Raw genomic sequence first — 144179 nt, 5'->3', positions numbered from 1 at the left:
CAAGAAGAACCAAGAGAGCAAGTTTCTTTGTTCAGGGAATTACTAGGCATTTGTCTATCTTCCCTTTGCCCAGTCCCCAATGTTTTACAGGGAACATGCCTGTAATTTCTGGCCTTCCCTGTGCTCCTTTCCTATTATTAGTAACTAGAGGCCCAATGCATGAAATTCATGCAAGAGTAGGCCTTCCTTCCCCCAGCTGCCAGCACCAGCTTCCCTCTGGCACCCAGGCTTCCCTCACAGCCCCAGCTTCATCCAGAAGGTCGTCCAGAAGGACGTCCAGAAGGACATCTGATCTAATTAGCATATTATGCTTTTATTATTACAGATTAGTTAATTACAATGGTATCACCTTCGTGAACCTTTCCTCACTCTCAGATTCCACGAAGGGTCAGTCTTTCCTTGGCCACACACCACTGGGAGACCTGGGCTTTGCAGACTTATCCTTCTTGCTTGCCCCACAGTGTCTTGTATAGAAATGGTAATAGATAAATATGTGCTGGTTAATTGCTGGCACCTTCTTCCACCCTCCTCTTCCTGTTTGTACCCTCTTGCAGTATATACTGAGGCTTCATAAGTTAAATAGGAATTTTTATTTTTCCTTTCTCTACATCTATGCACGAGGCATCCATGTTACCTTGACACTTAGAATTTTAATGTACAGGGAATGAATATGTATATATTTTACCACTAAAACAAGAGAACACTTGAGGTAAGCAGGGGATATATGTGTCCACAACAATAGAATTGGACAGGAAACTAGAGAAAGGAGACTACCTTATCCCCACCCCACTCTGCCTCAGGGAAAGTGGGAAGGAATGCAAGGAGGCATGACCTTGGAAGAGATCATGGAGGAGAGACAAGACCTTCTGAGCTGGGGGCCAGGCTGAGAGCAGGGGCATCTCAGGAGTCAGGTCCTGTGTGACCGGCTCCAGGGAGCGGCAGCAGGAGCCTAACCAGAGGGTGGAAGCCAAGCCACCACTGGAGTCACTCACTGCCACTCAAGGCGCCACGCTATCCAAGCAGGATGCCCATCAGCTGTTTTTCCCGTGGCGCTGGGGCCGGACCTTCCTTCCACCTCAGCGGCCTGCCCTCTGCCTGTGGGTTCTCCACCAAAAGGGAGAGGAGCACCCCCTTTGGGCCCAGCACTGGCTGGGCTCCATCCTCACTGTTTTCTGTGGCCTCATCAGTCACTCAACACTAAGACAATAGATGAGCCACAGAGCTCACTACGTAAGTGTATGTGCACCTAGATAGTAGCATGTATAATGCATACTTATTTAATCCTCACAACAACTGTCCACAGCAGACACAGTCAGATTATCTCCAATGTACAGCTAAGCCAGTCTGTAGCACAGAGAGGTTAAATAAACTGCCCGAAGTCACACAGTCGGGCCCCAGATCACTGGTTTTAACCACCATTTAACACTTCCTCTCATTGTGCAGGACAGCAGAGGCTGTGGGACCACAGAGACAGTGGGGAGGGAAGAGGGGGGGGCAGGCCTGCGGAGCTTCAGGGCACTGGCAGGGAAGGCCCCACCCCATGACACCTGACTCGCCCGCTGCTTTGTACTGAACTCTCTAAGTCCAAGGCCATCTTTCACTGTGGACTTGAACTCCTCCAGGTCCAGAGCCCTGTTTTCTTGCTCTTGATACATCCACAGCCCGAGGACGACGCCTTGCATGTGCAGAGATCTCTGCCAATGCTAAGTATGTTACATTTCTAGACGTTGTTAATAAAAGCTTTATGTTTGAGCATGTTTTTCCCTAGAGCGCCCTGAAGGATACACTTCGCGGAGGCACCTGCAGACACCACGAATAGAGAGCTCTGCGTGTCAGAGCTCTCCTGTGCCGGTTTTTCATTCTCCTGACAGTGTGAAGAGAAGAACTTACCTTTAATGGTGCTTTGCTCTTTTCATAGAGCTTTTAAAAATACATCACCTCAGTTAATTCTCGCCATCTCTGAGCCATAGGTACTTAAAAGCAGCGTTAGCACTGCTGCAATACAGGTTAAGAAACTGCGTTAAACAGGTTAAATAATGTGTCGGAAATCATATACCTACTCGGTAGCAAAGCCAGGACTTAAATGCCAATACCTGTTTCCCATTTCTGGTCTCTCCTCTGTACCTGGCTGCATCTCTTGAACATAAGCTTTATTCCTCAGTACCTTTTCTCAGGCTGCACACCTGTTGGGAAGGACCTGGGAAAGGCGGTTTGCACAGGCTCGCTGGTTGAGCTAGCCATGGCCCTTGCCAGGCACCAGCAGCCACAACATCACCTGGGAGCTAGTTAGAGACTGGGTCCGTTGAATCAGGACACATTGAATCTGGACCTGCATTTTAACAAGTTCCCTGATTTGTATGCACACAAAGGTTTGAGAGCCACTGCTAGGACAAGGGCAGTCATCAGCAAATATAAAGAAGCTGAATGTCCCCAGTGGTTCTGTGAGAGTTAACGGGTATCCTACGCATCTGGCTCCATTCAGGTATTGACCAGCTGGGACTCCTGCACGACAAGAATGTGAAGGATATTGGCACGTGCCTTGGACTCGGACCTGCTGCAAACTTCCAGCAGCACGCTCTGGCGAACACGTGGATAAACCCCGTGTACCTGGTCATCTCTCCCACACCAGAAACCTAGGGGGGGCGACACCCTCCTAAAAAGGTGTGCACATGGATTTTCTGCCAGAAATAGGGTGCTGACCACACCATTGCCTACTCCGTGGTTTCTGATGCTGCTCTAGGGCTCTGTGGGCCCCAATGTTCTGCACACGGAGATCCCGTTCTGTTTGGCATAGACCAGAAGCATGACTCTGCATTATACACTAATGCTGCTGGAGTTGATTTTATGGAGGTCTGTCACCTTGGCCGTAGACAGGTGGCAGGCAGAATTGAAATCAGCCCCCTCTTCCCACCCTGCGTCTTCTTGCCAGCTTTCATGCCGGAGGAAGTCTGAGTCAAACACCATTTTTTATTTTTTATAAATTGTCTCTATGGGTTGGGGCTCTGGCTATAACATGTGCAGTGTTTTACAGAATCAGCTTTTAAAATTTGCCGGAAATAGATAAACATATTGCTAGGTTTTCTGCACTGAGAGAAGCACCCACTAAACCAATTCCTTAATGGTACTGTAGTGGGTTGAATACTGTCCCTCCAAAATACATGTCCATTTGGAACCTTGGAATATGGCCTTAATTGGAAATAGGGATTTTGCAGATGTAAATAGTTAAGATAAGGTTATGCTGGATTAAGGATGACTGGTATCCTTTTAAGGAGAGGAATATTTGGAGATACACAGACACGCACAGAGGGAAGGTGGTCATGTGATGATGGAGGCAGAGGTTGGAGGGATGCAGCTACAAGCCAAGGACTCCAAAGATTGCTGGCAACCAGCAGAAGCTGGGAACAGGCAAGGAAGGATCCTCCCCTGGAGGTTCATGGGGAGTGGGCCCTGCAGACACCTATGTCATACTTCCGGCTTTCAGAACAGGAGGGAATAACTCTCTGTGGTTGAAGCTGTCCAGTTTGTGGCACTCTGTCACAGAGCCCTAGGAAACTAATGCAGAATCTAGTAACTAACTCCACTGACATTATTTTGAGAGCCTGACATTTTCCAGGCACTGCTCTGAGCATTCACAGGTATCTACCCATTTAATCCTCAAAGCAGCCTTCTGATTTTACATAAGGGATATTAAGTCACTCACCCACACTGGTAATCCAGCTGGCCGTGGTCAAGCAGGTGGTAACCCAGGCAGTCCCAATCCAGAGCCTCTACCGGATTTTCTCTTTTTCTTCTTTAGCTTTTCCAACACTACTCTCCTTAGTTCCATTCCCAATCCTTCCCATTCTCTTTTTCTGAATCTTTTTCCTTCACTTGTCCCTAAAATGTTAATGTTCCACCAGTTTTCCCCTTGGTCTTCTATTCTGCTTTCCTTGCTTAAATTTCACTTATCCCATAACTTTGTTTCCCACCTACATGTTGACAACTGACTTCTAAATCCTTATCTTTAGCCTGATCCTTTTCCTAAGCTTTCGTTAAAAAGTACTGAACTGGAATTCCAGCATTCCCAACTCGATACCTCTACAAGTTCTACAGATACTTCAAAATCAATTTATCTAAAACTATGCAAAATATTTATTAAAATTCCAGTCAGCTTTGTCTCACACTGCCATCCATTGGATCAAAATTTCATCAAAATTCTGAGAGGCATCTCTTCTGTAAGTCAGTTCACCACAGTCAACTAGTCACCTGGCACTATTACAGATTCTACTTTCTCTGTCTGAACTTGACTCTCTGCTTCCCTGGTCCAAGCTCTTTTTTAGGACTATAAACCTGGACCTCTTCATCTCTATCTGTCCCCTCTGTGGCTAAGGCACCATTCCAGTCCCCCTCTCCCTCCTGTGCTTCTACTGCAATGAGAGACTGCATGATCCACCAAGGTCCCCAAACCAGAAACCTGAGCCTCCCCATTGACACCTCCCTCAGACTGCTCATTCAGCCAGTCAACAGTCATTATCATTCTACCTAGAACCCTTCCACTGCTCTGATTCTACTTCTGCCACCTTAGTTTTAGCAACTATTCTATCTTGCCTAGATGAGTGAACAGGTCTCCCTGCCTCCAATAGTTGTCCCATCCAATTAATTTTATACACAGTCACTAGAATAATCTTTAAAAAAGAAAATCAGCCATGTAATTCAATAATCCCACTTCTGGGTGTTTATCCAAAAGAACTGAAAGCGAGGTCTCAAAGAGATATTTGCACACTTACATTCATTGCGGCAATAACCACATTAGCCTAGAGGTGGAAGTAACCTGAATATCCACTGACAGATGAGTAGATAAAGAAAATTTGATGTATACATTCAATGGAATATTATTCCACCTTTTTAAAAAAAAAAGGAAATTCTGTCACGTGCAACAATATGGATAACACTGGAGAACATTATGCTAAGTGAAACAAGCCAGTCACAAAACGACAAATGCATGATTCCACTTGTATGAGGTATCTAAAGTAGTCAAACTATGAAGACAGAAAGTAGAATGGCGGTTGTCAGGGGTTGGGGAGAGGGGAGGATGAGTTGTTGAATGGGTACAGAGTTTGTTTTGCAAGATGTAAAAGTTCTAGAAATGTGTTGCACAATATGCTATATACCTAAATGTTAACAATAAGTATATATTTGATACTACCAAACTGTACATTTAAGGTGGTAATGATGGTAAATTTTGTTAAATGGTTTTTACCACAGTTTCAAAAAATTTAATAAAAATCTGTTCACAGAACTGCCCTGGGTAAACAGTTTTCTGGCTCACTTTCTCCTCTGGCCTTTGCACAATTTGTCTGCTCGACTTAGAACCTTCTTCATAATACCGCCCCTCCCCCACTCACTCTGCTCCAGGCAAATGCCTCCTGATCCTGTTTATTAGATGACTTCTTTGACCTGCCTCCTTGGTGCTCATGTAGCCCCTGCACTTGCCCCACCAGGGCACTCACATCCCGCAGTCACTGCCCATGTGTCTGCTCACCCTACGAAACCACAAAGTCCTCACACTCGGTACTTCTCAGCGTTCATCTCTGTGTCTCTGGGGGCGAACGTGCTGCCCAGCTCAATCACCAAGGCATTCATCAGAACCCAGAACTCTAAGAAGAGTTCTATTGCATGAAATTTCCTCCATCTTATCTCACCTGAAATGAATGTTTCTCTTTTTTCTCCAAATGGTTTTTCTGGTTCCCTTTTTATAGTATCTGCTCAATAAACTTCCCACACCAGCCTAGGCCTGCCTTGACCAACCTCAGCTTTCCAATTGCATTTTCTTTATATTTCTCTCCCACAGCTGCTGGGTTTTCATCAGTGTGGCATTTCCCTCAAACAGTATGCAGAACGACCCACTGAACCAAAACAAAATCTCATGTTGACTAAGACAACATAGAATATGATAAAGCAGTGGCTAGTTGGAGTTATTTGCATGCAGTTTTGAGGATAATGTTTAAATTTACCACTCTGAGCCACTAGATAGAAGATTCATGAACATTTCTCCACCCCACCCCCGCCCCTGTTTCAAAATGTAGAATTTATTATCATTCCATTCTGGTGAGGCCAACAGATGAGGAGACAACTGTCATTGAAAAGATAGTTTGTTACTCACAGTTCCCAGAGGAAGGGGCAAGCCACACCACAAAAGGGCCACACAAGGAAGGACCAGGGGGCGGCAGGAGGCAGGGGGAGGAGGGAAGGTAGATGAGAAACTTTCTCATGGTTTTGGTGCAAAAGAATGAGTGAGGCAGGGTCAGCAGGCTTACAACGGGCTAGCTTGAATACTTTCCGTTGGCTCCAGGGCCTGGGAGCTGTCCCTAGTTGCGTGGTACCTGTCCCTGGAATGGTTATGGATGGTGAGGGCCTCATAAAGGAGGTGCCTGAGGATGGGCTTTGGGTTGGTTGGTTGCATGTGGAAGGTGCATAGTTAGGAACGGGCTGACCTGAGAGGGGCAGTCTTTCCCCTCTCAAGCAAGTCCATAAGAGGTCTAAGCATCATAAAATACAGAAATGTAAAAAAAAAAATTGATACACTCCCAACATCACAATGAGAACATGGGGTATGGAGTGTGGCTGCAGGGAGGACAAAGAGGCGGGAAAGTGAGGACAATGCTGCTGCCAGCATCCCAGGTCCCCCGGACGAGAGCATCCCCTGACTTGTACAAAGTTGATAAGAAAAATTCTTCCAGCTAAGGATTGAAAATAACCGCTCCCCTTCTGAGAAGCAAGCTCCTAAAACATTTACTTTAGACTTCTTTTTACGTGAAGTAATAAATACACATATTTTCCCACGGAGAATATTTATGAAAACTTTTCTGGGAAATGTCTTCTCACTAAATATAGGGTCTCTGGAGAGAGCTCAGGAAAGCAGTCCCCAAATGTGCTGTCAGTTGTGGCCTGACAGTCTGAATTACCACATTTTTATATTGTAACTCACTTCCTTTAATGATACATATATTCTCCTAATGGGGCGAGAGAGACGGAGACTGGCAGCTTTAATGGTGTGTGATGTATGTGCGCCCTAACCATTAACTGTGAGGTTTTTGCCAGAGACGAGAGGGCGCTGTGTCCGGCCTTCATCTGGGGCACGGCTTCAGCGTGACACTCAGCGGGGGTGACTTTGGTGATGCCCTGGCCTGGCATGTGAATCCATCGCCTTACTGCACGCTAACAATGACCGCACAGCCAGACTTTGACAGGTGACAACTTCTGAATCTTTTATGCGGCACTTTCTTCAAATAGCCACACACACACACACACACACACACACACACACACGCACACACACACGCACACACACGCGCGCACACACACACGCGCACACACACACACACACGCACACACACGGGTCCCTCCTGCCTTGCTCCTTTTTCTTTGAGGCTCTCCTCCTCAGCGATGACTGGAACTGATGGTCAATGCCAACGATTCTACGGTGGGGTCCTCGTGCCTGTGGAGAGACGTGGCTGCTGCTGTCTGCGTTTTGGAGCCCTGGACGTTTAAAATAACCCAACGCGGGTTTGAACAGTAGGACAGCGGAGTGTGGGAGGTGAAGGGGCCGCCACACGTGCACTGCCGTTGTTCTGTATCCCCTTTTCGGCTCCCAGCCCCACAGAGCCAGCCAATGGGGAAAGGTGACTGGTGGTACGGGCTGCCCCGGGTGGTTCCCCCCGTCCCCTTCCCCCACCCACCATATCCCCTTATTACCCAACTCCTCCTGCAGCTCTGCATGCCCTCCTCCGGGCAGAGGCGAGGGGAATTCAGCCTGACAGTCCTCGCTCCCAGGCAGGAAGCCGCTTTTCTGACTGCGTATAAAATAGCTCCTCTCCAGGAAGCGTCAGAAGAGACCCGCCAGGTAGAGAAAGGGTGGTTTGGCCCGGGGGGGAGGGGGGGGCCCCCTTCCTCCTGTCCCCTGCGGCCCGTCACGCTGGCCGCCTGTGGTCCCGTCTGCCCACGCGGAAGCACCAGTGCCTTCTCCCTGCTTGGAGGAGTCTGAGGAAAGGCCCAGGCGACCAAGCGCCACAGCATCTCCAGATGGGCACATCTGTCAGTGCCACCTCCTGTGTCACGCTTGTTAGCCCTGACAAGTGGCATGGGCTGAGCCGGTGCCTGAGCCCCATGGGGACCATCCTGGGCACTCCTGCTGTTACCTTAGCTTCTACCCGCTCTGCTCCCTCTTCTCTTGCTTGTGACTGAAATCTGCAAGCCTTCCTTGCCCAGTCCCATCAACCCTTGACTACTGTTGGCTTCTAAACACCAGGTCTACAAATTCAAGACAAAAATTATGCAGATACTTATAGAAATTTAATGCAATCTCAACCATATTCTCAAAATAAAGTTTTTCTTCAAATTTAGTACATATTAATTCTAAAGTTCATCTATGAGGGAAAACAGATGGGAATAACAAAGGAGAGCCACAACACAGACCATTTAATTTAAATGGTATAAATGGTCCAGAATTAGACAATATAACAAAATAAAAAGTTTGCCTTGGCTGGGTAGTTCAGTTGGTTAGAGCATTGACCCAATACACCAAGGTTGTGGGTTTGATCCCGGTCAGGGCACATACAAGAAAATAAATGAATGCATAAATAAGTAGAATAAAAAATCTCTCTCTCTCTTTCTCTCTCTCTCTCTTAGCAATAATTTTTAAATAAGAATTTTATATGCAATAAAAAGATATCATAAATCAATGAAGGCAAAGTTAGAACTATTTAATAGTGTTAGTTTTACTGCATAATAGTAGTGGAGGTATGACTTTAGACCCAAGTAATATAATAAATAAAATTAAGATGTTAAATGTAAAACTTCAACCATGAAAATATATAGATATTCGTATAATTGATAATTCAGTACATCTGGGAAGTTTGGAGGGAAAGTATTTCTAAGTATAAATGTGACGGAGCCCTGGCTGGTTTGGCTCAGTGGACAGAGAGTTGGCCTGCGGACTGACGAGTTGCGGGTTCAGTTCCAGTCAAGGGCACATGCCGTCTGCAGGAGGCAGCCAATCAATGATTCCCTCTCATCACTGATGTTTCTCTCTCTCTCTCTCTCCCTTTCTCTCTGAAATCAACGAAAATATATTTTTTTAAATGTGATGGAAGAAATCAGAGAAAACAATTAATAGTTTTGATAGAAAAAAATTAAAAACACCTACACTCCAAGGAAAATGACTAAGCAATAGAAAAGAATAGGCTGGGCAAATATGATTACAGAAGTGATCAATATTTTTAGAACATAAAAGAGCATACAGCTTGCAGCTGAGGTGGCGCTATGTGAAGGTTACAGAACATTGCAGCTTCAGCCTGGCTTGCTAGGATACTCCCATGGGAGCCCTCAGCCACCGCATAAGAAGTTGTAGCCTCCTGAGACCGCCATGTTGTGAGGAAGTCCAAAGTACCCAAGTGGAGAGTGCACATTGAACTACCCTGAGAACACATGAAGAGAAACAGATGCCGCTGGCCCCCGCTGGCCCAGCTCTCTCCGTCCCAGATCCAGCCATCCTATGATGGCAAATGCTTGATACGAAAGCACCCAGACAAGCACTTCCCAAACCCCTGACTCACCAAAACCATGAGAGATAATCCAATGTTTGCGTTGTTTTAGATCACTAAATTCTGAGTGGTTTGTTGCAAAGGATTAGGTGCCTACAACAGGTGTACTATCTAGAACATGAGGCTCTCAGTGAAAAGCTTAATTATAAAGACTATGCAGAAACAGAGGAAGATTCTTTTACATAATATTTAGTTAAAAAAATTTGTTCATTATGAGTATAATCATTAAAAATTCATATTAAAAAAGGACTATAATGAAGTAACCACAATACTAAGAATTTTGTTAGGTTGGGAACATTATTGTGCTAATGTCTAATCTTACTAAAATGCAGTTACAATGATTATGTAATTAATTAATGAGAACTATTTGTTTCTCAAAAGAAAAAACCTCAGTGTTCATTTAAGATACTGGTGTAGCAAAAAAAATAAAAATAAAAAAAAGTAACTAAGACATTAGAAGCACAATAGTACTGTGCCAAAATTCACATATTTCCTAAGAGTGATTATAAATTGGAATGAAACCCATGAAATTTGTAGCTTAAAATGTAAAACTTGTATCTTCTGTGGTTTCCAAAGTTTGAAGAGAGCTCATAAATCCACAGCCAAATATGTACTGCAAAGTTTTTTATTTGATTGTTTTTGATTTTTAAATTTATCTTTATTGTTGTAAGTATTACAGATGTCCCCTTTTCCCCCCACTGACTCCCTCAACCCCACTCCTGTCCCTTACCCAGGCCTTCCCTGCACTATTGTCTGCCCATGGGCTATGTATATATGCATATAAGTTATTTGGTTAATCTCTTCCCGCCACCTCCTCTAAGATAAAAAGTGAACAGGTATCTATAATAATAAACACATAATATGCTAATTAGACTAGACAGCTGAACAACCTTTCAGACATCATTCCGGACGTCCTTCTGGATGAAGCCACGGTGGCGGAGGCATTTAGGGGTGATCAGGCAGGCAGGTGAGTAGTTAGGGGTGATCAAGCAGGCAGGCAAGTGGTTAGAGGCAATGAGGCAGGCAGGCAGAGGCAATTAGGGGTGATGAGGCAGGCATGCAAGCAGTTAGGGGCGATCAGGCAGGCAGGTGAGTGGTTAGGGGCAATCAGGAAGGCAGCCCAGCAGTTAGCAGCCAGCAGTCCTGGACTACAAAAGAGTACAGGATAGGCTGAGGGCCCCCCTCCTCCATGCATGAATTTCATGCACCAGGCCTCTAGTCTATAATAATAAAAGTGCTATATGCTAATTAGACCAGACTTCCTTCTGGACGTCATTCCGGACATCCTTCCCAACAAAGCTGCAGCAGCAGGGGCCAAGGCAGAGGTGGTTAGGAGCGATAAGGCAGGCAGGCGAGCAGTTAGGGGCAATCAGGCAGGCAGGTGAGTGGTTAGGGGCAATCAGGTAGGCAGGCAGAGTGATAAGGGGTGATCACACAGGCAGGTGAGCAGTTAGGTGTGATCAGGCAGGCAGGCACAGTTAGGAGCCAGTGGTCCCGGATTGTGAGAGGGTGCAGGCCGTGGTCAGGGACACCTCCCCCCATGCATGAATTTTGTACCAGGCTTCTAGTATAGTGGCTCTCAACCTTCCTAATGCCACGACCCTTTAATACAGTTCTTCATGTTGTGGTAACCCCCAACCATAAAATTATTTTCATTGCTACTTCTTAACTGTAATTTTGCTACTGTTATGAATCATAATGTAGTGGAAGGAAAATGGCGGCGGTATAAACGGACGTGTCCTGTGCCTTGTCCTGGAGCAGATAAGGGTGAGCAGCTGAAACGGGTAACATGCAGCCCGAATAGGCAGAGGATTTTCAGCTGAGAGACTGTCTGCAGCTAGGAAAGACCGAGAACCCCCAGGAAAAAAAGGACGGTTGGAAACTGCGGCTGAAGCCTCTCCTGGTGCGCCAGCTAAGCAGCGGAGACTGCACCATCTTGGGTGGTTGTTGCCGGCATCCAGAGACCAGCTACTGACCTGGGAGCAAGGGATCGCAGGCAGCGTGACTGCGTGAACTCAGACGAGCACTGCTTCTTCTCACGGAAAGGTTGGACATCCCCTAAAGGTGCGGTTGGCAGTTCGGGTTGGAGGGAGGACCGAGCTCGCACGCGCGGGGCGGAATCTGCGCCCCACAGAGTCTGCAGCCGTTGGGACCAGCGTGACCCGCGAGTGGGGAAGGGGCCCCACAGGGCTGCTGGCAAAAGGGAACGCGAGAGATGAGCCCATAGCTGGACTGGATGTAAAGGAGCAGCCTTGGACTTTGCCAATCTGCTGGCTGCTTGGTGCCAGGGGCGAGTGGGCGCGCGGAGACTGCGCTCGGAGACTGTGCGCAGACCTGGAAGGTGGAGGCTTGAGAATTCGCACAACTATCAGGCTCTTGTTACAGTTCCCCTTAGATCCGTGCATTTGATTATTAAACCCAGTGCATGGGATTCCCCAGTTGGGGTCATTCGCAGAGCCTGTAGGGGAAAGTTCTTTTGGGGGAGCCTGGGAAACAGCAGGCAGTGGCAAGGAACCAGCTCTGGGCAGTGGTCTTTCCCGAATCAGTGCCAAATACCAGAGAGGGAAAAAAAAAAAAAAAAAAAAAAACCCTACTGATAGAGAGGACTTATAGTCTCGGAGGTCAATCCAGACACACTGCCACCCAGAGGCAGAGCCACGAACTGTCTCCTCTGTGATCACAAATAAAGGCAGTCTGGTAAACAAATACAAGCCGCCTTAAAATCAGGTCTGTGGTTTACTGCAGGGAGGGACAGTGTATCTCAGGGAAGTTCAGCACTCCCCTGAATGCCTGGCAGGACTGAGGCGTGCCAAAAAGAAGAGTGGAAGATCTGAAGCACCTTCACTTCCGAATATTTTTATATATATATATTCTTTTAAATCTTTTTTCACCATTTCATTAAGAACCTATTTTATTTTTTTATTTTATTTTTTATTTTTTTCATCACTTGATTTTACATTTTTAATTACTACATTTTTTTAACCAGTATTACTGCTATCCTTTTACTATTTTTTCAAGTGTCATTTTATTTTTTATTATTTTTTTTATTTTTCTTTATTTTATTTTGGGATTAGTGTTATACACACTATTTTCATTGTTCCTTTAGCATCATTTCTCTCTAGCTCACATTTACCCTTAAGCCAAAACTCTCTTCCTCACTTTTCCCCTTTTGTTGTCCTGTTTCTCCTACCCTATTCCTGCTTTGGATTTTACCTATTCCTTCTTTCTACCCACTGTCTAAATTTCACCCTACTTATATATCTAATTTCCAATCCCTCGCTCTCCCCATACAAATAGCCTCTTCCCCACCTCTATTTCATTCTACTTTTTTTTTTTTTGTCTTTTTGATTTTTTCTTCTCTCCCTTTTCCCAATCTCATGAATCATAATGTAAATATATGATATGCAGGATGTATTTTCATTGTTACAAATTGAACATAATTAAAGCATAGTGATTAATCACAAAAACAATATGGAATTATATATGTGTTTTCCTATGGTCTTAGGCAACCCCTGTGAAAGGGTCGTTCAACCCCCAAAGGGGTCGTGACCCACAGGTTGAGAACCGCTGTTCTAGTATATAATAAAAGCGTAATATGCTAATTAGACCAGACATCCTTCCCATGTCCTTCTGGATGAAGCTGGGGCTGGGAGGGCTGAGGCAAAGGTGGTGGGGTCCAAGGCAGCCGCCATGGTGGGGGCTGAGCCCCTTGCATGAATTTCGTGCATCGGGCCTCTAGTTCCATATAAAATGCAAACAAAGAAATATTTGAAATATATAAGTGAAAATGTGGTTTTAAGGTCATGTCTCTTGAAACCAGATTAGAGACTACCTTAAAGTTCTGTCACCTCAAGTTCATCAAGGACATGCATGGCTCCTTGTAGCTCAATAAACTGTCGACTAAAGGACACACACACACACACACACACACACACACACGCTACAGAATGATGGAGTTAGACTCCACATGGCAAATAAAACAGCTGTTAGGGGAATGGGACCAGAGAAACAGTGTTAGTCACGGGCCCACTGCAGTTTCCCAAATCCCACAGGATGAGGATTGGGAAGGCCCCTCTCAGGCTGCAGAGTGAGTTGATTAATGGCCCATCTGGTAGGTTGCGTGCTGTGCTTGGAGAGTGAGGTAGGCTTTTTAAAGTGTGCTCTTCTTGGAGTCGGACAGCCAACTTCCTACTGGGGCAGGTTTGGGACCAGTGGCATTGCTTCAGGGATTGACCGGTTATAGACTTTTGCAGAGGAAGGTTATGGTTACTTACAGCAACAAACTCTCTCCAAATATGCTAAGCTTCTTGTCTATTTATTTCTTTACGGTTACTCTGTGTGCAAGATCTTCTCCTGACCTAATCTTTACACCTAAGACCCAGTATAGCGGTTGGCAGACTTTTCCTAGTAAATATCTTGGGTTTAGTGGGTCAAAAGGCAGAATCAAGGCTGCTATGTACATCCTTATAGAATAAGAGGGAAAATGAAGTCCACATGTTTTTCACCTGTTTAAGGTCAGGGTCATATAAAAGCAAGCAACAGCTCAGGCTTGCCGGGCAAACTGCAGTGTGCCTGCCCTGCTCTAGTCTGTCACTCACTGGCCACTGGGCTCCACGCCCTCTGCTTTCATCTTCATAGTGACCTTGAAGCCATCAGAAACAGTTGGCTTTAGAGGGAAGGCAGCCCCTTATCTGATCTTTGTTGCCATTATTATTTTACTAGGGGCCCGGTGCACGAAATTCGTGCACTGGGTGTGTGTGTGTGTGGGGGGAGTGTCCCTCAGCCCAGCCTGCCCCCTCTCACATACTGGGAGCCCTCAGGCGTTGACCCCCATCACCCTCCAATCGCAGGATCGGCCCCTTGCCCAGGCCTGACGCCTCTGACAGAGGCTTCAGGCCTGGGCAGGGGACCCTCATTTCCCCCCATCACTGGTTCTGCCCCCAGCCCCCTCCGATTGCTGGCTCTTCCCCTTGCCCAGGCCTGATGCCTCGGCCAGAGGCATAGACCCCCATCACCCTCCGATCGCCTGATCGGCCCCTTGCCCAGGCCTGACGCCTCCGCCAGAGGTGTCAGGCTTGGACAGGGGACCCCCATCTCCCCCCGATCACTGGCTCTGGCCCCCGCCCAGGCCTGAGGCCTCTGGCCCAGGAATCATGCCTGGGCAGGGGATCCCCATCTCCCTCTGATCGCTTGCTCCACCCCCTGCCCAAGCCTGATGCCTCTGGCCCAGGCTTCAGGCCTGGGCAAGGGGACCATCATATCCCCCCAATCCCCGTCTCTGCCCCCCACCCAGGCCTGATGCCTCTGGCCCAGGCATCAGGCCTGGGCAGGAGACCCCCAGCTCCCCAGCTCGTGCACTGGGTGTGTGTGTGTGGGGGGAGTGTCCCTCAGCCCAGCCTGCCCCCTCTCACATACTGGGAGCCCTCAGGCGTTGACCCCCATCACCCTCCAATCGCAGGATCGGCCCCTTGCCCAGGCCTGACGCCTCTGACAGAGGCTTCAGGCCTGGGCAGGGGACCCTCATTTCCCCCCATCACTGGTTCTGCCCCCAGCCCCCTCCGATTGCTGGCTCTTCCCCTTGCCCAGGCCCCAGGGCCGCCTTTGCCCTGCCCCCCAGCTCTTAGCTCCCCCCTGGGTTTCTGATCACTATCAGTGGCAGGGGGCTTCTTCCTGCTTTCCCTTTCGCCTCCCTGCATTGTGCCTACATATGCAAATTAACCGCCATCTTGTTGGCAGTTAATTTGCATATAGCCCTGATTAGCCAATGAAAAGGGTAGCGTCGTATGCCAATTACCATTTTTCTCTTTTATTAGTGTAGATTTTATGGTAATGCAGGGAACTCTTAACAGAGGATGCTGGGAAAAGGCCTGCAACCACAAGTTCATGTCCTGGGAAAGCTGCTCCATCAGAGCCCATACCAACCACTTCAGTTTGCAATACAGATGCACTTGGCATTCTCAGCCCTACTAGGTCCCCAGTTACTGAACTTTCAGTCCACTTAGATTGCAGGACAAGGGGAGAGCTCCTGAAAGTTCCATCAATGCCTACTGGCTGCTAACGCTGGCCAGAGCTCCTCTCTCTATGGCAAGAGTGTCACGATGCAGTCAACACATACCACATAGTGCAATTTTCACACCAGCTCCCTAATACTGTGGACTCAGACCGACCCTGCTCCACCTCCCAGTGAACCCAGGAAACAGTTTGTATGACGTTTTGCCACCACAAAGCAAGGTTCACCAGCTTGCTAGCCTGTGATATGCATATATTCCCACTTACTACCTGCCCGCTTCAACTGATCCTGCACCAGCTGCTGAGGTTCTGTCACTGCAGCCACACACTCCAGGAACCAAATTCCATCTTGTAGATATCCTTGGTCTTGGTCTACAGTCCAGGATCTTATGGTCAGCTGCTAGGCAGCAGGGCAGAGGAAGAGACAGAGTTAAAATGGGAAAGGGGCATGCGCCAGATGTCTTTAAAAGAAGACTCTTAGAAGCTGCTAAGTGCATCACTGGCCAGAAGGTCGCGTCACAGCCATACCTAGCTAAGGGAAGAGCTAAGATGCAGCCTCCATGCTGGGCAGCCCTATACCTAGCCAAAAAGTGGGGCTGTAGGCTGACTGGCAGTCTCTGCCATAGGTAGGTACTAATAAAATTCCCATTTTGAAGATGAGACCACTAAGGCTTAAAGAGGCTGAGTGCTGCTTGAGAGGAAATGGTAAACCCCAAATTCCAAACCAGACAGTCTGATCAGAGGCTGATGTTCTAACAGAGCTCAACTGGCTTTTATGCGGCTTTAACACACACAGTTTCAGTGTCCCTCCAACCTGCATTAAGTAGGTCCTAGTGAAGGAAATAGCTGTGGGCTTGCTCTCAGGTGACTTGTGGAATCATAACATTTCTTAGCAAAATTTCAGACTGAGTTTGAGAAAATAGAGGCAGGGAAGGAAGCTGTGGTTCCTGAAAGGACTGATGGATAAACAAAGGGCACTATATCCATAAATGGAATACTATTTGGCCATAAAAAGGAATGAAGTACTGATACATGCTACAGCATGGATGAACCTTGAAAACATGCTAAGTGAAAGAAGCCAGTTACAAGGGACCACGTAGAACCTGATTCCAGTTCTGTGAAATGCCCCAAATAAGCAGATCCTTAAAGACAGAAAGCATCTTAGTCATTGCTGGAGACATAGGGGGTGGGGCGTGGCTGCTAGTGGGGGTAGGGTTTCTTTTAGGGGTGATGAAAATATTCTAAAATTGATTGTGGTCACGGTAACACAACTCTCATCCTTACGTGTTATAAAACATTGATATGCAAACTGTAAGTAGTTGGTTTGTACAGTATGTGACTATATCTCAATACTAGGTCACCAAAATAAAAAGCCCAAGGTGCATTGTAACAGAGAAGTTAATCCAAGTGGTACCTTAACATACACGTGAGTATGTCAGGAGCTTACATAGTGCGTGCTATCTGTCATCGTCCAGTGTGGAAGCGTGCCACAGGGAAGCCACGCCCACTGCAGGAATCACCAGGTTAACAAGGGAAAAGAAAAGAAAGAAGGGAACGGGGAGCTATGACAACCAAGGAGTGCAGGATGAATGGACTTTCTTTTTCAACTGGTGAAATATTTTCATCTGTGTTGTAGGCTGATGAACCGTCCTTGACATGTTTCATGATTCAATATAGGGCTAAACCATACAGGGCTTTTTGTTTTGACCACAAAGTATATCAGGATGTAATTTACACAGCAGGCACCCATAAGGTGTGAAACTCGGTGCTTTCAGCATGTCCTCAGTGCACTGGCTCGGAAAGCCATTGGAGAATAAGAGCTTTCTCTCTGGGGGTGCGGTGTACTGGCAACTCTGAGGGTGCAAGTCCTCTCCCAACTCAGCGTCTGCCCTCCCCTGGGCAAGCATTGACACTCAGGATCTCGGTTCAGAATCAGAGACCTCAAGGGTTCAACTGCTCCATCTGCTCTTATTTTGCAGGTTAATTAACTAACTCATCCTAGTGTTCAGTGACTTTTCCAAAGTGATGAATACAGTGGGGGCAGATCTCCTGACTCCCCAACCCGTTATACTTCATACCAATGCTCAGTCCCAAAATAGCGGGGCGAGACGCTATGGAGATGTTCAAGGCTTAAGAGACTCATGTTCAGTGTAAATCTTCTCAATACTTAACAGAGACAAAAACCATTATTGTGGATCAGGGACAGAAACCTGCGTGTGACGATTCACTCTGGCGTCTATGGAGGAAACATCCTTGCCAGCACATGAGCTCCCAGGCTGCCTGCAGCATGGAGATGGTGGCTAGGGCAAGAGAGAGGATGCAGAGAACAATCATATTTCCTCTGTCGGGAGATGGCTTTCAGGGATGGGGTGAAAGAAGGAGAGAAAGACGCTCAGGGGCAAAGGCTGGTAAAAGAGTAGTGATGGGGGAAAAGTTTTTTTTAAGAGGCTGACTATGTATTAGGAACACACCAGCCTCTTTTCAATAAGGAATTGAGTTTCTGTTTCAATAAGAAATTGAGTCAAGAATTGGAAAAAGAAATTTGTTTTTAATCCTCACCCGGGGATATTTTCCCATTGACCTTTAGAGAGAGTGGAAGAGACAGAGAGAAATATCGATGTGAGAGAAACACATCGATTGGTTGCCTCCTGCATGGGCCCTTACCAAGGTCCCAGGCCGGAGAGGAGCCTGCAAACAAGGTATGTGCCCTTGACCAAAGTCAAACCCGGAACCCTTCGGTCCGCAGGCCAATGCTCTATCCACTGAGCTAAACCAGTTAGGGCTGAAATATTTTTATAACCTTTTGCTCACCCTCTTTCTTCCTTGAACATAGCATCCTATCCAAACTGAATCTTGAGATGTCTCACAATTTATTCAGGTTATAATGATTAATAAAATTAATACATCAAAGCTACCGGCATAGTAATTCAGGAGGAGAGTACTTTCGGAACTTCTTTTAATGTACATATATATTTTTATTCTCAAGTACTGAGTATAGGATTTAACAACTAGGAGTGGATATTTTTTAATGTATTTGTATTGATTTCAGAGAGGAAGGGAGAGAGAGAGGGAGAGAGAGAGAAAGAGAAAGAGAGAGAGAGAGAGAGAGAGAGAGAGAGAGAGAGAGAGAGAGAAACATTAATGATGAAAGAGAATCATCGATTCTCCCACATGCCCCACACTGGGGTTGGAGCCCACAACCTGGGCATATGTGCTGACGGGAATCTAACCATGACCTCCTGGTTCATAGGTCGATGCTCAACCAGTGAGCCACACTGGCTGGGCTAGAAGTGAATATTTTGAGAAGGGAGAGTAGTTCTTACTCATCTTTGTATTTCCAAAGTGCCTAATATTGTTTTTGCACAGGTATGAAAAATGCCATCCCCAGGATCTCTTCTCCCCTTATTGCATAGTAACAGATTTTTAGTTAAGGACCTGGCTCTCTCTCTAAAGATCATATTTCCCAGTCTCCTTTGCAGATAAGCATGGTTACATGGCTAAGTTGGGGCCAATAGGATGTGAACAACAGTGATGTGTGTATATTCAGGATGGTGCCCTTAAAGAGAAAAGCCTGCCTTCCATCCCCCTTTTCCACTCTCCATTGGCTGGAATAAGTGTGTAATGGGAGGAGCTAGAGCAGCCTTCTTGACCATGAGGTAAAGCTGTGCAACAGGAAAGAAGGAACCTGGGTCCTTACTGTGGTAGAGTTGTAACTGCCAAGCTACACATGTAAGTGAGAGAAAAAGAAGCTTCAGTTTTGTTTAAGACGCTGACATCTTTTAGGACCAGAGACACAGAGCATGGAACAGACTGACGAATCTCAGAGGAAGGCGAGGGTAGGGGGTGGGAGGGGGGAAGATTAACCAAAGAACTTACATGCATCTATGCATAACCCATGGACTCAGACAATAGTGTAGTGAAAGCCTGGGGGGTGGGAGGGATGCAGTGGAGGGGTCAATGGGGGAAAAGGAGGGTCATCCATAGTACTTTCCATAAAGATACATTTTTTTAAAAATAAAGAAAAAAAGACACTGACATTTTTATCTTCTCTACTATAAAGATCAAACCAATTATGTTTTCAGAGAACCTGTCCATACTTAGAATATAAAAGCAGCTTACCGAATTCCTTCCCAGTAATGTATTTTCCACACGTACTGAATGACATTTATGGATCCAAGTCACAAAGTTTGGGTGGAACCCCAAAATTAGCCCTTGGATATGTCCGATTCAGTTCTCAGGAATTACTAGGAGTCTTCTCTCTTTATTTTTTTTTAAGAAACCTCTGTATTTTATTATACATCAAGGGGACTGATATTCCGTAGGGGTTGAAATTTTTCTGAGATCCTAAAAGCAGACAATTGCAAACAATTCCAAAACACGAGGGAGACTTAGTTAAGAAAGAGTTTAAAGACCCTGAGTACTCAGGAAGGCAGCCCGCCCGCCTCCTTGGCAAGCGCTGCTGAAGAGCTGGCAGAGGGGAGTGGAAGGACGTCCTGACCTGCAGCTCACCTCCCTGGACCTGGGACAAGCCACTGCTCTTCTCCCACCTCAGCAGCAGGTGTGGCCGGGATGGTCACGGTCACTACTCCCCTCCCGGCTACAAAATGCAATTTAGTCAAATGAGACTGACTTTGTTTCCCAACCTCCAGTTACACCAAACTGAGCTTGTGTGCAGCCTGAGAACTCCAAGTGGCACTGGCCCGGTTCCAGCCGGCCCGCTGAAGATCTGCCCTCGGGGGCCTCCTCCTGCTTCACAGCCGTAAGGCCAGTTGCCACGTGGGCTCGCTCTAAGCGTACTGCGGAACCACACACCACGAGAGGAGAGTCTGAGGCAGCTCGAGACCAGCCAGCGCCCGCTCCCTCCCCGTAGATGGGCTTCTCTCCTCTCCGCTGACCATTCTCCACTCTGCTTCACTGATCTGTCCTCTCACAACTTCAGCGGGCGTCGGTCCTCTCGTGGCCTTCCCTGTGTCTCCTGTATCACAGCCTATCAGCGTCGGCTTCCACTGCTTACTGTCCTGTTTGCTCAGTCTCTACACAGCCTTCATCAGCCCATGTTAGCTTTCTGGGACAGGCCATGTCACCAGCCAGTGAGCACTCTACAGACTGGCTGTACTGTGTCACTCTGCCATCTCCGATCCCATCAGTTGGAGCCGGGGAGATTTCAGACTGCAGCCCATGGGTTCCCTGCACAGGGCCCATAGACAGAGCAAGCACCTTGATGGATGCCCCTAATATTCTATAATGGGGTTGCCACTGCCTACGTCTTATTTTGGGTTTTAATTAGATTGCAGCGCAGTAGAAAGCACTTTGGTTGTAGAGTCTGAACTCTAGGGGGCATGGGCCCTCTCAGGCTCTGCCTCCTCATACGTTTGGTGGAGATCTTCACTCCTGCCTGTATTAGTCAGCAATCTCCAGAGAAACAGAACCAATAGGACATATATAGGAAGAGAGATTTATTTTAAACACTTGGCTCACATGACTGTGGGGGCTCGCAAGCCTAAAATGTGTAGGACAGCCAGCAGGCTTGAAACTGAGGTAAGAACTGCTGTTGCAGTCTCCAGTCTGAATTTTTGCAGGGCAGCAAACTAGAAATTCTGGGAGGGTTTTTCTGTTGCAGTCTTGAAAAGAATTTCTTTTTCTTTGGGAAACTTTATTTGTTCTTAAGACCTTTGGATGATTAGGTGAGACCCGCCAGATCATAGAGGGTAATCTGATTTACTTAAAGTCAAGTGAGGGAAAATGTTAATCATATCTAAAAGAAAAAACTTTACAACAGCATCTAGACTAGTACTACCAAATAACTACTCACCATGGTTCAGCCAAGTTGACACAAAATTAACCACTCACACTGCCCTTCCTGCTTCACAAGTTGTTAGAAAACATCACTTACATATTTATTTACTGCATTTTATTTATTGCTTTATCTCTAGAACCTACATAGTTTAGGGCACACAATTGGCACATAATAAATGCTCAGTGAATTGCAACGTAGTATTACTTTGAAACTATGAACAATTATACATGCTAGACTCTGACCACTCTGGTGTGGGTATATTTTTGAGCCCACTGAGTCTCATTCAGCTACACCTTAAACCAGGGGTGGGCAACCCCTGGCACGCGTACCAAAGATGGCACGCCAGTAACTTTTGCTGGCACGCGAAACCCTCTCTTATAATCTTCCATTTACAATTTTTTTCTTAATATCGACTCTTTTATTTTTCAGATAAATTCAGTGTAGGTGCATCTTAGATAAATAATTTTACATAACATGTATACATTAAAAAATAAATGTATACTGTGTTTTTGTCGCTCGAATGAATTTTATTATTTCTTCAAGGTTCTTCACATACGTACACCTTAAGAGATATCAAGTAAGCGTAACATGTTCTCAAAAAATTAGGGTTAGCATGCAGAAGAATTTTGAGTCAGAGATTTTGCTGGTTTGGGCACGCACTCACAAAAAGGTTGCCCACCCTTGCCTTAAACTCATTATTGAACTAATCACTAGCCCAGCAATTCTGCTTGTAGAAATTATTTCCATAAATATATCCACACAGATGCAAACTGACTTAAGGGCAAAGTTATTCATTGCAGCATGGTTTATAAAAGCAGAAATTGAAAACAAACTCAATGTCCATTGGTACAGAGTTTTGTTAAATGAGCTTTATAGAATTTTTAAAATTAGGAAGCTTTTTATGTGGAATGATCTGTAAGATAGATATACCATTAAGCAAGAAAAGCAAGGAGGGTAACAGGATGGAACATTACCAATTATATAAAAGAGAGAAAAAAGGGATGCGTGAAGTGTCCTTACTTATGCATAAAATATTCCTGTAAAGGGACATAAAAATTAGTCATATCAGAGAGTGGCTAAGAAGCGGAGGAGGGAATGAGACCTTTTACTGCATACCCTCTTACATCTTTGTAGTTTTGAATTACATAAGTATATCACTGATACAGACATTAAGTTTTAAAAGAAAGAAAATAAGTTCACCTAGAACTCGATCTGAAAGTAAACAAGCAAACATTTGGGTTTTCCTTGACTTTTTTCTAAACTCCTACCTGCTCCTGAACTTCACGTCATCTCTTCCGGAGCTTGGGAATGACTATCTCATAGAATGAGAAGTATTGGCAAGCCCCGTGCAGTTCCACTTCCATAGGGAACGTCCTAAATTAGATTTGGGGGTTGATGTTGGGCTTGTAATAGATTCTCCTCTGGAGGAAGGAGAGAAAGACAGAGAGCAAAGGGTGCACCTAAAAGGAATTCCAGGAGACGCATCGGGTCGGAAGCAGCAGGACACTTTTTTGAGAAGAGAACAAAGCACGTCAGCCCAAACGTAACAAGAGTTCAGAAAAGTCCAAGTGATTTCGTTGAAAGACGGGGTGCCAGTGCTTTTCCTATGCAGCCCACCAGAGCTGAGGGGGGTGAGCCAGGACACTGTGGGCGCTCTTGTATGAGGTGCACCCTTGGAAAAGCCAGCCTGCAAGCTCAGCCAACCTGCTTGTCCAGCAGTCGGCCGATCGATCCAGACAAAGTCTTTATCGCTTTCAGATCCCTGCTATCTCCTTTTAACACTTCACCAACTCTCTCAGGCCTGGGAGGAAGCAGAAAAAGAAAAATCAAAATAGTTCATCCCGGACTTTGGATTATCAGGGCTTTTTTTCTTCCTCTGTCAGTAAAGTGATATTGTCTAGATCACAAGCTCTACCGTTTACCGAATTCTGTGGTCGGTTTCTTTATCAGTCAGGCTGTATTAGGTAATTGACAACCCCAAGATCTTAAAAGCTTGAAAAACAAGGGCTATGTCTCCGTCATGCGAGGCATCCTGCACCGGAGGGAGCTGTCTTTGGTGCTGCACCCGCGTCACTGTCTGCTTTCACCAGCACTGCAGGAGGCAGGGAGAGGTTCCTCCGCACCTCCACCCAGAACTGACCTGCGCCTGCGCCGCTTCCACTCACATTTCATGGAAAGAAGGAAGGAAAGAAAGAAGGAAGGGAGAGGGGAGGGAGAGAGAAGGAGGGAGGGAGAGAGAGAGGGAGGGAAGGAGGGAGGGAGGGAGGGAAGGAGGGAGGGAGGGGGAGGAGAAGGAGAGGGGGAGGGAGGAAAGGGAGAGGGGGAGGGAGGGGAGGAGAGGGGGAGGGAGGGGAGGAGAGGGGGAGGGAGGGGAGGAGAGGGGGAGGGAGGGAGAGAGAGAGAAAGAGGGAGGGAGGGAGGGAGGGAGAGAGAGAGAGAGAGGGAGGGAGGAAGGATGGGGAGGAGAAGGAGAGAGGGAGAAAGGGAGAGGGGGAGGGAGGGGAGGAGAGGGGGAGGGAGGGGAGGAGAGGGGGAGGGAGGGGAGGAGAGGGGGAGGGAGGAAAGGGAGAGGGGGAGAGAGGGAGGGAGAGAGAGAGAGAAAGAGGGAGGGAGGGAGGGAGGGAGGGAGGGAGGAAGGGATGGGGAGGAGAAGGAGAGAGGGAGGAAAGGGAGAGGGGGAGGGAGGGAAGGAGAGGGGGGGAGAGGGAAGGAGGGCAGGAGGGAGGGAGGGAGGAGAGGGAGAGGGGGAGGGAGGGAGGGAGAGGGGGAGAAAAGGGGAAAAATTGCATGGAATGTCCACCTTCAGAGGCTGGGGAAGTACACTTTTACTGTTGCCTAAAGGAAGGAACGCAGCAGGTATTGGTGAACAGTCTTCCTCAGCTGCTCTGCTTCTAAAAATAAGAAACCCCGTTACTGTTTGGTTTTTACTTTGATTTCTGAAAGCCCAGTGCGTGGCTCAGGGCTCTGTCCCGATGCTGGAGGTAAGCGTGCTTGAATACATTAACTTCTGAAGCACAGGTCTGGCCGCCCTTGTCCTGCCTCATCCTCGGTCATGAGTTACTTTTGACAGGTGCGCTCCCCACACGGGGGACCTGCGGGCTCTCCAGTGCACATTCCATAGGGTTCCATTTTAATGAGCCATTCTCACTCCTTCTGCGCCTCTTCCTGGTAAATAATGTCGAGCATCTGAAAAATCAGTCTTTTGTGATTTTGTAGCCAAGCTTCAGAATGTCTAAATGATAAAGCCATGAGAAAACACTTCCATGTCAACCCCAGCACATTACAAAGGAGAAATGAGACCCAGAAATTAAGCCCCCCATGCTCAAAATCAGAAACCTAAGACATAGGTGTTGTTTTAAATCACTAAATATGTGTAATTTGTTATATGGTGATAGAAAACTAACACAAACGTGTTATCTCAAGAGTAGTTGTATTTTAATGAGGCCCTAATTAAGACCTAGAGCACTAAGAGCAGTAAGAAGATCTTGACATCCCACATCACTACCATATGTAATTCAAAATAACATGTTAGTTTTTTAAATTACATATAGCTTACATATATGGTATAATTTTTATATGGTATCTATAATAATAAAAGCATAATATGCTAATTAGACCAGACGTCCTTCCAGATGAAGCAGAGGCTGTGGGGGAAGCCCAGGTCCCAGGTGCCAGAGGGAAGCCGGTGCTGGCAGCTGGGGGAAGGAAGGCCTACTCTTGCACGAATTTCATGCATCGGGCCTCTAGTAATTTTATAATTAAGTTTCATAGAGATTTTCTGATTTCAAATTTTGATCTTTCTACCAAAATAATTTATTTTCCTTTCTTTCTTCATACTAGATAATCCACCAATAGTTTTCAAGATGAGAAAACTTAAATGTATAAAGTAAGCATCCAATTGTGGAATTTCAGAAATCAGGGTAGGAATGGGGCACTCAGATGTCATGGAGAGGGACCCTCTCGGGGTGCAGGCACATCTCCATCTCCATTATCCTGCCAGGCAGCAGCCTGACTCCCTGGGAGACCTGGTTCTGTGGCAGGTTAAATGGCCCTAGACACTGTTTACAAAAGGGTGTTTGGGGCCCAAGTCAGGGAGAGAAATAGAAGGAGCAGGTGCTCATACCTGGACTAGAGAGCAAATTTCGGGTCACCACAAGATAGAAATTCAGTTCTACACACCCTGGGCACGGGCAGAGCCAGTAGGCTGCCCACAAAGCAGGTCGGTAGAGGTTAAGAGCGAGGCCTTGGCAGGGTGCACTGCTCTGTGTGCTACCTGTGACCCTGGAGCAAGTTACCTAACTTCTCTAAGCATCTGTTTCCTCATCTGTAAAATGGGGGTAAGAGTAACTCCATCATGTGTGTGTGGTGGTGGTGGGGGGGGGGGGGGGATGGGCTGGCAGATGTTGAGGATTACACAAGTTAAAACATGAAGTGCTTGGTCTAGTGTGTGTCAGACAGAAAGTACTCAAAACTATTATGGAGGGACTCTTTCCAACATTGGGTAAACTTGCTGTCACACAGAGGAAAAGAACAACCATTCCCCACCTTCCTTCTCTCTCCCAGCAAGAGCCTTGGTCTTGGTTAACCATATCCACTTCCCTTGTTTACAGGATGGAGGCAGGCGCTGTAGTTGAAGTTTACTCTGTGTTTGGAAGAAGCAGCCTTTGGCGTTGCACTAGTCCTGTATTTCAACTTCAACACCGGCCATCACCTCAGCCCCAGGAGCTGCCTCCAGGGCAGCAGGAAACCGATGGGGGCAATTGATTTTTTTTCTTAATATGTGTCCACAGGTAATGGCTTCTTCTAAGCAATAGAACCAAAGCTCTGATAGTTCTCAACAGGGAGGAGGTCTGACTCGGTGTGAAAAGAGGGTGTGTCTCTCTCCCCATCCAAGTTTCCGGTGAACGAATCTGCATGGATGTGTACCTGGTTGGCCAGTCCAGTCCAGGTGTGCAACCCAATGCACATCTGAGAGGAAACGACAGATCCCGCCCTGCCCAAGGCAATTAGCAAGACCAGGCCACACCCTGAGCCACAACAAAAAGCAATGACTTGAGAAAGAAGCAACAGGGACAACTGCACTGTGGCTTTAAGTTATGTGGTTTTTATTTGAAGAGGTGGCTAGTAAACTGCTTTGAACCAACATGGAGAGTATAGGAGGGTGGTGGAACCACAGTGCCAACCACCTTCCGAATCCATTTTGCAAACCTGCATCGTACTGGAAAGAATTACTCGGAAGGGCTTTAAATTCATAGTTCAAAAATTACATTCCCCCGGCCAACTCTCTAGCTTGTCCTTTGGAGGAAGTTTCTCTTCTGCTCAGGATAAAATGAAAATAGAAATAAGGATTTCCAGGGAACTATGACCCCCACAGGGCAGGTCCAAATGGCCCTAGCAAACTCCGTAATTTCAGAGTAAATGGTCTGTCACTCAAAGTCGCAGGTGGAAAACTCACACTCCCTGAACGCCATGGATGAGACAAAGCAGTAGATACATTCTCTGAGCAATGTTAAGTGGGGGAATTTTTTCCTGTTTCTTTTTCAATGTAGAATCATCATCTAATATAGTGGTTCTCACCCTTGGCTGCACATTGGAATCACCTGGGAATCTTTTTAAAATCCTGGTTTCTGGGCCTCACCCTCCAGAAATTCTGTTTCTTTGTTACTAATGTTGTGGCCCCACCCCATAACAAAGAGACAGAATTTCCGGAGGGTGAGGCCCAGAAACCAGGATTTTAAAAAGATTCCCAGGTGATTCCAATGTGCAGCCAAGGGTGAGAACCACTGATCTAACGATCTTAGGGCCTGGAGAATCATTTATTCCAAAATATACTGATTCCATTTGTCCACGAAGTGGATAGTAATGTGTTCCTTCCCAAAGGGGCAACAGCAAGAACGGAAATGTAATTTATTTTTATTGCTGAGTTGGGCTTTTTCGAGTGATTTTTGCAGAAGGAACTTTAATAGATTTTCAGACATATTTTATTTGTTGAACAATTTCCATGTTCTTGCATAATTTCAATTATTCAATGGAAACCACAGTTGGGAATTGTTTCTAGCCACTTATCCGGTCCTTTGAAAGAGCCTGATTCACAGCTTGAATTGATTGCGTTGTCCCTTGGAGATTAGCCAGGATGAGCGGGATGTAGAGGGAGCGCAGGGGCCTCTGTTTCTCTGGGGCAGCCTGGGAGCCGCTCAGAGTCGGAGTCCGCCTTTCCGGCTGCTGAGAGCCAGGGAAGAGCGGCAGGCGAGGGAGGGTGTGGCTGAGGATGCCTGCAGCTGCAAGCAGCGGAGCTTTGTTTACTCACCAAACAAGGAACCTAGAGATGGGCAGTCACTGCTCTTGGTTCAGGGCATCAACGAGCCCCTGGCCAACATTCAACATGTTTTTGACCAAATCGAGCCATCGCATCCATGAAGAAGAGTGAAGGGAAGGACCGCCTCGGCATGCTCTGTCTGTTTTTACAGGAAATCAAATCCTTTTCCAGAAGCCTCCAGCTGATGTCCACTTATTTTCACAGCCACCCTTGTCCAAGCATCTTCATGTCACCCCACTGCCTTCTAGTTTGCCCCCCACCTTCTTCCCCTGGCCCACATTCTGTCTTTTCTCAATATAGCGACCACAGTGGGCACAGTAAAGCTGAAATCCGATCCTGCCACTCCCCCACATCGAACTCCAACAGCTTCCCAACACACTCGAGAGAAAAACCCAAACCCCTCAGGGGGCTTAGCGCTGTGTGATCTGGACACCGGTCTGCCCTCACCCGGCTGCACAATCCCTGCCCACTCCACTCCAGCCACCTGCCTCCCGCTATTCTATTAAGGCCCGCTCTCCCCTGCTCAGGGCTTTCGCACTTTCTGTTCCCTCTGCCTCGCATGCTTTTCCCGTCTGTAACTACATGGTTGGCTCCCTCGCCTCCTTCAGCCTTTGCTCACATTTCAGCTTTGCAGTGAGACCTTCCCTGACCACCCTGCTCATAATTCAACTTCCCTTTCCTCATCCCCTTTCATGTTGTATTGGCCGTTTGCACAGCATTATCTAATAGATAGACCTAGTTCTATTCGTAAGCTATCTCCCCCAGTGCCCAGAACAGTGCCTGGCACATATTAGATGGCCACATACTAGCTATTGGATGATGTGTGGGTGCGTGAAAATATGCTGGGACAGACCTGGCCTGCATGGCCTCTCCTAGCAAGTATTTGGTCCTCTGACCTCGAGGGCAAGAGGCTTTGAGGAGAAAGGGGGCTAGAAATGACTGTGTGGTTGGCAAATGGTGAATGATATGGACCTGCCCACCCTTCGCCATTAAGACCAATTCCCAGTCCTCAACTACTTGTGAATGATCATAGCAAAACTGCTCAAATTAATTCTGGGTTTTCTTAAGTGGGGCTCCTGAAGGTTAGAGTAGTAGGTGTAGGGAAAAGAGAGAGAAAATTAAAACAGGTTGTAAGTCTTGATAGACACTTCATGTGTCATTTTATTCTTTAAATCCCCAAGACAGCCCTGGAAGAAAGCAGAGTCCAGGGCGTTGAGTAATGTGTCCACAGACCCTCAGCTGGGATGTAATGCTAAGGGTTGTTGTTTTCCAATCCTCCCCTGAAGATATGTTTTTATGGATTTTAGAGAGAGGAAGGGAGAGGGAGAGAGAGAGAAACATAAATGTAGAGGAGAAACATCAATCTGGTGCGCCTGAACCGGGATGGAACTGAAACCCCCAACCACAACCCTTCGGGGGATGGGAGGAAGCTCCAACCAACCGAGCCACACTGGCCAGGATGGAATGCGAAGGGGTTTACTCCAGTGACATTGTTTGCCGCCCCCCCCCCCCCCCCCCCCCCCCGGTGTAGAGACCTGCACCACCCATGCAGTGGTCATCAGTCACATGTGCACTTGAAGTGTGGCTGGTCTAACTTGAAATGTGCTGAGGACAAAATACACACCTGATTTTTATAACTTAATATCAAATATGTAAAATATCTTTCTAATACTTTTTATCTTGATTACATAATGACATGAGACTCTTTTGGTCACACGAGGTGAAATAACATACACAGTCAAAAGTAATAACACCTGTTAATTTTATGTTTTGAACGTGGCTATCAGAAAACTTTAAATTCCATCTGTGGCTCACAGCATATTTCTGCTGCACAGCACTGACAGGGACAACTCGGCACATCACATTGTCATTGCTTGTTTTCTCTCTACATATCCCACCAGACTGGGAGCTCAGGGCGGACAGGACGAGCATCTCCCAGTCCAGAGGGAGGCTTTATCTGTGGTGAGTGTTCCACAAAATGCTTGTCAAGTGAATGGAGCTATGACCAAAAAAACCCCACAACCATTCAATGATTCTGAAATAACTATTAGATCACTTGGAACTATATGCTATGAATTGCTATTGAATTGTCATTAATCCCTTTGGTGTTGAGACGACTTTCAGTACATATGGTTGGTATGTCCCTGCATTCCCACGGGTGGAAATAAAATGAATATTCCGAAACTGCGCTGAACCTTATGCAACTCAAGCTTGCACACTCATCTGGTGGTGAGTCGGGCAGGCTATTAACTTACAAAATGTAGTGAGTGACTGTGCCCTGCCTCAGTCGGTTGTTCCATGTCTGTCCTTGTTCCCTGTGGCTGACCCAAGGACCAGCCGCATGAGCACCACCTGGGAGCTTGTTAGACGTGCAGCTCGGCCTGTTGCACCTGAAGCTTCCAGAATCGGAACAAGATCTCCAGTTAATTGCAGGCCCTTAAAATTTGAGAAGCCCGAGCTATGAATTTTTGTCTCTCAGCCCCAAGAATGAAGGCCACCTGGAAACTTGGCTATCATTTCTTTGCATTCTCTACAGATTTTTTGCTAAAAATGGTTGAGCATTCAGTTGTGTAAAAAGCTATCCTAGGCCCTGGGATAGGAGGTGGAACCAGACACATGGCTCAGTCACATGACACATGCGTCTCCCGTAGCTGCACCCTCACCCTGTGTGGGGCAGCGGGACACACTGGTTGGTACTGGAGTCGCAGAGAGCTCCTCGGGAGGGGAGGACAGCAGTGAAGGGTCAGAAACTTGCAACTGACCCACGTCTGGAGTGAATCTATGGCAGCTGTTTCATGAATCGTACATTCTGAGGGTGTCCAGCGGAAAGGAAGCAACCAACACTGCCCTTTTCTCCAAGAAGGAAACTTACCCAGAATCTGCCCGTTTCCATGGAGACCCAAGAAGCTGCAAAGCCTCCAACAGCTTTCTTGTCCCCAGGCTCAGGTTCAATCCAGCATAATTCCCTTGAGGTCCCCAGCTCAGATTCAAGACAACTTAATTCCCCTTTGTCTGAGTCTCTGGGGAGGAGTTTTCTTACTCAGGGGGGTGGGGGGGGTTTGCATCGCCTGCATGTTCCTGGAGAGCAAAATCAACTCAAACGCCATCTCTGCAGCAGGCCTCGGTCTGTGGCTGGCGAATTGCAGGGAAAGCTCAATCAACTCTCACCAAAACTATCCAAAAATTCAGCCACCAGCATTCTTTTTCTCAATTCCTACAAATATAATTGTATTAACTTCGTTAGTCAAATATCTTGAGTGTCTATGGTGTTTACTATAAAGTTTACCAAATAGCACATCCTAACAAGAGAAACTGGTGTGTAAACAAGTAAGAGCTTTAAACTCTCCCGCGGCTCTTATGACTTCAGACATGGAAATTATCCCACAAATGCTTGTCCTACCAGGCTCCAGGTTCCGTTCCTGACGGCCCGAGCTCATGCCACCCACCTCCTCCCTGTTCTGTCTCCAGCCGCACCAGCTGCTGCCTCCTCAAGGGCCTTTACCTGATACAGACTTTATTCTACCGGCTCTGGGAATCTGAAGTTTTTTGAGCAGGGAAAGATGAGATTAAAGTTTGGGGAAGATGAATTGGCAGCTGTGAGCAGAGTCTATTAAACAAAGGAAGAGATCGCCGGCACAGAAAAGAGACTAGAATGATTATCTTTTAAATTCCAGGCCTCGGGCAGTTTTTAAAATATTATCTTATTTGTTCTTCATCATACATCCATGGGGAAGGCGTTGGTGTCCCCATTTTTTAGCTGAAGAGACTGAGACGGAGCAGGGTTTAATAACGTGCTCAAGGCCACACAGCTGCTGTGCCCAGGCCTGCCTCTCTTATGTAAGAGGCTGCCTCTCGGGCTTCTAGGAGGAAAGTTCCTTTCAGGGAAGATGATGGAAAGGAAAGACGTGACCTGGCAGTCATTACCCGGGGGAATCAACAGAATGTGCTGGTGACTGTGTGTGGGGACTTCTTACCTGGCCACTTCCTTCTGGAAGCATTCCAGACACCGCTCCCTTGGGTTTCCTCCATCGCCGCACTTTTCAGAGTTGTCCGATCCCTGGCCTATTTGCCTGGCTTCCCCACCGAGGCCATGGCTGTGGGGTTCACTGCTGGCCTCCACAGTGAAGCAGGCAGCCTACAAGTGCCAGTGAGGATTTGCAACATGAACACAAGGCAATGAATGAACAAAGGACTGGGTGACTAGGAGAGTGAGGATGCCAATGACAGACTCACAGAGAGAAGAGCTCAGGGGAAAATGCCAAGAATCGGTCCGCCAGAGCGTGTAGGGCAGCCAGAGCGTGTAGGGCAGCGTGTAGAGAGTGTAAGACTTTCGCCTGGAGTGTTTGCCTGGCTTAATCCCACTAAAGAACAGACTTTCCCGTGCAAGTTAGGTGATTGGACGAGGCGGGCTTCGGCATCCAAGCTTAGAAGAGCCCAGCTTGGTGCACGCGAGGGTAGGTGCAAAGTCAATAGGGCCACAACTGCAAAGCTCAGAGAAGCCCCTTAGCGACTGACTGGATGGTGCTCTCCACTCTTGAACAACACTGGCACTTGAACAACAGCTAAGGCCCAGCTAGACAAACTTGAACAACAGGAGGGGTGGATTTCCCTTGAGGGTTTGCAGTGATGCCTTACGAAGAGAGAAGAGCCATAAGGCGTCATTGTTGGCTCTTAAAATGGAATCTGCCTCAAACTTACCCTGTTTCCCATCCGGGGGAGGGTCAACGAGCCCTGCAAGCCTGTGCTCACCACTCCGTTACCTCTGGAAGTTGCAGAAAGTCCTTCTCTCACTCTCGGGGAGTCTCTACATCTCCTCCGCATCTCTCCGCGCTGGCCCCAGTCCATGTCTCCGTCACCTTCTGCACACACCATGGCAGTTGTCTCCTTCTAGTCTGCTTCCAGTATTTCTTCCCCCCTGGCTGTTAGCAGATAAGATTTTCTACACACAGTCAGACTAAAAGTGGAGAGCACAACTCCTCCCACGGGCATCCATGACCCTCCGTGCTTTGGCTGTCACCTCTCCCTCTGGACCGACCCTACACTGCGGCTCTCATCATGTGCACTGGCCAGTCAAGCAGGTCATTCCTGGCTCTTCCTAAAACCTGTCCTCTGTTTCCAACTACCCTGTTATACGCAGCACATGATGCTTTCTCTCCAAAGGACCTGGTGTACTGGCCTTCCAGAATTTGCTCATGCGCCACTTCCTCTCGGAAATTGACCCAATTATCTCGGTGAGAGCTAACACACACACACCCCCTTTATATATTTACATGGGCCTTCCTTATTCTTTCTCTTAAATTTTTTCAAAAGATTTCAAACGATTTTCAAAAAAATAAGTTTTATAAAAATTTGTGGAAATAACCCCATTGCATGATTGTATGTCAGTTAAGATCCATTTGTAAATAGCAATTCACCCATATTCGGCATATCAGTGGGTTGTTCTGGCCCCAATTAAAATTCTTAGCATATCAAAAAGTTTGTTTAAAAAACAACAATAATTAGCTTTAAAAATATTCACAAGTTGTTAACTTTGTCAAGCTCAATAAACACTGCTTTTTCCTGCTTATGCGTCATTCAGGAAAAACTTTGAAATCCTGAACCTTCCCCTCTAGTGAGTAGAAATAGTATGAGTGGTGATTATCAAACTTTTCTCCCTTTTCTTCCCTCTCCTCAAGTGAGAAAGAGAGCCTATATAGACTTTAAGGGTAGCCAACTCAAGAATTTATTATCAATTATTTCCTCTTTCTTGGATAATCTCTCAGCTTTCAAAAATATACTAGAAACTTCATATTTATTAACCTTCTCTTAACCTAGTTCCCCATCCACAAATGGTACCAGCAAAACTTCTCAGAGTGGAGTGTTTCTATACTCCCTATCTCTACTTCCTCAGTGGCTATTCTCTCTCTCTCTCTCTCTCTCTCTCTCTCTCTCTCTCTCTCTCTCTCTCCATTAAACATAAGAGCCAAAAATAGAAAATTCTTTATATAAAATATGGAGCAAAATTTTTAAGACCTGAGATTTGACAAAAGATTCTTAGGTATGACACCAAAAGCTTAAGCAATAACAACAACAAAAAAGGTAAATTGGACTTGATCAAAACTAAAATTTTTTTTGTGCTTCAAAGGATATCATCAAGAAAGTGAAAAGACAACCCATAGAATGGGATGAAATATTTTCAAATCACATATCTGATAAGGGACTTATGTCTAAGGAACTCTTACAATTCAATACTAAAAAGACAGATATCCTAACTTAAAAATGGGCAAAGGATCTGAATAAGCATTTCCCTAAAGAAGATATACAAGTGGCCAGTAAGAACCTGAAAAGGTGCTCCACATCATTAGTCATCAGAGAAATGCAAATCAAAACCACGGTGCAATATCTCTTCACACTCACCAGTATGGCTACAGTCAAAAGTCATACAACAACAAGGGTTGGTGAGGGGGGGGGAGAAATTAGAACCTTCATACACAGCTGGTTGGGATGTAAAATGGTGCAGTTGAAACTGGAACTGGCGAGGAGGAATTCTTTCGGGGGTCGTGTCTCATGGAATCGAATCCATGGACCAGAGGTGTTCAAACAATGCAGGAGTTTATTGCAAGCAAACACAGACTCCCCGCTCGGGGAGAGGACCCAACTGGGTTGCCAAAGCATTCTGCTCTTCCCCTTGGATCTGCTGAAGGCCCGCTCTTTGTCTATCTGTGCCGCTCTCTGATTGGTTCCTGGTCTTTTGCAACATTTTATTTTGTCCTTGCAAGAAAAACATCCTTGTCTCAAAACACCTTGTTGTTCTGCTCTCCTGTTTTTCTGCACAACATTGTGTGGTCTCAGCTAGCTCCACGATTCCTCCTTCTTCCACCCCTTACCCTGTCTGCCTAATTCTGCTTTAACTCCTTTCACAGTCACTTTGGAAAACAGTTTGATGATCCTCAATCAAATATAGAGCTACAATAGGACTCACTGGTGCCATTCCTAGATATATATCCAAGAGACATTAAAACATACTACCAACACAAAAGCTTGTACATAAATGTTTGTAGCAGCATTGTATGCAAAGGTGGAAACAACCCAGAAGTCCATTAACTGGTGAATGGATCAACAAGTGTGGCACATCCATACTACGGAGTACTATCTAGTCATAAAAAAGAATGAAGTGCTGACACATGCCACATGGACAGACCGTGAAAACATTATGCTCAGTGAAAGGAGACAGCCACAAAAGACCACATATTTTATGATTCCATTCACATGAACTGTCCAGAGTGGGGAAATCTACAAAGACAAGGAGTAAATCTGTGGCTGTTTATGGTCTGTTTTGCTCACAAGTGCCATCAACCTGAAAGTGCCATATATCGTGCACACAGATGATGACATAATGCTTTAAGCCCAGAATAGACTGACAGACTGCAATAGACTCCTCCTGTTGGGATCTTCCTTGACCATGTCTTCTGTCTGATCCTTAACCACCAAGAAGCCCCTATCCCATGCATGTCCCTTTAGCCTTCTTGTCAGTCTTTTCATTCTTTTCCATAGGCTCCTTGCCTTAGCTCCAACTGCCACAACATAAAAACATATACTGGTGGCTCAAACAGCATAAATTTAATTCTCACAGTTCTGGAGGCTAGAATCCAAGATCCAGTTCCTGGTGAGAGCTCTTTCTGGCTTGCAGACAGCACCTCTCTATGGCCTTTCCTTGGTGAATGGGGGGTGGAGGGGCAGAGATTTCTCTCTCTCTTCCTCTTCTTATAATGCCACTAACCCCATCATGAGGGCCCCATCCTCATGACCCACTCCGACACTATCTCCCAAAGGCCCCACCTTCAAATACCATCACGTTGGAGGCTAGGGTTTCAACATATGAATTTGGGGAATACAAACAGTCATTCCACAACATTCTCTTCTTCTGATTAAATGTAAACATTTTCTGAGCTCTGTCCTGATGCCCTAAACACCCTCCAACTTTTACACATCAATGGTTTCTACCCCATCTCTTTTAAGTCTAACATATGTTCCAGAGAGACCCAAACTCCAAATCCAGACCTAAATTTCTCCAAGTCTCACAAACTGCTCAAACGCACATACCCTAAAGCAGTGGTTCTCAACCTCCTAATGCCACAACCCTTTAATACAGTTCCTCATGTTGTGGTGACCCCCAATTTTATTGTTACAAATTGAACATAATTAAAGCATAGTGATTAATCACAAAAACAATATGTAATTATATATGTGTTTTCCGATGGTCTTAGGCGACCCCTGTGAAAGGGTCGTTGGACCCCCAAAGGGGTCGCGACCCACAGGTTGACAACCGCTGCCCTAAAGTGTTTACCCTTTTCCAATGCTGCTCCTTCTATGGTGCTCACCACTGTGGGCGGTAGGGTGCATGGCACAGCCATCACCCAGTCACCTGAGCCGGAAGACTGGGAGGCGGCTCAGGCTCCTCCCTTCATTCCCAGTGGCTTATGAGGATAAGTCAGGGTAATAGAAAGACAAAAAGATGCACCGTAAGATACTGGCCTGCAAAGATTTGAAAGCTCCTGTGATGCTGATGTGGTGATTTTCTAATAGTCGTGAGGAGACGCTGCAGCTCAAACCCATCTTTTCTTAGCAAATAAACTCCAAAATATTGCCTGGGGAAGACAAATCCCGCGGCAACAACAGCTCTTCCACCTGGGCCCTGAGCGGAGGCTCTGACTCGTGACCTGCGCAGGCAGCCATTGGCCTCTCCTGCCATTTTATGTTTCCTCTTCAATCAAGTCCCTGGGTGCTACCGTTCTTCACACTTGCAGAGGTTTAAAAGGCACTTTGATTAATGGACTTGATCAGTGTCTGCTCTTGTTTAACCACGCGTTCTCCTCCACGTTTCACATTTCACACCCACGTAGCACCATTTCCCGTTTATGACAGGAGCCGGAGGATGTGATGGCTTGCCAGACAGCAAAGCAATTTATGAAAAATAAATTTTTTAAAAGAGTATTAAAGCTTGGGAAAAACTCAGAGCCTGTTGCTATTTTAAATTTAAATGGGCTATGCAAATAATTAAATGTCAGGTCATATTGACACTATCAAATTAGGAGAGGATAGCTGCTATCCAGCCCCAGGTTCCTGGGAAATATTAAACCAGATTCAGCCGGGCACTGCATCTTATTATCTTGCTTTTGACAAGAAACAACAGTATCAATTGGGTTAAAAATGACCCAATTTCCAAAAACTCTACCTGCTACAAATATTCCCATATATACCACAATTCTTTAAAAAGAGATAAAAAGAAATATAGATGAATTTGTAAATGCATTCAAGTACTAAATCCCTCTTTGGCCTTTTATTTTTCTCAGGCCTCTGCTGCGTCACACTAGCCTATCTCAAATATTGACTCCCAGGAAAGGAGGGATGAGAAGAGCCAATATTCAGGGCGAGCATAATGGATGCTGCTCGCCCTACTTTAAGGCAGTTTAATTTGGATATTTACCTGAACTTTGCTCATGGCTTTGTACACTTGAGTCTCAATTAGTCACACCAACGTTCACTGTGTACTGTGCACTGAGTGGTGTGCTATGGTTCAGCTATTTCAGGTTAGCAGGAAAGTCAAAAATCCCTTCAAATAGACATTTTTTTAAAAGGTCAGTAAATAAATATTTTTGCGTGAAGAATTTTGTTTTATTGTAGAAGCGCTGCGATCAATAAGGCAGTTATACTGTTGAGGAAAGAAGCGAACAGCAGAAAACTTGCCTTTTTCTGTTTAAATTCTTAATTGGTGATTAAGGGGAATTCCTATTTCCAGGGTACCAAATACTGGCCATCAGGAAATGCACCAGAATCAAGCTGAATGTCTAAAGTAAACCAGTTTTGCATCCAGAATTGATCGGGCAATAGCAACCAATCCTGTGATGAGAAAAGCGTGGCACTGACATCAGGACCTGTCCCTCATTGCCCATGGCAGACATCGCAAACCAAGCACAGCATCCGGCTGTCAATTCCACAAATAGTTCTGAGTGTTTCCTACATAGCAGCACTCCAGTAACACAGCGGACACTGCACTAGACGAGGGAACACAGTCCCTGACCTCATGGAGTTTACATTCTAGTGGAAGAAGGCGATACACAAGATAGGTCGTTTCGGATAATGTGAGGGCCTGGGAAAAGAGAGAGAGTGGGCTCAGAGGCAGGAGGAGGGAAGGCTAGGGTGGTCAACTCTCCTAAATTTGGTAGATGTCACATTTGGGAAGAAACTGGACCGAGGCCAGCCAGAGAAGACCCATGAGACTGACTCCTCCTCGACACAGCACTCCAGACAGCCACTAGCAGTTACTGCCGACGGCGGTGCTATAGAGGAGCCCTGTGCAAAGCATTCCGTGTAGCTGTGGGAACACATTTAATAACATCAAACAGCACAAGATTCTTAGGGAGAGAGTAGAAGTAAGACTTGAAACACTGGGATTCGAGTCTTTCTTTTGCCCTTTTAGAATCTTGATTTCCTCATCCGTAAAACGAGACGGCTGGACCAAATGATCTATAAAATTTCTTTTGGAGCCTCTGGTCAACAATTCTAACTAAAAAGAGAAGTAGGGTTTTAGACAATTGGAGAGATTGTGTAGATGGCGTAGAGAAGTCTTTTTGTAAGTGGGATCATTTGGATGGTTGGGAAAGAGATAAGATGCAGCGAGGGCCTCTCAGAAGCTTCTTGGTGGTTTCAGAAAGAGCCACCGTCGGCCCCAGGTTTCGCAAGCAGCTTCAACCGCCGAAATCCAAAACACTTCCCACCTTGAATTCTGAATGAACACGAATTGGCATCATCTTCTCAACCATACACATGTTCAACATCACCAGCATCTGTATGTCACTGGGTCATCTTGGAACACGAAGGGCTACCCAAGACAAATCATTATGTTGTAGATTAAAGAGCAAAGAGTAATTAGAGATTCACCAAGAAGGGTCCACCTTTCACTGTTGCCTGGCCAGCAGGAGTGACGGGCCTCGCAAAGTGCCATAGGAGAGACTTACGGGCTTGCATGATAACGATGTGTCTGGATCAAGACTCGGGCATTTACTTCAAAAATTCCTAATATTGCTTCGCAATAGCATGAAAAACAGTTCCCAGGTGCATGAAAAGGCCTCCCTTTTCACAGGCAGCACTTCGTTCGGTTCTTCAGCCATAACACAAATACTTACTAGTTCATGTTACTGTGATAGTGTGAATTCAGATGATAAATGATTGAAATTCACTTTGTAAGTACAAAGTGCTTCATAAATACTTCAGATCCAGAGAGACTTCAACTTAGAGCTTCTGCCTCCATTTGGATTTCTGTTTATCCAGGTCACACAGGTCCCTGTTCCATTTGTAAATATTTCATGTTCCGCACCATCCACTTTACAGCTTCCCCTGCTCTCAAGGATGCTGACTGGGACCTTGACATTGGGGGAGACTGAGAAACCAGGACAAGCCAGGAATGGTTTGGGGTAATTTATGATTTGCAAACAGCCCCACCAATTTATCGTTTCTCTGTTTTTCCATGCTCTGAAGCAAATATGAAACTACCTCTGTGACTTAGCACAGACCACAGGGATGGAAGTTTCATGGGAGGATGCTCTCCCCAGAGAAAAACTCATGCTCCCCACCTCGCACTTTGGGCCCACCAACCATTCATCAGCCAAGATGCAGCCTCTCCTCTCAGCCCCACCCCCAAGACAGGAGCTAAACAGGAAGACAGCCAAAGGCTGGAATTCCCTGGGAACACACAGGCGGGGCGGGGCAGATGCTGCCCCCTCTATCTCCTCCCCTAAAGCAACAACCTGAAGACACTTGCTCAACACAGCTTGGTCTGCACTATAGAGCCTGTAGGGCCGGGCCGGCATCTTACTGGCCCGAGAATTAGTGTTTAGTAATGCAGCTCAGCAGCGATACTACTTCCTCCCCCTGGTCCTCACTCTTCTTTGTCTGTCTTCTCAGGGTTTTATAAATCATGGTAGCCTGTTTGGTGGGTAGGCCTGAGTTCAAATCCCATCTCTGGCACTTACTGCTTGTGCTGCCTGGCCTCACTCGACCTGTCTGTGTAATAAAAGAAAAACCTGTCTCACAAGGTAACTCTAAGAAACAGGGTAATTAAGCATGCGAGGGCAATTGTTAAACCGCAGTGAGCTGTTTTGCCCAAACTCCCCTCCAGGTGCTGCTCTGAGCTCAAAGTCCAGCATCTGTGGACAGGGCGGGAGCACCGCTGTGGCCGGGTTGGATGTGCTTCCCTTGGGTGGGGACACCTAAGAAGTAAGAAAACAAGCCACCCGCTCCCACAAGCAAACCCGATGGGATTAGGGACAAGGACACAATAAACACTTGCGTTTGGAAATGGAAGCGCAGGAGCACACAGCAGGCCTGACCCACAGTAATTCTAACGTCCCCCCAGGCGGATGTGAGCAGCAACTTCCCGAGGGTGAGGCACACCCTGTGGTCAGCCCCCACTGACTCAACCCCAGAGGAAACTCCCACCCACTGTGCTCCCTGGTCCTTGGCTCTGTGCACGGGGAGTTCCTTCTCTCATCACCTTCCTTAGCTACATCTCAAATGGAATCCGCTCTCCTTTGGGGGCTGAGCAGGGCCCTCAGCCTCCCTCCCACCTATGAAAGGTTGGGGGTGGGTGCAAAGGTCACTTTAAGTACCAAGTGGGCAGTCTTTTTTACTCCAGTCTGGCAGCTTCTTTGCCCATACGACTCTCTTAAAATGTTGGTTGGTTTCTTATATGTTTGATTCTACTCAGCTTCCTGAACCAACTAGGAAAGATAACAATAAAATGATTACTTTTGCTGTAAGCCCCTTAGTTTGGGGTTGGTTTGTTATGTGGCCATAAATTAGCAGAACAAGGCATAGTAAAATCATTGTAATTTTCTGAAATTTAAATTCAACTGGACAAGCTGTATTTTATTTGGTCACCCCCCAGGGGGCTCTGCTCCACGTCCTCACTCTGGACTCAGCTAATGGTGCATTCGCTGTCAGAATATTTTAGAAAGAAAGGGGATGTGGCCATTTGCACATACGTATATGAAACAAACCACTGATAATTTGTAATTCAAATTCCACTGGGGGTCCTGTATTTTTCTTTGTTATTCCTGGTACCCCTACCCTCAAGTGACCCATATGAAGCAGGGAGCATTAGGAAGAAATAAAGCTTGGTTATTTTAAGCCCTAGGCAGTGGTTCTCAACCTTCTGGCCCTTTAAATACAGTTCCTCATGTTGTGACCCAACCATAAAATTATTTTCACTGCTACTTCATAACTGTAATGTTGCTACTGTTGTGAATCGTAATGTAAATATCTGATATGCAGGATGGTCTTAGGCGACCCCTGTGAAAGGGTCGTTCGACTGCCAAAAGGGTCGCGACCCACAGGTTGAGAATTGCTGCCCTAGAGAATCAAGACTGTTACAGACAAATAACTTAGCCTGTACTGACTTAACTATTTCCCATCTTTCATGAGAAATCATTTTTTTAAATATATTTTATTGATTTTTCACAGAGAGGAAGGGAGAGAGATAGAGAGTTAGAAACATCAATGAGAGAGAAACATCGATCAGCTGCCTCCTGAACATCTCCCACTGGGAATGTGCCCGCAACCCAGGTACATGCCCTTGACCGGAATCGAACTGGGACCTTTCAGTCCACAGGCCAACACTCTATCCACTGAGCCAAACCGGTTTCGGCAAGAGAAATCATTTTGATGAGGCATAGGATAGCACTAATATTTGAAATGAAGTAGAACGCTTCTCTGCATGGTAAAAGAGATAACTGAGAACTCTGGGACGTAATTTGAGAAAGAGAAAAGGACTTGATGGGAAAGTAGGCTTGCCTGACGGAGGCATGGCCAAGTCAGTAGGATTTCGACTACTGAAGAGCTGGGTGCAAGAATGCCCTGAGGGGAGTGGGCACGGCTCTGCACTGTGTCCAGCTCTGTTAGCACGCGTGGGCTCAGGCTTCTGGGCAGGGCTGGAGATGGAGCTGTGGTGGCCAGCTGGGCTCAAGTTCACAGGACGGCTCTGACGCTGAGAGGGCGATTGCATTCCACAGCACAGATGGCTGTGACTGTTCTGGGCCTCTGGACCCAGAGGTGCAGTTCAGTCACTTTGGTGGAGAGTTGACATTTCAACACACAAATCCAAACATTTTTGCTAATTTTTGATGGAAACATCTGTGTTATAGGAAAGCTCCTTGATAGCAAGGGCCTGCCTGTCTCTATCTTCATGGACTCCAAGCTTAGTGCAAGGTGGGTGAAATGTTTAGAGAATGTAATTCATGAGACAAGGCCGAAGTATACACATTATGAGACCTCCATTAGCCGCTACAGCTACTGCTTTTGACCACCAGGGGGCAGCATGGCATCTTGAACTAAACTGAGTTCAGAATCAGGGTGGAGTCAGTGATTCTCAAAACCAGGATGCCAGTCTCAGCCTGACATTTTTCTAGGCCCTCAGCAAAGGGGCAAAGTAGTCATTTTCCCCCACAAACCTCTATTTATCCGATTTTAAGGAATATCCTTTATTCTGATTGTCTTTCCCTATGACGTTTTGTCGCTAAAACATCCTTTCTTTTGTGAAATGGCGGTGACTATATGTGGCTAGGGGTTTTGGTTGGTTTGTTTATTGTTAATGCTCTTTTTTAATCAAATAAATCATGGCCACCTTCTGGTGCTGCAGAATGTTTTTAGAAAATTACTTTTTAGGTTTGTGAAACCACACGTCAGATATCCATTAGTGGAGAATGTCAGAATCAGACAGGGCTCACGACAAAATAAAAAAGACGGGGGAGTACATGAACCTTTGAGGCCCTGGGTCTTCTTTCTGCCACCCACTGCTCCTTCCTTCCCGCTCCCCACGCCCGCCCCTGCCCAGCTCCTCCCCTGGCTGAAACCTGCTCTCAGGAACGCATCTGCTATCAGCAGCTCAGACCAAGGTGAACATTTAAATGACTGCTTTCCCTCCTGGGAAAGCCTGCCTTCCACAGCTTATCTCTGATTCCAGAACCCAGGCATGTGTGGCCAGTTCAAAGGATTTCAGACCTGAGCAGACAGAGGAAGATACGAGAGCGCAAAGCAGCCCCCAGTGGGGGCCCTGGGCGAGCCTCCCCGGTGCAGGCACCGGGTCCTGGGGCAGGGGGCCCAGCTGCCTCCCCTCCTTCACTCTCTGGAAGGTCACCGGTCACCCCATAAATGCTGAGGGTATTCTGGCCCTGACCACAGAGAGCCTTCTGTCCCCCTGGAAAACTCCGAAGGCATCAGGAGCTGGGCCTGGATCAGCAGCTGGGATTTTGACAGGAAACAGGAAAGGCAGGACCTGCAGGCAAGATGCAGCCTGATCTAGGGCCCAGGAGAAAGCTCGGGGCTGTGTTTAGGGTTCAGGGTTCGGGGCCCAGTTCAGTTTGTGGCTGCCTCAGGAATGTCATAGGGAAAAGGCAATGATAGTACAGGCAGGAGGGCTAGGCCAGCGGGCAAGGGGGCTGGTCCCTGCCACACAGACCTCCCGCTGGCCTGACTCACTCCCTGGCCTGGCTCCCTGACCATCAACTGTGGACAATGGTCCTTAGTGTTCAGAGAATCAAAGAAGAGAATGGGTTTGTAATTGGTATTAAATTTCAACCAACAAACACAAACAGTAAAGAAGAAGAAGAAAAAAAGAACACTTAAAGTGAATGTTTACTTTTTTCTTACTCAGTGTCTGAGTTCGCCCCATTCTCCCTGACGTGGGAAGCACCCTCGCCTGTGTTCAGGACTCCACTCGGCTGCAGAAGCCCAGGCTGAGGGCACCCAGCACAGCGTCCTCTCTCCCCGCCTGCTCCCCGGGCGGCCCCCACTGGCTGCTTCTGCATCACCCCTACTCCTGTCTGGGTTAGTTTGCTAGGGCTGCCGAGACAAAGCACCACAAACTGGGAGCCTTAAAGTTATAGAAACACAACCTCTGGCAGAAACCAAGGTGTCAGCAGGACCAGGCTCCCTCTGAAGGCTCTAGGGGAGACATCCTTGCCTCTTCCTGGCTCTGGGGGCTGCTGGCAATCCTTGGTGGCCTCGGTTTGTGGCTGCATCACTCCAGTCTCGCCTCCCTCTTCACATGGCTGTCTTCGCTCTGTGCGGGCAGCTCTGTGTCGGAACTGCCTCTGCTTATGAGGACGCTAACCCATTGGCTCACGCCCCCTCATCCAGTGTGACCTCATCTTAACCTGGTTGTGCAAAGACCCTATTTCCATATCGGGCCACACTCTGAGGTCCCAGGTGGACGTGAACTTGGAAGGGACACTGTCACTGGTCCACTTTCAGAAGCTCCTTCCAGCCCCCACTTCCCCACTCGTTCTGTGCTCCTGAAGCACCTCTCTCCCTCTGCTCTGGGGCGAGGGAACAGCCCTCTCCTCTCCGAGATCTTCACACCCTGCCCAGGCTCTCCCAGCTAAGAGGGCCCAGGCCCCTCACCCGAGGTCCCACAGCCCACCCCTCCCCAGGGAGCTGGGCCAGGGGGGGTACGAGGGCAGTGGCCTCCTGTGCACAGCCCACCAGCGTCCCGTCTCTCACTCCCACCACTCCTCTCTCTCCCCAACCTGGGGAGGATGTACCGATCCACCACAGCTCCTGACTTCCCCGAGTCCACTGAGGAGGGCCTAAATTCTGAAACGCAAACGCCCAAAAGACCCCCTTTTCTCCAGAGCTTTGCCTTTCCTGGCATGTGTCTCACTGGCTAAACGGGACAAGGGCATCTGGTAAGAAAACACCAGCAATAAAGTGATTCATGATTGGAGAGTATCATCCCCCTGCCCCAGCCCCAGGTCACTGGATGCGTGTGAGGGTCTAGCAAAGGCCCAGCGGGTACCTTCCAGGCAGCCAGGGACCAACCATGGAGGTTTGCTTTACTTTCAGTGTTAAAAGTAGCAAAGTCCCAGGCAAAACAGGACCCGATGGTCACCCAGTAAAGGTTAGACCCCTTCCCCAAGGATCTGCACAACCTGGGGAGACTATGTCTTGGGCCTCAGAACCCAAATGCTAAACAAATGAGGAGGTCTCTCCACAGAGGCCTTCTTTTATTTATATATATATATTTTATTGATTTTTTACAGAGAGGAAGGGAGAGGGATAGAGAGCTAGAAACATCGATGAGAGAGAAACATCGATCAGCTGCCTCCTGCACACTCCCCACCGGGGATGTGCCCGCAACCAAGGCACATGACCATGACCGGAATCAAACCCGGTACCCTTCAGTCCGCAGGCTGACGCTCTATCCACAGAGCCAAACCGGTTAGGGCCACAAAGGCCTTCTTTACAGAGCAGCCTGCACTCATGTACGAGCTCCCAGCAGCCCTGTGCAGACTCAGAGGCACCTGGCACAGGTAACACAAAGGCACCCTGAGGACTGTCAGCCAGGCCCCGGGGCTCACCTCACAGCCCTTCCCTTGCACAGCCTCCTCTGCGACTGTTCCTCACATCTGCCAGCGGCTCCCCCACCACAGAAAGGACACTGCGAGTTCTGTTCCATATTCTTGAAAATAAAAACACTGTAGCCCCCCCTGCCCCAATACTGTCCCCACCCCAAGATCCGTTCTTATGGTCTTTCTTTTCCTTTCTCCATAGCCAGAGTGGGCATCTCACTCTTAGCTTGTCTGTGGGCTGGAAAACAATCTGGATTTCCACAACCTGCAACCTATTTCTGGTAGGAAGCTACCATCTGGTGGATGTTTGAGAAACTGCCCACGTCCCGTGTTTGGAATGAACATCTGAGGGCAGCTGTCCTAACAGAAGGCCAACGGAAATATTACTGCAAGACGGGATGAGGGCTCCGCATGCCAACATGGGCCCGCCCCCTGCACATCTGGCTCCACACACAGGCAGTTATTCTTCCTCTAATCAGACGCAGCTCGCACCTTCTCTGTTTTCCGACCTCCTCGGTCCAGTTCACAAACAATTAAGACAGCTGTTCATTGTCTAGTCTCTTCTCCCCGAGTTTAAGTCTTGTTCCTGGACATCATCTCTGAGGGCTGTCTCTTGTGGAATCTGTCAGGCCTCATTCAGAAGCCTTCTCCTTGTCGAGTCCAACCCTCCGTGGACAGGGCCACACACTGGCCTTGTCCTGGGTGGTCCCCTCCCCCACTTGCCATGCCCGCCTCTGAGACTGTGCACCCCTAACAGGTGGGGGAGCTGCCACAGGACCCATGTGGGTGGTTGCACAGGCTGAGCAGGCAGGTGCTTGCTCCACTGGGATCAGAGATTTGGAACCAGTGTCCAGAAAGCAGAACCTGGTGAAGCTAGACCTGGGAGGGGACTCCAGGGCCAGGGAGGCTGCAGCCAAGCGCATAGGAGAGCAGCCAAGGCTGGGCTGCCCAGAGCAGACCCCGCCGGGGCTGAGGCGTGAGTGACCCTGGGCCTCACTCCACGTCCCAGGCCACGGGCTTGCCCTTGGCCTTCATGAGTCTCATGTGTCTGACAGGGACAGCCCCTCTGAAGCAGGCTGGGGGGGGGGGGGGGGAGGGTGCTCACAGTTAGAGTCGCACATGCACCTGACAAAGGCCTGAGTCACCTGATAGTCGGGGACTTCTCGCCTGCAGGGACCTGAGGATTTCACAGAAATGAATCGCTTCTAATCAAATTTCGGAGGGACTTGACACTCTATATAATACATAGCATCTGTGATCAACAGTGAGATACACCAATCTGCCCCAGGCCTGTCTGAAGGTTCCAGCAAGGGAGGTGGCTACCCTCTGCCCCCTGAGGAGCAGGTTTTCTCTGAGCATCTCCCATGATGCAGATGGTTTGGGGAGGAAGTGTGTGGTGATGCAGGAAGGACACACTCACTCCCATCAGAACCACCGGGAGTGTTGGTGGGATGACAGGTGAGGTAGCCAGAGGGAGAGATTCCAGGATTGTGCCTGGGTTCGCAGAGAAGCAGTTTAGTGGGCAGGATGTGGGTGGGAAAGAAGCAGGATGGGCAGCAGGGAATGGAGCTGGATGCAGCCCAAGGGCTGCTTGGTGGCCCCCATGGGAGCTCTGAGTGTAATTGGCTGGCCAGGGTTGCCTGGGGTGGTGCCACAAACTTTTGCAGCGAGGATTCAGGATCTGGAAAGGGGGCTGCATATAAACAGATACACTAGACAAGAAATATAAATTTAGAAGGCATGGGGGAACCAGGCAGAGGACTACTCTCTAGTGGAGTGGCTCCCCGAATGTCCGGACCCATAGCTTTTCATTTACTAGAATACACACTTGCCCTTTAGCAAACCAAACAGACATATCAATGGTAAGGTTTGGTAAACAATAAAGAATTATCATGTTATGGGATTGCCTTCAGCCATTCAGCCAGCAACAGGTAATATTATGCTGATTCTCAGCTCTTGCTGAATATCAAAGTCCATCAGCCTTCTAATGGAATTCTCACATTTATATGTTAACTACTTGTTGGTCTTAGCCTCCATCAGGGTGGGCCAAGAGGTCCTGACCTTTACACCAGGATGAGTCAGTCATGGGATGCGGGTCACCTGGCAAAGGCCAGGACCTTGGACAAGGAGGCTCTCTACAGCCCTAGGCTGTCTGCGACAGGCCTGTTGGCATGGGGTGACTAGTCCTTCCCTGGAGGAGTCCCTCATCTGTAAAAACCAACTCCTAATATGGTGTTTACCTCGTGTTATGGTCTCATTCCCACTAGGAGATGGCATCTCTCATGCTCTCTTCATCCTAACCCTCATTCAATGAGAAATCAACACTGGAATTTACATGAAATAAATCAAAGCATTCCCCAAAGACCGGGACCTATGTAAGAAATATTGGAAATTTCTATATCTGTTCAATATTTTCTCTTTTACCCCTTCCCTTCACTGTACTGTTCTTCCCCTTTCTTGGTTTTCTACCCTCTCTCCTTTCTCTCCTTCTACAGTCAGAGTTTTTGTTTCCTAAGAAGATGTGCCTTCCAGCCCCAAATTTGTTTCTCTCATCCTCTTCATGTCATTCAGGATCTACCCCTCATCATGCATTACTACATTACTATGTGGTGGCTGTACAGTAGCTCGCTCCTTATCTGTCCCAAGGTTTCCAGTGGGTACCTGAAACTCCGATGGTACTGGACCCTAAATATACTGTGTTTTTTCCTATACATACATACATACCTATAGCAAAGTTTATTCATAAATTAGGCACTGTGAGAGATTTACAACAGTACATTTTCCTATCTAATAAAAGAGAAACATGGTAATTGGCGTACGACCGCTACCCTTCTCATTGGCTAATCAGGGCGATATGCAAATTAACTGTTAGCCAAGATGGCGGCCGGCAGCCAGGCAGCTTGAAACTAACATGAGGCTTGCTTGCTTCAGTGACGGAGGAAACCAACGTTCCCCGCCTGCCTTGCAGGCCTCTGAGACTGCAGTTTGAAACATTTTAACAAATATAGAAGCTAAAAAAAAACCCAGAAACCAGCTTTCAGCGAGCTGGGATCTCAGAGCTGGAGTTATACATTGTTTCGATTACCTACTTTCAGTAGCAGAGGCCTAAGAGCTGGAGCCTCAGAGATAAAGCTGGCCCAGAATTAAAAAAAAAGAAAGAAAAAAAGGAGCGGTTGGGGCTTCCGTCACCCGCCAGCCTGAAAACAGCCCTCAGCCCCTCACCCAGACTGGCCAGGCACCCCAGTGGGGACCCCCACCCTGAAGGGTGTGTGACCAGCTGCAAACAGCCATCATCCCCTCACCCAGGCTGGCCAGGCATCCCAGTGGGGACCCCCAACCTGATCCAGGACACCCTTCAGGGCAAACCAGCCAGCCCCACCCATGCACCAGGCCTCTACCCTGTATAGTAAAAGGGTAATATGCCTCCCAGCACCGGGATTAGTGGAGCCGAGAGGCCCCCTGGCACCGGGATCAGCGTGACAGGGGGCAGCGCCCAAACCCCCTGATCGCCCTGCAGCTCTGTGTGTGACAGGGGGCGGGGCCACAACCTCCCTATCCGCCCTGCTCTGTTTGTGACAGGGGAAGGTGCCCCAACCTCCTGATCAGCCCTGCTCTGTGCCTGATACAGGGGAGCTCCCCAACCTCTGATCACCCTGCGGCTCTGTGTGTGACAGGGTGCGGCACCCCAACCCCCTGATCGGCCCTGCTCTGTGTGTGACAGAGTGCGGCGCCCCAACCCCCCCCCCCAAGGGCCCTGCTCTGTGTGTGATGGGGTAGAGCCATAACCTCCCCATCGGCCCTGCCCTGAGTGTGACAGTGGTGGCATCCCAACCCCCTGATCTGCCCTGCTCTGTGTGTGACAGGGGGAGGCGCCCCAACTCCCCTATCGGCCCTACTCTCTGAGTGACAGGGGGGAGCTCCCCAACCCCCTGATGGTCCCTGCTCTGTGCGTGACAGGGGGGAGCTCCCCAACCCCCTGATCGACCCTGCTCCATGCGTGACAGGGTAAGGAGCCCCAACCCCCTGATTGGCCCTGCTCTGTGTGTGACAGGGGGTGGCACCGCAACCTTCCCATCGACCCTGCCTTGAGTGTGACAGGCGGCGGTGCCCCAACCCCCCAATCGGCCCTACCCTGAGCGTGACTGGGGATGGCATCGCAACCTCCTGATCTGCCCTGCTCTGTGCATGACAGGGGGCGGTGCCCCAACACCCCAATCAACCCTGCTCTGAGCCCGACCAGGGGCTGCACCTAGGGATTGGGCATGCCCTCTGCCACCTGGGAGCAGGCCTAAGCCAGCAGGGTGTTATCTCCCGAGGGGTCCCAGACTGCAAGAGGGCATAGGCCGGGCTGAGGGACCCCACTCTTCCCCCCGAGTGCACAAATTTTTGTGCACCGGGCCTCTAGTCTATAATAATAAAAGGGTAATATGTTAATTAGACCAGACATCCTTCCAGACGAAGCCGGGGCTATGAGGGAAGCCTGGGTCCCACGTGCCAAAGGGAAGCCGGTGCCGGTAGCCAGGGCAAGGAAGGCTTACTCTTGCACAAATTCCATGCATTGGGCCTCTAGTAATAAAATAGAATAATTATAACAATATCTTATATAATAAAAGGCTAATATGCAAATTTTCCCCTCAACCGGGAGTTCGACCAGGAGTTCGACAGGGGGTGGGGCTGGCCGGCCAACCACCCACAACCCCTCCCCCCGGCCAGCCCCGATTAGAGTGGGCCAGCCAGACCCTACCCGTGCACACATCTGTGCACTGGGCCTCTAGTACTGTAATAAAAGTTCTATGAATGTGGTCTCTCTCTCAAGATATCTTATTGTACTGTCCTCACCTTTTCACTTAGAGGAAGCACTTTACAGCTTTTCTTTGGAAATCTGAATTGCCAGCATCACTGCTCTTGTGCACTGAGCCGTTGTGAAGTGAAATAGGGTGACTTGAACACAAGCACTGTGATACCAACACAGCCAGTCTGATAACCAGCATGGCATAATTTAAAACTTAGGAATTTTTTATTTTTGGAATTTTTCACTTCATATTTTCAGATCTTGGTTGACCACAGTTAACTGAAACCGAGGAAAGTGAAACCAATGGACTAATGACATTTTCAGCTCCCCCTTGCATAAGCCTTTGTTCCTACCTCTTCCCGTCCTAGACTTGTTCCTGAGCCCCTCCGTGTGCTGCCTTCCTAGACAAAGCACAAAATGTAGGTGTGTGATCTGTGCGCGCCCCTATAGTCTGGAATAGCTTACAGACCACACTGACGCCGAGCGCAGAGTTCCTGGCCACTTCCCAGCTATTGGCCCTCCTCGCCCCTCCCTATCTGGAATCACTCCTCAAGCAGAGGGCCCGGAAACACTTTGGCTTCTTCAATTGCCAGTTTAATTTGCCACCATCTGTCACGGAGAATGCAAGTTCCCAGAGCCCAGAACACATCTTCCAGGGCACAGCACTGATTCCCACCAGCTCCAGGCAGAGGAAGATAACCGGGGGGGGGGGGGGGGAAGCTGAAGCTGGACTGAGTCCCACGGCGGCGGCCTCAGTTTCTGAACTATCCCCACTCGGCGTTCATGGATAGAACTCAGGATTTCTTAACATTTAGAAAATTAGTATCCTTGAGTAAGCTTCCGGAAGATAGCCTCCTAGATACAGCGTCTATTCTTTTGTATGTTAGCACCTCCAGTACCCTCCACCAAGGCGTTAGGCGATGCTACCAGAAGGAACGGAAAGAAAAAATCTTAAGATCCACAGGTGTGGGAAGTGACTTTTTTTCTCGAGGCATCCATCAGTGGTAAAATCTGCCATATTTGCTAAAGAAACAAAGCAATGTGAACGAGTGGAGCAGCCTTAGACGGGTGTCCTCTGCCTAGAAGGTCAGCAAATATATTTACATCAGCCTCAATATTCGTATATCTGGGCCTGTTACAATGGCCATACTGAGAATACTACTAGGGTTTTAAAAACAACAACATAGCATTCCTTTTAAGAAGTAGCTGGATTTCTAGCAACTTCAACCCTCCAGAACCCACCCAGGAGCCTGGAGGTCAAGTAGAGATATCACTGCCTCCCCCGACCATCAGCGGGCATGCGTTCGGGACACAGCATTATTCTAGCCTGAGCAAACCGTGTGCTCACAAACATGATATTAATTGTGAAGTCCTTGCAGTCTTCTGGGAGCCTCCTCTGTGCTGCAGGTATAATTCTGTAAATGAAGGCAACCAGAAGCACTTCTGAATGCCAAGTCTGGCCTACCCCAGGCTCGCCTTGCCAACCTCCTTGGCCAACGCTAATCACAATTATTAATGCGGATAATTCCACCTCCGATTAATCCGATCGAAGGACACATGCCCAGAGTCCCTTGTTACCACCCGTGGTCTGGTTCCTAATTCACGGCTTGCAGCCACCAGCCACAGCAGAATACAGTGGACAGTGGTTATAGCTGACTGTCGGGGGTGCGAGCTCCACCACCTCGCCTTCTCTGGAACGCCCTTCTCTGCATACGCTGGTTTGAAATTCAACCACCTAAACACCAAAGAGGACATTTTATAAACTCCACATATTCAGAGCAAGTAGGGAAAAAAATGTCTTACGGAGCCATGTCACGTTGAGGACAAGCCCAAGCTACTCTACTCCGACCCAGGACTGCCCCACCCACCCTCTCCTCTACTGCTTCTGAGAAGAGGACCAACCCATCACTCTTTCCCAGACCTAACCCACCCCCCTCACTCTCCATCCCACCCTCTCTTACCCATTCTGGAACTTGAGTCAGAAAGCACTCTCTCTCACCTAGCCCAGGAGTGCTCAGCGCTCCCCAGGGAACTAACCCACGCAACCTGTCCTCCCTCCTTTCCTTCCCCTCTCCTACCACTGAGCTCTCTTTTACTCCTTTAAATACACATACCTTGAAAAAAGCTGTGTACAATGATCAGATCTGTCTCAGCACCTTCTCTTTCCCCTCGCTCCTTGCTACCTGCTTCAGTTCCCATTTCTCTTCTGAAGTTGGTCCCTCAAAAGCCACCAGTAATCTCCCAATTGGGAGATTTAGTAACCTTTTATTCAGACTTTATCTTGGTCAACTCTCTGCCATTTTGGCATTTCTGCCAGCTATTTCCTTAATGTCCTCGGCTATCCTGGTCCCCAGGACACTTCTCTCTGTGATTCTCATCCTAATTCCATGACCACCTCCTCTTTCTCCCTTGATTCCATCTGCAGAGCATTCTCCTGCCCTTGGCTTATTCTCTCTTAACTTCCCTTTCTCAGGACGTCAGCATGTTCCTCCCTGTGAGTGGTGAATGCTGCATCTTTACCTTCAGTTCTGAAGATGCTATTTGAGCCAGAGAAGTCTATGTGCACCTGCCTAGTAGACATTTCCATTGTTACCTTCAAAATTAACAGGTGCCAAACTGAACTCGTCATTTTCCATCCTAAACGTACTCGATGCCTCTTTTTGCTATTGGCACCAACATGCATTCTCACCCCAGTCATGTTAGTCACCACCCAGGCTCAGCCACGCAGCATCGTCCTGCCTCCACCTGCACCAGGCCTAATGATGAACACCGCCGCTGCCTCTGCACAAGCTCTCCCAACCGCTCCTCCCCTCTTCCCATGCTCCCCTCTGGGCCAGGCCCCCCGGGGCTCTTCTCTGGGTGATTCTGTGCAGGCTGACTTATTGTGACATTACTTTGTGGGTTTTGTGTTGCCTTTTCCCTCTGTGCCATGAAGTCAGCTAAACATTTTGTGCATCCTTCCTTGCACACTGAATGCCTTTGAGGGCAACAAGAGGAGAGAGGGGATGCTTTAAGGAAAGAGGAAGAGAGACTGGGAAAGACTTAAAAAACAAAACAAGTGGAATCCTATTCAACAACAACAAAGTAATACTAAGCAACAAAAAGGAACACATATTGACATCCACAGCAATGGGAATGAGTCACACAGGTATAGCGTTGGGAGAAAGAAGGTAAAGTTTTTATGCATATGAAATTCTAGAACAGGGCTAGAACTCAAGAGTGGCTGGCTTGGGGTAGGAGGGTTGACAGGAAGGGGCACAAAGGAACAGCATTCTGTGCAGGGTGGGTCCCAGCTGGCACCGAGCTGGCAAGACAGGCCACCGTGACCCTAAACTAGGATAAGCCGGTTGGGTAATATCTTACCTTTATTCATCTTTCTTAAATGTATATACAGCTCACATTTATTTCAAATGTTTAATATTATAAGTGTTTTGGGTCTTTATTTAGAAGTTTGGTGATGCTTTTGTGACCAGAAAAATGCCACAGGAATTTAACTCTTGTTTTATACCAATTGGGCTATGGTAAAATTGGTTTCATTATACCTCGTTTCACTTAAAGTCACAGCTTCCAAGAACCTATCGCCAGCACTGAGGACTTACCTGCATCTCATCCTCCAGTCGGATGTCTGGACAGTGAAGGTATCTGAGGTGGGGGGTCTGCAGCCGAAGACACAGGGCTCACCACTGTGGGCAGAGGGTGGCACTGTCAGCGAGGCCTACTGATCCCATCGGGCCATATGAATCTGTAGGATTAGGAACCAGTTGGCAGCAACAGCTCTTGGAAGAGAAGACAGCAAACTTCCCAGCCTCCCAGCCCTGGTAGACAAGGAGCAGGGAAAGAGGGCAAGGGAGGAGGTGCCCCCCCCCCCCCCCACGCACACACACACCTGTCACCGTGGCCGGAGCAGCCTCGCCACGTTGAGCGTTGAGCTGTGCTCAGGACAGGAGCTTAGAAATGACTGGAGACGGCAGCGGTTCACAATGAATTTAACGGGGTTCGCTTCCTCCTGGTTCCTTCACACGCAGTTAGTTGAGGGGAAAATAAAACCGTTCCAGGTGTGTCCGTCCCCGAAGTGACTGGGTCCTCATGCCAGTTAGTGAGCGCAGAGGCACGTGGGCGCAGAACACAGCTAAGCCCCTGTCACTAAGTGAAGCACTGCAGCCCCTGAGGCACCAAACCCCGGGTAGCAGCCTGCAGACTGCGTGTCTGGCCAGCCTGAGTGAGGAGAGCAGTGAGGAAAGGCGGCTCATTGGGAACGTGGGCTTTTATCAGATCACCGCTGGCTACCTGCTTCTTCCTCTACTCCCTACCTCTGCTGGCTGTGAAGGCCTGCGCCCCTGAGCTTCAAGCACGGAGAAGTGTTACTGCAGGTGTAGGTGGGTGCATGACACAGATCCCCTCCCGGCCACCCCCTCCCTGCCACCCCAGAGCCAGAGACTCCTGCTTCTCCACTAACCCTCTGCAGGCAGGGCAGGCCCACCTGGGAGGCAATGAGTAAATTGAAACGACTTTTTTAATGCTGCTCTATTCAGATCTATTAATGTCTTCAGTGGTTCCCCGGAGCTATATCTTAATTAATGGTTTATGTGCCTCCATCAAAGTGGTGGGTGAGCAAAAGTAAATACGCAAAGATTTGAAAAACAAATCAAATTCCGGTGAGGAGTTGTGCAGTTACTTCTGCCCATTTTCAACTGCAAATGACAATCTGTATTTCCTCAGAGTGGAATCTGACAGCTTATCGCCTCTTTGAGTTCCTGAGTATCTATTTTCTCTCTAATGATACTGCTAATGGGGGGCCTATTTGCACTCACCGCACATTATGACAAACACATTTATCCACTGACATTTAGGGGACTGCGGACAAATGGAGCCATAAAGAGCTTCAATCGCGCACTGCCTCATTGCCTAGGGGCGATTTGTACTGTATTCGGCAGAGGTGGGGTTGTGATGGAGAGGATACCACAATCTGTTACTTGGGTAAAGGCTCAAGGAAACTTCCCAGCCTCGCAGCCAAAGATGTGAAACTTCTTTGATTCCATGTGCAAAGTATTTATTGGACATCTACTATGTGGTCAAAACATTGTAAAAAAAAAAAAAAAAAAAAAACATTGAAAAAAAAATCAGGTGGAATTTTAAGCACAGACTCCGCCCTCCAGGAAGAGACAATTACTCTGTGAAAGAAAACTACACACAAAACCATTAAAAGTGAAAAAACAGAATACAGGCATATGTGCAATGTAGATATTATGTAAATACATTGCACACATATTTAATGATAAATTGAGAATTGTCAGAATGGGAACAAATCAATTCCGTTCACTTGGTCTTACATCTGTAACATTAAATAAACGGTTAAAAAGTGACAACATCTAATAAATTATTAATGCAACTGCCTTCTTGGAGTGTTCCTGATACTCAGTTAAAATCAGTCCCTTCATCCTTTTGTCCCTTACACTTGGAATGTACTTCTGTTCTAGCCCAACAGCTTAAGGCTTCAGGAGCAACCAATCATCTGATAAAGGCAAGCGAAGAGTATTGACCATTACTGTGAAGGGGACTGCATACGGAGGAAGTATAACACTTACAAGATTTGGGGGGGTGGACCCTGACAAGATAGAATCATTATGTAAACCCCGAGAAGGAACTTATCTACTGAGACAAACTCTCCTGGTCAACTGGGGCCCAAGTTTTACGCATAATAGGAGCCTCATGGCCACTGCTGACAGGAAATCCTCATATGCTCTGTCCACCAGGAAGAGCCTGAGTGAACTCAGCTTCCCACACTGCGCCTGCTGTTCAACCACTGCAGGGAAACCTGATTTGCTCTTTCTACCAACTGAGATCTGCCCTGTCCAATCAGAACCGCACATATTGGATGCCTCATTTACATAAAAACAAACCTAATTGAGAACCAGGGCAGGAACTTTAGCTCTGAATTGGTGGAACACAATTTAGGTGGCTACCTGAATCTGTGTTTCCTGGGCTGCAGCTCCTCCTTTGCTCAAATAAATGCTTTTTTAAATTATTTTTTAGAGTCGACAATTGATTTTGGTTTACAGGGGTAAGGGTGACATTTAAATACATCGGCATTGCAACAGGCTCAGAGCGAAGCAGGGCTGTGCGGAAAGGGCCGGACCTCAGGTTGGAACTGCAAATTGAACCCAGGGTCCCTAGAAGCTACAAAGTTTACATGTGGATTGTTGTGTCCTCAAACCCCTTTTCTGAGACTCTGCACCGAATTTGGGAATTGAAGCATTTTTCTGTGTCAAAGTAAAATATGTTACAGTGGGATATTCCATTTCATTCTTACTGATATACTTTCAAATAGCAAAATTTCTGATAGTCTATGATCTCAGAGAGCAGTTTCTCCGAATGTAAGAACCAGTGGTCGCTCAAAGGGAGCTGTTATGACATGTTACAGCTGCGGCACGTCCTTGGGAGAGAAATTGCTTCCTATGAACTCTGCAGCTGGTTTTATCTGTGTCTGATGGAGGGCATGCATATTTACATTTTCTCAGCCTGAGCTAATTTTTACTTTCTCACGTCCATTACAACCAAAACACACCCCACCCTGCGTTTGGGTTAGTGTTCAGGGCTATCTCCAAGCTAGGCTATAAATACAGCATGCTCTGTATTCCCTCCGAGGTCTAGCCCAGTCTCCTACATGGTAGATGCTAAAAAATATTCTTTGGACTGAATTTGATTTCCAAGAAATAACATTTCAAGTTCAGCAAAGATGGCACACCAGGCCCAGGTAAAACGAAGATTAATTAGGGCTAGTCCAGTGGGAGTTGGGGAGCTCTTCCTCCGGAGAGGCTTGCAGCACTGGAAGCAGGACATTCCTCCTCAGCCAGGGGAAACATCATCTTAGCAGGATTGCAAGAGGGATCCATTAACTTTCAAAGGAAAGAGGCCTGGTTGGCTTTCTGTGTAAATCCTGCTTCGGAACAATATGGTAATTACAAACCTGTGCCCTTCAGATTTTGCTTTTTATGAATGGTGACAGTAATCAGCCTTTTCTTTGTCTTATCCTACCTTTGGCATATATTAATTGCTTTAAAAGGCAGAGCCTACCACGTTTTTATTGCTCAAGTAATGTATGTTCAATCATCTCAGCTCAAATATGTCATCATGAAACAATTGCACCCGTTATAGAGAACATAATGAAACCATGTGGAGTGGAAACTGATCTTAACCCAGCAGAACCCCTCAAGTAAAGGGCTTTTGTCTGACAGGAACACTTCCCACTTCATCTCATCATGAAATGTTAACACACTGTGAAGAGTTGTTTGTAAATTGTTCTGGTGGGTGTAAACGGAGCACAGAAAGTACAGAGCGCTGTTGTTCACAAGACCTAAAGATGTGCCACTAGAATCTCTACATGTTCTGTAATTCTAGGGTAAACTTACTAGGAGTTGGTGAACACAAGACTTCTGATCTAATAACGCAGTTCTGCTTTGCACCAAATTGCAAGCTAGAGTCCATCAGTCAATGCTTAGGTTACTAAACAGAAACTAAGTCTAGATGACTAAATGAAAACCGTTCTTAAAGATCATTCCTCACTGAGCATTCTGCCTTGTCCTCTTGATCAGCAACACCTGAGGCTCTGGCCCTCCTCTCAGGGGCAGCAAATTGCTTTTTCCAGTCAATGTGTGGAGCCCCTTCTTGAGAACAAGACGGACAGGATACATGCATTAGTGTAGTGGTGCCAGGTTTCATGTAATTTGAAAGCTCCCTCCCTCCAAGGTATCTCAAGACTACCTAAAATACTACACATATGCAATGGCTCAGCCAGTGTTGCTCAGTGGTTAAGCATCAACCTGTGAACCAGGAGGTCGAAGTTCGATTCCCATTGAGGGCACAGGCCCGGGTTGCCAGCTCAATCCCCAGTGTGGGGCGTGCAGGAGGCAGCTGATCAATGGTTCTCTCTCAGCATTGATGTTTCGCTCTCTTCCTCTCTGAAATCAATAAAATATATTTTTTAAATAATTATCAGAATACAGAATAGAGGCAGGTATATCCTAAATATATTCTGGGATATAAAATCAAAATCACAATCCTCTCCCATGCTAAATCTCAAGTATGTTAGGGTCAGGACACATATGGTTAATTCTATGCTAAAGTAGTAAAAGCAACTGGCTAGTTTCATACATCAACGTAAAACACCCACTTATGGAGTTCTAGTGGAAATGTTGCATGTTGCAAAGTGGAAATAATTTCTGAGCTTCTTTTCTGGGTAGGAAACCTTCATTTACCCTATCCTATCTAATAAAAGAGAAACATGGTAATTAGCATGCGACCACTACCCTTCCCATTGGCTAATCAGGGCCATATGCAAATTAACTGCCAGCCAAGATGGCGGCCGGCAGCCAGGCAGCTTAAACTGAACATGAGGCTTGCTTACTTCAGTGACGAGGAAACCAACGTTCCCCGCCTGCCTTACCGGCCTCTGAGCTTGCAGTTTGAAACATTGTAACAAATATAGAAGCTAAACAAAACCCCAGAAACCAGCTTTCAGCTGGCTGGGATCTCAGAGCTGGAGTTGATACAGTGTTTCAAGATTATAGAACCCAAACAAACCAGATACCTGCTTTCAGCAGCAGAGGCCTCAGAGCTGGAGCCTCAGAGCTAAAGCTGGCCCAGAATAAAAAATAAAAAATAAATAAAAAATAAAATAAAAAAAAAAAACAAGGAAAAAAGGAGCAGTTGGGAGCTTCAGTCACCCGCCAGCCTGAAAACAGCCCTCAGCCCCTCACAGAGACTGGCCAGGAACCCCAGTGGGAACCCCCACCCTGAAGGGTGTGTGGCCAGCTGGAAACAGTCATCATCCCCTCATCCAGGCTGGCCAGGCACCCCAGTGGGGACCCCCACCCTGATCCAGGACACCCTTCAGGGCAAACCAGCCAGCCCCCACCCATGCACCAGGCCTCTATTCTATATAGTAAAAGGGTAATATGCCTCCCAGCACCGGGATCAGCAGAGCCACGAGACCTCCTGGCACCGGGATCAGCGTGACGGGGGCAGCGCCCAAACCCCCTGATCGCCCTGCGCCTCTATGTGTGACAAGGGGAGGGGCCGCAACCTCCCTATCGGCCCTGCTCTGTTCCTGACAGGGGAAGGCGCCCCGACCCCCTGATCGGCCCTGCTCTGTGCCTGATAGGGGGGAGCTCCCCAACCCCCTGGTCGCTCTGCGGCTCTGTGTGTGACAGGGTGCAGCGCCCCAACCCCCCCAACCCATGGGCCCTGCTCTGTGTGTGACGGGGTAGAGCCATAACCTCCCCATCGGCCCTGCCCTGAGTGTGACAGGGTGCAGCGCCCCAACCCCCTGATCGGTCCTGCTCTGTGGGTAATAGAAGGCGGCGCCCCAACCCCCTGATCTGCCCTGCTCTGTGTGTGACAGGGGGCAGTGCCCCAACTCCCCTATCGGCCCTACTCTGTGCATGACACGGGGGAGCTCCCCAACCCCCTGATCGGCCCTGCTCTGTGCGTGACAGGGGTGCCGGAAGCCGGTCCATCCTTGCTGCTTGACACAGTCGCTGCAGGAAAGAAACATCTGCACAGCATATGTTTCAAGGGACCTGGCGTATATAGCATACTGTTCTTAATATGTTTGCTCCCCTTAGCGCTGTGTGTTTTAACCAAGGTCACCTCTCCAAGAAAGGTTGTTTCCCCAGGTAGGAATTTTTCCCTGAAGTCAGAGAGGGGATGCCTCTCCTAGAAAGGTTGTTTCCCCAGGTAGGAATTTTTCCCTGAAGTCAGGGAGGGGATGAAACTCCTTAACTAAGTGCCAGGCGGGTAGTTAATCACTACAAACAATCATGCTTAAGCTACATAATCTTTACTCCCTGGAATGGAGATAAGAAACGCCCTAACCTTTGTAATAGAAATTGACAGGATTAAAATCAACTGGGATAAATACGGATGTAACAAGACAATAAACAGCAGAACCTCTCTGGAGATCCAGACCAGAACTTGGCTGGAGATCCTGGCTGGAGATCCTGGCTAGGCTGCTGATCAACTGAACACTGTCTCCATGTCCTTCCTTCTTCGCCGACTCCGTCTACACCTTTGGGGACCCCTGGACCTGCTGGGGTTGGACCCCGGCATCTGGCGCCCGAACAGGGTTCCCTTAGGTAAGTCCCCCCGTACTTGCGACGGAAAGGACTGCACCGTAGGGTGCTGCAGACCCCCCCCCCCCCCCATAGAGAATAAGTAGGGTAAGCGGGTAGTTAGTACAGAACTTAGATTGACAAGATGGGTCATACTGAGTCTAAAGAAAAAAGACTCTGTATTAATCTTTTAACGCATATGCTTACTAGCAGAATTGGAGTTGAGGTTTTTCCCAGTGAGACAGAAAGTTTTATAGAAGAAGTATGTCAATGGCTTCCAGAGGATGGAACTGTTAATTTAAAAACTTGGGTTGAAGTAGGAAAGCAATTAAAGAAACACCATGAATCTGAGAAGGTCCTGCCATGTTTCTTTTCCCTCTGGGATTCAATCTGTGACACCTTGGCACCAGAGGCAAAAACGGTTGAACTTTCTCAAAATTTAAATAGTCCCTCGGCTCCACCCAGAGAGGACACATCATCATTGTCTTCAGCTCAATGTAAAAGCAATTTAGCTATGCCTACTGATCGGGAGGAGAATAAATATCATAAACATGACCGTTGGTCCTTTCCCGTCAGTAGAGAGGAGAATGGCCCTCCCATTCAAAACAGGCTCCCCAAATTAGAAAGGAAGCCTAAACCAGGTCCTGTGGCTCCTATGAGCTCCATGTCTAAATTTCAAAGGGCGAGAGAAGCTGAAGCTAATGGAGATCTTGAATTCTCACTCTGCTTCCCAGTTACATATGAGAATGAGTCTGGTGGGAATAGAAACCCCACCTTGGAGCCTATACCTTACAAAGTACTTAAAGAATTAAAATTGGCCTGCTCTGAATATGGACCTCTAGCTCCTTACACACAAACCTTGGTAGAAACCCTAGCCAGTAAATGGATGACTCCTTATGATTGGTCACAGGTTTGTAAATCCTGTCTCTCAGGAGGCGATTACTTATTATGGAAAACTGAATATGAAGATCTTGCTAAGAAAGCTGTAGCCACTAGCGAAAAAACCAGAAAAGGAATAACCCTACACATGATATTAGGAGAAGGTGATTTTAACACGGCTGAGGAGCAAATGAATATGCCCACAGAGGCACTTACCAAAGTAACCAGTTGTGCAGTAAGTGCCTGGAAATCCCTACCTTATACAGCAGGAAAAACCACCACCCTTACAGAGGTTAAACAGAAGGTCGAGGAACCATATCAGGATTTCCTTTCTCGCCTCATGCAGGCAGTCAAGAGAGTAATCAATAACAAAGAGGCAGCCGATATCCTAATCAAACAACTGGCTTTTGAAAATGCTAATAACACCTGTCAGGCTTTATTAAGGCTGATTCGCAGAACAGGAACTATAAATGATTTTATAAAACAGTGTGCTGATGTAAGTCCAGCATTTATACAGGGTGTAGCTATAGCTGCAGCTCTCAAAGGGGAGACATACCCTCAATATGTACAGGCTATAGGACAAGCCAGCAATACTACAGGTAATAAAAGAAATATGAACTGCTACTCTTGTGGCTTATCTGGGCACTTTAGCAGAGAATGCCCAAATAAAAATAATAATACTCAGGCCAGATGGCAAGCTCCTCGACAGCCTGGAAATACATTAGGGAATATTAATCCTCCAAAAACCGTTTGTCCCCGATGTCAGAAAGGATTCCATTGGGCAAAGGAATGTAGATCAAAATACCATAAAAATGGTCGGCCTTTAAACTCTACAAATAGCTCCCAAGGAGGTTATATCCCATCACCTCAATCGGGAAACTTGAGAAGGGGCCAGCCCCAGGCCCCTGCAATAATAGGGGCATCAACCTTCAACCCCTTTGCAAATTTCGATCAGTCAGTGACCTCTTCAGGGCAACCCCAGCTCCCCAACCCCCTGATCGATCCTGCTCTGTGCGTGACAGGGTACGGAGCCCCAACCTCCCTGATGGGCCCTGCTCTGTGAGTGACAGGGGGCAGCGCCCCAACCCCCTGATTGGCCCTGCTCTGTGTGTGACAGGGGGTGGCACCGCAACCTCCCCATCGACCCTGCCTTGAGTGTGACAGGGGGCGGTGCCCCAACCCCTCAATCGGCCCTACCCTGAGTGTGACTGAGGGTGGCATCGCAACCTCCCAATCCGCCCTGCTCTGTGCATGACAGGGGGCGGTGCCCCAACTCCCCAATCGGCCCTGCTCTGAGCCTGACCAGGGGCTGCACCTAGGGATTAGGCCTGCCCTCTGCCACCTGGGAGCAGGCCTAAGCCAGTAGGTCGTTATCTCCCGAGGGGTCCCAGACTGGGAGAGGGCACAGGCCGGGCTGAGGGACACCCCTCCCCCCGAGTGCACAAATTTTTGTGCATCGGGCCTCTAGTTCTAATATATAAAAACCCTGGGTCCATCATGACCAGAGGCTCAACCAACCGGAAGTCAGTCCTGAAATCAATGCTGGGTTGCTGTGGCGACCCAGCACTGACTGCTGAGGGGGCTGCGAATCAGGCCCAGAGAGAGGCCTGAAGAGAAAAGCAGGGTCTGATCAGTAGCATCTGTGGCAGCTGTTAATCAGCACTTGCCTCTCTCTTTCTCTCCAGCAGCCACACCTCCATTTCTCTCCAGGCCTCCACTGGGGCTGCTGATCAGCCTCACCTTTCTGATCAGGCCCCATTGATAGGCCCAGGGACACTGACATAGAAACTGACCAATCAGAACCAAATCTGAGTGAAGTGTGAGGAGCCAATGGCTGCCTAGGAGGCTGAGCTTTTGATGCTGACTGGCATAGAAACTGACCAATCAGAACCAAATCTGGGTCAACTGTGAGGAGCCAATGGCTGCCTAGGAGGTGGAGCTTTTTACACTGACTGGCATAGAAACTGGCCAATCAGAACCAAATTGGCCAGCAGGGAAGGGCAGTTGGGGGTGGGATCAGGCTGTCAGGGGAGGGCAGTTGGAGGCAACCAGGCCAGCAGGGTGAGGGCAGTTGGGGGCCATCAGGCTGGCAGGGGAGGGCAGTTGGGGGTGACCAGGCTGGCAGGGGAGGGCAGTTGTGGGCCATCAGGCCAGCAGGGGAGGGCAGTTGGGGGCAAGATCAGGCTGGCAGGGGAGGGCAATTGGGGGCAAGATCAGGCCAGCAGGGGAGGGAAGTTGGGGGTGATCGGGCTGGCAGGGGCAGTTAGGTGTTAATAAGTTCGGCAGGGGAGCAGTTAGGGCAGCCATGGGCAAACTACGGCCCGTGGACCGGATCTGGCCCGTTTGAAATGAATACAACTAAAAAAAAAAAAAAGACCGTACCCTTTTATGTAATGATGTTTACTTTGAATTTATATTAGTTCACACAAACACTCCATCCATGCTTTTGTTCTGGCCCTCCGGTCCAGTTTAAGAACCCATTGTGGCCCTCGAGTCAAAAAGTTTGCCCACCCCTGGGTTAGGGGGTGAGCAGGCTGGCAGGCAAGCAGTTAGGAGCCAGCAGTCCCAGATTGTGAGAGGGATGTCCTCGTGGGATCGGGCCTAAACCGGCAATCAGACATCCCCCAAGGGGTCCCAGATTGGAGAGGGTGTAGGCTGGGCGAGGGATACCCTCCCCCCACCAGTGCACGAATTTTATGCACTGGGCCTCTAGTATGTTAATAGGAAAATGTAGGACATAATTTGATGGGTGCCTCAACTCTGCTTGATGAATTAAAGGCAATTATCATGTCCACATAACTTGAGGAAATCAGTCTTATATTTCTTTGTTGACTTTGCACCTTTCTATATCACTAAAGAGAACTTGTATAAAGTCTTACCTTAAAGAAGCAGAGAGAATACAAGCAAGTACTGTTAGAAACTAAACTTTAAGGATGAAAAAAAGTTTAGAATATTATCCAATTCCTTGCCTTTTCTGGCTTTCTTTAATTTTAGGATATAAACAATTTTGGTTCTGACATTGAAATTTTAAAATGCTTTGCTGTGACTTGGTTATTCTTTTAAAGTTCCAGAATGCAAACAAACAAAGACCTCTTTTTTGCTCACTATTATATCCTTAGCACCTTGAAAATGTTTAGCATATAAAACGTTCCAAATTGATACTGCTGTATAAGTAAATCCCATATTGAATTACTGCTGCAGCCTAAGAAACACTTTTTTTTTTTTTTTTTTTTTTTTACTGAAGTCACGGGTTTATTACTGAAAATGACATCCTTTAAATGGGAAAATGAAATGTGTTATTTCTATAACCCAGATCCAATTTGCTTTTGATAGCAGCAAATCTAATTGAAATATATTCATTTACAGATGAGGGGAGAGAAGAGAGACACCTAGTGGATGGATTGGGAGACTAAACTCAAAACCTACCATCTGCCACTCCATCTCCTGCTAAAAGTCTGAAAAAGTCGTTTGTGAAATAGGTCAAAGCACGTAGTTACTTCAATTTCAAGAATACTAGAATGCTAATGACTTAACAAAAAGTCTTCTACTTGGGGTTTAAAAAGTCATCCCCGTCCCCTGGGTGGTGGGCGGGGAGGGGGGGAGAGTACTTAAAACCATTTCATTCATGCTTCCAGTGCCCTAAGGACTAATGTTGAGGTGTAAATTTCCGTTTTATAAAAGGTGAAGAGAAATAGGAAACGACCAAATACTATACTTCTTTTTTAGATATATCATTGGCAGGTGAATCCACAGGCACACAATTCAAATGTAACCCAATGTGAGATCATTAGCAGACCCTTGATCTTGAGGTTATTAAAATATATGTATGTACACATAAGGGTTGAACCACTTCAATGGGCTTGAAAGACATGAATTTTTAAGATAGCTATAAATGGATACGTAAACAGAATTTTAATTTGTGCCAAATATGTGACATTTTTAAAGTAGTCATTACTCTGTGTCCTAAATATTCTCTTTTAATTATTGGAGCAAAACAGTGATAGAGTCAGAAATACCATTTCTATACGTCTTTTCTGATCCAGATAACTTTATTCAACAAGTATTTGAGCATTTGACACATGTCAAGAATTGTATTTCATAACATTAGCAGAAACCTCACTTTTATTTGTAGTCTAAAAATGCTTTCCCAGTCTTTAAAATCAGTTGTGGTACTTTCTGATTCACAAAAGCCCAGTTATGTCACTGGTAAGTTTCTTTCAGTATCAGTGAGATCTGAAATACGGTACACAAATTTAGCACCAATTTAGAGATTCATGGCCCAAGTGTGCAAGAGCTCAGAACAGTCTCAAGTTCCAACTGTCACTCTGAATACAGAGTCCTTTTTTCCAATTCAGTCTCAAATAGACTTGCTGAGTTTTAGGCTCTGGTTATGAGCTCAGCGCTTCAGCCTGGTAACTCTGGGCCTCATGCATGGTTTGGTAGACATATATTGCAGTTATTTGATACCTCTCTCCTCAGTAACATCTAACACAATAATGTTGATATCGGTTCTCCCAACAAAATGGGTCAGAGAGGCTAAGCAACACTGCTAAGTAAACTTTGAAAAAACTTTTAATAGACCATATGCTACTTGGTATAAACAAAAATAATTATTACCAACAAGTCCTATTCTGCCACTATTTATGTGGCCTTTGTCAGCCAAATCCCTTCAAATGTTTTCTCATCTGTAAAATGTAGGACTAGACCAGACTCTGAACATTCCACAATGCAACTTATGTCAAGTGTGTGTGAGATTTCAACCTTAACTGCAACAATTTTTAAGTTTTCCTGTCAATTTTTGAGTGGCAGATACCCTCCCATCTTATCCCCTACTCTTGCTTAGTCACATCATGCTCATCCTTCCCGCCAGTGACTAATTGTTATACAGGTGGTTTCTTTGATACCTAAAACATCTTCCCCACCTACACTCCATCTACTAAATTTTCTTCATTTTCCAAGCTATTGGAAAAGAGAAATCAAGTCTATTCTAGTAGAAACTATCCTATATAAAGTAATTTAGTCAATTCATGAATGTACTATTACATGACATATCAACTAAGCATTGTGGCACCAAAAAACAATGTACTCTCAATAAAAGATGTATGGTTCCAACTCCTGTATTGACTCTCTAGTAAACCTCCAATTAAAGATTAACAATCTACTGCACCAGTGACTCACTCATTGAAAATGGAGAAAATTTTAAGTCATCATCCCTAAATTAATTGGTTTGAAATGGGAGTTAGAGAAAATAAAAATTGTCAAATAAAATCCAGAACTGGAAATTAGTAGTGTTTCTGCTGTTGATGTTCAATGTTCAATGCTATAAAACATTTAAAGGCATTTCAATCAGCATTGTACAATGCTGTCTTAGAGCATAACATTCTTTACACTACGGAGATTTCAAAATGATGACCTAATCAAACTATTAAAGAACTACATCAGAAAATTCATGATCACTTTATAATCCCCGTGTTTTTTTGTTTGTTTGTTTTGTTACTCCTCACCCGAGGATACTTTTTTTCCATTGATTTTTAGAGACTGGAAGGGAGGGAGAGAGACAGATAGAAACATCAATGTGAGAGAGACACATGGATTGGATGCCTCCCGGTACCCCAACCAGGGCTGGGAATCAAGCCTGCAACCAAGGTACATGGTCTTGACTGGAATCGAACTTGAGACCCTTTAATCCTTGGGCTGGCGCTCTAACCACTGAGAAACAGGCTGGGGCAACCCCTGTTTTATGTAGATTATCGATGTTTAAGGCAAAAACTAGAATAGAAAAATGTAATAACCCAGTGTTATTTTCTGGATATTTTCAAAGGGATCAAAGTTGTATGCTCAAGTAATTCAAAGTTTTAATTTCAAAATGAAAACTGATTTTATTCACTCATTCACTAATCTATCAAACACATTCACTGAACCACTACTATGTGCCAGGCAAAATGTAAGGCACTAGAAATACCAAATGAATAAGACAAGAATTACTTTCTTCAATCATTCAATTGTATACAACATTTATTATTTTAAGAATTTCAGGTGCACAAAAAGTATTTTTAAACCATCGTCACTTTAACTTTCATCTTACCTGAGTTATTTTTTTTCTCCTCAAAACCACCAGCACCATTATCTTTATGAAGAGAAATCCTAAGCTTAGTGATCTCTCAAATCTCTGGGCAAAATACTTCTCACTCCTGTGTCTTTACTATTACACTAGCCACTAAGCTCAGGACAGGATGTTATTCATCTTCATGACCGTGCTTGAACCATAGCACACAATCAAGAAATACCTCTGGGATTAGAGGTCCAAAACTTGATACTACTATATAGGTAATATACTGTACATCAGGGGTCCTCAAACTACGGCCCGTGGGCCACATGCAAATACAAATATTGTATTCGTTCCCGTTTTGTTTTTTTACTTCAAAGTAAGATATGTGCAGTGTGCATAGGAATTTGTTCATAGTTTTTTTAAAACTATAGTCCGGCCCTCCAACGGTCTGAGGGACAGTGAACTGGCCCCGTTTAATAAGTTTGAGGACCCCTGCTGTACATGATTGTAGTGTAAAACTATTTTGGCTCAATATCTGAGTTCCAATGAAATGTATAAAAGTGACCACAAGGGTTGGAACACTGGAAAACAGTAAATAATCATTTGCTAAATCAAAATAACAACAGTACTTTTCTTCTATTTTTTCAGTTGTCATTTTTTCTAAATCATTCATATCTATTTTTGGTCCCCCTTTTTCCTGCTCCTGTGATCACTGGAACAATGTTAATGCAATTCTAAATTCAGATAGGTGTTATTTAATTTCAGCTGAGTTCCAAATGCATGTGTTAAACTGGGTTATGGCATGGAGATTACCAAAGACAACCCCAGACTTTAATTTTTTGTTGTTAAGATTCTATCAAGACCAAGCAGGTTATAACAAAAGATCTGGTATACTGAAAAACAAATTAAACAAGAGGGATGAACATTTACATAGTGCTGAGTTATCAACGAGTAGCAGAAATCCTTTTTCAGAGATCTAAAAATTTCCCAGACCCTCCAGATCTAAACATTCTCGCTTAAGGTCAACTTAGATGTAGTTATGTCATTAATTAGTACTGCCCTGGCCCAGTGGCTCAGTCAGTTGGAGCATCATCCGGTTCCATACACCAAAGGTTGTGGGTTCAATTCCCAGTCAAGGCACATATCTAAGTTGCAGGGTTCAATCCCTGGTGGTGGGGGCACATTAAGGCAACCAATTGATGTTTTCCTCTCTCTTCCCACTCTCCTTTCTCTAAAAACAAACTAACAACAACAACAAACACAAGTACTTACTTTTAGGATTTGCTGTTAAAGTTCCCTGTAACTTCTTTCTTTTTTTTTTTTAAATATATTTTATTGATTTTTTACAGAGAGGAAGGTAGAGAGATAGAGAGCCAGAAACATCGATGAGAGAGAAACATCAATCAGCTGCCTCCTGCACATCTCCTACTGGGGATATGCCCGCAACCCAGGTACATGCCCTTGACCGGAATCGAACCTGGGACCCTTCAGTCCGCAGGCCGACGCTCTATCCACTGAGCCAAACCGGTCTCGGCCCCTGTAACTTCTTGATAACAAGTCTGTCCCTAGCCAACTATATAGACTAAGTGCTATTACACTGAAATATGTTCTAGCACAGGGTTCCAATGAGTGTGAGAATGTTTCAATCCCGGAGACTGCACGCATTTTGGATTGTACTTTAGCCAACATATGTAGTATACAGTGCCCATTAACTAAGTTGGAATCAGGTGCTAACAGTTGAAGACTGCAGAGGGCTAAGGTACTCATGCCCGGTTATGAACCATAACAGATCAGGGAGCAGGGGGTCATGGGAGTCAAAGATGGGCTGTTAACAAAGGGAGAATACACCAGACTTTATTACTGACACAACAGTCCAGTATGAAGAATGACAACTCTCTTACAATGGTACAAGTAGGTTTTTACACTTTATTTCTTCAATGTTACAAATATTCCGGTATCATCTTTAGGGTTACCTGAAAGTTTCTATTTATATAGATACTAGTGACCAGGTGCACAGATTCATGCACATTAAAAGGAAATTAATTAGAAGGTGGCCAGTGGGGCAGGACTGGGCAAGAAGGGCCGGAGAGGCCCTGGAGCCAACCTCCTGCAGTCCCTCCCTGAAGTTTGTGGAATGAGCGGGGTCCCTTCAGCAGGTGGGGTCCCTTGGCCTGGCCTGCAGGGATCAGGACAAAACAGGCTCTCCAACATCCCCCGAGGGGTCCCAGAGTGCGAGAGGGCACTCTGCAAAGTTGCTGTCGTACATATAGGGTATGGAACACAAAATGCAAGTGTGCAGTAAACCAGATTTGGGGCCGACAGTGCCCCAGCAACAACTAATCATGGCTGAAAGTGGAATCGCATGGCCCTGCAAGGAACCCTCCTCTCTGGTTTCAGGGTGTATCACCCAAGAACCTCCGCTGCCAAGTCACTGCAGCTTGGCAGCTCCTGCATTGAGCATCTGCCCGCTGGTGGTCAGTGCACGTCATAGCGACTGGTCAGATGAAGGGAGGGACACTTAGCATATTAGCCTTTTATATATATAGACTACATGCCTGGTGCACAAAATACATGCACTCGGGGGCGGGAGGGTCCCTCAGCCCGGATTGCAAGAGAGCGCAGGCCAAGCCGAGGGGCCCCACCAGTGCACAATCGGGGCCGGGGAGGGGTGCGGGAGGTTGGTCAGCTGGGGAGGGACCACAGGAGGGCTCCAGGGCATGTCCAGCCCATCTCACTCAGTCCCGATCGGCCAGATCCCAGCAGCAAGCTAACCTACTGGTTGGAGCATCTGCCCGATGGTGGTCAGTGCACATCATAGTGACTGGTCAACAGGTCAACTGTCTGCCCCCTGGTGGTCAGTGCAAATCATAATGACTGGTCAACTGCTTGACTGTCTGCCCCCTGGTGGTCAGTGCATGTCATAACGAGCAGTTGAGTGGCCTTAGCATATCATTAGTGTATTACACTTTGATTGGTTGAATGGCCGACCAGTCAATTAGCATATTAGGCTTTTATTATATAGGATATTTTCTAGGACTTCGCTATAGAGACTAAGGAAAGAATAAAGAACATAACAGCCTATTATCCTTATAATTCATATTATTACTTATAAAATATTTCTAGAAATAACTGCAAGAACAGTTATTTCAATCTGTTAAGGTAGCCTGGAAAACAAACCAAAAAATTGTATGGGAGACCTGAATAGAGAGCTGCATTACCTCATGAGAAAGGAAGATAGGTCAGAAGTGGGTGATTACTTGCAGTATGTGCTATTTACCAATGTTTAAGAAATAAGTTGTGAAAACTTGGTTACTAAAGAGTAGGCATCAAGTTAGATAACTGTCATCTATTTTATTTCTGTCCAATATTTCCCATTGATCAAAGCCCTATTAAAAATAAAACAGCCAGGTTATTATTTTCAGAAATCACAAAAGTTGCATTGTTAATATAGATATCACCAATACCTAATATATAAATTAAATTAAGGTCCAGAAAGTTATCCAAATTATATAAATGTTTCTTGTGCTTAAAAAAAAACAAAACAAAAAAAACTTGAAGGAGTTGTATCCCAACTTGTAGATTCAGAATAAAATTCCAATGTAAAGGGTGTCCCAAAATTCATGCAAGTAATTTTGATAGAAAAAACAGGTTTATAATTGAAAATTGTAAATTTTTTGATTCATACAGTATAGAGTATAGGGTTATGTATGGAATAGTGTATCGGGTAAATGGCCTCCACAGCTTTGCTGGCACATACGCACTCTTTTGTTGAAATTTTCCATGACCGTTTTGCATAACTGTGGCTGAATTTCGATGAGGCTCATTTTCATCTTGATGGCTTGGTTAATCGACAAAATTGTCGCATTTGGGGTTCACAAAATCCACGAGTGATTTTTGAGAAACAAATGCATCCACAACATGTCACTGTTTGGTGTGGATTTTGGGCTGGAGGCATCATCGGACCATTCTTCTTCAAAAATGCGGCTGCTCAGGCAATAACAAAAGTGTGTGTATTTGCTGGCTAGCAAAGCCGTGGAGGCCATTTACCCGATATGCTATTCTATACATAACCCTATACTCTATACTTTATGAATCAATAAAAAATTTACAATTTTTAATTATAAACCTGTGTTTTCTATCAAAATTACTTCTTGCGTGAATTTTGGGACACCCTTTACCATGCTCATGCAGCCTGACATCAAATTAGTGTGACAGACCTGAATTCACCTTGGCCAACCTCTACACGTATATTACCAAAGGTGCTATAAATTGGAAAAATGACACATGATGACAGGAGAGAAATAAGAGCACTGTTTCTACCACATTGATAGCTCACTCCTATAAGCACTTGCAGGGCAAAAGGCATATTAGAGTCCTCTTGTTTTCCCAAATAAGCATGAACTTAAGAGAAAACATTTGACCTTCACATTCATATCAGTTAAGAACATATTTCAGTATTTATGAGATTGCAATCTGCAGCTTTGTAAATGTGTCTTCTGAGCTTATTCATTTATTATTCAACCATCTCAGGTGCAAATGACATTTATGACAATGCTAATGACACTTTATTGAGCCAGGAGCATGAAATCTGTAATGTTTATCAACTTAGGTCTGTATCAAAAGGTATTTGCAACAGTATATATAGTAAGCTCCTATTTGTGTAAAATAAGGGAGGCTATATTCATTTCAATATGCACAGAAAGTGACAAGGACACACCGACATTTCTAACAATGTAATGATGAGAAAATGAGACAGAACAGTTTGGTGAAGGCCAAGGGATGGGGACGTGGAGGTGGATGGAGATAGGCAAAGGGGGGAGGGAGAGGTAAAGGGGAGGACACCTGCAATAATGTCAACATTAACAATTTTTTAATAAATAAAAAGAAATGACACAGACTAGGATGGGAAAGCAATCTACTTTCACTATTTAGTTTTTTTAATAATGCTTATGAAATATTTTTCAAGTAAAAAAAGATATTTGATACTGACACTACTACTACTATAGGACATATAGTTTGTTCTTTATACCGTACTCAAAGAATTAAGATTCATATAAATAATATAATTTTAAATATCCAGATTCATTCTAAATAAAAAATAAAGTTTACTCCCCGATTCTATCTTTATATTAAAAATAAACAACAAAAACACTTTGTTCTTTAACTTTTGGGTAGAGCTATACTAATCATATGTGTTATTTTCATGGGTAATGAACTTCAAGTGTTCACTGGTATTACTGCTTAAATCTCTCATCTTTGTCTTCTATAAATAACCGGATAAAATTTGAAGCTCACAAGAAATTTTCTATCATATACATTATAGAGATTTCAATGAATCCCACTATTCTAACAAACAGATATAACATAAAATACATAAGCACAAAGTAGAATGACAATGCTTCTAAAAAAAAAAACATTAGAAAAGGTAATTCAGTTTAATTTATTTTCATCACGTTTTCTTCATGATCCAGAGATTTTTAAATGCAAAGAAAATTAACTTTTCATGATATGTCAGGGACTGGCACTAAAAAAATTTTCAGACTGCAAATGAGTTATACAAATGAAATATCAAATGGAGATCCAGTTATCAAAATGAAAGCACTCAACATATTAAAAGTTCACAATTATTTGTTTAGAGCACATAAAAAAGTCAGCTTGCTAACCAACTGTTTGATTTTAAAGAACTATTGCAGAGATTTGAAGAAAATAGATTAGTTAACACAAAGATTAAAGAGCTTGAAACAAGTATTAAAAAGAAATCTGTGCCTTTATTAGAATGGTGTTAGGCTTTAAATATATGAATTTTGGTAATTCATTTTTTATAAGAAATGACACTACAGAACTGCAATACTGGTCCAACAGTCTTGTCTTTACTTTTCCTTTGAAGCGACAAACAGAATGCGAATAATCAGAAAGCACTAGCAGGCATCAGTTAATCCAAGATACTAGCTTCTTAGTTCCAAAAGCACTTGCAAAGAAAACCACTGGGGCAGCACAGGGGGATGGCAGCAATTCATAACTGGAATCCCACGAGCATGTGTGTACATCAAGTCTCATGAGGCTATTTTTTGAATTTATCCTTTACTTGGTCACTTTTTTGTACTCAAATACTAGTTTTTCTTTGACTTTTTCCTCAAAGTATAAAAAGTATGAAATATAAACAAGCTCTTGCATTGCACACTTAGAAGTGCACAATTCAAGCATTATAGAGCTATCTACATACTGATAAATCCCATCAAATCTTGGATAATTCAATAATATACAAAATATCAGGACACAGAAAGAACTAAAACCCACTTCTTTTTGTTACACATAAGATTCAAATATTCAACCTAAAGAAAAACAATCATTTTGGCGCTCCTCTATATTCGCATGTTGATATATTTATTAAAATATTCCTGTATAATTATGTTTGGTCTTATTATTTCAAGTCAGGTTTAAAACTTCAAAACCAGCCATCCAGACAAAACAAGTAATCAGAAAGATTATTTCTTTCCCACCTCCCTAACCCCAATAACTATGAAGCCAATTTTACGACATGACTCCAAACACTGGATTGTGGCGACAAATGCTAGGTCCAATTTCTTCATAATCCTTTTTGGTGTGGCATACTTGGTAGAACTCAGGCTGAAAATAAAAACAAGAATTTTCATAAAGATCAAAATTCTATCCAATTTTTAATATGCTTTAAAATAGATTTGTTAAGTCTAAAATGTTTATTAGTAGTCCATCCACAGTACTTGAACAAAGCTTAGAAATTCCAGCTTTAATTTAACCATGACTTAAAATCACCTATACGTCTAACTCAGAATTAAAAAGGAGCATTTAACTTATGTCCATCAACCTCCTCCTCAACACCTATTTGTCTTAGATTTTGAAATTTTGAGGAATGGAAAACTGATTCTCAAATGCCAAGACTACTCTACTGAGACTTTCCTAAACTATATATTGAATCAATAATCTACAGAAGCAGCATTAATCTGAAGTACCGACAAATCACTCTCAGTGATGCTACAAAACTTGTACTCAATCTCTTTCCTCACTCAAGGTCTGGTATAGACAGACTATTCAATACTCTCAGTTATCTAGTTTCTCAAAGGGCAAAGCTACAAACTCAACTAGCTATATGGCACAAGTGAAGACAACTAAAATTAAGAAAGAAAATACTTTTATCTCTTATTTTTAAATGGTTTTAAATTCAAGGTTGTATAGTTTTCAATAATTCAGATAAAAGCACCTTAATTTTATTTAATACTCTGTGCACTATGAGATAAAATACCAATATTTTATAGGCTAAAGATGTTAAAATACCTTTTTAAGAGGCTTTAAGATGTTTTGGTTTGGGAAGAGGACTCTCAGAATTCCCTTTACTTAATTTAGACCCGGGTACATCCTATCCAGTAAAACATTACTCTTAACTCAATATTTTTAAATATTTGCACAGAAAAAACAATGACCTTCTCATATCTGCATTACCACAGGGTTCAAATAATTTTCCCTACAGATACATTTAAAAATTCTAAAGGCTCGCTCTAAAAAAATGTCCAGCAAGCAAAGAAAAATATGGACATTAAATTCAAATGACTTGCACTTTTTAAAAATACTATGTGCATACATATCCAATTTTAAAACTTTAAAACATTTTTTAATTTCTCATTTTTCTAAAATTTTTAGGTATTCAAGGATTCTTCTATCTAAAAAATGAAATAAAATAAAATTATAAAAGTAAGCTTCTTCTCATTTACCGTGGAAGCCAGCATCGATCCTCCAAACCAAACGGCATATCGCTGCATGTGGTGTGTAATGACTTGCACATCAATTGGTTTTGGCTAAGAAAAAAAAAAAAAAATTAGATCGATTCAATAGTATATTAAAATAACAGTTTCTTTGGATCATTTGCCTTAAATATAAATGTACACAATCAACTATAATGTTTCACATACTTGAAAATAAATAAAACTATAAAAGATGTGCGAGGCACACTGGGCAGAACAACAGAGTAGAAAAATATTAAGCTCATTTTTTTAAAAGCATAACCACACTGAAGTTGTGGACAGAACTACTCCAAGTACCCTGTGAACAGGATTATGACTATGCCCTCAGGCTGAAGATAAAACTACACAAACATTGAACTCTAGTTAGCAGGCCTACTTCTCACAGTGATATGAACCAACAATTCTGAAGCTCCTATAAAACATAGCCTGGATAGAGCAAAAACATAAATATATTATAGATAACAGAAGCCAGTTTTCTCTCTGTCCGAGAGGGCATTAAAAATATGGAAAGGTAAAAGGCTAGAGTGAACCTCTGGTATTCTGGAACTGGCAGTATCAGCATGAATTCAGCTTTTAATTTACATAGAGTACTAGATATAGATGTTCACACACACACACATACACACACACACACTAGCTCCAACTGCCAAGAAGGCTTAGAAACAGTGACACCCAGTAGCAATGAATATACTTAATGTCCAAAACTTGAATTCCTAATAGCATTTTCCACTAAAATGAACAAGGGTGACTTGGGGAGAAAAGGGCTGATTCCTGGATTGGAGAAGAAAATATAAAGGATGAGCCTGGAATATCTTGCTGTGCAAGAAAAGTAAGAAAGTGCTTGAAAAATACTGGGACCATATCAGAAAAGCTACTTCGAATGGCTCCCAATGGCAAATCTGAGAAAATCTGAACATCAAAAGTAATGACATTAATAATATTAATGTCGATATTAAATCACAATTATATTAATGATATAGCTATGGAATAACATGAGAAATCAGTTTCTATAGATATGAATGAATGAATGAATGAATGAATGAATGAATGAAAAACTCTTCCATAAGTAAAATGAGACTAAAAAACATAAAAGGAATGATGGAATTTGCAAAATACCACTTGGCAATTACCACAGTAATAACTATCTTAGGAAAGAAATAAGGGTGTTAATACTAGTGGTTAAAAGTTTGATGAGTATCAGGATAGTTACAGAGTCTGAAAGTATCTTCCCATATGATTCGCATTACATGTAAAAAATAATAATAATAATCACCTTATAGTAGAAAAACCTGAAAGACACACCTTTAACCAAATTATCTAAATTAACATACGGGACAAATCATATCATCTGTCCAGAGATAAATGCACTGCAAGGACACAACATCACTTCTGTGCATAATCTGAACCTAATCACGAAGAAACATCTGACAACCCCAAAATAAGAACCACTGCAAAACAAATGACCTCTACTCTTTAAAAACATTAATGGTTAAAAAAGACTAAGTAATTATTCTAGATTGAAGTGACATGGTAACTAATTCAAACATGTAATCCTGGACTGTATCCTAGACCAGAAAAAATATGCATTTTTTTCCTTTTGCTATAAAAAGAACAATAATAATAGAACTGATGAAATTTGAATCAGATCTATAACTAGATAACACTGTATTCAAGATGAATTTCCTGATTTTAAAATTGTGATATCCTGTTTTGGGGAAACACACTTTAAACTATTAGAAGTAATAGGCCACCATATATGCAACTCATTCCAAAACAATTCAGAAAAAAATGATTTTTGTATGTATAGGAATATGTATATATTTGTGTGTGTGTGTGTGTGTATGTATACATAAAGAAAATATAAAATACTAATATTTGGGGAATGTAGGTGAACAATATATAGGAATTCCTACTAGGTTTTGCAACGTTTCTGGTAAATATGAAATATGAAATTATTTCAAAAAAAATGTTTTCAAACTTACAAGTCATAAAAAGATGCGGCTTATTATTATTTTTCTTTTTTTGGTCTAAAAAAGCTATTTGATTGCCATTAAAAATTACAGATTAAAAAGAAATAATGCCAGGTTTAGATACAGATATATAAAGATTTATGAAGACCTATAAAATGACTATTGACAAAATAAAGGGGAAAGAGGGAGAATCCTCTATCAAGTTTTTCCAGTATCACTAGATGTCAGTACAGCACTGATCAGCAAAACCCGGAGGGGTTGGGGTGGACGGGGAAGATCCCTCCTTTCTAATTAGAAATGTACCAGAAACTTAGAAATATGTTAAACAATTTTACTTTATTGAAATACTGAAAAACAGCATTTATTTTCTCACTTCAGGTAGCTATAATGAATCCACTGATCTCTTTTCCCTTAGATTGTCAAATAAAAAAATGACAACAATCAACACAACAGCCATCAGGTATGAATGAATCAAAACTGTATCAATATCAATTTTTTGGTCAGATCAGCAAAAAATATTTTTTTTGGGGGGGCCGCAAAATTATAGTAATTAGTTTATGTGTGCCATGAAATGAAAAAGGTTGAAAATCATTGAACTCTTAAACATACTTTTTAACGGAACTTCAAGGGGGTAGGTTTAAAATAATCAAACTTTAGGGGCTGAAAACAGTCAGCTGTCATGTAATTTCTCAAAAGGCAGCAAACTCTACAGTGCTGTATTTTACTGTAAGTAATTTTGACTGATTGTAGTATCCCTCACTCTTGGTAATTTTCCAGTTGAATAACATGTGTTTTATTTAGCAACATATCCTCTCTGTTATGTTTTGTGTCAATGTTCTACATTTAACGAGGATGAAACATAAATCTCTTTCACAGCTACAAGAATATTTTCCAAAAACGTAGACAATATCCTAGAGGAATCAAATGATCAAGAATATAGATATGAATGTTTAATATTAACCATTCTCCATTAGAATATCCAACAGTTCCTCTTATTTTTCTAAATAAAAGCAAAAGTTGGCAGACATTTCCCATCCCCATTATAATAATCAAGGCACCCTCAACCTCCCCAATTATAGAAAAAAACCAACCTTCAATCTACCGCCACTCAATTCCTCACTTAATTTCAGCCTGGCATCCACAGTTCTTTTCAAATCTCTTTGCAAGCGACGTCCGAAGTCCCTGAACATGGTTGACCCTCCAGAGAGGACAATATTCTATATCAGTGGAGAAAAATAAATAAGTAAGCAAGCATGACCTTTATTTTAAAAGAATAAAAAAAACTAAAGATATAAAAAAATGGTAATAAAATCCAATTATATCCTTTGAAGAGAGGTGTTTTAAATGTAATATTCAACAATGGAAAGAAAATAAAGAAGCTTTTAAAAGTATGACCTTGAATAACAATTTAGCTGTAAATACTGACCTTGTAGAGAGGACGTCTAACATCAATAGGACAATTCTGAATTACTTCATCTACAACTTCTGAGATAGGTTGAGTAAAGTCTGGATTAGCAAACTGAAAAGTAAGTAAAGTTGGATATATAATAGAGATTAAATCACTACTGACTTAAATGTCACAATTAAAAATGAAGTTTTAAAAATGTTATTATTTTTAACCACAATGATTTAAACTATCAAATGCCTTTCCATCTCAACTCTACCTTCCTAACCAGTCTGTTTTAAAAAAACAATCTGAAAAGTTATAATACAAATGTACCTACTACCCCAAATAACCTCTACAACCTGAGAACCTGTCAACAGCTTAAGATATTTAATTCTCAAAACCCGGACAGAAAATATTAACAATATGACAGAAAATATGTGCTATTATATTCATTTTAAAAAATGTTACCAATTTGTTAATACAGAACTTGCAAATTCTCTATACTGATCTTTGTTAACCATACTCTTCAGTATTTAACTAAAACAATAATACGCACACATATGAGATAATACTTTCCCTGCCTTTAAGATAGTTTATCTGCTATACCATGAGCAAGTAAAATGCAGGAATAGGGTCATTCATTCCTGTGCTACTGTTAGGTCGGAGGGAGCCCCCAGGATCAGATGCATGCAGATGTGTGACGAGATAATGGACCCTCCCTGGAATTCCTAACAGGTCAGCATGCCAAAACAGATGGCCACACAGATACCAGCTCCTCCCTGGAATCCACAACGACCCCCATACAGATACTGACTCTTTCCTCAATACCTTGCAGCCCGCCCCCCCCCCCCCGCCGCCCCCTGCGGCGGGAACTTCCTCAGCTCATGCCCCCGCCCCTCATTAAACACCTGTATAAAAAGAAACCCCCCTTTCCCTGTTGACACAAATCCACTGGCCCTGCCTTTGGGGTTCGTGGGTCGCCCTGGGACGCAGATTAAACCCTTTTCCTCCTTACTGACTCAACTCTCTTTGTTTCCTACGCCGCTTCCTGAGCCACCTTATAGCTATATCTCTGTGCCCTTCTCACAGTTTTTAATCAAGAATATACAGAAATGAAAAATTTACAGAACATTTAAATCTTCCCATAATCTGGATCCACACACAAAAAAAATCTGATTTAGAAAGAAATTAAGTCTGATTTGAATATATCTTTTGAAAAAGCTCAGGGACTTTAGTGCTGTAGAACCCCAGGTGACAAGTAGAATATGAAGTAAAGCAGCAAGCAATGAATATTTAGTAAATAAATGAAGGAAAAAATAATTCACAGTAAACAAATTAACAAAATTGTTGAAGGTTATTCAATGCTTTAATACTAGAAGGCTCAACCTAGGGTCCCTATTAAGAATATTTTTAGGCCTTTTCTTTCACTTTCAGCAAAAGGATATCTTGCTTCCAAATGCTCCCTGATAAGGTCTTCTTATTACCTCAAGTGGCTATCAGAGGAGGAATATTTTTCCTCTCCTCTGAAAAATTTATAGAGAATACACCCAATGAAACACAACAATCCAAATAGTTTTGTCAAAAATTTATAATTTCCTTAAAAAGAAAAAAAGCAAAGTACTAAACCCATTCCTCCTAAAAATAGTTCTTGTATTTGTGATGAATTTAACAGTTCAAAAATAAATATCCTTACTCTTTCGGACATTTTATCTTCAATTGTTCAAGTTCAGATGCCCATCCCTTCATCTAATCAAAACAAAAAAACAGAGCGAATCCTTCAAATGACAGAGGAACTATGACAGAAATATCTAAAACTACAGAAGAATCTTAAAATTCACTTGGGAAGTGACCCAGTTAATATACATAAAACAGGTCTATTCTCAAAAAAAAAAACAGTGAACACACATCCTATCCTATATAATAAAACCCTAATATGCTAAGTGTCCAGTTGTCCATTCAACCAATCAAAGCATAATCTATAATAATAAAAGGGTAATATGCTAATTAGGCCGGACGTCCTTCCTGACGAAGCCCAGGCCAGAGGGAAGCCAGCCTGGGTCCCAGGTGCCTGAGGGCGGCCCAAGAGAAACAGACTGGGTCCCTGATCCCTGCGGGGAACTGGAGGAGGGAAGCAGCCCGGGTCCTGGGTGCCTGCCAGCAGCCCAAGGAGGGAAGTCTGGGTCCTGGGTGCCAGAGGGAAGCCGGTGCCAGCAGCCAGGGGAAGGAAGGCCAACTCTTGCATAAATTTTCATGCATCGGGCCTCTAGTATGCTAATGATATGCTAAGGCTGCTCAACTGCTTGCTATGATGTGCAGTGACCACCAGGGGGAAGATAGTCGACCGGCCTATCAGTCCCTGTGATGTGCACTAACCACCAGGGGGCAGAGGCTCCGACTGGTAGATTAGTTTGCTGCTGGGGTCTGGCAGATCGGGACTGAGCGAGACTGACCAGACACGCCCTGGAGCCCTCCCACGGCCCCTCCCTGGCCGGCCAACTTTCCATGTCCCTCCCCAGACCCTGATTGTTCACCAGTGGGGCCCCTCGGCCTGGCCTGTGCCTCCTCACAATCCGGACGCCTCGGGGGATGTCAAAGAGCTGGTTTCAGCCCAATCCCACAGGCCCAGGGACCCCACTGGTGCACAACTTCGTGCGCTGGGCCTCTAGTATCTAATATTGTTCTATTAATAGCACCACTAAAGATAACTTTTTAAAAGGCATAATCCCAGGAGGTCCACACTGTGAATTCCCAACTTTCACCTGTCACCAAGGCAACAAGCTGCCTCTATCACACCATTCCCCTAAAATTGTTTCCCCAGAACACCAATAATCTGGATGCAAAAACCCATGAGTGCTTCTCAAGTTTCCTCTATTACTATACTGTATCAATGGGCACTACTATTTAACCTCACTTCTTCAAATTCTCACTTCTTTTAATGTTAACACCACAATCCTTTGGCTCAGCTACTCCATTTCAGCATTCTTCAGTATTCTTTGCAGGCTCCTTACTCTGCCTGTCTATAAAGTGCTGGTGTTGACTAGGGGCCCACTCTTCCCCTTATTCCCACTCCACATCCTCTCCCTGACCATTCTCTTCCTTGTTCCGTGTGTGTTGATAACTTCACATTTATCCTCACTTGAAAAACACTACAGTTCAAAATCCTTAGAACCCAAGTGTTCATTTTGGAATCCTTTAAAGACGCATAATAAAGTCATGTCATGTTTCCACCTCACCTATTCTTCCCTTTCACTTTCACTGTTCCTAATTTGAGTGGATGGCACAATATCTAAGTACGATACAAACCTGGGAATCATCACAGATTCTTCATATTCTTACTCCTCTCACATCTAAGCATCAGTAAGTCACGTTGCTTACTCACCTTCTATTCGTTCTCTCTCACCTTCTTTCTCATTCTCATTGACCTACTGACATTTAACTTTCATCTGAAAAACGGCAATAAACTCGCCTGCTTCCAACACAATTCACACCTCTATTCCAATCTATCCACCCCAGTACAACCAGAGTGACATTTTTAATACTACACATAAATCTGTGTCATTTCCATGCTGAAATTTTCTGCATGACTACAGAATCCAGTAACTCCTTTACATAGCTTATTAGTCCCTCATGAACACCAATCTGGATCTATCTCCTACTACTCCCATCCTTTATACTTTTGTTATCTAGCTCTCTTATATCTCAGGACCTCTACCCAGCTTATTTCCTCTGCCAGAAATATATTCCCCTAGCATACCTGCCTAACAAACATCCACTCATCCTTTCAGTCTTAGTTCAACAGTTATCTCCTCTAAAAAGTTTCTCTGGTTCTCCCAACCAAACTTAGATGCTCTTTGCTTCCATTTCCTCACCTGATGCATGCATCCATTAAAGCAACTATACCTATTTAGGTATTCATCTCTCTTATTCTTCAAGCTCAGTAAGAGCAAGACAAATTAATTTTTGAATATTTAATGCTTCAACTGAGAGCATGACAATTATATCCACTTATTATTTGCTAGAATAAGCAAGAGTAGGCATTTAACTTTAGTAATTCTATTAATAAAGTTGTTTCTTATAAGTTTTAAGAACCTTTCATTATTAAAAGCATGTATTTTTCATTAATTTAATATAGCCTGTATGTCATTAACATTTCAGAGACAGAGACTATTTTTCTAATAATTAAATATTTTGTGTAGTTACTTGTTTTTTTTATAATGGTGATTTTACATATTTTATTTAAATGATCAAAAAGTTTAAGGACTCCCCTCTTTCTATGACCCCACATAAGCCACACATATTAAAGATTTCATTCTTCTAAATATATGAAAATAGTAATTATTTAGCCTGTTCTGACAAAGGCCTTTTAAATATATATATATATATATATACATATATATATATATATAACTATAGCATTTTAGTATAAAAAAAAAAGTTCTTGAGATTAACTCTCTTGAGTAATCTTATAGTTCATTGATATTTTTTGCTGAGTATTATAAAAAAATTCCATCTAAAAAAATTACCTCTGGATGAAAGAAGATTTCAGGTCCCAAGAATCTCTCATAACCAACATCAATGGAAAATTCTTTCTTTGAGATAGCATTGATTCCAGTATACTGTTTAATCCACTTCGATCCATCTGTGTCATACTTGTTAAATTCTTTTACTAAATCTGGGCAGACATAACTATAGCGCTCCTAGAAAAACAAAGAAACAAGCAATTTATTCCTCTTGTTTTAGGAAAAGTACAAAAAGGGGGGAGGGGCATATTTTCAATAAACCAGAAACAAAAACATCTTTAGAAAATAAAATTAGGAAATTAAGCTGAAGAAAATTTTATGTAGTAGAAATAAAGAGTTCACCTCCTGGCTTCATATATGAATAGACTGATTTATAAATGAAAGAATCAAGTTCTACTATTTCAATGTTATTTCATGAAAATATTCAAAAGTGTCTTCCAACATTTTATACTGTTTTAGTAATTAATGGACTCTACATTCTAGAGAAGAGAAAGCATAAAATATACAGAACTAAAGAATTATTAACAATTGATAAATCCACACAAATTAATGTAGATCCTTAGCAGGAACAAAAGTGATTATAGTCTAAGTAAATAAGCAGAAGAAAAAAGGCTGAAAATATAAACTATTCTTTTTTTTTTTTTGTTACTATATTTTTTATTGATTTTTTACAGAGAGGAAGGGAGAGAGATAGAGTTAGAAACATCGATGAGAGAGAAACATCGATCAGCCGCCTCCTGCACATCTCCTACTGGGGATGTGCCCGCAACCCAGGCACATGCCCTTGACCGGAATCGAACCTAGGATCTCTCAGTCCACAGGCTGACGCTCTATCCACTGAGCCAAACCGGTTTCGGCTAAACTATTCTTTTTCACTATATCACCTGCACAACTGAATTGTTGCATATTTGGTTATATGTCCCAGGAAAAAGCTATCATCTAAAATGCAATTCAAAATGTTATGGGTTATAATATTCTATTTGTAATTTATGGATTTCTGACTTCCAACCTCATTATTTCTTTTTAAAGAAAAATACATATTTCATATATTTTTACATATCAATTATTCTACCCAAGATAGATAGAAACATTATTATTGATAATCAAAGGACATAAAGGGAAAGAATATTAGAAAACAAAAGGCAATTTGAATTTGGTTAAGTTATATTAGGTCTTCTTTCTCCAAACCTTGAAAATAGTAATTACATAGTAATGATCTTTCCCCGGCCAGGGTGGCTCAATGGTTGAGCATTGATTTATGAACCAGGAGGTCACAGTTTATTTAATTCCTGGTCAGGGCACATGCCTGGGTTGTGGGCTCGATCTCCAGTAGGGGGTATGCAGCAATCAACGATTCTCTCTCATCATGATGTTTCTCTCTCTCTCCCCCTCATCCCTTCATCTCTGAAATCAATAAAAATGTATTTTAAAAAAAGAAATTATCCTTAAAAAAAAAAAAAGACCTTCAGAATGAGCATCAGTAGTCTCTAGAATAGATTTAATTCAAACTCCAGATTTCCCAAAACTGTTAAAACAGTAGTGTTCATATTGTTTACATATTTAAGAATAATGTCACCAACTGTAGAGTGATGTTTGTCAGCCATTTAGTAATTCCTTTACTATCTATAAAGTAGTAAATATTTTCATTCCTAACCTTTAAAGAGAATCATATAAAGATAGGCAAATTAATGAAGTTATTTTTGCCAGGTTAGATTTCCTTTTATATATTCAAAACATATGTGATAGGCCCACTGAAAATTTGTAGGTATGTTGACAAATGACAAATGTAAAAAATGGTGCTCAGTATTTTGATAGTTTGTATGAAACACCGAAATAATGAAGACATATGTAGCATACAATAGAATACTTACACAGCCTTCACATTTTTCTATTTGCCATAAACACCTGAGCTAACTATGCGAAAATCAATCAATTAAATCAAAATAATTTTGCAACAGAAAACTTTCCGAATAAGGAATTCAATGAAGAAATTGAGATTTGAGGAATATGAAGTGAACGAATTTATTTTACAAAAGGAAATAATCATGAAAATGTATGTTAGTCCTCTCAAATGTTAAGATGTGAGGAAAAAAGAATTGATAATCCCCCAAAATTTCCTTACAAAAGATAGAGAACACACACACACACACACACACACACGTAATTAATAATTTTTAACTGGCTAACACGTGTGTTTTTTAAGTACCGTTCTTAAGAATTTTTCATGTTAGTATTTTAAATTTGATTTTTAATTTCTAACTGAATTACACCTCATCACCCTTTACCTTTACAGCCTTAGCAGTTTCCAAGGATTGCTCTGGAGGGATTCCTACTTCTCGGTCTCTCAGCAATTGCTGAATAAAATACGTTATGTCTCGTCCTGCAATGGGAATGTGCTTAATACAGCTGCCAATCACATAACCTTCAGCCTAGAGGGGGGGAAAAGAGTATCAAATTTACTGTCAATGTTTTCAAAATTCATATAATCTAAATAACTAGCTATTAAAGACCCATAGCTCAGGTTAGTGTAGTCATATCTAAAGTATTCCTTTATCCCAGGATAATTCTTCTAGTCTTTATTTCTCAATTGTATTCCTCATAGTTACTTATCGTAGAATTTTTAATACTATACAGTAACAAGAATGAATGGCCGGCAACTTAATATTCTCTCATTGATAAGAGTTTATAACCAAGACTGAAATAACTCAATAACTTAGAAATAATGATTTTCAGAAGTAGTAATGTTTTAGATAATAGACTTCAGATGAGATGATTTTTAAATCTTCTAAAATTTCAATAAAAAATTTAGATTTCATTGTAGGAAATTTGATCATTAACTCAAAAGCTGGCTATCATTTTTCCCAATGAATTAGGTACCAATTTCACAAGCTTCAGACATAACATGTACCATAATAATGCTAAATAATTAAGTTCTGAAGAATTCATAAATTTATTGATCCAAGTCAAAAGAACAAAAAATAATGTAGCAAAATTAAATTTCATTAACAAATGAAATGTCAGAGATGTCCTCATGTGCCCATGACAATAGAGTAGGGATTGAATTCATCCTTTCATCTTAAAAATAAAACAGGACAAATTATATGAAGTTGGTTTTCAGATATTAGAGAACAGGCAGAGTAGAGCAGTGACCCTAAGAGAAGGGAAAACAAACAAGGTGAGAAACATTCCATCTTGCTGCCCAGGGAGAGTTCTTAGGCAGCAATAATGGGAAGGAGAACCCAGAGTCTGGTGGTCTCATTAAGCTGAGGATACAGAATCTGCAAGTCAGACTACTAGAGTGGGAGAAGCTGCACAGAGAGAGCTCTGGAGATCTGAAGAGAATTATCACCTTAGCTGACTAGTAATCATCGTGTGCATGTGAGAAAAATCAAGGCCAGAGAAAGAACCTCTGGAAAGGAGCAGACAGAAAGAACGATCCCCAACTCATACACAGCTGGGAACAGTTTATATTCCCACTCACCAGAGTTTAAAGACCTCAAACTCAGAGCACGTAGTAGTCTTCAGAAGAATATTGCCCCAACACTGAGGACAGAGTAGGCCTGGAAATGCTTAATAATGTTTTAAAGGAGTCCCTTAAAGGATCAAACTGATTCTTAGTCACTTAACTGTGTCCCAAGAAAATATCTTAAAATATTAAGCAAGAAAGGAACCAGGAAAAGACAACCCCTGATCAGGAAGAAAATAAATCAATAGAGAAAGAAGCAGAAATGTCAAAGATATAGAATTAGTAGACAAGGACATTAAAACAGCTAATATACTCCATCTGATCCTGATCAAGAAGATCAATTTAAACATGAGAAACAGAAGCTATAAAAAGACCCAAACAGAACTTCTAAGAACAAAAACACCTGAACTTAAAAATACAATAAATGTAATTACAGCACATTACACAATGAATAAAAATCATGATCATGAAGACAGAAATAGAAACTCTCCAAAAGGGTACAGAAAAAAAAAGGTTAGAAAAAAATAGAGTATCAGTTAATTATGAGACAACTTTAAACAGTCTAATATACATGTAATGGAGTTTCTAAAGATCAGGAGGTAAAGGAGGAAAAGAAAAGATATATGAAGAAATAATGGACAAAAACTTCTCAGATATCATAAAAACTACAAATCCACAGGTCCAAGCAGCTCAATGAGAAGAAATGAAGAAAACCACATTTAGATACATCACAATCAAATAGCTGAAATCTAGTGAACCTAGAATATGTAAAAAGATAACTTGACAGCAGCCAGACAAGAAACGTTACATTCAAAGGAACAAACCTGAAATTATAGCAGATACTTTCAAAAACAAAGTAAGTCAGAAAACAGTAGAGCCACATCTTTAAAATACTAAAAGGAAGGAAACTACCAACCTAAAATTCTACATTAAGTAAATCTATCTGCCAAAAATGAAGGCAAAATAAAGACCTTTTAAAGTATGTACATAAGTTGAAATAATTCATAGGCAGAGGATCAGGACCATAAGAATATTAAAAACCAACATTCAGACAGAAAGAAATGATGCTAGATGAAAATCTAGACCTTCACAAAGGAATAAAGAGCACTGAAAATGGTGTGTAGGTAAATATAAAAGAATTGTATGTGTTTTTCAAAATCTCTTTTAAAGATGACTATTTATTATAGGCTGACTTGTGACCTGTCCCTCCCAAAATTCTGTTAACATGCTAATCCCCAATACTGTCAAAATGTTCCTGCCTTTGGAGATAGGGTATTTAAAGAGGTAAAATAAAGTTACAATGAAATGATTAGAGTGGGCCCTGATCTGATATGACTACTGTTCTTAAAAGAGGAGGAGACTGGAACACAGACACAGAGAAGACATATGGTCTACAAGAGAGCCCTTGGAAGTCAACACTGCCAACATCTTGACCTCAAACATTTTAGCCTCCATATCTGTGAAAAAATTAATCCTTTAATTGTTTAAGTCACTCAGTTTGTGGTACTTCGTTATGGCTGCCCTAGCAAAACTAATATACAACTTACAATGAAACAAATTAATAATATACTATTGAATAAATAACATGTAGAAGTAAAATGAATGACAATACAGACTAGAAAAGTTATGAAACCTAGAATATTATTTGGAGTTAGATTGTGATAAGTTAAAGTTGCTTACGATAAGCCCTGGAGCAACCACCACAAAGAAACAAGCAAATGACAATACCAAAAAAATATAGTATAGCTAGTAGGTCAATAAAGAAGCAAAATAGAATTATAAAAATAACCCACTAACTCAACAGAAAAGAAGAAAATAATGATCAGTATAAATCTGAGCTGTCATTTTGAATCTATGAAGCACAGTAAAAAAACTAATTTGTCATTAAGATTAGAAGCACAAAGGCCTTGGCAAAAAAATGCTATCTCAGACAATAATCCAATCTGATGCATTTTTCTTAATATACTTTACTAAATTTAAACCATGAAGCCCAATCATATCTTGAGCTTTTTATTAAAAAAAAAAAAAAAATAGTTCCCTAAAAGTCATTAATGGTCATTGCTCACAACTAACTGCCATTTTGTTAATGTACACACCAGTCTGAAATGTGTTAATTAAGGATGAGAGAGACTATCAACTGGCTAATACACACAAAGACACATCAAACTGGAGAAAAGAATTCCAAGTTTAAGAAAAGAAAGATATATTTTTTCATTCCATATACTCCAATTCATCATTTCCCAATTATAAATTAAAAACTATTGCTAAAAAATTTCTAATTATTTCCTAATAGTAGTACAAACCTATAGCAAAAGAAATATTTTAGAATTTGTTTATAAAATTTTAACAATAATTTGAGCAAAATACAACTATAGTTGAACAAATGGCCAAATCACAGCTAATTTTTTAAGTATAATACTTAAAGTTTTAAAAAGTGGTATTAATTCATATAATTTAATTTGCCAGATGTGTAATTTGATGTCCTATTCAGTAATTTTAAAATATTCTTACCACAGGAATGACATGTGTGACACCATCTCCACTGTCTATTACCGTACCAGTCAATGTCCGTTCCCCTACTTGTCTTGAGGTCCAGGATGCAGCTAAGGCAAGAACGGCCTTGAATAAAAAGAAATAAGACGGGCAAAAAAGAAACAAAGACAGAGAGTTAAAATTACATATATTTTACTGGAGTATTTTATTCAATTTTAAATGTAGTATGCCTGGAAAGAAAATATACAAAATTAATTTACACTATGCAATCAAATTATTCACATTCTACATTTTATTAAGACAAACTTACGAGTTTATATTTGCTTTCAGGGACATATTTATAAATTTTCCATATTTCAGTGAGAGCCTTTTTTCTCCTAAAGCCAAAAAAATGTGGAAGACTAACATGAAATTGTATAAGATTATCAAGACTTAAACTGTTTATATGGGATAGCCTGTTACAAACAACAAAGCAAAAGAAGCGCACCACCAACCACCCAATCACCAGAATTATTCAATACAAGTATCACTCTTATAAGATTATCTCCAAATTTTCTAAGTGCAATATGCATCTAGGGATATATAACAACTTATCACAGAAAAGCCCTTGCACACTTCCAAATACTATGATATAATTACAAAACAAAGTTGATGAGGTAACATTTTTCTGTGAAAAATTGTGGCATAGGCAATAAAGTATAATCCTTTAAAAAAGGAGTTTACAAATTAAGAAATTAACACAGCTAGTTCATTTTTAAAAATCTGTATTTCATACAATCCAAGCCTCAAATAAGATATATGACTAATAATTAAAAACAGAACAAAACTGGCTTTTTAAAATCTACTTGCAATATAAATAGCTGAAAAATGGACCTAGAAAGATGTCTAGGCTGACCGCCAATTATAACACAGGATCACACTACAAACATTGTGTGCCACCAGAACTATAAAATAGTTTATATACTCATTAAGCATCTGTGATATGCCAGGTTATCACACTTACTATAGGGTTAAAAAATAAGAGGTAAGTTCTGATCCTGAGGGGTGGGACAGAAGCTATACCATATAGATATACATACAAATTAAGTACAATAAAGTATCGCAGGAATTTATGATATATAGGATACAGAGAGGCACAAAGGAGAAGGTGGTCAAATACACATAGCAATAAATCAGTCAAAACAGACTGTAAAAAGAACACAATGAATGTTCTAAGGATAAATGAATACACACACACACACACACACACACACACACACACACACACACTCACACTAGAGACCCAATGCACAAAAATTCATGCACGAGTAGGTCTTCCTTCCCCTGGCTGCTGGCACCCGCTTCCCTCCTGCACCTGGGACCGAGCTGCTTCCCTCCGGCCCCGGCTTCGTCGGGAAGGATGGCTTCATCAGGAAAGACGTCCGGAATGACGTCTGGAAGACGTCCAGTCTAATTAGTATATTACACTATTATTATATACTAGAGGCCCGGTGCACAAAAATTTGTGCACTGGGTGGGGGAGGGGGGTCCATCAGCCTGACCTGTGCCCTCTCACAGTCTGGGACCCCTCGGGAGATAACGACCTGCTGGCTTAGGCCTGCTCCCGGGTGGCAGAGGGCAGGCCTAATCCCTAGGTGCAGCCCCTGGTCGGGCTCAGAGCAGGGCCGATTGGGGAGTTGGGGCGCTGCCCCCTGTCATGCACAGAGCAAAGCGGATTGGGAGGTTGCGATGCCACCCTCAGCCACGCTCAGGGTAGGGCTGATTGGGGGGTTGGGGCTCCGTACCCTGTCACGCACAGAGCAGGGCCCATCAGGGAGGTTGGGGCTCCGTACCCTGTCACGCACAGAGCAGGATTGATCAGGGGGTTGGGGAGCTCCCCCTGTCACGCACAGAGTAGGGGCGATAGGGGAGTTGGGGCACCGCCGCATCACACACAGAGCAGGGCGGATCAGGGGGTTGGGGCGCCGCCCTCTATCACCCACAAAGCAGGGCTGATCATGGGGTTGGGGCGCCGCCACTGTCACACTCAGGGCAGGGCCAATGGGGAGGTTATGGCACTACCCCGTCACACACAGAGCAGGGCCCGTGGGGGGTGAGGGGGGGTTGGGGCGCCGCACCCTGTCACACACAGAGCCGCAGGGCGATCAGGGGGTTGGGGAGCTCCCCTTATCAGGCACAGAGCAGGGCTGATCAGGGGGTTGGGGCGCCTTCCCCTGTCATGAACAGGGCAGGGCGGATAGGGAGGTTGTGGCCCCGCCCCCTGTCACACACAGAGCTGCAGGGCAATCAGGGGGTTTGGGCATTGCCCCCTGTCACGCTGATCCCGGTGCCGGGAGGCCTCTCGGCTCCGCTGATCCCAGTGCTGGGAGGCATATTACCCTTTTACTATATAGGATGGGAGGCATATTACCCTTTTACTATATAGGATAGAGGCCTGGTGCACGGGTGGGGCCGGCTGGTTTGCCCTGAAGGGTGTCCTGGATCAGGGTGGGGGTCCCCACTGGGGTGCCTGGCCAGTCTGGGTGAGGGGATGATGGCTGTTTGCAGCTGACCACACACCCTTTAGGGTGGGGGTCCCCACTGGGGTGCCTGGCCAGTCTGGGTGAGGGGTGAGGGCTGTTTTCAGGCTGGCGGGTGATTGAAGCTCCCAACCGCTCCTTTTTTCATTTTTTTTTATTCTGGACCAGCTTTAGCTTTGAGGCTTGGCTCCAGCTCTTAGGCCTCCGCTGCTGAAAGCAGGTTTCTGGCCTTTGTTTACCTTCTGTATTTGAAACAATGTTGCGATCCTGCTGGCTGAAGCCTGGCAGACTAAAGCAGGTTTCTGGGGTTTTGTTTAGCTTCTATATTTGTAACATAGTTGCTTAGAGTTGCAGCTCAGAGGCCAGCAGTGGCATGCGGGGAACGTTGGAGTCCTCCGTCACTGAAGCAAACAAGCCTCATGTTCGCTTTAAGCTGTCTGGCTGGTGTCCGCCATCTTGGCTGGCAGTTAATTTGCATATTGCCCTGATTAGCCAATGGGAAGGGTAGCGGATGTATGCTAATTACCATGTTTCTCTTTTATTAGATAGGATATGAAGTTCCTGACATGGCAGAAACACTCAATGAACTTTAGTTCCCTTTTTTCTGTCCTATAAAAGGATATGAGTTAACCAAAAACCATTAATATACTTTAACACTTCTTTTCTACTGACTAAAACTCAATATCCTATAATAGGATTTCTAAATTATCAACTCAAGAGAGAACTAGGATATGCTTTGAGGTTATAATACATAGATAGAGAATTAAATCAGATTAAAACTTAAGAATCCAGAGTCTCTTAACTTATGAACTTGCTTACCTGCACAGCAATGTACAAGCCTGGAACATTGAAAGACTCAAACATTATTTCAGCAGTATATTCCCTGTTTTCTGGAGTATTCAGAGGAGGTTCAGTCTATTAAATTGAATAACATTTTAAATAGACAATATCAGATTATTTTGATAACTTAATAGACAATTTTAAATGAGAAATAATTTATTTCAAACACTGTATTTAAAAGTCATTAAAACTTAGAGGTAAAGAGAGACACAGTCAAAGAAAAAAATAGAGAATTCAAACAGATCTAAACGTATGCAAAAATATGGTTATTCACATAAAAAAAAGGTAACTGAATTCCTGTCACACCACTTGAAGAATTAAACATTGAGAAAGGGAAGGAAGGAAGGAGGAAGAAGGAAGGAGACCCAATCAAATCACCTTCTAAACATGGCAATGAAAAACCTCCAGTGGCATTTGCTACTGGAAGAATCATCTATGCATTATTTATAGCAGAATGTACCTGATCTGTGTACAATTATAGTAAACTAGAGGCCCAGTGCACGAAATTCGTGAATGGGTAGGGTCCCTAGGCCTGGCTAGCGATCAGGGCCAATCCGCAGGGTGACTAGCAGGGTGATTGGGCTGCCCCTGCTTGCACCCGCCTTGGCTGGCCTGGCACCACCTGCTCGCCGGCCCCACCTCTCGCTGCCACCATAGGTTGGGGCCTGCGGGCTGCTCCTGCGTTAAGCATCTGCCCCCAGGTGGTCAGTGTGCATCATAGCAACTGGTCGCTCCGCCAGTTGTTCTGCCATTTGGTGAATTTGCATATTAGGGTTTTATATAGATAGATAAGTCAAAATTCGACAAATTCATGGCACAGCTTCCTGAAAAAAATGTTATGTAAGTTACATAACTGTTAAGCGACTATAAAATGGAGATATTTACATAGTTCTCTTCAGTTTAAGTTATGTGGCTGCATATATCACTTAGAAACTTGTATCTGGGTTAAGTCTGAGGCAAAAAGGACCTAGGGAACAGCAATGAAAATCCCAGATTTCATTTTTTGCTTATGTCTCAAGATCATTTAATTCATTTAAATTATTAAAGTTGGAAACTGGGTAAAACTGATTCTTATGAGTCTGATATGACAATCCAATCCTTTTTGTTATCTCAAATATGTAAAGTTAAAAGGCAAAACTTTTAAACTTAACACAAAAGAATTATCTTTTTGACCTTGAGGAAGGCCATGGATTCCTTACATTCACAGAGCAAAAATTACAAAAAAATGATAAAACTTGAATTCATTACAAATTAAATGTATTTTTTTCAATTTTAAAAGGCCTTATAAAGAAAGTTTAAAAAAACTAAGCAGGAATAGAGTTTTTCACATGTAAAACTTTTAATAAGCAAACTGCCTGATGTTGAGAGAGTTTGGAACTAGGTTCAACAGTATGAAGATATTTAGCAATACATACAAAATTAAGCAAACTAAAAAACCAAAGCAGTTAAACTATAAACTCCAAAACAAACAGCAGTTCTACATAAAATATAATCAGAAACTTCATAAGGAAAACAGATAGCTAGTAAGTACATGAAAAAGTGCTCAATGTCATTAGTCATCAGGAAATTGCAAATTAAAACCAAAATGAGAAAGCTTACACACCCACTAAAATGGCTAAAGCTAAAAAGACTAACACACCAAATATTGGGCAGATTGTAGAACAACCAACTTACATCTTATATAAAAGGTTCTGAAAAAGTTCTGAAAGTTTCCTAAAAAACCTATTATGCACCTACCTACAGCAATTCTGTACCAAAGTATTTATACAAGAGAAATGAAAACATATGTCCCCAGAAAGATCTGTATAGGAAAGTTCCCAGTAGCCAAAATATTGTTAATAGTAAAAAACTGGCAACAGCCCAGGTGATCATCAACAGAAAATACATAGTAAGGCATAATCATCTAATGGAATGCAACCCAGAAAAAGCAACAAGTTATTGGTATCCTCAACAACATGGATGAATTTTTAAATGTTAACCTCTGGGGAATACGAATCAAGGGTTGGGAGACATGAGGAAGAAGAGTGCTGTTTTTTTTATTTTCCATCTTATACCATTTAATTTTTTAAAGATAGATATGAACATGCAACTATTTTGGTAAAAAGAAAAAGTTTAAAAATTAAGTTATATTGTATTTTTGTTGCCAAAAATTACAAATGAAATAATAATCAGACTACAATTAAAAAGGGAAGCGCCGTATCTCCAACTTTTTTCTGAACCTTACTATTTCTATCAAAAAGATTACATATTAATTATCAAAAGAATTTCTTAAGTGCCTAAACTTTGTTGTTTCAATATATTACTACTCTATTTGAACTCCAGAACAATCTTTTTTTTTAAAAATATATTTTATTGATTTTTTACAGGGAAGAAGGGAGAGGGATAGAGAGTTAGAAACATCGATGAGAGAGAAACATCGATCAGCTGCATCCTGCACGCCCCCCCCACTGGGGATGTGCCTGCAACCAAGGTACATGCCCTTGACCGGAATCGAACCTGGGACCCTTCAGTCCGCAGGCCGACGCTCGATCCACTGAGCCAAACCGGTTCGGCCAGAACAGAATAATCTTAAAGACAAAAGCGCTTTTTAGAGTCTTTTAGACATACGACAATTTAATAAAAAATAAAGCATGCCCTCATGAATACAGATGTAATGAAAATATTCTCATTGAGTTTCTTCAAAACTTTCCTCAGTGAAATTACAATTTGTACTTACCAGAAGAAAATAATGGTCTTCAGGTTCTGCCCTTAAATATTTAAAGATCACTTGTTCCATAAACTTTTCCATCAAATCCCAATCTTCAACTATACCATGGCGAATTGGCCACTATTAAAACAAAATAATAAAATACAAATATTATTACCATCAAAAGAAACTACCAAAATTTAAAAACCCAGAGAATACTAGATCATTAGTGAGTACTAGAAAAGGACAGCATTTCTTAGGTGTGATAATCAAACTGTAGATCATTCTTTTTTTATAAAAACATATTTTATTGAGTTTTTTACAGAGAGGAAGGGAAAGGGATAGAAAGTTAGAAACATCAATGAGAGAGAAACATCGATGTGCCCGCAACCAAGGTACATGCCCTTGACCAGAATCGAACCTGGGACCCTCCAGTCCGCAGGCTGACGCTCTATCCACTGAGCCAAACCGGTTAGGGCTGTAGATCATTCTTTAGGGATTCATACATAACTATTTAGAAATAAGTAAAATTATCCCTGCAATATATTTTCTGGTGATTCAATTAAAAACATAATGCAAACATGTTAAAATTATAATGTAAAACATAACGTAAAAATGTTAAAAATTGTAAATATAGATGGAAAATCATTGTACTAGTCCAGTGATGGCGAACTTATGACACGCGTGTCAGAGGTAACACGCGAACTCATTTTTTTTGGTTGATTTTTCTTTGTTAAATGGCATTTAAATATATAAAATAAATAACAAAAATATAAATCTTTGTTTTACTATGGTTGCAAATATCCTGTGACACGGCAGGAGAGTTAAGTTAGGGTTTTTCAAAATGCTGACACGCCGAGCTCAAAAGGTTCGCCATCACTGTACTAGTCTGTCTGGATTTCTGAAAATTTTGTAATAAGCGAAAAATTTAAAATTAAGCCTATGAAAATTATAGTTTACTACAATTTCCTTAACATTTAATTTATTAGCTCTTTCATAAATAATTGCTATGTGCCTAATATATAAAACACAGTTGGTAAGTATATAGCAATAATAAATCAAGCATGTAAAATTAAAAGAAAAACTATATATATTTGTTAAGAAACATGCTTTCAAAACTGAGCCCCAGGGTACTACAGCAAATTCACAAAGACAACACCAATTACTTTAAATTTTTCAGGAAAATACAGTGACACTCAAAATCAGTCCAACACTAGCAGAGAAATTCAGTTTCAACATTAGTTAATACTACATATATTATTTTCAATAACATCACTTCTTTGAGAAGCTGAGTTGCCAGTAGTTGCTATAATAAAAACTAGTACCTCCCCCAAAAACTAATGTAAAATAAGAAATGCAGGAGGAGATGTGCAATCTGATTCCAGGTGTGAGAAGTTGTGAAATACCTAACAGGCACATGCATTCTTATAAAATTGTAATTATTTAACAATTAAACATTTTCCTTTCAAATAAGTGTCTTATTTTTTTCCAAAAGGCTATTTAATTCCTTAGACCTAGCTGCTTAATAAGCAAGCTGTTAGATATTTCTTTTGGTCTAGAGGTCACTCTAAACAATCTTACTGAGACACTAAAGACATTGAGAAAATTTGTGAATCTCTGCAATAAAATACAGTTCCACAACACATATAACAAAAGTTAGTACTCCAAATATATAAAGAATTCCTTAAACAAGCAAATTAACATTTATGCAAATTTTTTAAATATATATAACAGAAAAAGAAACAAACAAAATATACAGTTCCATGCAAGTACATACTCAATATCTTACACTGAAAGAACAAGTAAACCTCCTATAGTCATTTACTCAGTCATTAAACCTATTATCAGTTAATCCCCAATATCCACATCTCACCCTAGACTTCTCCATACTTTTTAAGGCATTATATTATGAATTTCCTTGCTTTAAGTAAGGAAAAATATGTACTACATCATTCATTTTATAACATTACTGAAGTTTACATATTTAAATAGTCTAAATGTTATTTTATTGTGTAGCAACTGTGAACCATGGGCACAAATGCTAAGGACATGAACCACCTGCCCCCCTCAAGCTAATGAAAGAGATAGATACAAATCTATTGTAAATTTTTAAAGAAATAAAGTACCTAGGGCTAGATGAGGAGCTAGGCTCCTGAGGAAAAATAGAAATACTCCTATATGACTGATAAGGTCATATCTAAGCTGGGTCTTAAAGGAGCAACCTTATTGATTTTATTTTCTTGGAGGAAGAAGAGGGAAGAACATGTAGATATAGAATAGAAAGAAAAAAATATGTAAAAAGACAAACACTGCATTTAACAATGAGAAATATGTGTGACAAAAGGTTGGGGTTAGGGGTGTAGAGAGACAGATCAGTTCTAGATAAAGGGACCAGATTCTCAAAAACTGTATTTTCCTTGTATTTAGATTTTATTCTGTAAGAAATAGGGCATTGGCAGAAAATTTTAATCAGGGGAGTGACAAGAACAGCTTTGATTTTTAGGAAGATTATTATAGCAGCACTGAGAAAGCTGAAAAGAATGTTAAGACAACTAAGCAAGGGAAAATAAAAGCCCCAACTGTGGTATCCTATCTAATAAGGAGGGAATATGCTAATTGACCCTCACCCCATTGCAAAGATGGCAACACCCACAGCCAATAAGGAGGGAATATGCTAATTGACTGCCCTACCCTCAAAGATGGCGGCGCCCACAGCCAATAAGGAGGGAATATTCTTACTGACTGCCCTGCCCTCAAAGATGGTGGCGCCCACAGCCAATAAGGAGGGAATATGCTAAATGACTGCCATGCCCTCAAAGATGATGGCACCCAGTTTCCTCAGCCCCACTGGGGCGCCTGCCTCCAGAGTCCCCCAGTCCCCTAAGTCACCCAGGGCTGGCCCGAGGCGCAGGCAAGCCTCAGATGGCGGCTGCCCAGCCACCCAGGGCCGCCAGAGGCTCAGGTAACCAGGGCCAGCTGAAGCTTGTGCTGCCGGCAATGGCAGCAGCAGAGGTGCGATGGGGCGTTGCCTTCCCCTGATCTCCAGGTTGCCTGCCGCCCCCGAGGGGGCAGGCCGGGCTGAGGGACCCCACCTCCAGTGCATGAATTTTCATGCACGAGGCCTCTAGTCAATGATATTAGGCCAGATTTAAGATTTCTATCAATAAGAATTAGAAGAAACACAAAGATATCAATATTTTTAGCTTTGAAGTCAGACTGGAAAGAACTATTAATCCAGACACAAAAGTTGTGTTTTATTTTTTCTTGAACTAAGGAAGGGTAGAGTATCCTAGCTAATAATACACAAACATGGTAATTAACCATACCTCTGCTATGCTTCCCATTGGCTAATCAGGGTGATATGCAAATTAACTGATAACCAAGATGGCGGCCAGCATCCACACAGCTGAAGCGATCATGAGGCTTGGTTGCTCTCGCGATGGAGGAAGCCGGGTTCCCCGCCTGCCGCGGCCCAGGTCTGAGCTCCAGATGCAACAATGTTGCAATTATAGAAGCTAAACAAACCCCAGATACCTGCTTTCAGCCAGCCAACCTTGGAGCTGGAACCACAACAAAGTTTCAATTACAGAAGGTAAATAAATCCCAGAATAAAAAGAAAAAAGGAGAGACTGGGAGCTTCAGTTGCAGGCTTGGCCTGCCTGAAAACAGCCATCAGCCCCTCATCCAGGCTGGCCAGGCACCCCAGTGGGGACCCCCACCCTGAAGGGGGTGCGACCAGCTGCAAACAGCCATCAGCCCCTCATCCAGGCTGGCCAGGCACCCCAGTGGGGACCCTGACCCTGAAGGGGGTGCGGGAAGCCTGAAAACAGCCCTTAGCCCCTCACCCAGGCTGGCCAGGCACCCAAGTGGGACCCCCACCCTGATCCAGGACAACCTTCAGGGCAAACCTGCCAGTCCCCACCCGTTCACCCGTTCATCACCTATATAGGATACCCGTTCTATCCTATATAGTAAAAGGGTAATATGCAAACTGACCCTAACAGCAGAAAGACTGGGAATGACTGGTCACTATGACACACACTGACCACCAGGGGGAAGACACTCAACGCAGGAGCTGCCCCCTGGTGGTCAGTGAGCTCCCACATGGAGGAGCTCTGCTCAGCCACAAGCCAGGCTGATGGCTGCCAGTACAGCGGTGGTGGCGAGAGCCTCTCCTGCCTCCTCAGCAGTGCTGAGGATGTCCAACTGCATTTTAGGTCTGCTCCCCACTGGCAAGTGGACATCCCTCGAGGGCTGCCGGAGGAATGTCTGATTGCCAGTTTAGGCCCAATCCCCTGGGGAACAGGCCTCAGCCAGCAGATGGTCATCCCCAGAGAGGTCCCAGACTGTAAGAGGGCACAGGCCAGGCTGAGGGACTGTCCCCCCCTCCCTGGGGGGGGGGGGGCACAAATTTTTGTGCACCGGGCCTCTAGTATATAATAAGTTTTGTATCGGTAGATTACATTTGAGAGCCAGGCAATAGGTAGTTGGAAATGTGGCCAAGGAATTGGAAGTAGGGATTTTAGGTTGTAGTTGCAGATAGAGGAGTGGATGAGATCACCTCCACGAAGTATTTAATAAAGAAATAACAGAGAATCAAGGACAGTACCTGGGAAATAAAAACATTTGAGTAGTGGGCAACAGAGAAAGAACCAGCAACAATAGGGAAAATAAAACAGTAACAAATAAAGAATAGTCTATGTTAGAAACAGAAAAGACAAATCAAGAAGGATGAAGACTGTTACACACAATCAATCTAATAGTTTATCAAATAACTAGAGGCCCAGTGCACAAAAATTTGTGCACTCGGGGGGGGGAAGGGGAGTCCCTCAGCCCGGCCTGTGCCCGCTCGCAGTCTTGGACCCCTCGGGAGATAACGCCCTGCTGGCTTAGGCCTGCTCCTGGGTGGCAGAGAGCAGGCTTAATCCCTAGGTGCAGCCCCTGGTCGGGCTCAGAGCAGAGCCGATTGGGGAGTTGGGGCGCCGCCCCCTGTCATGCACAGAGCAGGGCGGATTGGAAGGTTGCAATGCCACCCTCAGGGTAGGGCCGATTGGGGGGTTGGGGCACCGCCCCATCACACTCAGGGCAGGGTGGATCAGGGGGTTGGGGCGCTGCCCTCTATCACCCACAGAGCAGAGCCGATCAGGTGGTTGGGGCGCCGCCACTCTCACACTCAGGGCAGGGCCGATGGGGAGGTTATGGCTCTACCCCGTCACACACAGAGCAGGGCCCGTGGGGGTGGGGGGGAGGTTGGGGCGCCGCACCCTGTCACACACAGAGCAGGGCCGATCAGGGGTTGAGGCGCCACCCCCTGTCACACACAGAGCAGGGCGGATCAGGGGGTTGGGGAGCTCCCCCTATCAGGCACAGAGCAGGGCTGATCAGGGGGCTGGGGCGCCTTCCCCTGTCACAAACAGAGCAGGGCGGATAGGGAGGTTGTGGCCCCGCCCCCTGTCACACACAGAGCCGCAGGTCGATAAGGGGGTTTGGGCATTGCCCCCTGTCACGCTGATCCTGGTGCCGAGAGGCATATTACCCTTTTACTATATAGGATAGAGGCCTGGTGCATGCGTGGGGCTGGCTGGTTTGCCCTGAAGGGTGTCCTGGATCAGGGCGGGGTTCCCCACTGGGGTGCCTGGCCAGCCTGGGTGAAGGGATGATGGCTGTTTGCAGCTGGTCACACACCCTTCAGGGTGGGGGTCCCCACTGGGGTTCCTGGCCAGTCTGGGTGAGGGGCTGACGGCTGTTTTCAGGCCGACTGAAGCTCCCAACTGCTCCTTTTTTCCTTTTTTTTTAAATTCTGGGCCAGCTTTAGCTCTGGCTCCAGCTCTGCTGCTGAAAGCAGGTATCTGGTTTGTTTGGGTTCTATAATCGAAACAATGTATAACTCCAGCTCTGAGATCCCGGGCTCGCTGAAAGCAGGTTTCTGGGGTTTTGTTTAGCTTCTATATTTGTTGCAATGTTTCTTAAACTGCAAGCTAAGAGGCCGGCAAGGTAGGCGGGGAACGTTGGAGCAAGCAAGCCTCATGTTAGTTCAGGGGTGGGCAAACTTTTTGACTCGAGGGCCACAATGGGTTCTTAAACTGGACCGGAGGACCGGAACAAAAGCATGGATGGAGTGTTTGTGTGAACTAATATAAATTCAAAGTAAACATCATTACATAAAAGGTTACGGTCTTTTTTTTTTTAGTTTTATTCATTTCAAACGGGCCGGATCCGGCCCATGGGCCGTAGTTTGCCTACGGCTGTATTAGTTTCAAGCTGCCTGGCTGCCAGCCGCCATCTTGGCTGGCAGTTAATTTGCATATTGCCCTGATTAGCCAATGGGAAGGGTAGCAGTCATACACTAATTACCATGTTTCTCTTTTATTAAATTGGATTAGAGACTAAATAAGAAATTTGCTTTCAAAAGGAAAATAATAGCTAAAAGGCTGAGGAAAGAAGGTACAAATAAAGACTGAGAAAGTTTTTGTTATTTAGGTTTGCTTGCAGCATTTGGGAGACATGAAAACGTGTTTAAGGGAAAAGAATCTGAGGAACTATGGTCTCTCAGCTCACTGACTTCAACACCTTCAAAGATTTCTTTTCCCCGTTTGGCTAGTTTAAATCTTAGTATCCTCAGCATCTCTAAGTACCAGAAATGCAAGAACGCCCCACTCTGATCATAACTGTTCATCCTCCAACAACTTGCTATACCTCTATCACAATTAGACTAGCAGGCTACTGGCTATTATAATTATTCCCTAGCTATCCTCCTTCCCTCCCCAACCCACAGACATACACAATTAGACTAGCAGGCCACTAGCTACTATAATTATTCCCTAGCTATCACCACTCCGCCCTGCCCCAACACACACACACACTCTCTCTTTCTCTCTTAGATTTTACGCCACATCACTTTGATTATTCATATTTCCTTTTGTCATTCCATCTACCAAAGCCCAACTCAGCATGATCCTACCCTAAACTTGCCCATACACAGAATGCTGGCTGTACTGAAGAAACATATGTAACTGGGTTGATAAAACTAAGCATTCATAATTGCTATTCTCAAATAGACCTAACTTTGCCAGGCAAGCATTTGTTTCTCTACTCTATTCATCTTTACTCTCCACAATGGTGATTTTAAATGTCCCCATTATTCAGATTTCACTTCCCACTATTTCCTGGAAAGCAGAGATGATATCGCCATGTATTTCACAGAAACGGCAGACACCAACAGTCAGGAATCCCTTCATCAAATCTATAAAACTGACTCCATACATTCTTTTCTCTTTCACTTTTTAGTAATATAAGAGAATCTTCCACATATAAATTAGATCATCTGTGCTCTGGACCTCATCCTTCTGACTTAATTACATTATTTTAATCTCATTTTCTAATGGCACTTTCACAATAGCATTTAAGCATCTCTTCTACCTTAAACTCACGTCTCTTGATCTCTTGATATCTCTCTCTCCCCCTCCCTCTCTCTTCCCTCTCTCTCTCTCTCTCTCTCTCTCTCTCTCTCTCTCTCTCTCTCTCTCTCTCTTTCCCCCAATCACAGCCAAACCTGAATGAATATTGACTTTTTTTTCTGGCCTACCATTCACAATCCATCCTACTATAATCCAGCCACTAAAATGGTTTTTATTACTCCTAAAATGGTTTTTATTAAGGTGACAAATGACATCCTTGTAGCTAAAAAAAACAGTAATTAATATATGGGCTCCAGGTGACTTGATATCTTAGAAACATTCCATGCTGTCTATCACTTTCCTATTTCCCCGTCCTCTAACCATGCTTTCTCAGTCGCCTTTGCAACGATTTCCTCTCCTGTCCAAACCTAAATAGAGCACTAATCAGGCTGTGTCCTAGGCTCTTCCCTGATACACACTCCCCTAGGTAATTTCAGCCCTTCCAAAGGTAACTGATACCTTCCAAATATTTATGTCTTTTTTCTGAGTTCCAAAAGCCAAGTATTTGTCTAACAATGTATCAGATGTCTCCCAGATACCTAAAACACTACTTGTTAAAAACTAATCTTCTCCTCCCTACATCACAACCCAGCCAAAAGTGTTTCTCCTTAAATGTTCTCAATCTTAAGAAATAAGGAGAAGCAAGGAAACTTTCCAAGAACTGAGAATTATCCACAATTACTATGTACAAAAATAATGCCACCAATATCTTGTTAACCATTCCCTGTTACTCCTTAAATATCCATTTTTTTATTCTTGGCAAAAAAAACCCCACACTATTTTTACAAAAATCTAACCAAACTTCTAGATTTAACTGCCATTTTACAACAGCCCCTCCCCCACAAAATAAATATAGAAAGCAGAGGATCACATTAAATGACACAAGGATGCAATCATCAAAATCCAGAATATGGGTCATTTAACAAGACAACCAAAAATTTTATATAAATAAAGGCCAAAAGAGATAGCCTTGGCCAGTGTGGCTCAGTTGGTTGGAGCATCGTCCCATATACCGAAAGTTTGTGGGTTCAATTCCTGGTCAAAGCACTTGCCTAGCTGTAACCGATTTGGCTCAGTGGATAGAGCATTGGCCTGCGGAATGAAAGGTCCCAGGTTCGATTCCGGTCAAGGGCATGTACCTTGGTTGCGGGCACATCCCCAGTGGGGGGTGTGCAGGAGGCAGCTGATCGATGTTTCTCTCTCATCAATGTTTCTAACTCTCTATCCCTCTCCCTTCCTCTCTGTAAAAAATCAATAAAATATATTAAAAAAAAAAAAAAAGCACTTGCCTAGATTTCGGGATCAATACCTGGTGAAGGCAAGTATGGAAGGCAACCAATCGATGTTCTCTCTTGCACTGATCTCTCCCCACCCCTTTCCTCTTTCTCTACCTCCTTCCTTCCTCCCCTTTAAAAAATCAACAAGTATATCAAGTGAAGATTGAAAATTTTAAAAGGCAAGAAGAAACATACATAGAGAAGAACCTATAAAAAGACTGAATAGAGTTATCAACCAAATCCAATGAGTACACAATGTCTGAATCTTGATTCAAACAGATTAATAATCGGAGATATCTGAACACTGACTAGATTTTAGATATTAAGAAACTGCACTGTATTCAGGGGTAATATACTTAAGATATATTTTTAAAGTCTTTATCTTTAAAAGATAAGTATTTATAGGTAAAACAATATTTGGAATTTACTTTGAAATAATCTGGGGGTAAGAGGGAGATTTGATAAAACAAGGGTGGTCCAAGGTTGATAACTTCCATAGCTCTGAAATGGATTCCTGGAGGTTCATATTCTTTCCTCTATTTTTATATATAAAGTTTCCCATGACAAAGGTTTATTTTTCCCCATTTTCAAATTATTTTTGTTTCAATTACATTTGACATACATTATTATATTAGTTTCATAGGTGCACCCCAGCAATTAGATATTCCATAACTTACTAAGAGATCATCTGGATAAATCTCACACTCATATGATACCACACATAATTATTAGAATACCAGAGGCCCGATGCACGAAATTTGTTTAAGAGTAGGCCTTCCTTCCTCAGGCTGCTGGCACCAGTTTTCCTCTGGCACCTGGGACCTGGGCTTCCCTCCGTCCACCAGCAGGCACCTGGGAACAGAGCTTCCCTTGCAGCCCCAGCTTCATCTGGAAGGTCATCCGGTGGACGTCTGGTCTAATTAGCATATTACACTTTTATTATTATAGATTACTGACTATATTCCCTATGCTGCACTTTACATCCCCATGACTATTCTGTAACAACCAATTTATACTTCTTAATCCTTTCACCTTTTTCACCCATTCTCCCAACCCCCCTCCCTTCTGGCAACAATCAAAATGTTCTCTGTATCTGTGAGGCTATTTCTGTTCTGCTTGTTAACTCAATTATTGATAGATATGTACTTATTGCCATTTTATTGTTCATATTTTTATCTTCTTTTTTTTTTCCTTAGAAAGAAACCCCTTCAACATTTCTTGTATTATTGGTTTGGTGATGATGAATTCCTTTAGCATTTTCTTGTCTAGGAAGCTTTTTATGTCCTTCCATCCTAAATGATAGCGTTGCTGGGTAGAGTAATCTTGGTTTGTAGGTCCTTGCTCTTCACTTTGAATATTTCTTGCCAGCCCCTTCTGGCCTGCAAAGTTGTTGTTGTGAAATCAGCTGACAGTCTTATGGGAGCTCTCTTGTAGGTAACTAACTGCTTTTTTCTTGCTGCTTTTAAGATTCTCTCTTTGTCTTTAACCTTTGGCATTTTAATGATGTGTTTTGGTGTGGGCCTCTTTGAGGTCACCTTGTTTGAGACTCTCTGTGCTTCCTGGACTTGTATGTCTATTTCTTTCCCCAGGTAAGCTAAGTTTTTTGTCATTATTTTCTCAAATAGGTTTTTAAAATCTTGCTCCTTTTCGTCTCCTTCCAGCATCCCTATGATGTGAATGTTGGTATGCTTGAAGTTGTCCTAGAGGCCCCTTACACTATCTTCATATTTTTTCATTCTTCTTTCTTTTTGCTCTTCTAGTTGGTGTTTTTTTGCTTTCTTATATTCCATATCGCTGATTTTATCTTGGCATCCTCTACTCTACTGTTGAATCCCTATAAATTATTCTTCATTTCAGTTAATGTATCCTTCACATCTGAATGATACTTTTTCATGCTGTAAGGTTCTCACTAAGTTCACTGAGCATCCTTATAAGCAGTGTTTGGAACTCTTCATCTAGTACAGCGGTTCTCAACCTGTGGGTCGCGACCCCTTTGGGGGTCGAACGACCCTTTCACAGGAGTCGCCTAAGACCATCGGAAAACATATATAATTACATATTGTTTTTGTGATTAATCACCATGCTTTAATTATGTTCAATTTGTAACAATGAAAATACATCCTGCATATCAGATATTTACATTATGATTCATAACAGTAGCAAAATTACAGTTATGAAGTAGCAATGAAAATAATTTTATGGTTGGGGGTCACCACAACATGAGGAACTGTATTAAAGGGTCGGGGCATTAGGAAGGTTGAGAACCACTGATCTAGTAGATTGCTTATCTATAATACATTTAGTTCTCTTTCTGGAGTTGAGTTCTGTTCTTTCATTTGGGACACGTTTCTTTGTCTCCTCATCTTGGCACCCTTCCTCTATTTGTTTCTACGCATTATGTAGAGCTGCTACATCTACCAGGATAGTAGAGTAGCCTAATATAGTAGGTGTTCCGTAGGGCCTAGTGACATAGCCTCTCTGATAACCCAAAATGGGCAATCGGGGTGTGCCCTCTGTGTGGACTGTGTACTTTGATTGCTATTGGAACATCAATAAGGAATAATTTATCCCCAGGCCCATCAGCTACAAGGACTGGCTGTGACCACAGACCACTGACCTCTGACCACCATGGAGGATCAGCTGCGCAGGGGCCCACCCCACAGAGTAGGACTTACTTCAGCAGGGCTCTGGTGCCCACTGAATTTGTCCCTTTAGTGTGTCATTTGTGGAGTGGTTTGTGTGGTGATGCTTCAATGTGGTCAGAAGGTGTCCTCTGGGTGCACGGGCTCTCAGGCCTCCAGGGAGGTGCAGGCCAAGATCAGCCATTGCCTGTTACTGCCCAGAGCCATCTGTCATGAGTTACAAAGCAATCTGCAAATGTCTGCTACTTGTGTTGGCCCAGGAGAGGCCAAGCTACAAATCAAGGCTAGCTGCTGCTACTGCCAGGCCTGGGGCCACTTAGTGAAAGGTATGGGGTATGCAGAGTCCAGTTACTGCTTGTTTGAGATATTTTTAGGAAAATCTAAAACATGAGCCAAGACAGGTCATTCATACAGAAAAGCTACTGTAAACATCATGGGTACTCCTGAAATTGGGTGAGGTGGGGCCTCAAGGGATCACAAGGTGGGGAGGGTGGACAGTGTTAGCCAAGTTGATGGAGACTCAGACATGCTGGCTCTGTGGAGGTAGATAGCTCATCAAAGCAACAATGGCCTCTGCAAGCACTTCTGTCTGGAAGAAAGCTGCCTCCCCAGCTCTTGCCCTGATGCTAGACATTTCAGTTCCTTCCCCTATGTCTCTAATGGCTTTTTCACGCTGTTACCCAGTGATAGAGCTCAGAGGGAGGGAGTCCGAATAAGTCCGTGTGTGAGCTCTTTAACATGTTAAACACCAAGCCTGCTTTGTCTTCCTTTCCGTTTAGCCCGTGATATCCAATTTCACTGACATGCTGGTGGCACCAGTGACTGACCGGTCCGGACAGAAAGTATAGTGTCAGTCAACAGTGACTGACATGGTGCTTAATGTGTTAAAGAAACTGCCTGGGACTCCAGCAGTCTACCATCTCCCTCAGCCTCAATCCCACTGGTTTTTACAGCCAAAAGTTATGGGACTTCTCTTTTTGACATTGGAACCCTGGGCCAGGGGGCCTGATGTGGGGCTGGGACCCCTCACTACTAAAGGGGGAATCTCTGCAGCCAAGATGTCCCTTCTGATTTATATCAGCCACATGTGAGTATGGGACCAGCACATTCAGCATCTCTACCCCACTTACCAGTCTCAAATGTGGCTTCTTCTTTAACTCCCTACTTGTAAGACTTCCATTCGGCCATATTTCAGGTGATTCTAAATAGTGGTTGTCCTATGGTTTAGCTGTAATTTTGATTGGGTTGTGGAAGGAAGCGAGTACTAGATTTACCTATGCTTGCCATCCTGACTAAAAGTCCCTATGATGAAAGTTAAATGTTTGTGTGCACACACAATTTCTGTTTCTCTCTATGCCTACTGCCTTAAGTGTAGTACAAGTCACTAATATTCCTTGCCTTAGTTATTACAATAGTCTGGTCTTCCTAGAATGATGCTGTGTTTCCAAATAATAAAAACAGCCAATGCCCTAACTGGTTTGGCTCAGTGGATAGAGCGTCAGTCTGCAGAATGAAGGGTCCCAGGTTCGATTCCGGTCAAGGGCATGTACCTTGCTTGCGGGCACATCCCCAGTAGGGGTGTGCAGGAGGCAGCTAATCAATGTTTCTCTCTCATCCATCGATGTTTCTAATTCTCTATCCCTCTCCCTTCCTCTCTGTAAAAATATCAATAAAATATATATTTAAAATAAATAAATAAAAACAGCCAATATATATGAGTATCCATGATGTACAAAGCACCATAACAATTGTTTTATATGCATCATCTCATCAAATCTCCCAACAATCCTATACTATCTCCATTTAACAGATAAAGAAACAAAAACTCAGAAAGGTTAAATTACTGAATATCACAAAGCTAGAAAGTTGCACAGCCAGCTCTAGCTGGTTTGGTTCAGTGGATAGAGCGTCAGCCTGTAGGCTAAAGGATCCCAGGTTTGATTCCAGTCAAGGGCACATGCCCGAGTTGCAGGCTCGATCCCCAGTAGGGGGCATGCAGGAGGCAGCCAATCCATGATTCTCATCATTGATATTTCTATCTCTCTAGGCCTCTCCCTTCCTCTCTGAAGAGAAAAAAAAAAAGTAAGTTGCACAGCCAGAATTCCAGCCAAGCCAATATACTTCAATATTTGTGCTTTTAATCACTACTTAAACCATTAATGTTACCCAAAGGACAGAGTTAAATTCTTTAACATGGCCTAACAACACTTTCAACAATCTTATCCTGGCCTACTTGTTCAGCCTCCTCACTTCTTTCCACCTCCTCTATGCTTTAGGCACACTGGTTGTTCAGTTTCAGGCTCCCTCATACTTTAAAGCCTTCCTGAATATTGGAATCTCTGCCTAGTATATATATAACCTTGCCTACACAATTCATCCAATACCTATTTATTATTCAAGCCTCAGCTTAAAGATTTACTCCCTAAAGATTTTTCTGAATCCACAAAATAGGTTAGCTATTCCTGATATACATTCCCAGAGTTATTCTATACTTTCCTTTTTGCAACACCCTTAACACCTGTAATTATTTCTTCAGTGTATTTCTTTCCACCACATTATAACTGCCTTATCAGGAAAGTCATTTTGTTATTCATCACTGTATTCTCAGCACTTAGCCAAATTTTTTACATATGGTAGTGTTCATTAATAAATTATGAGTATAGAAGAAATGAGGTACAAAGGAGGAAATCTGCAAATGAGGTAAAGTCAATGTTCAAAAATATGATAATAAATGTCAGAATGGTATTTACCTTTGGTATAGGTAGGGGTGATGACTATGGGAGTAGACACAAGAAAAGCTTCTAGGTTACTAAATTTACTCTATATCCTGAAGTTTTACGATTGGAGTCATAAAATTTTTTTAACTATATAATTAAGACTTACCTATTTTACTACATACAAATTATACCTCAATAAAAAGGAAGAAGGGGAAGAATGGCAGGATAAGAAAGGGAAAAGAGAGCAGCACTTCCATAAGCTTCAAAAAGGAGAGAAATGGTATAGGTTTGAATACTTATGGGAAATGTCTCTAAATGTGGCAATGAGAAAGGCAATTACATTGATGATTCTAAGATCTAGTAGGTATGGAAAAGTAAATACTGCTCACTTGGGCAGGCTGAAATTTTCCACTTGGAAAAAAAATAAAGTTAACGTTAAGTTGGGAGGGGCCACAGGGAACGAGAAATTTCTATTGTGAAGAGGTTGAAGCTACTAGGCCTATAACAGAGTGAAATTCTAAATGGCACAATCATAAACTAAATTTTTTTAAAAAATGTTATAATTCACAAATCATAAAATATACCTTTGTTGCATATGTAGGTTTTTCTATTGCTTCATCACCAATGAAGAAGTCTAAGTCATCAACACCTTTCAACACCCTCCTTTGAGCTTGATCACCCACTTTTGCTGACTCCTTAATAGCAATACCTTTAAAATAAAAGTTATTTATACATGTCAAAAATTTAACTATTTTCAGATGAAACAAATTTATAAAATACTTCTTCCATTATAAAGTGCTATTAAACAAAACATGATCTAGCATATTTAAATTGCCAAACTAAAGCACATAGGTAAAAGAAAAAAAAAATGACCAAACTCATTTAACACAATGAAATCTCAATCCAAAGACAAGGTTTCAAAATGTTAAAAGCCAAAAAAAGGAGTATGGCTCTGGAAATGTTTCAATTATATTTTTTAATACTATGTTAAGATCTACTTTGACTTTATAATCCCACCAAATCAACATATGCCAAATCAACATCAAAAAGAAAAAATTTAAAAACACTAACAAATGACAACACAAAAATTACAAGGGGAATTTTTTTTTTAAAGCTTTCTTTACGCCCGGACAACATGGATCAGTGGTTGAGTGTGGACCTATGAACCAGGAGGTCATGGGTCAAGGCACATACCCAGGTTGCGGGCTCGATCCCCAATGGGGGGCATGCAGGAGGCAGCTGATCAAAGATTCTCTCTCATCATTGATGTTTCTCTCTCTCTCTCCCCCTTCCTTTCTGAAATCAATAAAAATATATTGTTAAAATAAATAAATAAAAGCATTCATATTTCTATTCTATTTGTACTATAATAGATTAGTAATTTCAATATAACCCTGACATAAGGTTCTGTTAAACTAATCATACAAGAAAAAGTTTTTTTCAAATCATTTTGGTAAAACCTATTATAATCCCCTTAAAAAACTTCAGAAATTCAGCATACAGTTCTATACATAAAACTTATTACATATTTCTTAATTAAGTTATGTTTATAAATCCTCCAAGTTAAGCAGTCCTTCATTTTTATTATAATTACCTATACATAATACCTATATGTAATATCTATAATGTAAATAATAAAAAATGCATACACTTAAGTTAATCTGGCATTCAACTGTTATACTTTCATTTAATAACAGTTATATACTTAATGAAGTGGGCAAAAAATACTGAAGGAAAGAAATTCTAAATCCACATTCTACTCCTAAATGTTAGAAACCTTCTCTAGTAATATATATATTACTGAATTGTGTCCTGCAAAAAAAGAGATATGTTGAAGCCCTAACCTCAGAATGTGACCTTATCTGGAAGTAGGGTCTTGCTAGTTAAAGTAAGGTTATTAGGGTGGGCCCTACTCCAATGACTAGTGTCCTTATAAAAAGAGGAAATCTGGACACAGAAAAAAGACAGCATGGAGATACAAAGGGAGGAGACAGCCAAGTGATTGTATATACAAGCCAAGGAATGTCCAGGATTATCAGCAAACACCAGTAGTTAGAAGAGGCAAGGTTTCTCCCCTAGAGCTGTCAGCAAGATCATGGCCCTGTTGGCAACTTGGTTTTGGACTTCTGGCCTCCAGAACTGAAGTCTCTGTTGTTTTAAGCCACCCAGTTTTTGGTACTTTGTTACAGCAGCCTTAGGAAACTAATACAAGCATATACAATGGTCTAACAGCACTAAATTCAAATACAGGGTGGGCAAAAATTGGTTTACAGTTGTAATACAAATAAATAATAAAGGAATAAGCTGTGTTCACATACAACTATAAACCTACTTTTGCCAACCCCTGTAAAACTAAAGTCAAGTACTAGTCCACAAAAGTACTTCTATACAAGTCAGCAATAGAGCCAATATTTGTCATCAAAAACAACAATCAATAAATTGATATATAAATGTGAGGAAAAGGAAAGAAAAGCAAACCTGTCCTTCAGTGTACACAAGGACAACAGAATGGTACCACCAAACTAAGGCCACTATTCTCGAATGAATAAGCTATATCATCAGTGTCACCTAAAATTCTTTCTAGGTATTAAAGAATTAGACTTAGGTAGTAGGCTAATTTCTTACAAAATCAATTCCTAGAAAAGTATACCAATGAGCTATCCATGTCCAATTAGTAACCCACTGAGACTAAAGATGTGCAATCTTTGCCAAGCCTAGTAATTTCTACCTAGTTCTCAACTTCACTAATTCTGAAATGTCAACTGCTTTCATTACTCTCTGCATGTTTATTTTTCCATTTCTTTCTTATTTTCATAATAAGAATACATAAAAATATTCAAAGAGTCACATAAGTACTACTGTGAAAAACTACTGACACTCCCAAAATTAAACTGTCTAGGAGTTAGCACCACCAAGCAAAGGCTCAAAAGGTCTGTCATCTAATAAGTTAGTTTTAATTCAACATTAGGACAAGTAAATCACAGGTGTTACTATAAAGCATGAAAAAGATGAATCATTTGAAAATCAGAAGTACTAAAGTATGCCAAGGACCAGATACATAATCCATGCTAACAAATAAAAGCTCTAACAAAGCCAAGTATGAGAGTATTTTTAAAAAACTACTGAAAGACAAACTACTGAAAGTTGATGTTCAATTAAAGTAAACAAAATAAGACAGAATAACAACACTGGGTGGTTATAAGATATTAGAAAACAGCTGAAGTCAACATCTCTAAAGATGAGATTCAGTCCTTATTTTAAAACATGAGCTTAGGTCAGGATGTCAACAAGCACAAGGCCCTGCAAAAAGTAATCATATCCAAAAACCAAAGGACAGTCTTCATAAGTGTGTGATGGGGATACACTTTTTAACAGTTAGTTTACAAGCACAGACTGTTAATAGCAATATCCTTAAAGCAGAAGCTTGTTTAATTCCTTCATCTTGTCTCTAAAGAGATATTTGGAAGATTTGGTAAATGGAGCTAAACAGAGAGCTGAAATGATTAGAAGTGCAGAAATGAGGTCACACTTAAATTTTGCAAACCATAGTACTTAAAGGATTAAATAGTACTGTGTATCAGAAATGATTATTTCTTTTACTTTAATTAAGAAAAAGATCTTTAAATCTGTTAATTTGTGGCTTAAAAGAAACACTTACAGGAAGGGATGATAAACTGTGGTTCTGTATTTCCAGCATATCCTATTTTTGTATACCTGCAAAATAAAAAGAATTTTATAAGGATTTCACTTACATCTTAGCAATTATTAATTTAATTCTTAGATTTCCATTTATTATAAACTGAAGTTCCATGGTGGGTAAATAATACATAAAATTCCATAGCTTCAATTCATTTAAACATCTCTACTTTCAAAATTGTAAATACCCACAGCTTTTTACTAGCACTTCCATGTCTAGAAACTGATCCTGTAGATATTAATACATACATGAAGTAACATGTAACAAGGCCATGTTATTGTACACATACATGTTAGATGTATATATTGCTCTTTTTTTTGCTACTATCTTTCTTATAACAGCAAAAGACTGGAAATAATTTAAAAAACCATCAAATGAGAAACTAGTTAAATATGCTAAATTTATACTATGGAATATTACATAGCTATTAAAAAGAGACTGAAGAACTCTTATGTACTGATAGAAACAATCTCCAAATTGTATTGCTAATTGAACAAAGCAAGGTACAGAACAATGTTTCTTTCAAGTATTCTACATCTGTATAAAAGTAAAAGGGCAAGATTAAAAACATATAGTTTATTGTATAGGCACAGAATATCAGTAAAAGAGTACAAAGAAATCAGCAACTGTAGTTATCCCCAGGGAAGGAAACTGGGGTAGGTGATGGTCAGGGGTGAGAAGGAGATTTTAATAGCCTATCGTCTCATACCATTTGAATGCATTACAATTTAATAAGTATAGTTTTTTAAATGTTTTACCACAGTGAATTCTGCCTGTATTTTTACAATAACAAATAATAAAAAACAAGCGGCACATTGGAGGTAACTACTTAGGAGATAACTGGACACTAAAAACAAAATCCTGTGAAGTCTGAATACAATGGATATACATCACTAAATTATAGTATTTAATGACTATCAGAGATGCCAGTATTTTTTTACCATTTTTTTAAAAATGTGAAGGGAAATGTGTTGGTTCACTTAACCTTAAAAGTTACTTAGCCTCTAAGAATTAATTTGGTTCCTGGCTAAAAGAAAAATGTGGTATGTAGAATATAATCTAAAAAATAGAGAATGTAAGAAAGGTCAAGGGATTAGGGAAAAAAACCCCACAAAACACCTAATAGACAACAGTATGGTAATTACTAGAGGGAAAGAAAGGTGGAGGGAGGTAGAAGAGGGTAAAGGGGGGGATTAATGGTGATGAAATGAAACTTGACTTGGGGTGAACACACAATACAATATACATATGATATATTATAGAACTGTATCCCTGAAAACTATAGAATTTGATTGACCAATGTCACCCCAAAAAATTCAATTAAAAATTATCAAAAAACAAATAAAAAATAGACAAGGTCATATACTAAAATCTGGAAAAAAATTGCTGAGGTAGGCTGAGCCCTTGAAACCTCACATTTTTTCTGGTGGAGAGATAGCAAAGAACTAGATGACAAAATAAGAATTTGACTCTTTAAAAACTCTTATATTATTAGGAAACTTTAAAAAATGTTTTGAAAATCAGACTTTGAAAATACTAAAAAAAATCCAAAGTTCAGAAAGAATCAAAGTTCCAGAAAGCATTTAAACCCACACCCGAAACCTATGTTCATGTTGACCAATATCACCCCAATAAATTTAAAAAAAAAAAATCCTCATATAAAACACTTTCACGCTCATATATAAGAAAAGAATAGGAGCATTTAAGTAGGGGAAGTAGAAGAGATGAGAGGAAAAGATTCTAGGGAGATTTGAAGGAACTGAGTCTAAAAGTATGAGCTGGAATAGGCAATACATTTCTAACCCTTTACTTATCAATGCATGTAAAATATAGTAATATTTGAAATCTACATCCTTTTTTTAATTTTATATTTTCCATTACCATTTATCCCATCTATGCCCTCTTGCACACATACACCTCCCACACCACCACTCTGTTGTGCATGTCCATGAATTCTCTCTTTTTTTTTCCTTTTTTGAAGAGCACATTCTAATAAGCTGGAGGGAGCTTGGTACAGCTAGCTATAAGAGGTTTGCTTAAAAACTTCATTTAAATTTTTATATAAAAATATGAAATAATATACTTTAAATTATCAAATAAAAAGCTTTCCAAAAGTAAAATTCCATTAACCTAACTTAACTCTATCAGTTTTCATACTTGAAATAGCTAATTAATTAAGACATTTTTACAATAAACTCAAAACTTTTGATAGCCACCCAGAAGAAATTGTACAAGTAGATGGCAGAAAAGTTCCTCTCTGACTAAAATAAACTCCTTTTTCAGGGATGAAAAACGATATTTCATACAAATGGAAATGGAAAAAAATCTGAAGTAGCAATACTTATATTTCACAAAACAGACTTTAAAACAAATGCTATGTAAGAGACAAAGAAGGACACTACATAATGATAAAGGGAACACCCAGTATAGGAGCACCTAAATATATAAAGGCAATCTTGACGGACATGAGTAGAGAGATTGACAGTAATAGTCATAATTGAGTATGTTAACACTCCATTTATATCAATGGATAGATTTTCAAGACAAAAAATCAACAAGGAAACAGTGGCCTTAGGTGACACACTAGATCAGGGGTCCTCAAACTACGGCCCGCGGGCCACATGCAAATACAAATATTGTATTTGTTCCCGTTTTGTTTTTTTACTTCAAAATAAGATATGTGCAGTGTGCATAGGAATTTGTTCATAGTTTTTTTTTAAACTATAGTTCGGCCCTCCAACGGTCTGAGGGACAGTGAACTGGCCCCCTGTTTAAAAAGTTTGAGGACCCCTGCACTAGATCATATGGATTTAATTGATATTTTTAAAGCATTTTACCCCAAAGCAGCAGAATATACATTCTTTTCAAGTGTACATAGAACGTTTCCTAGGATCAATCACATGTTAAAATACAAGACAAGTCTCAATAAATTTAAGAAGACTGAAGTCATATCAAGCATATTCTCTGACCAGAATGGTATGAAACTAGAAATCAACCACAAGAAAAAAAAACCCTGAAAAATACACAAAAACATGGAAGCTAAGAAACATGATACTAAACAATAAATGGGTTCAAAGTGAGATCAAGGAAGAAATCAAAAGATACCTTGAAACAAATAAAAATGAGAACACAATCCCAAATCTCTGAGACACATCAAAAGCAGCCCTAAAAGGGAAATTCATAGCATTACAGGCCTATCTCAAGAAACAAGAAAAAATATCAAATAAACAACCTAAACTTACACTTAAAGGAATTAGAAAAAGAACAACAAACAAAGCCCAAAGTGAGTTTAGAAGGAAGAAAATAACTAAGATCAGGGCTAAAATAAATGAAAGTCTTAAAAAAACAATACAAAAGACTGATGAAACAAAGAGCTGGGTTTTTGAAAAGATAAACAAGATGGGCAAACCTTTAATAAGACTCAAGAAGAGAGAGGACTCAAAGTTAAAAAAATCAGAAGTGAAAGAGAAGTAACGATTAACACCACAGAAATACAAAGGACTATAAGAAAATATCACAAACAACTATATGCCAACAAATTGAAAAATCAGGACATAACAAATTTTTATACAACCTTCCAAAAATGAATCAGGAAGAATCAGAGAATCTGAATAGATTACAACTAATGAAATTGAAGCAATAATCAAACAACTCCCAACAAACAAAAGTCCTGGACCAGATGGCTTCACAGGTGAATTTTACCAAACATTCAAAGAACACCTATCCTTCTCAAACTATTCCAAAAAATATGAGGAGGAACGACTCCTAGGCTCATTCTACAAGGCCAGCATAATCCTAATTTCAAAACCAGCCCAGCTGGTGTGGTTCTGTGGTTGAGCATCAACTTATGAACCAGGAGCTCAGGGTTTGATTTCTGGTAAGGGCACGTGCCCGCTGGGTTGTGGGCTAGACCCCCAGTGTGGGGCATGCAGAAAGCAGCCGATTAATAATTCTCTCTTATCGATGTTTCTATCTCTCCCTTTCTCCCTCTGAAATAAATAAAAATGTATTTTTAAAAAACAAAATAGAAAAGGCAACTACAAAGAAAAAAAAAATTATAGGCCAATATCCCTGATGAACACAGATGTTAAAATCCTCAATAAAATATTAGCAAGCCTGTTGCAGCAATACATTAAAAAGATCATACACCATAATCAAATGGGATGTATTCTGGAAATACAAGGTTGGTACAAAAGCCACAAATCAATAAATGTGATATACCATATAAACAACATGAATGATAAAAACAACATAATCATATCAATAAATACAGAAAAAAGCATCTAATAAAATCCAGCACATGTTTAAGATAAAAATTCTCAGCAAAGTGTAAATAGAGGGACATACCTCAACATAATAAAAGGCCATAGACTCACAGCCAACATCATTTTTAATGGTCAGAAACTTGTAGGTAGCGGCTCTAGAGTTAAGCCTCGGATTGACCTGAGGCAGAGCCACAAACAAGTCCCAGCTTAGAGGGCAGAGCCTTCTTAGCATAATTAAGCTTGACCTTATGGCCACCCCCTAGATCCTTCCTAGGTAGCTAATGGGCTGTGGGAGGTGCAGCAAGTGCTGCCAAAACAAGTAAAACTCACAAGAACATTGTAACTATGTTGACCAATACCTTGTTTTTCTCTGGCTATAAAATAAAGCCTCAGCTTGCTGTCTGGATCCCTCTCTGTGGCCTCATCCAGGCACAGGAGATCCACCGAGCCCCAGCTTATTCTCTTTGTCTTTTCTTGAATCCTTCGCGGCTCACCTCCACCCCAGGCTCACTGAACCCTTGACTGTGCTGGCCTGGCACAGAAACTAAAAGCATTTCCCTTAGGATATCCACTTTCACCACTTTTTAAAAAATTTATTTAATTTTAAAATTATATTTTTATTGATTTCAAAGAGGAAGGGAGAGGGAGAGAAAGATAGAAACATCAATAAGAGAGAATCATTGATCAGCTGCCTTCTGCACACCCCTCACTGAGGATTGAGCCCACAGCCCGGTGGGTATGTGCCCTGACCAGGAATGGAACTGTGACCTCCTGGTTCATAGGTTGACACTCAACCACTGAGCTATGCCAGCTGAGCTCACCACTTTTATTCAACACTAAAAGCCCAATGCACAAAATTTGTGCAAGAGTAGGCCTTCCTTCCCCCGGCTGCCGGCACCAGCTTCCCTCTGGCACCTTCGGCCCAGGTTTCTCTCTGGCTGCCGGCAGGCACCTAGGACCCGGACTTCTCTCTCAGCCCCAGCTTCGTTCAGAAGGTTGTCCGGAAGGACATCTGGTCTAATTAGCATATTATGCTTTTATTATTATAGAAGTCCTAACCCCAGCAATCAGACAAAAAAAAAAAGAAATAAGGCATTCAAATTGGAAAAGTAAAACTGTCAATATCTGCAGATGATATGATATTGTACATAAGAACCCTATAGATTCCACAAAAAAAACTACTAGAACTGATAAATTCAGTAAAGTAGCAGAATACAAAGTAAATACCCAGAAATCAGCTCAATTTTTATACACCAATAATGAACTACCAGAAAGGCAAACTAAGAAAACAATCCCATTTACAATTGCATAAAAAAAAATACCTAGGAATAATTTTAACCAAGGCAGTAATAGACCTGTACTCAGAAAATTATAAGACACTAAAGAAACTGAGGAAGATACAAATAAGTAAAAGCATATACTGTGTTCATGGAAAGGTAGAATTAAGATAATTAAAATGTCCACACTACCCAAAGCAATCTATAGATTCAATGCAATTCCTATCAAGATAGCAATGGCATATTCCACAGGACTAGAACAAATATTCCAAAAATTTATATGGAACCACAAAAGATCCTGAATAGCAACAAAAATCTTGAGAAAGAAAAATAAAGTAGGAGGAATCATGCTACCTAATATCAAACTATACTACAAGGCCACAGTAATCAAAATAGCATAAAAACAGACATATAGATCAATGGAAAAGAATAGAGAGCCCAGAAATAACCCATGTCTTTATGGTCAATTAATATGTATTTGACAAAGGAGGCAAGAATATATACAATGAGGCAAAGATATTCTACTTGATAATATTTGGTGCTAGGAAAATTGAACAGATATTGCAAAATAATGAAATCAGACCACCTTTTTACATCATACACAAGAATAAACTCAATGCGGAGACAAAGAAACAGGACAAAATTGTCAATGGAAGATATAGAGTTCAGAACCACACTTTTAAGGTCTCTCAAGAACTGTTTAGAAGCCGCCGATAAACTTAATGAGATCTACAAGAAAACTAATGAGACCCTCGATCTTATATTGGGGAACCAACTAGAAATTAAGCATACACGGACTGAAATAACGAATATTATACAGACTCCCGACAGCAGACCAGAGGAGCGCAAGAATCAAGTCAATGATTTGAAATGCGAGGAAGCAAAAAAACACCCAACCGGAAAAGCAAAATGAAAAAAGAATCCAAAAATGCGAGGATAGTGTAAGGAGCCTCTGGGACAGCTTCAAGCGTACCAACATCAGAATTATAGGGGTGCCAGAAGATGAGAGAGAGCAAGATATTGAAAACCTATTTGAAGAAATAATGACAGAAAACTTCCCCCACCTGGTGCAAGAAATGGACTTACAGGTCCAAGAAGCGCGGAGAACCCCAAACAAAAGGAATCCAAAGAGGACCACACCAAGACACATCATAATTAAAATGCCAAGAGCAAAAGACAAAGAGAGAATCTTAAAAGCAGCAAGAGAAAGAAACTCAGTTACCTACAAGGGAATACCCATACGACTGTCAGCTGATTTCTCAACAGAAACTTTGCAGGCCAGAAGGGAGTGGCAAGAAATATTCAAAGTGATGAATACCAAGAACCTACAACCAAGATTACTTTATCCAGCAAAGCTATCATTCAGAATTGAAGGTCAGATAAAGAGCTTCACAGATAAGGAAAAGCTAAAGGAGTTCATCACCACCAAACCAGGATTATATGAAATGCTGAAAGGTATCCTTTAAGAAGAGGAAGAGGAAGAAAAAGGTAAAGATACAATTTATGAACAACAAATATGCATCTATCAACAAGTGAATCTAAGAATCAAGTGAATAAATAATCTGATGAACAGAATGAACTGTCGATTATAATAGAATCAGGGACATAGAAAGGGAATGGACTGACTATTCCTGGGGGGGAAAGGGGTGTGGGAGATGCGGGAAGAGACTGGACAAAAATCGTGCACCTATGGATGAGGACAGTGGGTGGGGAGTGAGGGCGGAGGGTGGGGCGGGAACTGGGAGGAGGGGAGTTATGGGGGGGAAAAAAAGAGGAACAAATGTAATAATCTGAACAATAAAGATTTAATTAAAAAAAAAGAATAAACTCAAAATGGATTAAAGAATTAAATGCTAGACTCAAAACCATTAAAATCATAAAAGAAAACATAGGCAGTACAATCAGACATTTCTCGTAGCAATATTTTTGGATATATCTCTTCAGGCAAGGGGAACAAAAGAAAAAATAAACAAATGGGCCTACAACAAATAAAAATGTTTTTGCACAGCAAAGGAAACCATCAACAAAATTAAAAGACGTAAGAACATATTTGCCAATGATATATCTGATAAGGGGTTAATATCCAAACTTTATAAAGAACTTACAAAACTCAACACCAGCAAAACAAATAATACAATTAAAAAATGGGCAAAGGAACTGAATAGAAACTTCTCCAAAGAGGACATACAGATGGCCAATAGACATATGAAAAGATGCTCAACGTCAATAACCATCAGAAAAATACAAATTAAAACCACAATGAAATATCACCTCACAACTGTCAGAATAGCTATCATCAATAAAACAACAAACAACAAGTGTTGGGGATGATGTGGAGAAAAGGGAACTCTTGTGCACTGTTTGATGGGAATGCATATTGGTGCAGCCACTGTGGAAAATAGTATGGAATTACCTAGAATTAAAAATATAACTGCTTTGCCCGGCCAGCATGGCTCAGTGGTTGAGTGTGGACCAATGAACCCTGAGGGCACGGTTCGATTCCCGGTCAGAGCACATGCCCAGATTGAGGGCTCGATTCCCAGTGGGGGGTGTGTAGGAAGCAGCTGATCAATGTTTCTCTCTCATCATTGATGTTTCTATCTCTCCCCCCTCTCCTTTCCTCTCTGAAATCAGTAAAATACATACACATATACATACTAGAGGCCTGGTGCATGAAATCCGTGCATGGGAGGGGGGTGGTCCCTCAGCATGGCCTGCACCCTCTCCAATCCGGGACCCCCTCAGGGGATGTCCGACTGCTGGTTTAGGCCTGATGCGCGACGGGGCCTAAACCAGCAGTCGGACATCCCTCTCACAGTATGGGACCACTGGCTCCTAACCACTCACATGCTTGCCTGCCTGCCTGCCTAATTGGCCCTAACCACTATGCCTGCCTGTCTGATCGGCCCAAACCCCCCTCTGCCTGCCTGATCACACCTAACCGTTCTCCCCTGCCGGCCTGATCCCCCTAACCACCTCTGCCTCGGCCCCCGCCACCATGGCTTTGTCCAGAAGGATGTCTGGAAGAAGTCCGGTCTATCCAGTCTAATTAGCATATTACCTTTTATTAGTGTGTGTGTGTGTGTGTGTGTGTGTGTGTGTGTGTGTGTATGACCCAGCAATTCCACTTCTGGGAATATATCCAAAGAAACCCAAAATACGGATTTGAAAAATTATAAGCACCCCTATGTTTATTGCAACATTATTTACATTAACTGAGATAAGGAATTAGAGCAAGTGTCCATCAGTAGATGAGTGAATAAAAAAGTTCTGGTACAATTTACACAATGGAATACTACTCATCAGTAAAAAAGAAGGAACCCTTGCCCTTTGCCATAACATGGATGGACCTGGAGAGCATTATGCTAAGTGAAATAAGCCAGTCAGAGAAAGACAATACGATATGATTTCACTTATACGCAGAATCTAATTAACAAAATAAACTAACAAATAAAATATAAACAGAGTCATAGATCCAGAGAACAGACTGGCAGCTATCAGAGGAGAGGGAGGTTGAAAGACTGGGTGAAAAAGGTGAAGGAATTAAGAGGAAAAAAAAATAAGCCAACTCACAGACAACAGTATGATTACCAGAAGGAAAGGGGGGTTGGGAGCAGTAGAAGAGGGTAAAGGGGAGATCAATGGAGATGGAAGGAGACGACTTGGAGTGGTGAACACATAAATTATAAAACACTAGAGGCCTGGTGCACAAAAATTTGTGCACTCGGGGGGGAAAGGGGGGACCCTCAGCCCGGCCTGTGCCCTCTCGCAGTCTGGGACCCCTCGGGAGATAACGACCTGCTGGCTTAGGCCTGCTCCCGGGTGGCAGAGGGCAGGCCCAATCCCTAGGTGCAGCCCCTGGTCGGGCTCAGAGAAGGGCCGTTTGGGGAGTTGGGGCGCCGCCCCTGTCATGCACAGAGCAGGGCGGATTGGGAGGTTGCAATGCCACCCTCAGCCACGCTCAGAGTAGGGCCGATTGGGGGGTTGGGGCACCACCCCGTCACACTCAAGGCAGGGTCGATAGGGAGGTTGTGGCGCCACCCCGTCACACACAGAGCAGGGCCGATCAGGGGGTTGGGGCGCTGCCCCCTGTCACGCACAGAACAGGCCCCACTAGGGGTTTGGGGAGCTCCCCCGTCACGCACAGAGCAGGGCCCATCAGGGGGCTGAGGAGCTCCCCCGTCACTCACAGAGTAGGGGCGATAGGGGAGTTGGGGCACCGCCCGCTGTCACACACAGAGCAGGGCGGATCAGGGGGTTAGGGTGCCGCCCTCTATCACCCACAGAGCAGGGCCGATCAGGGGGTTGGGGCGCTGCCACTGTCACACTCAGGGCAGGGCCAATGGGGAGGTTATGGCTCTACCCCGTCACACACAGAGCAGGGCCCATGGGGGGAGGGGGGGGTTGGGGCGCCGCACCCTGTCACACACAGAGTCGCAGGGCGATCAGGGGGTTGGGGAGCTCCCCCATATCAGGCACAGAGCAGGGCTGATCAGGAGGTTGGGGCGCCTTCCCCTGTCACGAACAGAGCAGGGCCGATAGGGAGGTTGTGGCCCCACCCCCTGTCACACACAGAGCCGCAGGGCAATCAGGGGGTTTGGGCGCTGCCCCCTGTCACGCTGATCCCGGTGCTGGGAGGCCTCGCGGCTCCGCTGATCCCGGTGCTGGGAGGCATATTACCCTTTTACTATATAGGATGGAGGGCTGGTGCACATATGGGGGCCAGCTGGTTTGCCCTGAAGGGTGTCCTGGATCAGGTTGGGGGTCCCCACTGGGATGCCTGGCCAGCCTTGGTGAGGGGATGATGGCTGTTTGCAGCTGGTCACACACCCTTCAGGGTGGGGGTCCCCACTGGGGTGCCTGGCCAGTCTGGGTGAGGGGCTGAGGGCTGTTTTCAGGCTGGTGGGTAACGGAAGCTCCCAACCACTCCTTTTTTTCTTTTTTTTTTTTATTCTGGGCCAGCTTTAGCTCTGAGGCTCCAGCTCCTGAAAGCAGGTATCTGGTTTGTTTCGGTTCTATAATCGAAACTCTGTATCAACTCCAGCTCTGAGATCCCGGCTTGCTGAAAGCAGGTTTCTGGGGTTTTGTTTAGCTTCTATATTTGTTACAATGTTTCTTAAACTGCAGGCTCAGAGGCCGGCAAGGCAGGCGGAGAACATTGGAGTCCTCCGTCACTGAAGCAAGCAAGCCTCATGTTAGTTTCAAGCTGCCTGGCTGCCGGCCACCATCTTGGCTGACAGTTAATTTGCATATCACCCTGATTAGCCAATGGGAAGGGTAGCGGTCATACCCCAATTACCATGTTTCTCTTTTATTAGATAGGATATAGATGATATATTATAGAATTGTACCCCTGAAACCTATATCATTTTATTAAACAGTGTCACCCCAATAAAATCAATTTTAAAAAAAGTCATGAGTAAAATATCTGTTCCAGCATTTACTACGTTGTGATCATACATTTTATTTCTAATGCATAAGGAATAAAAACTGAATTCACAAGGCTGTCATGAGGATTAAAGACAACAGTGAATGGCACTCAGTATGTATTCATTAAACATTTCTTTCCCAGTATCATTTTCCTTTATTTCTTTTACTCCTCTATCCATTCCTATAATTACTCCTTCAAAGATTCTTGGCAACGTTTTCCCAAACTCTTTGTTAGTGTACCAGCCTAACTATCCACCACTAAAGAAATACAGCAGTCAATACTTGCCTCATTAAAGAAGCCAGTCACAAATGACCACAAACCATTGATAAGAAATGGCCAGAATAGGCAAATCCATCTTAAAGACAGGCAGTAAATTTGTGGTTGCCAAGGGCTGAGGGCAGGAAGCATGGAGAGTTGACGGTTAATGGATATGAGGTTTCTTTTGGGGGTGATAAAAATGTTCTAAAATTGATTGTGGAGATGGTTGCACAACCTTGTGAATGTACAAAAAAAATCACTCAATTATAATTTTAAAAGTTAAATTTTATGGTATGTTAATATTCAATAGAACTGTTTAAAACAAAATACTATACTTAGGCTAATAATGTATAAATTTAACTTTTATCAATTTGCTTAATGATTTACACAATCACTGCCCATCAAATCAATTCCAAACCACTGTGCCTCATCTTAAATCCTTCTGAAATAAGGCAGGATAGAAATATATATTATAAACTACTTGCTGTTCCACAGCTCCCTACCTCAAATATTTTCAACTCCTTCCTGACTTCCTTTCGTCAATGAAATATTTACTGGGAATTACTAAATACTATATACAAGGCCATAACATGGAGAAAGGGTGAAAAAAAAGACATATTGCCGTCACAGAGCTTTTGATTTAGTTTATATTGACAGTCTTCCTTCCCTTCCATCTATCATATATTTATGCTTTTCCAAGGATGTAGTCAAGTTCAGCTCCTTCATCCTTCAAATACTACAGCTCTTATTAATCTCCCCAAACAATTGAAGACTAATATACCATTATTAATTATTTCATATACATTAGTTTCATCTCTGGAACTAAACTTTAAGCCAAGTACAAGATCATGCTGTATCTTTCTGTAGATACCATAGTATTCATCATAGAACTGAGAACATTTTAATAGTGAAGTAAGTAATTACTTTCAATACATTTATATAATAACTAGAGGCCCGGTGCACAAGTTTGTGCACCGGTGGGGGGGGTGGGGGTAGTTGAGGCCGGGGGGGGGGGGGGGGGGGGGAAGGAGACTGCGGGAGGTTGGCTGTGGAAGCGCACTACCACCAGGGAGAAGCTCCTGTGTTGAGCATCTGCCCCCTGGTGGTCAGTGCGCATCATAGCAACTGGTCGACAGGTCTTTCAGTCGCTTAGGCTTTTATATATATAGATTATAAATACAGCTGCCCTTAATTATTATATGTAAACAGCTGTTCTATCTTTGTTTACATAATATTGGAAAACTGCAGCTCAAAGAAGCCACTTCAAAGAAATAGTAAAGCTATATCTGAACTCAAGTATCTATAATCCTCCAAAAGCAATGCTCTTCTGTGGTCTTCCTTAAGCATGAGTAGTTACAACCAAAATAAAACCAGAGAAAAGAACTAACAGTATAGTTTATCATGCTAGCTAAGTGATCTTTGGCAAGGAATTTATACTCTCTGTGTCACAGTTTCATCTGTAAAGAGTAATAGTACCTAACCTGTAGGGTTAGGTATCAAATGAATTAATACATATAAAATAATTAGAATAGTGCCTGCCACATAGTATGCACCATGTGCTGTCTACTATTTTTATCTTCATAATTCACCAGAATAGTCATAAAATATACTTTCTACTATCATAAATCTGGTTTATGATAGATTATGATTTAATACTACCCACAATATAAATACCATAGAATTCACGAATTTCCAGAACTCCATAATCCAGTTCCAACATCTTTTTTAATTTAAATCAACTCAAGAAGCAATTACTGAGCATCTTCCATGTGTCAGATTCTTTCGCTACTTCCCTGTACAATATCAAACATTTCAATATTTTTGTGTACCATATGAAATACACTACTTCCTTATATATCACACCTAACATACCTAAATTCAACCTTTCCTTTTCCCACCTCATTTTGTCTCCTTCCACTGTTCTCGCACCTTATACCTGTCTATCAGTCCAGGGCTTCAGTTGTTATCTCTACCAGGAAGACTTTTTACATCTTCCCTGGAAAATATAAATTTTCTTTCACCTATAATTCCAAAAAGTTTCATTAATACCTGCCAGAACACTAATTGAACTTTATATTCTCCATGACGAAAGTATTGCAAAAGTGTTCATCTGCATAGTTGATGCTTACTAGATATTTACTGAAGACGAATTTCTCCAACTATAAACAAATAAATGCATAAGCTATTTCCTCCTGTGTTTGGGGGGGAGAGGGTGTGTGTGTGTGTGTGTGTGTGTGTGTGTGTGCACGCGCGCGCTCTTATATTCTGAAAAAAATAAATGAGTGCAGCTCAAATTCTTTAAATCATAATTCTGGGTTCAATATTTTTTCTAAGAAATCTTAAATAAATAGCCTCTCATATCACTGCATTTCCAAAATATTCCATAATCACAAAATTACTAGATTTTTATTCCTCTAACGAAAATCCTGTATTACTCAAACCATCAATCATTCTTTAAAAAAACTTCTTTCACATGTTTAGAGTAAACACAAATTCTAAGGATTTTTGCACTTTTGGAAAAGAATGCTGATTCAAACTGCTAGTTAGCAACAGATCAAATAGTTATTAAAATGAAATAAGGAATTTAAGGCAACATAAAGAAAAAGGATCAACATATTTTCCCATACTCATCTTTTCCCTATAGTGGACACTAATTTTTTTCTGCCAGAATCAAATCCCCATTCCTATTCTGAGGAACCCACCAACGATTAAGACTTATTAGCAGGAGGCAAAACCCCACATCCCATTATAGAAGGAAGGAACTAATATTGACCTGCTGTCATCACATGATCTATGTCTAGCCAATCTAAGCTTACATCAGAACTTTAAATCTTGACAAGTTGAAGAGATGGTTTAGAACTCATATGGTTAGTATCTAGTTGCAGCATCCTGCAGACCTCCCACAGCACGTCTTTGGTGGCAGACTGTTGTTACCCAGTCTCCCTTTTTCTCTGCTTTACTGAGCCTGGTTCTCCAGCCTTCCCATCAATTTTGTGATCTACACCACTGCCTTTTAAATAATTCCTTTTTTCTTTTTTTCTTTGCTTATTTTAGCTAGTCATTTGGTTGTTTGCATCCAAGATTCCGCACTGATATAGCAACAAGTTACATTTCTCTTCTTCTCACAGTCTTCCTATCAATTTTAATTCCTGTTCACTTAATATATATATATCAAACCCTTATTTTGTTTAAGTAACTTTCCTGACAGCAAGACAATTTGAAATAAGCAAAGCAGGTCCCTTTGAAAGGCATTTTAAAAGCAATAAAATTTTCAACTAATCTTTTAAATGAATAACAAATTAACCAAGAAAAGGCAAGGAAAAAAAACCCCTAAAGTTCTCTTCTTTGCTCTGTTACCTTTACTTTTATTACTATACAGAAAAAATTTTAAATACTTTCAAACAGGAAACATGCAAGCTTTTACTAAAACTGTGTGCTTTTTATATAAAATGCATCTAAATCTATCATATACTCGGTAAAACAATCTCTTTAGTTCTATTTTAGAAAGAACTACTTTGTGGTTAACCGGTTTCCCTTAATCCATATATTCTTTATTTTCATAGTCAAATACTGAGGTCTTCTGAGTTTAATAAAAAAAATTAACAGTCTGTATTACTGAGTTATTCTTTTTCTTTTTTGTTAATCCTTACCCCAGCATAGTTTTCCATTGATTTTTAGAAAGAGTGGAAGGGAAGGAGGGGAGGAGGGAAGAAGGGAGGTATCAATGTGAGAGAGACACATGGATTGGTTGCCTCCCATAAGCTCCCAGACCAGGGCCAGGGAGTGAATCTCAGCCCAGGCATGTGCCCTTGATAGGGAATTGCACCTGGCGCTCTAACCACTAAATAACATGAGCCAGGGCTATTAAGTTATTCTAGTGAACTATTTCATTTCTGTGTTTTATGCAGTTATTAAAGAGAGAGAAATGACTTTTTAATGCACAAATTATTCATTTTCAAATTGCAGCTTCAGAAATACCTTTGTTTTAAAATTATATGTAATGAAATATCATTTCCTTAATTGAACTGTCCTGAATTAACCAGCAATTGTCAGTTTTATCATGTTAGATACAACATACGTCCTTGGCATATTCACACTGCTAATGAGTAAGCCTTTATCATTTAACATGCATGTATTTTAGGTTAATCAAAGCAATAAATTAGTCACTAAGACTTCCCTATATATTTCATATTTGTACAAAAATTAGTAGTTCTAAATGTAGATTTATTATTTTTATATGTAAGTTCAAATTCAAACATTCTTCAAAAACTGGGTTAACAATTTAACCATCCTTGTTGAATATATCCCAACTGGGGGCAGTATATCAATGGACTCTAGAATCAGACTACCTCAGGGCTCAAATTCTGAATTTATTACTTAACTGTATCTACTGTTTACTTTAGCAAGTTAATTAAGTTCGCTATACCTCAGTTTCCTCATCTTTAAAATGGCAATTACATAATAGTACCTACTTCAAAGGGTTTCTAAAAAGATTATAAACAGTCCTGGCTGGGTGGCTCAGTCTTTTGGAGCATGGTCCCTTACACCGAAAAGGTTTCGGGTTTGATTCCCTATCAGGGCACATACCTAGGTTGGTGGTTGGATCCTAGGTTAAGGAAGGTAAGGGAGGCAACCAACAGATGTTTCCCCTCCTTTCTTTCTCTCTTTCTCTCCCCTTCCATCCTCCCCGCTACCTCTCTCTCAAATCAATAAAAACATATACTCAGGTAAAGGTTAAAAAAGAACAGAAGAAGGTTATAAACAATTATATCAAAAACAAAACTACTCCAGGGCCTTGAAATGTCTTATTTGTACATATCCCATGTAAATAACTGCAATCCAAAATCTAAAATAAACATATTTAAGATTTATATGACTCAAACAATGAAAAGCAAAGTTTGTATAAAGAGCATTCATTTTATAAAGTTTTTTCTAAATTTGGTTTAAAAAGTTATACTGGGGAACATAAAATTATTTATTTTTTTATTTCTCACATAATGTGTTTGTAGTACAACGAAAACACTAAAGAATTCTGATGCACGTGCTGTACCAGGCCTCAAACAAAATTACTTTAACTATAATTAACACATTATGGCATATCAATTACTAATAAGAAATTTCAACTACTATAACCCATGAATGTGAACGCCAAAGAAAATTTAAAAGAATTCAACAATGCTATCAATTAATAACTAGGAACAATCCTAAAAGACATTTCTCAACTCTGGACCTCTATTTCATTTGTAAAGTGTGTTTTAAATTATTTCTCAAATTCTTTTTCAGCTCCACAATTTAATGTGAGTCATAAGGCACTTCCCTTAATTCATGGAAGTGTCACAAATGCACATTAAATGCTATTTCTGTAGCCTTAAGTAACTGAATTTTAAAAATGCTTACATAGCAGAAGAAAAGTGCACTGTATTTAATTAGACTAAGCTCTAAAACTTTAAATAATTGAACACTTGCATTTTATCATAGACCAATATTATGTAGTTTATATTTTTAAATAATTTCAAAAACAAACCCTAAAATGTATTTCCCCCATTTTAAGACTTTTATCCTCCTTGTAGCAATGGCTCATTCACACTAATTACTGTAAATGACTAAATCTCAAAGACAATCTTCACAAAGGGCAAGGATCCTTAAAGGAGAGAATGTTTAAAGATGAAATATTCAGCATCAGGACAGATGGAGAAAATGTTTTTTGAGATAGGGGTAGGGAGAAAGAGTAGAAGGGAAAAAGAATATATCTGACCACACAAATCCAAGTCTGTTTCTTTCCTGGTTACAAGGAGTATGTTAAGAACCTGAGTTTAAATCAACAGTTTGGAACGGTTTTGAAAAAATTTTTGAAAGAAAAGTATTAAAATTTTACAAAAATTAGGATATTTGTCTATTTGCTTTGGATTACTCAACCTTTTATATGTTTATGATATAAAGGCCCACATAAAGTTATAAACAAATAGCACACAAAGTAATATTAATCACTATCCTATTCTAAAGAACCAAACTTAAAACATTAATCCAGTGGTTCTCACCCTTCCGGCCCTTTAAATACAGTTCCTCATGTTGTCACCCAACCATAAAATTATTTTCGTTGCTACTTCATAACTGTAATGTTGCTACTGTTATGAATCGTAATGTAAATATCTGATATGCAGGATGGTCTTAGGCGACCCCTGTGAAAGGGTCGTTCGACTGCCAAAGGGGTCGCGACCCACAGGTTGAGAACCACTGCATTAATCCAATAACATCACCTTATTTTACACTGTGACTAAATAATGCATGCATTTATAAGTACTTGGTAAGCTATAAAGCATGTTAGTGTAGTGTTATTACCTAACTGCTCTGTTCTTGCCTCTTTATGCCAGTGGCTATTACAGATCAGTAGTGTCATAAAAGAGGCCACAAGTCCAACAGAATTACAGGTGAGCATTCAAATGTTTTTACAGAGGATTTGTTTCAGAAGATATATTGCTTGGAGCTACATTTTAACCATTCCACATTTCTGCCCCTAGTCCAAGCATTTATCAGTTTCCACATGTTGGAGGAGGGGAAGCATGCTGGACAAGGAGGAATACTGTGAAGGAAAATTTAGCCTTATTTTGAACATATTCTCCTCCAAAAGAGTAAAAATTAGGATGAGATAAGAGACTAGCTGGAGATAAGAAAACAAGTGTGACACCGTGTTCCTTTCCTTAAAACCTTCAATTCAATAAAAAAAAAAAAAAAGGAGCTAACTGATAATTGAAATAATTACAATGTATTGGGCTCTTACTGTGCCAATCACTGTGATGAACCACTTTTATTCGTTATCTCAAAAAAAAAATTAGATATTATGACTGCCAAATAACAGATAGAAAAAATAATAATACCTGCAGCATTTGAAGTGTACAGCTTCAGGTCACACTAAATGGTAGAGCTTGAACTGAAAAACAGCTATGATTGCAAAGATCTTGCTGACCATAAACAAACAATGGCAATATAACTGCCAGAAGAAAGGTACAAACTAAATAAAAGAAACAACCTTTCCCAAATTTCTCTCTTCTACTCCATTCCCACTGCCAATACCTTATTTCAGCCCACTCTGCAAAGCTAGTGTTTAGAGGGCTAATTAAAAATCATCTAGGAAGCCTATTAAAATAAGTATTCCTAGGTGTAACCCTTGAGATCTTGAGTCACTGGGTATGGGTGTTTCTGAAGCAGTTTTGTAAACCAAACCCCTAATTCCTGTTTATTCATTCATTCGTTCATTCATTCAAAAAAAAGTTTTAGTTCCTATTACTGTGCGAGGTGCCACAACTGCATCCCAAATACCTCTTTTACATCTGACCCTACTGCATTCCACCCTGAAAATATTCTGAAATCCCTATTTTCAACATTTCACTATTCTCCTAGATTTTTATTCTTTGTCAAGTAAAATTACTTCAAATCAAAGCTTTGCTGACATATAATGAACACCTGGGTACACAGTAAGTGCTCAATAAGTGTTAGCACCTTTTCACATTACATAATCTAGTTTGCATTACGTTATTTTGTAGTCAATTCATAATGTGGGAAATATGCAACATATGCTAAGAGGGCTAAAGACAAGAACCAGTTACTCTCTCCATTTTGTAATATATGCTTTTCCTTCTCCTGCATCCTTCCAAATCCTTCAAAGGAGAGCTCATATCCTACTTTCACTAAACATTTCTTGACTCTTCATGACCAGAATAATCCCTTTCTTTCCTTACAACCTACAGAATAGTTGTTGCTGTCAGAAAAGTTAAGTATCTTAATGTTTGATTAGTGCAGTCTTCCATCAGCCTCTAATTTTTTAAATGATTTTTAGCTCTTATCTCATTAAGATTCTTGAACGCGAATTTTATTATGCATTTTCATTATATTTCCAACAGTGCCCGGCCTGCTGCTAAGTATACATTAAGACTTGATTTGACAACACTACTTTCTACCTGTGCAAGTAGTACTTAATTACTAACATTGCTTTCTACCTTAATCAACATCCTATCAAAGGCTCATCTTCTATGTAAGGAGACCACTATACAGGGTGGGGCAAAAAGGGTAGGTTTACAGTTGTTCTTATAGAAAATACAATAATTAATAAATAATAATACAAGAAATAAACTCTTGTATTTCGCATACCCACAACTGCAAATCTACTTTTGCCCCACCCTGTATGGTGGCTCTATCAGTTATTTGCTAAAATACCTTGGACAAGTAGTTTAACTTCCCTCACCCAAAATTTTATTGTCTATAAAATGGAGATAATATTTCTCAATTAATGTGAAAAGTAAATGAGATAATATAAAGCATTTAGCACAGGCCTGACACACAATTCTTGATAAATGTTAGCTGTTATTACCTGATAAAACCTTTTGTCTGTTTTTCTTTCTCTTTTATGAGAGTAAATTTTTTCTAGAGAATAAATTTAAGCAAAGTTATAAGGAAATAAGTCAAAGAATCCACATAACGAGAAAAAAAAATCTTAAGTCGGAAAGATCTGCACAGTAAGGTTTCACTAATTAATTAAATCAAATGAGTAATACTATGATTTTTTAACGATTACTTTAAACAAGAATAGAGTTGATCTTACTAATAAAAATAAAGCAAAGTGCATAGTTCTGAAAAGAGGCTGAGTCCCTATAGTGTAATAGAAAAACACAGGGCTCAAGTACAGGAAAACTTAAGTCCAAATAGCAATTCTCACTAGCTGCTAATTACATGACATTAAAAAGGTAATTTAAATTTTCTAATCCAATTTTCTTACTTGTAAAATTAGGTTAAAAAAAATAGTTGTCATAAGTTTAAATAAGATAACTAAAAAGCCTGACCAGCAAGTCTTCTACTGGTGGATCTTTCCCTTCTATGCTTAAAAATAAAAATTTTGAACTGTATTTTACAATAAGGCTGGAAAGTTCACTAGATACAACACATACCCAATCCAAAAATCAATGTTTCATCACAAAATAATCAGAAAAGACAAAAAAGGAGAGATTTTACAAAAATCTAAATAAGACTAACTTCTCAACAGGAACATGTCTATTACTTCAAACAGCATGCAAAACATGACCCATGAAGGAATAAAAATTTGCATGAATTTTTTTGGGGTTACAGATATAGTGACTATTTCTGCGCCTGGAGATAGCTGGAGAAATAAATAGCATTATAAAATAATCTGTACAGAATTAATGTAAGAAACATGAACTTTCCACTTATGTTTTCCCCCATGCACTTAGCCCTTCCCCTCTGCTCTCAAGGTCATCCCATCTATACTCATTGCTAGGATGTGATTACAGAATGAATAAAATAAGCTCCTTATGAATGGACTCCAACAAAATATTTACGCTTACATTTTAAGACTGCTAAGAAGTTTAAGTCAATTAGGGAAATTCCTTAATTCATCCTAGATCTAAGTATATCTAATAGTTCTACAATAAGGCTATTATTAACCTCTGCTATCATAAGCAATGCAAATAATTTACCAATGCAACATCTATGGGGGAGGGGAGGGCATCTTAAAGGGGGAAAAGAATTTTTACTATGCAAAGCTCTGTAACCAAGCCACAACATAATAAAAGCACATTAAAAGCTCCTTTATTTGGCTTGACTGAAATGTGAGTGAAAACGTGCAAAAAAATAACAAGGTAATTTTAACTTTTCATGTGTTTAAAAGTGCTTTTAAAAAAAATGTTTTCCTCGCTCTAGCTGGTTTGGCTCAGTGGATAGAGCATCGGCCTTCATACTGAAGGGTCCCTGGTCCGAGGGCACATGCCTGGGCTGCAGGCTCAAGCCCCAGTAGGGGGCATGTAGGAGGCAGCCCATCAATGATCCTCTCTCATCATTGATGTTTCTGTCTCTCTCTCCCTTCCTCTCTGAAATCAGTAAAAATATATATATATTAAAAAAAAAATGTTTTCCTCACCACTGGTTGTAGCTTTAAGTTCTGTAATTTAGTTCTTAAGCAACCAGCTCTATCAATGAGAATCTTTGTGGCCAAATTTTATTCTGCAGCACTATTCTAATACAAACCAAAAAAAGTGTGTAGATAGGGTATCAATATGAAAGAACTATTTCTTCCTAAATTTTTTCAAAAGGAGTTATTTTTTATGATCTGAGCTTAAATGATTCTTCATCATATGTTGAGATAAAGGATCTCTGCTGAAGGATTTTTAAATTCTAGTTCTAAGCTTCATTTCCTAACTCTTATAGCTTTTCTTACCTAAGACCACCAAGTTTCATAGATGGCCACTTTCTTCAGTCACATTTGGGCTAATGTATATAATTAAATGGAATGAGCAAACTGATTAAGGTTTTCATTTTTCACTTACACTAAGTGAGTAACTGCAATTAGACCGAAGACATGAATGCATTCTCTAAAGCACAAAGGAATACAGAAATTATAGGTGCACAATTTGCATCTGGAGACCACACACACTATTCTGAAACATAAAACTCCCTATCAAGTAAGGCCTCACTTAGAGATGCTTGTCCCAGGGTCCAATCTCAATGAGCTATCCTGTGTTTGCTAATAAAGCTGAAGGTGTAATGTTCTAGGACAGTGATGGCGAACCTTTTGACCTCGGCGTGTCAGCATTTTGAAAAACCCTAACTCAACTCTGGTGCCATGTCACATAGAGAAATTTTTTGATATTTGCAACCATAGTAAAACAAAGACTTATATTTTTGATATTTACTTTATATATTTAAATGCCATTTAACAAAGAAAAATCAACCAAAAAAATGAGTTCGTGTGTCACCTCTGACACGCGTGTCGTAGGTTCGCCATCACTGGTCTAGGAGTTGCATTAAAAGGCAACTGAAGGACCAAAAAGCCCTTTGAAGACCAAAATAAATGAATCTCTAAAGATGGATTTCAAATTGTGATAAATGTTTTGTAAAAGAAAGTAACGGGCAATGAGGAGGAATCCTAATCAGTTCCATTGAAATCATGAGTGTCCAGTTAACAACCTCTCCTTGTAAGGTAAAACTAATGTAATAATGTAAAATGTAACAAAGTAGTAATAACTGAAATGTTAAAACAAAAATATCCTAAATATAAACTGAACCCTCCCCACACCTCCTGGTCACTTGGCAGGTGTTTTAAGGTCAAAGTTGCCCTATCAGAAAGGTCACTTAAGGACAGTTAACCTCAATGAAATATCTAGTATACTAATTCAAAAATAACCAAAACTGTATTTCAAAAGGGAAAAAATGAAGGAAGACAAGGTAACATCCTACTTAAGACGTTATTTACTGGGGTGTTAATTATCTATACTAATTTTATTGACAACCCAATAATTTCCAAAGTATAAAATATTAACTATGTAGCAATATTTTTCAGTTTAACAAAACACACTGAAAATTCCTTCTCAGTCGGGCCAAATCTGATTTTAAAACTAATCCTGAACATAAAACTATTCACCAATTAGACTAAGAAGGGAGAAAAAGAAAATACTGGAAAGTACGACTGGATTAAGAAAAAGTAGCTTTAATAAGCTGTCCACACACACACACAAAATACATGTAACCAAGGCTAAACTAGGCTAATTTTCCCCAAGGGAAAATATTAATAGATGGGTTGTTTCCCTGTGCATGGCTGGGATTTTAGAAACTGCCACACTAGCATAAAGTTAAGAGAAATTTTACAGAGAGCAAACAGAGGCGCATCCTTTAAGAATGGTTTGCCCCATAATAAAGGGTGGGAGATGAAGGCTGGTAATCCACCTCTCCCAACCCTCACCCCCCCCCCCAAAAAAAATCGGAGTATTTTGGAAATTAACAGATGTAATAATAAATCAGCGCAGGGCACGTCCACAAAAAGAAAACACTTCCAATACAGTAACATAAAGCAGTCATTCTGCGCTCAAATACAGTGTTTTCTACATAGAACTCCCAAGCGCGGTGTAACTCTCTGCAACGCCTAAGAAGGGAAAGGGAAGACCACTTCCTAAGGCCGTCCCCGCTTCAGTCAATGACAGCACAGCCAGGACCCCAGCTCCGCGGAGAGCGGGCGCCTCGCCGGCCCCACACCGCCCTCCCCGCCGGCACCGCCAGAGGAATGCCCGCCGCTGACAATGCCTTCCCGGCGCTCCCCGGCCTCCGTCCCCGGGAAACGAACATGTATGTATATCGTTTACGCTCACATGACGTGACACCCAGCACCGGGAAGGCACTCGGGTCGATTTGAAATCGGCTTAATTCTGCAAGTTCTCATCAGAGGTGTTCAGGTTGGAAACGAAAAACTACCTTATAAGGGTATGAAAGCCCGAAAGCAGGAAGCGGCTTTGACAAAACTGAGGAAGTTGCAGCGCGCTGGCTCACGGGGGGGACTTTTCGAAGGCAGGAGGAGGAACGCATGACATCTCCCTCGGACTGAAACGTGCCTCGGGTCGCCGGGGGCCCCGCGGGCCGCGAGGGGAAGGGCCGCGAGGGGACGAGGCGGCGGGCGGCGGCCGAGGAAGCCCCGATGTCGCCTCCCATCTTCCGAGGCCCATTCCGCCCGCTCCCCACCCACACCCCGGGCAGTGTGGTCACCGCGATCTTGCAACACCGACCGGCGCGCTTCTCTTCTCTCGCTCCTCGGCCGAGCCGGTCCCCGCGCCCGGCCCCGCGGGCCTCGACAGCCGGCAGGAAGGGCGCGGAGGGCAGGGAGAGCCGGCGCCGGGCGCGGCGACCCCCGCACCGCGTCCGCGCACCCCGGGCGGCGACCTCCGCGCACCCCGGGCGGCGACCTCCGCGCACCCCGGGCGGCCGCCCACCGCGGCGGGGGAAGGGCGGGAGCGGTGCGCGGAGAAATCCACCCCGTGGGGGCTCCTCGGCCCCGCGCACCCGCCCAGGTCCCAGAGTGTGAAACCGGGAACGCGGGCGGCCTGTCTCGCCGGGCCCCACCCCTCGCACCCCGACCGGGCCGGGGCTGACACCGCCGGCGGCGGCACCTGGCCGCCCCATTCATCCCCCACCTCCGCCTCCCCGCCATTTTCCCACCTCAGCCTCAGTTTCCCCGCCCCCGCCCGCAAGCCCCCGTACCCGGTGCCACAGTCCACCACACAGGCCGGCAGCCGTCCCGCCATCTTCCTCCTCGCCTGCTGCTGCCGCTGCCGCCGTCTGCTCCGTACTGGTTGTGGCCAGGGATCGGCGGCGGAAGGCAGGAGCTATCTGACCATCCACAGCCGGGCCGCCCTCTCCGTCCGTGGGGGAACCGGGAAGCTGAAGCAGCAGCGAGAAAGCAGTAAGCTCGGTCAGCCGCTACCACTTCCGCAACCCAGGCGGGCAGGCAGTCCCCGCCCTGCCCCACCGCGGCCTCCTCCCCCTCCTCTCCCCTCCTCCTCACTCCGGCCCCCACCCTACAACTTCTTCCCCTCTCGCCGCCTCGCCGGGGAAGCCAAGATGGCCGCCGGTGCCGACGCCCTGGCCAGGCCGGGCCGGCTGCGAGCTCCGCTTCCGGCTCGGAGCGGGCGGGGCGAGGGCGCATGCGCAGTGAGGCGCGCCGCCGGCGGCCGCTCCCGTCCCTCCGTGAATGGAATCCACTGCGGGTTTTCCGGGCGCCGAGGGGCGGGGAGCCGGCCGGGGCCTCCGGTGCTCCCGAAGCTGAAAGGGCTTTTAGTCTCCGTGACTTCTGTGCCAGGAAGAATGGTTTGCCCCATAATAAAGGGTGGGAGATGAAGGCTGGCAATCCACCTCTCCCAACCTCCCCACCCCCCAAAATTGGAGTATTTCGGACCGGGGAGGGGTGGGACGGGGCTCCGCAGCCACCGGCGTCTCCCGCGACCCGGGGAGGACGGTCTGATTGCTAACGCTGTCAGCGGCACACAACCATTCCTGTAACTAGAGTGACTGCTTTTCTGGGTGGAAAAAAGCAGCATCAGACCGGGGGAGGGCAGGCCGGGGACGGGTGAACAAAGCTTTGCTCCCTGGCTCTTCTGCCTGCCTTTGTGCCGAGGTTTTTATTCATTCACACTTGTGCATTTTTATATTTCCCTCTGGGAGAGTTTAAGATTATACCATTCTAAGAGCAGGACTATGCCGAGGATTAAGGACCAAAATTTGTGATGTAAAAAGGAGGTTAAAGACTGGGAGCCTTGAAGGATGGTTTTCAAACTTAAGCGTGTATCAGGATTACCTGGAAGGCTTGTTACCACACGGAGTGCTGGGCCACACCCGAGCTCTCTGATGAGGTCTGGAGTGGGGCCTGGGGATTGGCTTTTCTACTCAGTTCCCAGGTGATAGTCTGGGGAAACAAAAAGTTTAATAGCTGTCCTCTCCACCAGGCTTATCTTCTGATAAAGCTGCTTATATGAGGCTGTAATAAAAAATATCATTCCTAAAAAGGATGTCTAATTCCCGCCAGAAGATCACATAGTGTGGTATTGACTGGCCTGGGGGATGGAATGTGGTTTTTCATTCATTTGATTAAATTTATATATATATATATATATATATATATATATATATATATATATATACTAGAGGCCCGGTGCACAAAAATTTGTGCACTGGGGGGGGGGGGGAAGGGGGGGTCCCTCAGCCCGGCCTGTGCCCTCTCACAGTCTGGGACCCCTCGGGAGATAACGATCTGCTGGCTTAGGCCTGCTTCCGGGTGGCAGAGGGCAGGCCCAATCCCTAGGTGCAGCTCCTGGTCAGGCTCAGAGCAGGGCCGATTGGGGGGTTGGGGCACCGCCCCGTCATGCACAGAGCAGGGCAGATTGGGAGGTTGTGATGCCACCCTCAGTCACGCTCAGGGTAGGGCCGATTGGGGGGTTGGGGCACCACCCCTGTCACACTCAAGGCAGGGTCGATGGGGAGGTTGCGGCGCCACCCCCTGTCACGCACAGAGCAGGGCCAATCGGGGGGTTGGGGCACTGCCCCCTGTCACGCACAGAGCAGGGCCAATCAGGGGGTTGGGACATTGCCCCCTGTCACGCACAGAGCAGGGCCAATCAGGGGGTTGGAGTGCTGCCCCCGTCACAGAGCAGGGCCCATCGGGATTGGGGCACCGCCCTCTATCACCCACAGAGCAGGGCCGATCAGGGGGTTGGGGCGCTGCCACTCTCACACTCAGGGCATGGCCGATGGGGAGGTTATGGCTCTACCCCCTCACACACAGAGCAGGGCCCGGGGGGGGGGGGGGGAGGTTGGGGAGCTCCCCCTATGAGGCACAGAGCAGGGCTGCTCAGGGGGTTGGGGCCCCGCCCCCTGTCACCCACAGAGCCACAGGGCGATCAGGGGGTTTGGGTGCTGCCCCCTGTCACGCTGATCCCGGTGCCGGGAGGCATATTACCCTTTTACTATATAGGGTAGAGGCCTGGTGCATGGGTGGGGCCGGCTGGTTGGCCCTGAAGGGTGTCCTGGATCAGGGTGGGGGTCCCCGCTGGGGTGCCTGGCCAGTCTGGGTGAGGGGCTGAGGGCTGTTTTCAGGCTGGGGGTGACTGAAGCTCCCAACCGCTCCTTTTTTTCTTTTTTTCTTTTTTATTCTGGGCCAGCTTTACCTTGAGGCTTGGCTCCAGCTCTTAGGCCTCTCCGCGGCTGAAAGTAGGTTTCTGGCCTTTGCTTACAATGTTGCGAATCTGCTGGCTGACGTCCGGCAGTATCTGTTACAATGTTTCTTAAACTGCCAGCTCAGAGGCCTGCAGCCTCAGGTGGGGAACGTTGGTTTCCTCCAATGACCCTCCGTCACTGAGGCAAGCAAGCCTCATGTTAGTTTCAAGCTGCCTGGCTGCCTGGCTGCTGGCCGCCATCTTGGCTGACAGTTAATTTGCATATCTCGCTGATTAGCCAATGAAAAGGGTAGCGGTCGTACGCCAATTACCATGTTTCTCTTTTATTAGTGTAGATATCACCGACTATTATGGATGAGACTGTGCTGACCCTGAATAGGCAATAGGCACAAAATGGTAAGGTCTCTACTCTCATAGAGCTTACAATTTGGTGGGGAAACACCCAAGTTGTGTTAAGAATAATAGCAGAGACATGGTGCTATGAGAAATGGGGATGATGGGCGGGAGAGTGGGAGGGAGGGAAAAGATAGAGAAGGCTTCTCTGCCAGAGTAGGATTGAAAAGCTGAAGGCTGAAGGATAGTAGGTGTTAGGGGAAAGGGAAAAGAGAAACGGGAGCCCTCCAGGACGAGGGGACAGCAAGCATCAAGGCCCTGTGGTGGGAGAGAGCTTGGCCTCTTCCACAAATTGAAGGAAGGCCCAAGTGGTCAAATTGGAGTGAGCCAGGGAAGATGCAAAGGGAGGTGACGTCTGAGAGATACGGAAGAAGCAAACAAGGCAAGGATTTGTAGACTTTTCTAAGCATCTTAAAGTTCAGCCTCAACGCAACTCGGAAATCATCCAAGAGATTTAAGCAAGGAAATTGTGGCTGCTTTGTAGGGAATGGATTCCACAAAGGAGAGGGTGAACTGAACGGTCTCTGCCCTACATTGTGGGCTGTAGTTCAGGGATAGAAATATGTGAGGAGTAGCATCCAGATGGGATCAGCTATGTGCAGAGGAGACTCACTTCGGGGAATCATCATCATCTATCAGTGCCCTGCACATCCACAGCTACTCGCAGAAAAATAAGTGAACAAATAGCCCTGGAGGAAGGTTTTCCTCAGAGATTGTCTTCCAAGAAGACAAGGAAATGTTTCCGGATGCATAGGTGTTCCCCGCCTCCTACATTTTAGAAGATGCTAAGCGGGGATTCTTTGCTGCCTTTTCCACCATCGGGTATTTAAGATCATTTGGGAGAACAGATGCCTGAAGATTGGCTCTGACAGGAGAGGGAGATGTGGCTTGATTATGGGAGAAGAAATGGTTGTTTCTAGCATGACAGGTGTAAGTCGGGAGCAAAGGGATCTTACCAAAGGAGTCCCCAGGACAGAGGTTAGGGACTTGAACAGGTCACTGAGGAAGCCCACCCTGATAGATCCTCGAGATGGCAGCGCCCATGCTGGCCTTCGCTGGGTTGTCATGGAAGTAGTTATGTCACAGGTCAGAACCTGGAATGCTAACAGGGTCCAGGCAGGCATCATTAGGAGTGGAGAGGGCCATGAGGAGGGTATGGCAATCTGGAGAGCCAGCATCCTGACAGAAGACAATGGAAAACTTGCTCTGCAGGCCCAGTGCTGCCAGAACCTCCTTTTTCCAAGAAAAGTCAGAAATTATATTTTTATCTCTTGGTAACAAATTCTTTGCAAAGCTAGGCCTGACCTGTGGGCTGGAAGTTTGCAAATTGTGCTTGGAAAGACTGTTGAACGTTTACTCGTGCACTGCATTCAAATGTGGAGCTCGTGGTGGTGCTACATTTTGCAAGCCTGAAGAAACCTTCCACCACCGTCTCTTGCACATAGTCAAGACTACCCTTTGTCTGGAAAGGCTGCGACTGCTAGAAGTGTTTGGAATTTCCCAACACTTGTTAGAAGTGTCATTTGTGCTTGTTCCTCATAATTTGTCTACCCAAACCCTTTACTTGCTCAACACCCCTTCTACTTCCTGCTTGCTACATGCCAAATTGGTCAGCCTCTGTACTGCTGTGGTGGCTCAGCCTTCCTCAGCTGTGCAGAGCCTCAGGGGAACATCCGGCCACAGCATTTCTGACCACCCTATTTGCATATGTCCCCTTCCTGCTCCCCCTTCTCCAAATACAGAGAAGTAGAAGATGCCAGAGCTAAAAGATGTCCTAAAGGTTATTTGTTAGACACCAAAAAGAAAGCAATAGTGGATGAGTGGGGTTTGTTTGACTGTCTTACATCCATGACTCCCTAATAGTACTCCAATTCCTTTAGCTCAGGTCAATCAGATGCTTGGTTCTTGTTGGTTTCCAAGCCTGGTTTTGAACCTTTGAAGCATTTGTGAGTCTTGCAGCATCCTTCCAATAAATCCCCTGTTACTTAAGTTAATAGTAATCTGTTTCCATGACTTGCATCAAATTTAAGAACCCTAAGTGATACAGAAGCACGGAGAGTGTAAGTGATTTTCCCCAATATCTTAGAGAAGCTAGGGAACAGAGTCCAGACCAAAACCTGGTCCTGACCCCGTTTCAGGGCCTTTAGTTGTAATGCCACAGCATTGTTTAATTTTGACTGTTATCCTAGTTACCAGTTACCATGAGATTTCCTAGGGTATTCCTATATTCAAGGTCAACTTAGCAAATGTCTCTGGATCTTAACATGACCAAGAAATTCACATGTCACTCAATCTCCATTATTTTACAATGCGAAATATTTTTTAAAAAATCAACTTAGGTACTTGCTGCAGGGATGACTATTTGCAAATTGGCAGACCAGTCAAATCCACAGGGAGCATTCATTAAGGGCAGATAGCTAAATGGTCAAGATGTTCATGTAGGCTAGTGGTCAAGGAGGTGGCTGTGAACTCTGGCTTCTCCCTTTTCAAGCTGTGTGGTCTTAGACAACTAACTTAGTGTGTAAAGAGGGCACTGAACTTGGAATCAAGAAACTTGAGTTACTTATGAGTTCTTTAATCTTTCTTCTGCTATAAAATTGGCAGAAATACCCAACCTACACGGTGTTGTAAAGCTTACATTTTTTTTAAAAGCATTTAACAAATTACAGAATGATCTTATGGACAGATCAAGAGAAATAGGGTATCATTATAAATTAATGATTCTTACTTATTACTTAAACATATAGACTTAAACATTCCCCAAACAGGTCCTCCTCTTCGCAGAAGTTATCATAGGGCCCGTGTGCCTACTCTTGTCATGCTGCTATTGTGCAAAAATAGTTTCAGAAGGTCTCTTCAGGCTTTTTTGGAGCTTTAGCACATTCTTTTCAATATCTTTATTGGGGGCAAATCTTGGCCCTTTGTGAGGAGATTTGACTTCTGGGAATGGCCAAAAGTCATTTTTCTCAGAGCCAAGTTCAGTGAATAAAATAGCTGATCAACTAGGGCTATGTTTTTGGATAAAAAGCTTTATGTGACTATAAAGTAATAAAACTGGTTTTCATAGGGTGACTTATCAACTGCTTCTGACCATAGATCTAAAAAGAAGTTCTGAAAGGATTTTATTCAATGATCACATACATTCCCTGGCATAAAAATATTATACTCATTATATATTTTATTTCAATTGAAAATATATTTCACATAGTGATATTAGCTGTACAGTGTTTAAAGTGAAGTGAGATTCTGTGAGATATCATCCCAGTCCCCCTACCACCTGCAAAAAATGAATAGCTTAGTTTACATATAACTCTGAAAGAAAGACTGCGAAAGGAAAATAAAAGACTCCACATCCCCACATCACATTACCTATAAACACAAATTCCAGATGAACTACAAATCTCCAATGTAGAATAAAACCTATACCCCTCGTCATGGCCCACTAAGCCCTCGTGTTCTAGTGCCTGCCTCCCTCTCCAACTTGCCTCCCCTCTCCCTGATGCATTAGCTACATCAGCCTTCTTGCTCTTCTTCACACACCAACGCCATTTCTACCTGCCTCCTCTCCCTGTACTTCCCCACTAATCATGAGTGGTTCCTGGGTCAGTTTAAATTTTACCTCCTCAAATTTTACTTTAAATTTTACTTCCTGACCACCCAATCTGAAGCAGCCTGCCTCACACTACCATGCCCTATGTTTAATTCTCTGGTGAAATGCCTGGTTTATTTATTGGTTCAATTGTTTATTGTCTAGCTCTCCCAACTAGAAATATCCCCACTAGAATGTGAAGTGGACCAGGCACATAATAAATGTCCAACAAATATTAGTTGAATGAATGAGTCTAATAATAAAAACAAAACTATATTTTATAAGAAAATTTAGGAAAATATTTGTATAATCTCAGAGTGGGGGAAACTTTCTTAAATAAAAATAGAAAACCATAGCCAGTAATGGAAAGCTTAGGTTACATACACAACTTTCCATTGGCTAAAGATTTAAATTATAGATTAAAAGAAAATATTTGCATCACATATGACAAAGGTTAATATATCTAATAGTTTCTAAAATGATAAGAAAAAAGCAAACAATCCAACAAAAACATTGGCAAAGAGTACTACCTAACACCACATTTACAAAGGAAATTTAAACGGAAAATTAACATAGGAAAAGAGGTTTTTTATTGCTGACAGTAAGGGAACTACAAATTAGACAATGACAGATACCATTTTTTCCAAACCATCATTCACAACATTTAAAAGGAGAGAAAAAATACCCAGTGCTGATAAGTGTATAAGAAAATAGACATGCACTGACCCTGTTCCTGAGAACGTGAATTGCTAGAACCTTCTACAAAGTTAACCATCGATATTTATTGATACCCTCTGAGCAGCATAGAAGCATGTAACAGACTGAGGAATCTCAGAGGGAAGGGTAGGAGTTGGGGGAGGGCATGAAGAGATTAACCAAAGAATTTATATGCATAGTCCATGGACACAGACAATAGTGCAGTCAAGACCTGGGGGGAAGGGGTCAATGGGGGAGGAAAAAGGAGGACATCTGTAATACTTTCAACAGTAAAGATGATTTTTAAAAATATTTTTTATTGATTTTTTACAGAGAGGAAAGGAAAGGGATAGATAGCTAGAAACATCGATGAAAAAGAAACATAGATCAGCTGCCTCCTGCACGTCCCCC

The 144179-nt window shown here is 42.9% G+C and overlaps 1 protein-coding gene across 4 annotated transcripts; it reads right to left on the bottom strand.

Annotated features, from left to right (window-relative positions):
* Positions 1–72337: 72337 nt before the first annotated feature.
* On the bottom strand, positions 72338–137050 carry ACTR3 (actin related protein 3). 4 transcript variants are annotated; one of them, XM_036320858.1, is made up of 15 exons: positions 136939–137050; positions 136623–136802; positions 112324–112379; positions 109250–109374; positions 94603–94713; positions 91866–91961; positions 89801–89976; positions 88838–88904; positions 88546–88653; positions 84854–84997; positions 82572–82745; positions 78088–78180; positions 77753–77878; positions 74662–74745; positions 72338–73543 (listed from the first exon to the last, which is right to left on the bottom strand). In XM_036320858.1, exons 2-15 carry the CDS (start codon positions 136664–136666, stop codon positions 73448–73450), a joined length of 1500 nt encoding a protein of 499 aa, XP_036176751.1. In that variant the 5' UTR covers positions 136667–136802; positions 136939–137050; the 3' UTR covers positions 72338–73447. The 4 variants fall into 4 exon arrangements, with proteins under 4 accessions (XP_036176751.1, XP_036176750.1, XP_036176752.1 ...); XM_036320857.1 differs by lacking the exon at positions 136939–137050 and having other exon boundaries at positions 136623–136904; XM_036320859.1 differs by lacking the exon at positions 136939–137050 and having other exon boundaries at positions 89882–89976; positions 136623–136903.
* Between the last annotated feature and the right edge of the window lie 7129 nt (positions 137051–144179).

The sequence above is a fragment of the Myotis myotis genome, unplaced genomic scaffold, assembly GCF_014108235.1.
Source record: "Myotis myotis isolate mMyoMyo1 unplaced genomic scaffold, mMyoMyo1.p scaffold_m19_p_8, whole genome shotgun sequence".
NCBI lineage: Eukaryota > Metazoa > Chordata > Mammalia > Chiroptera > Vespertilionidae > Myotis > Myotis myotis.
This window is presented reverse-complemented; position numbering and strand designations above follow the sequence as displayed.

Bases quoted from the DNA above. Each gene is read 5' to 3' on its own strand.
- ACTR3 (XM_036320858.1), bottom strand. From the start codon at position 136,666: ATGGCGGGACGGCTGCCGGCCTGTGTGGTGGACTGTGGCACCGG. The intron at 89,977-91,865 runs GTAAGCAAGTTC...TATACTAATTAG, and splicing joins GCTTGTACATTGCTGTGCAG to ACTGGACGTCTTCCAGACGT. The intron at 73,544-74,661 runs GTAAATGAGAAG...TTTTATTTTCAG, and splicing joins GATCGATGCTGGCTTCCACG to CCTGAGTTCTACCAAGTATG.